Genomic DNA, 144,179 nt, shown 5'->3' on the forward strand with positions numbered 1-144,179 from the left:
AGTTGAACAAAGCCACAAAGAAGGATCATTTTCCCCTACCCTTCATTGACCAAGTGCTAGATGGCCTGGCAGGGAAGAAGTTTTTTTCTTTCCTAGATGGATTCAGTGGGTACAACCAAATCCAAATCTGCCCAGAAGACCAGGATAAGACCACATTCACCTGTCCTTGGGGTACTTTTTCCTATAGGGTCCTTCATTTTGGCCTATGCAATGCTCCTGCCACTTTCCAGAGAGTAGTCTTGAGTATTTTTGCTGAATTAGTACATGATGCGGTGGAAATTTATATGGATGATTTTACACCTTATGGCTGTGATTTCCAAGAAGCCCTGACTAACCTAGGCAAAGTATTGCACAAATGCATTGAAATGAACCTGTCTCTAAGTCCGGAAAAATGTGAATTCTTAATGACTGAAGGGACCGTGCTAGGTCATTCAATATCTTAGCAAGGACTGTAGGTGGACCCGAACAAAATAGCAATCATCCAAAGGGTCCCACCTCCGCAAAAGCAGAGGGATGTCAGGAGTTTCTTGGGGTTAGCTGGATACTACCGAAGGTTCATAAAGGACTTCAACAAGTTGGCCTCTCCTTTATTTGGGTTGTTGACCAAAGATTTAAAGTTTATATGGTCAAAAAGTTGTCAAGAGGCCTTAGACATTTTAAAGGGTAAGTTAACCACTGCACCAATTCTTCGAGGCCCAAACTGGGCCCTCCCTTTTCATATTCATGTTGATGCCTCACACAAAGCCATAGGAGCAGCCTTAGGTTAGGTAGAGGAGAAATTGCCCTATGCCATCTATTTTATCAGTAAGAACCTGTCAAAGGCTGAGCTAAATTATACTGTGACCGAAAAGGAACTCTTGGCTGTTGTGCATTCATTAAACAAATTTAGGCATTACATTACAGGCTACCAAAAATTTGTGCATACTGACCACGTTGCAATCAAATATTTAATGAACAAACCAAATGTGAATGCTAGAATTATAAGATGGTTGCTTTTATTACAATAGTTTGATCTAACTATTGTTGATAAGCTTGGTAAGGAAAATGTTGCATACTTTCTATCTAGGATGAATCTATCTATAGGTGAAGAAGGAATGGTGGATGACCAGTTACCAGACAAGCATTTGTTTTCTATTTCAGTTCTCTCCCCATGGTTTGCTGATATAGCAAACTATTTGGTATCAACACAGTTCCCACCAAACTTGCCCTCCAAAGAAAAGAGAAAGATATTCAGGAAAAGCACTCCCTTCACCTGGATTGGGGGCAATCTTTTCAAACTTGGCCTAGATCAAATCTTGAGAAGGTGTGTAAGAGAAGAGGAAGTTTTTGACATCCTTCTGACCTGTCATGATGGGCCTTGAGGTCACTTTGCAGCAAAGAGGACAACATTCAAAGTGTTACAAGCGGGCTATTATTGGCCCGCTCTTCATCAGGATGTGAAAAAGTACATTAGTCAGTGTGATCGATGCTAGAGGATGGGAAAGCCTACTCGAAGAGATGAAATGCCCCTACAACCTCAAGTGACTTTTGAGCCATTTGACAAGTGGGGAATGGACTTCATTGGGCCTATCAACCCTCCTTTAAAGCAAAAATAGTACATTATTGTGTGCACTAATTGTTTGACTAAGTGGGCTGAAACCAAGGCAATTAAGGCAGCAATAAAAAAGAAGGTGGCCAAGTTCCTAAGGGAGAATGTATTCTACAAATTTGGGTACCTAGAGAGCTAGTCACAGACCAAGGTAGCTAGTTTACCTCCAACATGATTGAAGAACTTCTCAGCCATCACAAAATCAAGCATAGGACCTCCACTCCTTATCATCCACAAGCTAATGGATAAGTGGAGGTGACCAATAGGGCACTGGAGAGCATCTTCACCAAGGTAGTAAGGAGCAACAGGAAGGATTGGGTAGCAACAACAAGAAGGATTGGGCAGAGAGACTACTTGAGGCCACCTGGGCCTATAATACAACATGGAATACCACCACTGGATTTACACCCTATGAGTTGGTCTATGGGAAAAAGGATTTGCTATCCATTGAGTTTGAATATAACACATTGAGGATGGCAGCCCAACTAGATTTGGATCTCAGTCATGCATAGGAAGAAATATTGTTCCAATTGAATGGCTTGGATGAATTCAGAATGCAGGCCCTCCTACATACAGAGATAGTTCAGCTTCAGAGGAAGATCTGGCATGATAAACATATTAAGGAGAAGCAATTTCAAGAGGGTGATTGGGCATTGTTATATGATTCTAGGTATAAAGACTTCAAGGGCAAGCTAAGGACAAGATGGCTCGGACCTTATGTGGTGGAAAGATTCCATGATAATGGTTCAGTGCAAATCATAACTATAGATGAAGAAGCCATTCGATTGCTTATTAATGGACAACGACTGAAAATGTACAAGAAGCCTTTATCAAAACAAGAGTTCATTGACAATATCAATAAGACAGTGATGATGGTTGAGCAAGTTCTAGCTCCTCCCTCATTAGGTCATTGAAAAAGAGAAAAAAGAATAAGAATTCAGGTGAAAACCTCCATGAGGCGCCTGAGTCCCATCTTTGCGTTGAAAACCTTGTGAGGCGACCCAATGATGAAAAAAATAAATGAAAAAAAGAATAGGAAGATCCCTGGGTGAAAACCTTCCTTGAGTCACCCACGGAAAACATCTAGGTTGAAAACCTCTCTGAGGCAGCCTAGGTGTTTATCAAAAAAAAGGAAAAAAAGAAGAGAAAAAAGACATAATTGCATTTGCAGGTGGGAAAGAAAGACAATCAAGGAGAAAAGAGAAGATCCAAAGGGAACCCTGCCTCACATATATTCATCTCCTCCACTCCTTACCATAATCCCTCCATCAATTCCATTGTTTTTTACTTCATTTCTTCAATTTAGGTGAAGATTGTGTTTTCTACAGGATCCCCTGTATTCCTGTAGGATCCCCTTGTTAGCGCTTGAAATTTCACCTCAGGCTGAAAAAGGTAAACTCCAAGGCAACATCAAACCACTTAGCCTCGTAGCTAGCCCTATGGGGCAGGAGAGGGCTCTCTCCGGTCTATCTCGGCAAAGATCTTCAACGGGCAGAGATAACCAATAAAGAACACTGATTTTAGGCTAGTAAACTGATAAAAAGGTTTGATTTGGGATTTTTAGGGTTTTGGTGGAAAATCGGGGAAAGGCAATTTTGGGTGTGGGGATTGGACACAGTTTTTGCAGGGGGTTCTTTGGGGCAAGGTAGGAGACTGTATTGATGCCTTTGAAAGAGTAATATGGGAAAGAATGACTGGTGAGGAGCTAAGGAGAGCAAGTAAACACCTTGAGTTCTCCTTAAACAGATGAAAACATTGATATTAAGCAAACTTACAAGCAGAGCATGGCAATCATGAATTCTACTTTAACACTTCATTTGCCTAATTTGCAGAAGGAAAAGTAAGAAGATGTTTCACATAAAAAAATTACAAGTACAAATAGAAACACACCATCAACACATGTAACCACAGGAATCCCAAAAAGGACTGCAAAACCCTGGTCTTTCTTCCTTTGCCAAAATTGCAGAGATACAATGAGTAATACAATAGAAGCTTTCTCCCTCAAGAGTCCAACCATGAAAATGACCAAGAAAATACATAATATAGGCAATCTAACATCTTTCCTTGCCTCCAGGGGTAGAGCTCACTATCCTAGGAGCTGTTTCAACCAATTCCAAACTGAGCACTAAAATCTAGGCAGTCAAAACAACTTGCCTCTATAAGCTAGGAAACCAATTCATTCATTAAATTTTTGCCTATTTCATGAATGAATCTTCTAGAAGAGATAAATAAGTGTCAAAGTATCATAAAATTACATCATTTACATCAAGGACGATAAAAATCCACTCCAAAAAGTCAAACCTAGTCAAAACTGCGTTTTGCTGAGCTGTAGGTGCATTTCTGTGAAAATGGCCTGATGCGTAGCGCCCTGAATCTCAACGCGTAGCGCGCCTTTGGGCCTGATTTTGGGGCACTTCCCGGTGTCCAAATGAGGCAAAAGTGGGCTTGTTGGAAAGGTATGGATGTCTACTTTCCAACCCAAGTGGAATTTCTGAATTTGGTGACCATTTTCCCCTCCAAAATTGCAATCTCCCAAGACTGCTTCCTGTGTGTCAAAAAGGTGGCAAAAAGTCATTTTTTGCTTGTTTTTTTGACCTTCTGGAGGCTCAAAACTTGGTGAAATTTCTTGGAAATTGCCGAGCAAGTGTATTTTTGCATGAAAAATCCAAAAATGCTGAGTTTTCATGAAAAGGAGTTGCCCATCTTCAGGGTAGCGCGCGGCGCGCTACGCGTTGGGGAAGAAAACCTGTTTTTTGCCCAAAAATTCACAAATGACCAAAAATGCTCAATTTTTTTTGAAATTTGTGCTGGAGGTAAGTCATTTAGCACCATGCTCCTTCAAGGAAGCCTCAGCCAAGATATGGAGGGGATCGGGCCTTTTTCTTCGTTTTAGTGCCTTGGCCAACCGTCCTTTGAGCATCTTCATTTTTACCTTACATACGTGCATTCGAGCCCAATAATGGTTTTTCATGTTCCGGAGCATGTCCTTATCTTTGTTAGCCTTGGCAAACAACCTCTCCAAATGAGCATTGACCTGGAGAAGCATAGCCTCTCGCTCAATGGGAACCAAATCACCGGGTCTCTTACAAGCCAAGTTGCGGTCTTCATGGATCCTCTTCAACTCATCAAGAGAGTGTTCATCCTCTAATTGCTTGTTGCGCTGCTCTAAGTAGGTGATTGTCCAATTTTCCATTTCCAACCTTTGCTGCAACGAGTCATTTTCAGCCCTCAATTGCTGGATGATCTCCTTTGACTCTAGGCTAGGAGAAATAATATCAAGTTCAACAACATCTATGCCTGGAACACCTGATGGCCCCTCATCAATCTTGGGCTGCTTGCCTCTCTCTGGTACCTGTGCTGCTGTCGAAAGCGAGGCCCCTTCCACCTGATGTGGAGATAACACTCGCTGTGTTGATGAAGAAGGCGAGACCCCTTCCACCTGATGTGGAGAAAATACTCGCCGAGCTGATGCAAATAAGGCCCTGTGGCCTCTCTGATATGTGACCAATGGAGGGGAGCTGACATGTCTGGGCTCAGGGATGTCATACTGCTGTAAAGGTCCTCCCTCCTCATGAACAACCTTAGGGGGGTGGTGGCGCTGTGAATAAATCTCGAGAGATGAAATCCTCCCATGGAATACCCTGCTGGGCCAACTAATGCATGACCAAAATCTTGATCAAAGCATAATGGTAGATGCTCCTATGTTGCTGTGCTGGGCTCTTTCTCTGCACCAAGGGCACCATCCTCTCAATATTCCGGCACATGAAAAAAGGAATGTTCATCATCCGTACCCGTGTGAAATGCATCAACAAGCGGATATGGTACGAATACAAATGTGAAAATCTGCCTTCACAGGTGAAATAGCGAATGATGAGCCTCATCAAGGGTGCATACTCATCCCTCAAGAATCTGAAAGGAAATACACCAGTCAGGTGCCTCATATATACAGGTTTAATGTAGGGCTCAAACTGGAATCTGTCCAACAGTTGACGCTTGTTCCACTCTTCTCCAACATTTGGTATCACTGTTGCTTGAGCAATATCCTCAGGTGACAATGTAAAATCCACCCCTGCAAGATTCACATGCCCGTTGTGCAAATGCAAAACAAACAAGCGGACCAATTCCCTGTGGTGCTGAATTTGGGAAATTCTCTCACAATATTCATAGCATGATTGATGACGGAAACATGTGACTGCAAGTGGACAAGCTTGCAAATAGGCCAAAGAGGTGGGCTCTTCTCTCACATGCTGACCACCTTTACCACCCATGTGAGGCCTCCTTGGCACCTCAACCTCCGGTGTTGACTCACGGTCATCACTTTGCTCATAGTCTGTTTCGGTTTCTGACATGGTTTCAAGAACAAAATCGCTGAAATGTACTACTGCTTTTGCTCAAATGACCTACTGTTTTGACTGTTTGAATGCTGTTTGAATGTTGCTCCAAGGGGACAAAAACGCAAGGGAGATGTTAGGGAGGGGGACTTTTGATGGGATTTAGGGAAAATATATATAAAAGGGAATTTAGGGAAGGAATCATGACACATACATCATCACACAATCAAAATTTGTAGGGGTTTGATAGGAGGTAGGATTTAGGGAGATTTTGTTGAATTTTAGGGATAGGTTGGGTTATAGGGTTTTTGATATTTTTGTTAGGGAAATTGTGTGAAAGTGACAAGGGAAGTGATAATGGGAATGTGGGGAAATGAGGGATTGAGAAAGAATGACCTTGGGCAGCAAACTCAAAACCCTAGCTTCACTTGCAATTTGAAATTTTTAAACATAATATATATAAATTTCATGCTTCACACTTGATGGCATTTGACACATTCTCCATGCTCATTTTTCTTTAGCAAGCAAAACACATTGATGATTGGAGGCCTACCTGTAAAACTTAGGAGATTTGAGGTCGTTTTGAAGCTTCACTGGCGGTCTGTGTAGGTGAAAACCCAACGCGTAGCGCGTGGGTCCTGACGCGTAGCGCAAGTCCAATGCGTAGCGCCCGACCTATTCTTCCACTGCGGAGTGTGCCCTGACGCGTAGCGCGTGCCCAACGCGTAGCGCACAGGTGCTGATGCGTAGCGCGCAGGTGCTGTCGCTCAATTCGTCCAGTTTCACACTAAATCGCCTCTCACACTTGCTCTTGGAGTCTTGGAGGAAAATGAATTGCAAAATGAGGAGAGAGGGGCTTTTATAAGCTTGATTTAAATTAATTTCCACTCAAACCCACTTTATAATGTTTATGCAATGACACTTTTTTAAAACTAATTACTGCTGACTTGTGGTTTGCTTTTTGTCATGAAATTGGTTGAAATGATGCTTTTTCTTGAAATTTTTTTGCAGGGATAGCTTCTGAGGAGTCTTGGCAAAGGAGACCAAGGCCGCATGCCAACTTCTAGAGAATTTGAATTTTTTACAAATTTTTACAAAAACGAGAAAATGACCTTGCCTTCAAAAACAGGGTTTTTGAACTCAAGGTAAAAATTAGCTATACAATATGAAATCATCTGAAGTGATGCTTTGATGGACATCCCTCTGGCCTGCTGGGCACTTATTGACCTTAAAATACATGACCTTAAAAGACAAAATTGGACTAAACCCTAGACCTAGTACTTTGACTTCAAGACAAGACCAATGACCCTGTAAAGAATTTATTGACATGAAACAAACTTAATCCAGCAGTGCCAAGAGGGGAATAAAAGACACAAGCCCCTCCATCAGGGTTATGGCATGCCTAATGGAATGCAATAAGATGACACTGATGAGACACCTACTTATGCAAATGCAAAGAGCTTTGATCGCTGATGGAGGGCTACTAGACCGACTCTAACACCCCTGAAAACCTACAGGATGATCCTGTAGGAATTACAGTGGCCCGAAAAACCTACAGGAAGCAATTTGAGGATGAATGGTAGGTTGGTTAGGTCCCCAAAATTCATTCTAAACATGATTTAACCTCTCACCTCGTCCATTACCATCATCCCTGCACTCACCATTCAAAACAAAAAGAGATCAGTTTCTGCCAGTTATGAAAAAAGAGAAAAAGGGAAAACAAAGGAGAGTAAAAGCATTCCCTGAATGTCCCTTGCTCCGCACACACTCCTACTCCCTTTTTCCATTCATTTAAACATCCTCACTACCCCAACCAAAAACATGATTAAGAAATTCTAAGGGAGAAGCAGTTACAGGACATCCTGTGGCAGCCTATCCCACAGAATATCAATCATCAGCTACAGGTCTTCACTAGGATGATCCAAGAGCTCCACAACAGCAGCAACATCAGATCTTCAGTCACAAACACCTGCAAAAGCTGAGAAACCATCAGCAGATAGTAGAGGAGGAAGAAGAATGACCATGCAACAAATAAACAATGCAACACCTCTGATCTTCGACAACTGCAGCATGGCATTGAGACCACAAGTAAGTATCTTGCTCACTCACTCATATGCATCATTTGATCAAAAGTTGTAAGGGTTATGAGGTAGTTGGTTTATAAGTGAAAAGGTGGCTAGTTAACTTGGCCACCTTCGTTCAGTCATCACATAAATGTAGTCAACTCAAAGACAGAGGAGGAGTAGGACAAGAAGTGGTTAACTACAAATCTACGAGGTGGGAGCTGATTACGAGGAGTGGGAATGATGAGGTGGTAGTGGGGACCAATGGTCCAAAAATGGAAATGTACCTCTGCTGCCAGCACACCACCTCACCTCAAAAAGCTATAAAGGGAAAAAAAACATCATTTGCATGAATTCATGCATTCCACCTCCTCAAAACTCCCTCACTCAAGTCACTCTCATAACTCTGGCCACCCACCAGAAGCAAGGATCCATCATTCTGCAAGAGAATTTCTACAGGAGCATGCACAGGAATTCCTACAGGAACAGTCTATAGGAGCAGTCTACAGGATACATAGAGGCAGTCTACAGGATAGGCAGAGAGGGGTTCAAGAGGGAATATCATGAGAATTGTCCACTACCACCATTGTAAAGAGGTAGGATCTAAAAATCCATCCCCATTTACAAACAAATGAACTAGAAATGTTCTAAAAGCTAGTGGATATAACAACTGTGGGAGGTGAATTACATACACAGGAAACTCTGTTTTCTCCTGAATTTAAAATTCTTGTGTCAAACCTCTCATTTCCTCCTCAAGCCTCACAAGCAAGATGACAGGAGGGTTTAATAGGAGAGAACCCACAAACACTGCAAGGATACAACAACACCCCAAGTGCTTGAAATCTTTATAAGACACCAATGGATGGGGTTTTTCGAAAAATTCACAGGGTATGAAGATGAGGTGGCTCAAGAATTTGATCATTCCCTCACTCCACACAACAGAATCCATGCCACTATTATAGTTAGAAGGCTCAATATAGATCTCACCCCAGATCTCATCAGTAGGGTCACCACACTTCCCCTAGGAATTCCATGGAGAAAAGAAGACAAAGAAGATAGTTAGGTGGCAAAAAGGAAATTCTTTTTAGAAGGTGAAGAACCCACAAAGGATAAAAATGGAGTAAGGAGGAATAGTCTGCCATAACCATGGAGTGAGGTAGGTTACCAACTCATCAAATATATCTCATGTGAGGGTAGATACAGTGTTGTTTATGGCTACCATTTTAGGATGCTTGAAGAATTAATATTTGGGGTAGAAACACTAGTTCACCAAAGACTCAGCATACCGTATTTCTTGATGCAATCACTCATAGACTCCAACAACAAAGTAAAGGAATGGAGTTCCCAACAATTGGCTCCCCATGGGTTGATCAGGATCCTCTTTGAGGATGCCCTCCAAAACTTCAGGATCCCTATAACATGGTCAGTCTTCAGAGACTTACCAGTAGAGCATGACATCAAAACCCTCACCTATGATGTTAGTCCTTCTGTCAGTGAGGAGGAGGAAAAACAAGAAGAAGAAGATACAGAGCTAGATGGGGATGAGATGGATGAAGAAGAAACTAATACAGAGGAACATGATGAAGCAGAACAAGAAGGGGGAGAAGAGAAGGAGGATGATGCTAAAACAGAGGAGGAAATGAAGGAAGAAATTAATGGAGATGAGAAAGAACAACAAGAGGAAGAAGACAAGAAAAACAGAGAGGAAGAAGGCATTGAAACAGAAGGGGAAGAACACAAGGAGGAGTCACCTAAGGTGTCTCCAGAGGCCCCTAAGAGGGAGGCAGCAACTACCCTCACTTCTATCAACACCTTAGTCAAGCAAAAATGGGAAAAGAAGGAGGCAAACCCCTCTATATTTCAGAACAAGAAAGAGCACAAGAATCAAACAAGGGAAGCCACAAATATCAACAAAAATCCCTATTGAGATTGAATATTCCCCTACACCAAGGGATAGAGAAGCAATAATGAGAGATCAACTTGAGAGGGAAAATGCATGGATGAGAGGACAACTGCAGGAAAGGGAAAACCAACTAGCATGTATGGTCAGCCTCTCCTTGGAGGCCATCCAGTGTAGGATGCCAACTAAATCCTATGCTCTTTACCTCAGAGAACAATGGCTGCAATTTCAGATTAAAACACTAGCACAAAGGGGCACCATGCCATTTCAGGACTACAGGCAGTTTATTGATCTTTGTGATCAAAGTACACTAGAGGATAGGGCCAAAATGGCTAAGTTTTACTTGCACAACATGGCCCTCACAGACATGAATGTTTGGGATCCTAATGCCGAGCTAGGAGATCTACAATTAATGGCTTTGGCATCATGGATGAACCATGAAGAGTCAAGGGCTGCAAAGATGAAAAGAATACTGGGCAAAGAGAAAAATGAACCTCTTTTCATCAGATCTGAACAATCAAATCCCATGGCCCTAATCAGCAACCATAATCTAATTGCAAATGATCCTCAACTGGCACCTAGTTATCTTGCCGCCCAAGAGCAAGCAATTTCACATTTTGAGGATATGTTTAGGCTGCTAGGAGATGATAGTATACATGCCTACTTCAGGAGATGGAACACACTACCACACAACTTGAAGATCAGTGAATATCACTCCCCTCAAAGGTTAAGAGAGGCACTCAACATGACACCAATTTTAAGCAATCAATGCAAAGGGTGAAGGTCAATTGGATAGGCCTAAAACTCAGCCCACCACTACTCCTAGGGATGCTAGAAGGGAGAAAAGAAGAAGAGGAAAAGAGGCAGCGGGAAGAAGTAGAAAGGAAAGTAGGCTTCTATGCACAAGAAGAAGAGACCACAACAGAGGCATGGAATGTCAGAGAGGCTACCAGGGCCATGAAGGACATGGACATTGACGAAGTTGCTCAGAGGATGAGAAACATTTTCAGTAGGGGGGTGATGATGAACCTCATCATTGGGTAATTATATGGGCCTTAATTCACCTCCTAGCTTAGTCAAACCAACTATTCTCACAACTTATTGCATACTTTTGATTATATTTTGTTTATGAGATGAGTTAGAGTTGGATATTTTGCTTTGTGGTCTAATGTGCATTTAATGCAGGATTTAAGGATAAAAGCAAGGAATTTTTTCAAAGACCTTGGTCAAAAATCGAATGGGACAAGGGAGAGGAATTATAGGAGGTAAATCCTCCTCATTTACTAACCCTCCATTCGAATATTCCTCCATTAGCTCGGAGTGCAAACAGCCAAATCATGAGGACTAGAAGGTAGCCGAGCAAGTGAAAGTCAAAGCACCAGTTTATCTCGAGTTTGGGAGCCAAGCCTCCCTAATTTTAAGGAAGTCATTGGAGACTTCATATGTATAAGTAGAGAGGCCTAGGACCTCATTAGGATTCATATTTTTGATTGTAAAACTTTACTCTATTTTCGAGCTGCAAGACTTGTTACAGTTTTTGAAGTAATCCATTGTTTTGATAATAAGAATGAGGTTTGTTTTGAGCCAGCACTGAGTTAACTTAGAGGGCTGAAGCTTTTGGGTTAGGGCCCAACCCTAGCAGCCAAGGCTCCTCTTTATTGTACATGTATGCTAGCATAGATTCGTGTTTTAATCGTTCATTTGCTTAAGTAGTTGCATTTCCATTACAGTAGTGTAGCGTAGATTGGTTGTGTTTTAATTTGCTTCCATTTGTGCCTTCTTTCAATTAGCAGGTTAGAAAGGAGAAAAAGATCACCATAAGGTTGTCAGCAGGTGTCTTGGCCTCACCTCCTCCCTCTAGGACCATGACTTGAGGAAGAGACCCTTCAGCAACCCCAAAAACACAGATTTCTAGTTCTTGCATGAGCTTTGGAGTTTGTCGTCTTGATTTAGTACTTGGTTCATTTCATCGTCGTCTTTTCCCATCACTCTCTTTATGTAATAAGATCTCACTCATATTCTCATTTCCTTCAACACTTCCTTCATGCATAATATATGCGGAAGCTAATAAATCACGTCTTAATCAGATTATACCCATAGATTTCCTTACCATCCGATCCGCAACAAACCTGACCAATCGCTGTTGACCACGTGCTGCATATTCATTTCAAAATTTGACTTTAGGCTCTCTAAATATCCACCGTTGATCTGTTTTTCTTGATCCAACGGCTATTGCGTCACCCGTTCTCCAACTAGCTTGGCCGATCTCCACCGTTGATCTGTCTCGCTTGATCCAACGGCTATCGCGTCACCCGCTCGCCAACTAGCTTGGCCAATCTCCACCGTTGATCAATCCCACATGATCCAATGACTATCGTGCAATCTCGCATGGATTCTTGCATGACCAATATCAGATTGAGAGCACGTGAGAAAAGTGGTTTTCCTGTGCTACGTGTCACCCACTTAGGCTAATTGCGTAAAATTTAGGAATTCCACTTACAGATTTGAGGGCGCGCGAGAAACTGCTTACCACCTACGAAGACCACTCCATCATTCTGCACATTTTCCACCCTTCTGCTGACACGTGACTTGATGTGATCCATCCATCTATTCACTTAATCTCCATGATAATATCTCCATTGCTCATCTTTTGTTAATCCTGTTCGTTGATCGATCCATCCATCTATTCACTTAATCTCCACGATAAGATCTCCACTGCTCATCTTCTGTTAATCCTATTTGTTGATCGATCCATCCATCTATCCACTTAATCTCCTGTGATAAGATCTCCGCCACTCATCTTCTGTTAGTCCTGTTCATTGATCCGCCTGATCCAATGGTTCCTATGCACTGCTGCTTCATTACGTCTCCCTTTCACTGATTTCGATCTTCGATTGCTCTTCTGCTTCACTCCTTCCTGAACTTTGTTCTGCATATTATTTAAATGCTGCCACTCCTAAGCTTTGATTTGGTTATTCAATCAGACTCCAACACTGTCTGATCATCGCAAACACCAAAAAAACCAAAAAAAGTGAAAATAGATTTAGTTTAGTTTCCTTGCTTACACATTAGTATGGTTTGATGCTCTTTACTTCTGTAACTTAGATAACAGCATTAGGTTAGCGTTGATTTAGCAATTCTGCTTAGCATAATTGTTTAAATGGTTAATTAGGATATGGTGTGATTTAGCATTACATGTTGTTTTCTTTATTACTGCAGTAGAGTAGCTCTCTTAGAATAGATTTGCTCTTCTTCCATCAAAGAATTAAGCTTCTTCTGACTCTATAGAAGTCTAGCTTGGAACCCTTGGGGTCTCTCGCCAGATGAACAGTGACAACAGGCAGGACCTTCACTTTTACTTGTGCATATAGCACTGTCACCTCCAAGTTTATATGAACCCCGAGTTGATAAGTAAAGCTGGTAGCCCAGGAGTTGCAACATCCTTCTTGCAATACTGGCGCTCATCAGTCATCATTCCACTTCGTAGCACGATATTCACATTGGGATCCTCTTCGCGGGGTTCGGCCCTCATCATCAGTAGATTTTGGGTAGGCTGCTAAGGCTGCGCCCTCTTATCCTGCATATTAGATATCAATACAGGGCAGTCTTCTATCATGTGGTCAAACTGAGTACAGTATCGGCACGACATGCACTTCGGGCTTGTGCATTCCCACGCATAGTGTCCTCGCACTCCACAGTTGTAGCAAATAACTTTTCCCTGACCCCTCGTAGGTCCTTCTCCTCCTCGACCTCATCCATGCCCTTGATATCCATACGCGCTCCCCCAACACCTTGATCTAGAGGCCGAGTATTTGTCTGTATTCGATAAGTGGGTGTTCTTTCCATCATCAACTCATAGCTATGACAGTTATGCTCATCGTGGCCCACTGATTTGCAGAAGTTGCAGAAGAGTTGTTGCAGTGTCTTCACAAATTTCTGTGGCAAGTAAAAGTTGTCTACTACATGTTTTCCAGCTACTTGACAGATAGCACACCACAGTGCGGGCCCTGTACTTGGCCCTTCTTGAGCTTCCGACATTAGAGGCATTGGCCCACCTCTTGCAACATAATTCACGAAGACAGGGCAGCGATATTTATCATGTCCCTGACTCTTACATTTCAGACACCAAACTTCTTCGTGCACCTATGGCCGAGCTGCTCTATCCTTCTTTAGGCTTTGAAACTCTAGGCAAAGATTTTGAAATTCCACGTGAATCTGTTGAACTCCTAAAGCAATGTCTTGAATCGGTGTCTCATACAACCTCATCGCAATTTCCAGGGTTTCTGCCTGGGTCCCAATTTTTTGCTGCGATAAAGCAACCCTTAGATGGGGTAAGAGCGAAGCTACATACCATTTGTTGTGCTGCCCATTTGTGAGATTCATGTTAGCTTCGCAGATCTGGCACTTTAGTCTCTGATCTAGCTCCCAAGGTGTTTCGCTAGGCCTCATCATGATTTCCTTGAATCCAACAACTGGCTGTGATTCAGATTTGGGCCCATTGAATTCCTTATTCAACGCAGTCTGAGTGTCCGCTAATGAAGCCATTGGGTTATCAATGCAGTACTTAATGTACCATGTTAGCACGTGATCATGTAGACTAGTAACCAAATGCGCTTTCTTCATATGATCATCTGTAATATTTTGGGCTGTCCACACGGCCTTCACAATGAACCAAAACTAGTCCGGGTCCTCATTTCCCAAGCCATTGAAAACGGAAAAACTTCATTGTATTTGACATATTGAACAATGGAAGAGGTAGTGGCGATGTGGGCGAAGGTGTATGCTGTGGAGGTAAAGATGGAGGTGGTGTGGATGGATGAGGTATGCGCGGAAACCCTTGCCTTATTAACTGGACAACGCTTTGCGGTGAACCCTGTCATGCTTCTTCTTCGTTACTTAGAGGAGGTTCAATCAGTGGGCTATATTCAGGGCCTATCCTCCCTCTATCCTTGAATAACTTTCCACTTCGCGTAGCTCCGAACATCAAGGTAATGGAATAACCCGCTTTTCACATAAGAGCATCTTAATCCAAGTATTCAAAGATCTTAAATACTTACCTCATGGTCCCTTGAAGAAGTGTCGCTCCGCTTCGCTGTAACTAACCGAGGTATCGACCAAAATTCTATCACAAACCCTCCTATGACGCGATCAAGCCAGTGATTGACATTGCACATGATCTTATCTTTAGAGGCTTCTAATCTTCGCACTAGCTCCGGGTTCCACACTATTGGACCGTTAAGCCTCCACCTTCCTTGGCTGTCTGCCAATTTAGCGATCCACTCTTATAGCTCGATTGGGAAGGAACAAAAGAAAATTTCGTGTATCTCTATGTACAGATACCTCTCCAACCATTATTGTTTTGTCAGGCGCGAATTTCTGTTTTCTTACGCCACAAATTCATGGATCTTTCTATCTAACCACTCCTCAATTTCCTTCTTAGTTGGATTCCAGTGATGTGACATCACACATCTCTTTATACAGATCCCGGTCCTAGCAACATAACCATTTGTTGGCTTAGTGGGTCTTGACCCAGGATCAGAGTTAGTTTTTGCAAACAAATCCCTACACTACTGGCCCTTTCAGCATCAATCCGTGGAGCGCGGACTGAAGTCTCACCCGAAGCAGTATGGGGGGATGCTAGAACCAAGTTTCTGCACCCAGAGATTAGTGTAATGTTGTTTTATTCCCTAAACCTACCTTCGCGCAGATCGATAAGCCTTAAGGCTTATCGATATAACTACCCTTAGTCAGCTCCTATACCTCCATGAATGTTCATGACTGTTGTTATCGGGAAATCTAGTGTCTATGCAGAGCTGCTAGTCCCACTAAGACTGGTAGCTATCTTAGAAACAAACAAACTAAAACTACTTTCATTTTCCTTTATGAGAAGTAGATAAGAGGGGAATAAAGGAGACCAACCTCTGTCTTGCGCTTGGTTCCTTGCTTGATTCCTCTCCCTTCTAATAGATCTTTGCCGCTTGCTTCCTCGTCTACCCAGCTTCAAAGAGCACCTGTGGAATCAAAGCAGCATAACACTATCCAAGAACATAGATCTACTATCATAAACAATATAGGACCAGATATATATTGACCACACAAATGCATATATCATCAATCATACAAGAATGTGGAGGAAAACTTGAATAGCTTTATTAATATCAAGAAAAGCAAAGAGGATTACAACCAATTGTTCTGACCCAGCGCCATCCTCTCAGCAAGAAAGCCCTTCTTCACCTCATGAAAAGCTTAGATCACCCAACACTATGATGTTACACCAAGAAACTAGCAGCACTTCCTTACAAGATACAAAATTCTAGCCCCTGGATCTCTGGGATGAGGGATCCATATATAGATGTTTGAAAGGGGGGTGAGTCAACTTCTAGGTTTTGATTAGTGTCATCTCTCTGATAGTTCTTGATTCCACTTGGAGATTGATGATCTCTTACTCATCCCTGGGCGAATGCAGAGAGGCAAGTGTCACAGGAGAAGTTTCTGGAAGATTCCATGATCCTCCACCTCGCAAATTGACTCTGTCATTTGTCCATTCTCGCCCATCGCACCCCATAGAAGGGCTATTCAGTATGCATCGAACCTCCCATGTGAATTTAGGTGGGATGCAGCGCAATTTGACCATGGAGCAGGTGAGATGGTCCAGTTTTGACCAGTTCTGAGTAGTTTTTCACGGAGAACTTCTGGGAGATGATGTAATCAGCTGACCTTATTCTTTTAGGGGTTGGAACAACAGTTTTAAGGACTTAGGAGCCCTTGGTTTATGGACATTTATGATTGGGGTTGCAGTTCCCAAAAATGTCTATAACAGTTGCCCCCTAAAGCATGAGGTCATTAATCTTTTGATGTCGGGTGAAATGCTTTATCATGAGGATCCGAAGTTTTTTCAAGCTGGAAGGCGACTTGTAATAAGATACAATACAATACATTATCTTCATAATATTTTCATGATCTAGCTGAGGCGGGCATTTCCCATGCTCAGCTTTATAAATTCATTTTCATGTACATAAGACAGACAATCGTCTGTGTGTAGACTGATGATTCTGGTAGAGCCATCATCCCTTATATTGGATGATTATATGTGCAACAATGATGTACATTTGATGTCTTTATTTTCCTAAATATATATCGCAGCCCGGATGGATGAAACTTGTTAAATTGGCAACTAGGGCCAAACTCCATGTGGGTTGGCTTATTTCTGGTAGCTGATATTTTTATTGGATCCCTCTCGTCGAGAGGTGTAGGATTGATCCAAAGATCATCCAATTCCGATAAGTATTTATGGAGATATGAATTTATTTTGTTTATGTAATTATTATCAAGCCGACCAGCACTTATGTAGGCTCTAGAAGCCCAACCGACGTGTCTATTCAATCCCTACACGTTAGTATAAATAGAAGAGGATTTGAAGTCACTTGGAAATCATCCTCTTCATGTGTGATCTCCTCTCCACGTTTTGGGTTTTTGGAGAGGGAAAAACACATAGAGGATATGCTGGCCTATGTGCAAATAATGCCCTAGATCTTAAACGCAGAAGTAACACGCAGCTAGAAGAAGGGTCTATCCACAGCCGCAGTTAAAGGATATTTTACCATACTCTAAATGCTGATTCTAATATGCTGTCCACACAGTTCACGAAGGGTAACCGCAGATATGAAGGTAGCCGCAGGTAGCCGCTGTAATATAAATGCAGTGATGAACTACAACCCTAACTGCTGTAGCCGCAGTGAGGAAAGCTCAAACCTAGCCACTATAGCCTAATACGTTGGTCACTGATCCACATCAATGAAGACTCCTCACACGCATGCTCTAATCTGCTCCGTTGTCACACGGAAGAAGCCGCAGTCATCAAGGAAATGCTGACCAGAAGCCCTAATGAACGCAGTCAAGAGAGCACCCATAATATGAAACGCATAGTTATGGAAACCCACGCAGTTCATACGCTGTCCAGAAGAAACGCAGGTCAATAACAGTGATACGCTGTGTATATACATGCTGGAGTGATACGCTGTGTATGAGTTATACGCTATGCTGGTTAATGGACAGTAATACGCTGTGTATGAAGGCTCATATACACTGGTAAATCCGCAGCAAATATATGCTGGCAAATGAGACATATATATAAACTGGAAAATGAAACATGTATACATTGAAAATGAAACACGTATACGTTGGTAAATGGAGGCTCATATTCGCAGGCAAATCTGCAATACAATATATATACATACAGGCAATGCAAGGTATATATACGCAGGCTATGGCAAATTAGGTGAAGTCATAAGGACGCAGCTGTGAGTGATGTATATGGGTAGCATGATCATGGACATGAAGGACAGCATGATCATGGACATGAGCAGCAGGAAGTTGTATGAGATCATGGACATCAAGGGTAGCATGATCATGGACATGAGCAACAGGAAGTTGTATGAGATCATGGAAATGGACATGAGCAGTAGGAAGTTGTATGAGATCATGGACATGAAGGGCAGCATGATCATGGACATGAGCAGCAGGAAGTTGTATGAGATCATGGAAATGGACATGAGCAGCAGGAAGTTGTATGAGATCATGGAAATGGACATGAGCAGCAGGAAGTTGTATGAGATCATGGAAATGGACATGAGTAGCATGAAGTTGAATGAGATCATGGACATGGAGGGCAGCATGATGATGGATAAGATCATGGACATGGGCAGCATGATGATAATCATGATTAGTGCAGCATGGTGCAGTATGTAGTGGTACAGCAAGAGAATCAGATGCAACACGATGATAGGTGAAGGAGTCGCCTTGGAGAATCAGTTGAAGAAAATGTCTTCAACTGATCTCATCATTATACGAAATAATCTATGCTTAGATCTAGACAAGTCAAAGTGTTGACTTCTGTCGTAATTGTACTATCTCTCTCTCTCTCTTTCTCTGCTGAACTTTGAAGATAAAAGAAGATTTGATCAAAGGGTTTCCCCACACACTGTGGGGTTTTTCCCTGGCTTGCGCCACATCCTGTGTCCTCTTGTCTTGGCTTGTCTTCTGCGTTTTATATTTATGTTCTATCTGCAGTTTATCATAATGTTGATGTGATTGCTAACTGTGAAAATTTAAATAAATTGCTCTAGCATATAACATACCTAATCTTAACATGGTATCAGAGCTGAGGTGAAGACAATGCCCAAGCAAGAGTGAAAGAGCAATCACCGAAGACAGTTGGGACAAGATAGAAGGATCAATGGGTTCCTCATAATTCACCTAGGGTGAAGTCAAAGCAGAGAATGTTATTAGAATGGCGCAGCGGAAGATTTTGATGGTCCATCTTAAGATCACTTCATTGGGAAGTTCGGATCTAAGGGTGGAAGGAAAGGCGGATGCCTTGTTGAAAAACGTTCGGCCGTTATGCGAAGGAGTGTCTGAATGGCAGAGACACATCTCTTGATGAAGATAACAATAATTCCTGGGACATCTTCAATGATCAAAAGAATGACTGGTAATGTAGGTCATCAAGGAAATGGTCGACTCTTCCATGAAATTAAGGAACCCCAAAATCTCTTTTATGTACCTGATCGAACCTGATGTCCATCTTGGAAATGGAAGTCAAAGGTTACAGGGTGGCACTTATCGATGGAAAGGTACGTGTTTGAAAATAGATATTTTAAAGATTTTTTTGAATTCAGGGTTGTATCAAGTTGCAGGAAGTCCACTGGGGACCATGTCCATTGACTTAGCTTCGGAGGTCTGTGAGTCAGACGGTGACTAGGATGCCTGAATTCAAAAGGAAGCACGAAGGTACATGTCTGAAATGTACCAAAGGAAAATATTATAAGGGTACCATTCCCCTCATGCAACAGGTTCACAGATTTGGAACAACCCGAGGAGTTTGAGAATCATGATCAAGGAATCTCATGTATACTGGTGGAAGAAAGCCCTCTATGGCTTGAAGAAAAACACCTCAGGCATAATATGAGAGGATTGATAGCTATCTAATGCAGCTGAGATTCACTAGGAGTGAAACCGATCCAAACCATTACTCGAAGGTTGTGGATGATAAACCTCTCGTACCGGCACCTATGTCTGACAAGTGCAGACCCTCTCATTTATAGGAGACAGAGGGAGTTGGATTCTGAATGTGGGAAGATAAGATGCAAGCTTGTGACTGCCTCGAGGACCTTAACTTTCAGAAGTTATATGGTAATGATGTCGGACCAGATTTGGGAAATGCCTTTGAGTTTCATAAACTCATTCGCATTGATGTTCTTGGAGAACCTCCGTCTGGACATCTGTGTTGCAGTTAGCATGGTGAGCTCATATTTGGTTGAGCCTCCATAGATTGGTGCCAAGAATCTTTTAAGATATCTTCAGGGCACAATCTCTCATGAATTGAGATACACTGCCAGAAATATGAAACCACATTTATTCGAATGATGAGTGGGCAGGAAGTATGGAGGATCACTAGAGCACTTCTCAGTGCTGTTTGGAATCTGCTTTGATATCCTGGATGAGCAGGAAGTAGAAGTCGGTGACTTTGAGCACCACCAAGGCAGAATAAATTGCTGATAGTATGGCCTTCTGTGAGGCAGTCTGGTTGCTGAAGCTCTTCAGTGAGCTGTTTGTACACATGATGAATACCTCTATGAATCTCTGTGACAACCAGAGATGGGATTCGATTATTGAGGATTCCTGTATTTGACAGTTGCTCCAGCAGATAGACATCAAATACTGCCTTTATCTGGGATATGGTAAGTCGATGATCAAGGAGGCTCCATCACACTGAGATGATGTACAGGACAGAGCCCTGAGGAAAGATCAAATTTGTGATTTTCCCAAATGACTTGGAGTCGTCGAGAGACCTTTGTAAAAGGGTCCTGCATGCTGCATACATTGAGCTCTAGGAGCTTTGGGGGGCTTGCAGTTCTATTGGAACAACATACGACCACAGGGTGACTCACCCTCCCCTGGTGGTGCGCACTGAAACAAGATGATTCGCTCTCTTGTGGGACAAGATGATTCGCTCTCTTGTGGGACAAGATGATTCGCTCTCTTGTGTAGCAGGATGATTAGTTCTCCTGTGAGGCCTGGATTGGTGTGTTCTCCATGGCGATTGTAGCAGGATTGATGTGTTCTCCTGTGAAGCCTAGATTGATGTGTTCTCCATGGCAGCCTGGATTGATGTGTTCTCCATGGCGATTGTAGCAGGATTGATGTGTTCTCCTGTGAGGACAGGATTGATTAAGTTCTCCTGTCGAGGCATCCTACCCATGCAGTCTGGGACTCATGGGAAGTACCTCTCATCTGATCAATGAGCAGGGAAATTAAGTTAGGGACCATAGTAGTACCGATGGACGCATCGTTGTATCTACCGTACTCCCTACGCTAGGATGTCCTCCATTGATCTGGGATCAATGATACTGGTCTGGGACCAATGGTAGGAGTTGTACATGCTATGACGCTGACTTCGGGTCGGCTGAGACTGGTCTGGGACCAGTGGTACATACTCCGAGACTGACTTCGTGTTAGTGCAGTACTGGTCTAGGACCAGTGAGAGTGGTACATACTATGACGCTGACTTCGGGTCGGTTGAGATTGGTCTAGGACCGGTGGTACACTCTCTGAGACTGCGATACTGGTCTGGGACCAGTGGTAGGAGTGGTACTTACTATGAAGCTGACTTCGGGTCAGTTGAGACTGGTCTGGGACTGGTGGTATGCACTCTGAGACTGACTTCAGGTCAGTGGAGAATGATATGACTCATTCTCGATCAATTCTTCTTCTTCATAGTTTAGTAGAGCTGAGCAGAGCAGAGCCAGTAGAGCCAGCAGCGCTGAGCAGAGCAGAGCTAGCAGAGTCAGCAGCACTGAGCAGAGCAGAGCTAAGCAAAGCAGAGCAAAGCCACAGAGCTGAGTAGAGCCAATAGAGCTAGGCAGAGTAGTGCAAGGCACTAATGGCAGAGATAGTACAGTCGGACATATGGATCAGCAGATGGAGTTCCCCCTAGTTGAGAGGGAGTGTTAAATTGGCAACTAGGGCCAAACTCCATGTGGGTTGGCTTATTTCTGGCAGCTGATATTTTTATTGGATCCCTCTCGTTGAGAGGTGTAGGATTGATCCAAAGATCATCCGATTCCGATAAGTATTTATGGAGATATGAATTTATTTTGTTTATGTAATTATTATCAAGCCGACCAACACTTATGTAGGCTCTAGAAGCCCAACCGACGTGTCTATTCAACCCCTACACATTAGTATAAATAGAAGAGGATTTGAAGTCACTTGGAAATCATCCTCTTCATGTGTGATCTCCTCTCCACGTCTTGGGTTTTTGGAGAGGGAAAAACACATAGAGGATATGCTGGCCTATGTGCAAATAATGCCCTAGATCTTAAACGCAGAAGTAACACGCAGCTAGAAGAAGGGTCTATCCACAGCCGCAGTTAAAGGATATTTTACCATACTCTAAACGCTGATTCTAATATGCTGTCCACACAGTTCACGAAGGGTAATTGCAGATATGAAGGTAGCCGCATGTAGCCGCTGTAATATAAATGCAGTGATGAACTACAACCCTAACTGTAGTGGCCACAGTGAAGCCCTAACTGCTGTAGCCGCAGTGAGGAAACCTCAAACCTAGCCGCTGTAGCCTAATACGCTGGTCACTGATCCACATCAATGAAGACTCCTCACACACATGCTCTAATCTGCTCCATTGTCACACGGAAGAAGCCGCAGTCATCAAGGAAATGCTGTCCAGAAGCCCTAATGAACGCAGTCAAGAGAGCACCCATAATATGAAACACATAGTTATGGAAACCCACGCAGTTCATACGCTGTCCAGAAGGAACGCAGGTCAATAACAGTGATACGCTGTGTATGAGTTCATATACACGCTGGAGTGATACGCTGTGTATGAGTTATATGCTATGCTGGTTAATGGACAGTAATACGCTGTGTATGAAGGCTCATATACACTGGTAAATCCGCAGCAAATATATGCTGGCAAATGAGACATATATATACACTGGAAAATGAAACATGTATACATTGAAAATGAAACACGTATACGTTGGTAAATGGAGGCTCATATTCGCAGGCAAATCTGCAATACAATATATATACATACAGGCAATGGCAAGGTATATATACGCAGGCTATGACAAATTAGGTGAAGTCATAAGGACGCAGCTGTGAGTGATGTATATGGGTAGCATGATCATGGACATGAAGGGTAGCATGATCATGGACATGAGCAGCAGGAAGTTGTATGAGATCATGGACATGAAGAGCAGCATGATCATGGACATGAGCAGCAGGAAGTTGTATGAGATCATGGAAATGGACATGAGCAGCAGGAAGTTGTATGAGATCATGGAAATGGACATGAGCAACAGGAAGTTGTATGAGATCATGGAAATGGACATGAGTAGCATGAAGTTGAATGAGATCATGGACATGGAGGGCAGCAGGATGATGGATAAGATCATGGACATGGGTAGCATGATGATAATCATGATTAGTGCAGCATGGTGCAGTATGCAGTGGTACAACAAGAGAACCAGATGCAACACGATGATAGGTGAAGGAGTCGCCTTGGAGAATCAGTTGAAGAAAATGTCTTCAACTGATCTCATCATTATACGAAATAATCTATGCTTAGATCTCGACAAGTCAAAGTGTTGACTTCTGTCGTAATTGTACTATCTCTCTCTCTCTCTTTATCCGCTGAACTTTGAAGATAAAAGAAGATTTGATCAAATGGTTTCCCCACACACTATGGGGTTTTTCCCTGGCTTGTGCCACATCCTGTGTCCTCTTGTCTTGGCTTGTCTTCTGCGTTTTATATTTATGTTCTATCTGTAGTTTATCATAATGCTGATGTGATTGCTAACTGTGAAAATTTAAATAAATTGCTCTAGCATAGAACATACCTAATCTTAACAAAACTAGATCCGGGGTCTTCAATCTCGTTCGATCTTCACTCAAAGTACAAGTTGATCCATGTGAGAGATGTTCTGGAGTCGAACATGGAAAGACATTGCCTGATTACCAGCCAATGATGTAAGCTGTTAACAGGCACGAGAGGAATCGCTGATAATGATGATGACCCTCAAGGTACTACAGTACAATTCACGTGGTGTGAATAAGGGACTTGGTGTTGAACACCACGCAAAATCTTTCAGTCGAAGGCCATTGATGTAAACCTGTCGCCGGAAGTGAGAAACTTGCCATTGAGGCATGCAAGCTTCAAAGTACTGAAAGGGTTGTTCCTAGATCGACTTCCTGGATAATGAGCTGATGTCGACAAGAAGTGATCCGTCATAGGAGGGCCTTAGTGAATCCAACATCTATGACACAGAATGGAGCAAATGATTTTGGAGGTGAAAACGATCTGATGATACAAGGTTCAGGGTGGCGGTCATGAAAGAATGGAGCGTAAATGTATTGCAGTGGATGAGACACAGGTGAATTCTCTGAGCGACTTCTCTTGAACATATCGGCGACACTGACATGATGGATTGGTAGCGTTAACCCCAAATGTGGATGGTGTGATGGACCAATGGTGATATGTCTAGTGAACAGAACAACCCAACCCAACTTGGATGCAGAGTGAAAGTGTCATGTTCAAGAGCGACTTGCTACCAATAAAGTTTTCTCAAGTTTTCTTCCCAATTTTTCCCCAGTCATTGTTGACCATTACCTCTTTATTTTTGTCAAGCTTGAGGAGGATAACATATGCTTGTTCTATAATTTGCCCTTCGGGCAAACCCATCGCTATGTTTTAACGAGCCTAGCGATAGTGAAACTCGTTCTTGTCTTTATGGACAAGTTTGTCGCTATTCGGTTTTAACAAGTTTAATGACAAAGATAACTCGGTCCTTTTCAATTTTAGAGAGTTTGAAAGGGACATAAAGAAAACTCCAACAATCCTTTTTCGTCATATAATCCCTTAAGACCAAAAAAGTATAAAATAATACAAAAAGGATGAATTTTCGGTAATTTTAACGAGCCGAACAAAACAAGCTCTCGATCTTTTTGTGTAATAATCCCTCAGGTCCAAAAAGATTAAAATCTAAAGGAGGGATAGCACTTCCGGTCACTTTAACGAGCTGGAGAGGCCAATTACTCGACAATCTTTTCATATTTTACGAGTCAGATGAAAAGAGCTTAAAGGAGACTCGTTTTTCGAGGAACGAGTGATAAATTCGGGTAGCAGCTAATTCCAGATAAGGTTTGGAACTTTCCAATCACGGCAGTGTCACAAGGATGGCTAACAGGATCACTCTTCGCAACTATTCCTCAAAAGGGTAAACAATCAAATGGAGGTGAATGATCGGCCAAAATAGAGTGGAGGTGATGATGAGAACACGACCAAGGCTTCAAAGGCTGATGATAATTCATTCACGATGGTTATTTACCGGAAATTGGTTCATTTTTTAATGAATGAGCTTAAACTATGGGGGAAACATTTTCTCACTGCTTATGTTTAATTTTTAACGAGCTTGAACTCCACATAAAAACTGCTCGATCCAGTTGTATAATAAGGATGCCTCATCTAAGATGCCATTTTTTATGGAGCTTGCACCTTACAAAGCTTTGCCCCGCATCCTTTCTTTATGCAAGTTAGGAAACGACCAATCCTACGAGTTTAAAGGGTTAGAGGACCTACAAATTTAAAAAATAAATGGTCGCTCTTCGCTTGCATGCCAAAAGGTTTGCATGCCACCAGGTATAGTGAAAAATTTCCAGGTTACCATATGAAAGCTCTCTATCCGCATCGCAGACAAAATGCTTCCTTGGTGATGTCTACCGAAATAGACAAAGGCGAGTGGCGCAGTCGCCTCCACTCACATAACTTTGACAAGGGAATCCTATTCCAATCTAATCCCATTTTCCTAAATGGACGGGTGTGTCAGACTAGTCATATATCCTCCGTGGAAACCTACTCTATACCCAAGGTTTTCCTGCTAAAACAGACCAGGGTGCATGCCCCTGGGTTTCAGTCATGTCCTCCTGAATCACTCGCGCTCATTAGGTGGATGGACTGGGGATTGATGAGACATTCCTTGTGTGAAAAGACCATTCAGGGATGGTATTTGACTATTTGCTATGTGTGAACCGGGGAATCAAAGCTGGTATATGAGCTTGACCACTCTTCCTTCATGCGGAAAACACATTACTCTAAAGAGTGAGGAGACAATGGCTCCCATGCAATAAATATAGTTGCGTCCAAGGAGTAGATTATAATCCAGGGGTCCTTGGACTACCATTATGTTCATGTGAATGGTTTTCCTTCTCAATGTTATCGGCACATTGGGAAGGATCCCTAACGGTCGACTGGTTCCTTTGTTAAAGCCTGTTAGATTTCTCATCTCAGGCAAAAGCGATGGCGAACCAAGTGCTTTCCAAGTAGTTGAGGAAAGGATACTCACAAAAGCCCCTTCATCTATGATGGTACCGGCCATGACCATTTTGTATATTTGGGCAATGATTCGAAATGGTACACTAGCCGGTAAACGGGGTCTGCCTAGTAGATTCCAATCGAAGGAAACAACTAGGTTGCTTGGAGGTGGGACCGAATAGACGGCTGGATATGACTCTGACAAACTTCCTTCTTGCAGTAAAGGAACGGGTAGATTGCCCCCATGTTCATCAGAGTCTGTGTTTACGAAGAGAATTTGAACGGTGTCATCCTTGTTCTCTCCAATGACTGTATCATCTGAAGATGGACCTTCTGAAGGCAAGACCAGGTCAACTGCTGCCTCGACCTTTTGACTTTTGTCTGGTGTGGATACAGATGGTTTATCTTCAATGATAGATGCTTCAACCGACCATAATGGCGTGTCAGTCAGATTTTCAACTAGTGATGGACTTGGCAAGAGTTTATTATATCCAGGAGGAAGCCGTAACGGTGAAACCAGATGGTCATCCAAAACTCTTTTAGCATCATCTAGGAAGGGACAATAGTGGACGACGTGATTGCCTTCACACAATTTACAAGGGAATTTACTTTTCCTTTTCTGTCCCGACGTTTCGCTTTCACTAGTTGACGGTGTACTTTCAACATGATCATCAGAGGTTGTTGACACCGGATTGTGCAAACGAGGAGACCAATCCCTTAAGATCCGAGGGATGCAGGGACAATCTCGATGATAGTGATCTCCTTTGCAAATGACACATGGAGATTTAGGCTTTGACAGTGCAGTGTGTGGATTTTCACTAGATGATGCCTGGTTGCCCCCTGTCATCTTTGGCTCCTTCTTCTTCTTCTTCTTCTTCTTCTCTTCTTCTTCTTAGCTACTTGACTTTGGGCTTTACCAGCCCCATCAAGCGAAGAGGAAGGAGGAGAGGGAGAATCAGATGAAGTAGAAGGTTGGGGGGTAGCTTTGGTATCATCTAGTTGCTTGCTTGATTGTTCAGGAATCACGGTGTTCTGAATGACAGAGGTCGAGAAGAGCCATACGGGCAGGCCGATTGTCAATCCTGGAAGCGACAATGTGGCCATATGGGGTGCACCAACATCTCCCCAAGAGGAGAAAGGACTAGGATTTCCTCCAAGGGGAAATCCTTGGTTGGTGGACTCCATTTTTCTCAACCTAAGACCAACGTAGGAAAGGTGATGTTTATTCCGATTAAAATAAATTTTAGACGCTTTGACACAACTTGTTTTTTCAATTTTTAAGAGTCGAGAAAAAACAAAAGATGACTCTAGTCACCTTCGATTTTTAATGAGCTTGAAGTGACAAGTGCTCAGATGGACCTTTTCCTTTAAGGAGTTTGAAAAGGAACGAAAGAGACTACTCTGGAAATCTAGACAGAGGGATTACCAAACCAATCACAAAACTGCAGAATACTTTTTACGGTACGACAGTCAATCTTCCCGAATGCTGTGTTCAATGCATTGCGATCGATAGGGCGGCAGACACGGCTTCCTATGGATAAAGGATATAGCCTATTGTGGTCTCCCAATATATACTCGACGGTACATGGGAGCACAAGTCCGTACTGGCACTTATCATCTCAAAGTGGAGGAATCACCCAACCAACAATGAAAACAACAGTTACCAGGCTTTACGACGCCGTAATACGTCTCTAGCCTAGACTTCTAAATGTTGTGCGTTAGGTTCCAAAGCGTTTTTAGATTCATTAAATTTATTTTACAGTTGATCTTGTTTAAGAAATTTTACTTTCAGGTTCACCGCGTGATGTAGATATACAATTCCTAAAATGCAATCTAAGATGATAAACAATCATTTAATCTTCTTTTTGCAATGAAAATCCTAGCTACTAAAGAAAGAGAGATGATATTCTTTCAACATAGAGCAGAGAGCACACACTATATGCACTGTCCTAAATCAAACCAACAAACAGTCTAAATGCAAATGCACATGCATGTATTTGTTTTTAGCCTTCTTAACGTGTGAATGATAAAAAGAAAGCTAAGCGCAAATCTGAATTATTTTTCAAAGCGACATTACTAACAAGCTTCTTTTCAAGACAAAATGAAGACAATGATGACACTTTGCGATTTGGAATTGAAAACTTGCTTTCGACACTTGAAAAACTACTAATTCAAATCAAATACAAGAGTAACAGTGTAATCGACTATCAAGAACAGTCGGATTCTCTTCTATGATTGAAAACGACACTTGCGACACTTCCAAATCAAGAAACGATAGTTCAATTATGCTACTTCTTTGTAAAAGAGAATTGAAAATGGCTCACAATACATAAAAACATTTATAGTTCTTTGCACAATGGAGGCAGAATAATGGAAAGGAAGGGGGTTTCCAACAGAGGTATACTGACTACAGATAGAAAAACTCCTGAATAGAGCTAAAAAGAGTGAAGAAAAACCAAAGTCTGGAGGCAAAATTAGCCTTTTCTAATCAACGCATTTGTTACACAGGGATTTCAGTATGCATCCCACCTACAGCACATGGGAAGTGAAATGCATATTGATATCCTTGAAGAGAGGGTGTGATGGTACAGTGCGAGACTTTTGATCCAGTGCTTGATCATAGTTTGCAGCACAGTTCAGGGATTTAGGCCGAGCAAGTGATAATCAGTAAATAAATCACAGGGGTAGATCTAAGGAGGTTACTAGAGCCACCACAAGGGCAATTAGAGAGCTTGTAAATCAATTGTTCAATTCATAAACAAAACCCGGAGATATACTGAAGCAACATTGATCTACTTTACACTTGCATAGCAAATGCAGTTCAAAGGCTAGCTGGCTTGACTTTAGGCTCCATCTGTAAGTTTATAAAGCAAACAAATATAGACAAACAAACAATCTATTCGCTCCCCAGCGGAGTCGCCATTTTGTTATCGGGAAATCTAGTGTCTATGCAGAGCTGCTAGTCCCACTAAGACTGGTAGCTATCTTAGAAGCAAACAAACTAAAACTACTTTTGTTTTCCTTTATGAGAAGTAGATAAGAGGGGAATAAAGGAGACCAACCTCTATCTTGCGCTTGGTTCCTTGCTTGATTCCTCTCCCTTCTGATAGATCTTTGCTGCTTGCTTCCTCATCTACCCAGCTTCAAAGAGCACCTGTGGAATCAAAGTAGCATAACACTATCCAAGAATAGAGATCTGCTATCATAAACAATATAGGACCAGATATATATTGACCACACAAATGCATATATCATCAATCATACAAGAATGTGGAGGAAAACTTGAATAGCTTTATTAATATCAAGAAAAGCAAAGAGGATTACAACCAATTGTTCTGACCCAGCGCCATCCTCTTAGCAAGAAAGCCCTTCTTCACCTCATGAAAAGCTTAGATCACCCAACACTATGATGTTACACCAAGAAACCAACAGCACTTCCTTACAAGATACAAAATTCCAGCCCCTGGATCTCTGGGATGAGGGATCCATATATAGATGTTTGAAAGGGGGGTGAGTCAGCTTCTGGGTTTTGATTAGTGTCCTCTCTCTGATAGTTCTTGATTCCACTTGGAGATTGATGATCTCTTACTCATCCCTGGGTGAATGCAGAGAGGCAAGTGTCACAGGAGAAGTTTCTGGAAGATTCCATGATCCTCCACCTCGCAAATTGACTCTGCCATTTGTCCACTCTCGCCCATCATACCCCATAGAAGGGCTTTTCAATATGCATCGCACCTCCCATGTGCATTTAGGTGGGATGCAGCGCACTTTGACCATGGAGCAGGTGAGATGGTCCAGTTTTGACCAGTTCTGAGTAGTTTTTCATGGAGAACTTCTGGGAGATGATGTAATCAGCCGACCTTGTTCTTTTAGGGGTTGGAACAACACTTTTAGGGACTCAGGAGCCCTTGGTTTATGGACATTTATGATTGGGGTTGTAGTGCCCAAAAATGTCTATAACAACTATCTTTCGTGGACCCTAAATAGGTGAATCAACCACTTATGTGCCTCTGTGATTACTCCTAATCCCGGGTTTACCCAGATCATCCTAAGTGTTGAGAACTTTAACATGAAATAAAATATGATTCGCATAAACAGTTAATATTAAGTGCGTTCATATAACAACATCAATTATGTAAAGTCGCGCATCAATATAGTATTACTTCATAACCCAACATTCATTACAGCATAAAAGCACATTTATTCATAATAGAATTAAATGGAAAAAACACAGGAATTTATGGAATAATCTCTTTATTAATACTTCAGACCTACTTACAGACTCAAGACTTCCCTGCGCACTCAACTACATGGGTTCACGCACTCAGCTACGAACTCTACTCTTGGCCTATGCGCACACAACTATAGAGCCTCTCTTCTTCTCTAAGACTTCTTCTCTCTCTTCTATATTGACCCATTACATTCATCTTCATCATTGATACTTCTTCTTAGACATCCTAAGACACACCTTTTTATACAATCCCATGGTTCGTGGACCATGGGTAGATCTTCAAAAGCCGACTCATCTTACATAAAAGAAGGGTAAAACCCTTTATGATACTTTACTATCTACACACTCTACGACCACAACTTGTGGAGACTTTACATTCTATACAACAAAACTTGGGATTTTTGCCCCAAAACTGACCCTCGGGGACCCTATCCCAACACAAGGTGTGAGGGACAATGATGCCATCAATGTGCACATCTACCACAGGACTTCCAGGGTCTAGATATTTTTGGAAAATAACTCTCCCTAGCATCAAATCAGATAATTGACAAATAATATTGATGGTGGGGTTGTTCTTTTTTGTCTTCCCAGGATGTTTGAAACATTTCTCTTTGATAAGCTTATTGTAGATGGGAACATCCTTGATAACTTGGAGGAGGGGAATTTTAACACACAGATTCTTCAATTCTCCTAGAAGTTCAACCTCTTATGGGGTTTGCTGGTTAGAATGGATCAATCTCTCAGGACAAGGAGGTGGATTTATTTGAGGGTTACTCTCTTCCTTTTCCTCTTCAAGCTCCTCAGATGGAGATGGAGGTTGGTTATCTGGGACAACTCTTCCAGACCTGAGGTTGATTTCTTGAATCTCCACAACATAGGTAGGGTAAGATGTTTCTCCACTATAGACCTATTGTGCTTGCTTGTTATTCGGGTTCATATTGGGTTAAGTAGGTATCTGAGGTTTCTTCGGTGGAGCAGGATGAGTGAGCTGTGGTTGAGATGGAGGTGGAGGTAGTAAAGAAGGAGGTTGGTTGAGGTGAGGCCTCCACCCTTGTTGTGGGTTATTCCATTGAGGATGTGGAGAAGCATATCGATGAAATGCTTGATTGATAGGTTGGGGAGGATATTGAGGTGCATAAGGCCAAGAAGGAGGTGTGTAACATGATGGATGAGTGGAATAGTACTAAGGTAGCAAGGGTGCATTCTTGTTGGGATGGTAATAAGAGTAGGATGCACCTTGCATGCCCTGCTGGTATGGCCAAGGTCCTTGAGGCCTCTTTTGATTAATGAAACATAGTTGCTTCACCCCACTTTCTACCCCTTGGTATACAACATTCAATCCAGGAAAAGAAGGACCCTTATTTGTGGCATGTTTTTCCTCACAGACTAAGCATACCTCTATAACATTTAATGGACATTCATTTTCTGGGTGCCTTCTAGTGCATTTAGGATAAAAATAAATAAGGCCCTTTATTCTTCCTTTTGTCTCCTCTTGATCTGCATGGTATCCATTTGCAAAGAAAAAGTATGAAACATTTCACTTTTAAAGTCCTCCAACATGTTTCTAATTTCATTCTTGATGGATGATGTTGAGGGAGAGGAACTGGCCAAAGCTTGTCTAGCCCTACCCTTCTTCCTAGCAGTGATAGAATGTTTTTTTAACACTTTTTTGATGTATTCATAGGGTAACTGATAGATGTCTCCCCCAGACAACATGTTGAGGGTTTCCAGCATGTCCTCTCTGATTCCTCAGAGAAGGACTAACTTGAGTGATTCAGGATTAAGGGTGCATCTGACCCTCCTATAATTGAGCTGGAATCTTTCCTCATAGTCATCTGGGGAGTCATCAGGTCCAAGAGTCATTATAAATATTTCCTCTTTGGTTTCTTTGGACCTTCAATAGTCTCTCTACTTTTTGTTAAAGGCTTGCTACATCTGAGCCCAAGTAGTGATGCTATCCCCAGGTAGACCCATAAACCAGCGCAAGGTTACATCCTTAAGGGTAGATGGGAATAACTTCAGCTTATTGTCATCAGAAGTATATTCACAAGTTCTATAGACAACAACAAAATCAAGCATAAAAGTATCAGGGTCCTCATAGGTTAAGCCATGGAAGTGAGGACGGGTAGTAGGGCTTATATTCTTCATTCTGTCATCTCCATTAGTTTCTATGATAGGAAAAAAATCCTCATTCCTGTTTTTAACCATGGTGTGGGTATGTTGAATGGGTTGTTCTTCTTCCTGAATAGGTTCTTCAAAGATATCAGGTTGTTCACCTAAGGGGTATTCTAACTCCCCTGTAGTCAGAGAGGGAAGTTGACAGTCACCAAAGAAGAGTGAAGGTTGAATGTTTGATGGTGTGGGGGTGTTTGGCAAGAATTTTCCTGGAGTGTCTCTACTCCTATGAGGCATGAAAGTTTTTTTATTTTTCTTTTATATGTTTTATTTTTCTTAAAATGAATGCAAAACAGAAAGAAAAGCATAAATAAAATCTACCGAGACACCTCCTCGGCAACGACGCCAAAAAGTGGTGAGCCCTAGTATTGCACCAAGAGTGCTGCAACTCTCAGAGGCTCCTTAACTCTATTTATCAACCTAGGGTTTGTACAAACTTCGAGGTGAAAATGCTATATACACAGTAGATGGAATTCTACTCATGCCACCCTCAACTAGGTCATTTGATCATTAGGGCTGCAAGACCATTATTCTACTGAACTAGGGGAGATTAACTACTGAAAGAATAATTCAAAAGCTAGTCCTAGTGCATAAAAAGTAAATGATTTTCAACTCTAACTTGTAAATGCTATCAACTTGTAAATGCTACTCAATCAATCCATGAAAGAACATAAGAATTATGCTACCTACAAAAAGGAAACTACACTAATTGCAATCAACCATATAAATATCAAATTCACTTGAAAATAGAAGATTATTCTTCCAACTCACAACTCAAGAATTCATGCATCGTTTATCTATTTCACACTTGCAGATTAAGTAATGCCCTAATTGCAAATATGTGATGAAGAAACTAATGCTATTTTCTCTTGCAATGAAGGAGAAGGAATGGAGGGAATGGCCTATGTGGTACCTCTGATCATGGAGTCCAAGCTGAGGGGTTAATCTATTCCTAAAATAAGCTACAATGGCATTACAGGTCAAAACAAGGGCAAAACATGTTGCGACAAGCGTGCTACAGGAATTTGCTACAAGATTCTTGTATTGCTAGAGGAAGTCCTAACATGCTACAGGAAGGGTGACGAGAGGGTTTAGAAGGTAAGAATAACGGAGTCAAGGGATGTAAATATGGATGAAGGTTGTGGTGGATGGGTGGAAGGTGACTAACACCCCTAGACAAGATCAACACCTTAAGAAGGCCAGTTTTGGACTAGGAGGGTGCTCACGGTGACCTAAAAACAGAGATCAAGAACATCAATTGGCATTCATCAAAAGAGAGTGGAGAAGTTCTGAATGGAGATGGTGAAAATATCCCTTTCTTGCAGGTCCAATAGTCCTTCAACATCACATGCACCTGTTCTTTTTCATTTACATAATATTACAACTAATGGTGGAAAATATGAGTTGAATTTGGAAACTATCTAACTGATGCTAAGAACTCTGATCTATGTAATGAATTAACTTCTAAGCTACAACAATTATATGTAAAGCAAGATAAAAAATGTATACTTTTCCAAGAAATCCTAAACAAGAAATCACATAATGTTTTTGTACTGTGATGGTGGAGTCCTCTAATCATGCTCCCATGAGAGAGATGATATAGAGGTCACAGTCACAAAATTTTCGAGGAACTATATTTTACTAAGATGTAGCAATTAATCAAACATTCTAAGCTAAAAGAAATATCAATACGTAAGAGGGACCTAAGCTAGTGGGGTTGGGCCCAAACCTAAGAGATTCAGCCCTATGGACTAACTTAGTGATGGATCAACAATAAAATTCCCAATATCATTGCAGAAATGTCAAATACATCACATAATAATAAAAAATAGTAGTCACACGTGCTTGAGTTCAATATCCTCTTAGCTACAACCAAAATTCGAATTCTAATGAGTTCCTTGGCATGTTTATTTATACAAAAGGGTAGATACCAACATCTCCCTAAAAAATAGAGGTGTTTGTCTCCCAAAATTGAGAAAGGTGGTTCTAGATCTTCCTTGAACTGCACTAGCTTAGCTGCCAATGACTTCGTCCTGCTTGGCTGCCAATGACTAGGATTTGATCTTTGACTGATCGAAGGAGTTAAGGAGGTGGAAAATCTCATAGAATCTTTCCTTTTTGTCTACTCTGAGCTTCTGCATTCAAATTATCTCAAAATTTCTCCAATTCCTGTATTTAAAACATATTAGGCCACATGCCATAGAAACTCATCTTTTACCCCTCACACTAAGCATAATATAAAAAAATATGTAAATAAAAGTGAGAAATAGATAATTTTAAAGCTAGAGGATGGCATTGTGACCCTTATGATATACCTATTGATGACCCTCATCATTACCTACAAACGAATTCTTAAAAAACATAAAATAAACAATGGCAAGAGCATAAAACATAAAACATATATACACATAGATTTTACCCTGGATCCCAAAATTGTGACTACCAGATTGATTTTTCATTATATTCCTTTCAATGTTACAATACATATATATACATGCTGAAGCATCCACAAACCCCAATCCATTAATCATGGATTAGAACATAACCATAGTTCCCTTGATCAAATTACAAGATACCATGGGTAGAAAACCATCATGTCCAAAACCATGTGCAAAACCCATTTACAAAACCATAGGTAGGTCCACCCAACTAATATAGGGTCCAAAATATTTTTTCCCAGGACGCTGCCCCAGACCTCGTATAGGGGGCTACTGCCCCCCCCATGACCCCCCCTGACGCACCCAAGGGAAAGAATATAACACACCCAACATTCTCCCACTTGTTGTTTTCTTTCCACACAGGGGGTCACATGAGAGCTTAGTCATTGGTCCAACCGTGCAACACCTATTATTTATCTACACCAAGAAAACTTCTTAGTGCTCACAGAATTTGTCAATGCATCTGCAGTATTCTTCGAAGTGTCTACCTTTACCAGCAACACCTTTTTGTCTTATACCATATCCCTCACAAAGTGATACTGAACATCAATGTGCTTTGTCTTTGAATGATAAGCAGAGTTCTTTGACAAGAAAATTGCACTTTGGCTGTCACAGTCTATCCTTATATCTCACTGTACCAACCCCATACTTGAACAAAATCTCTGCAACCAAACTACTTCCTTGATTCCATGAGTGTCTGCCATGTATTCTGCCTCTGTAGTTGAAATTTCCACTATAGACTGTCTCTTGCTCAACCAATCGACTACACCTCCAAATAGGTTAAACAAATACCCACTTGTAGATCTTCTCTGATCTAGATCTCCAACCTTGTCTGCATCAACAAATCCACATTTTTCCAAAACTCTATCCAGTCATGGTCTTCCTTGGTAGCATAAACCATAATCACTAGTGCCACACAAATCCTTAAAAACCTGATTCACTGCTATCTAATGCTCCTTCCCTATTTTTGACATAAACATGCTTAACACTCCCACTACATGTGCAATGTATGGTGAAGTAGATACCATTGCATACATCAGGTTACCGACTGCACTTGCATATGGAACATGAGACATGTCTTCTTCCTCTTCTTGTGTCTTGGGACATTATTCACCAGATAAATTTACACTTACAGGAATAGGAACCTTCACTAGTTTACTATCTTGCAAATTAAACCTCTGCAGTATTGTCTCGACATACTTCCTCTGGTTTAACCAGAGCTTCCTCTTTGCCCGATCCCATTTAATTTCCATGCCCAAAATATATTTTGCAACGCCGAGATCCTTCATGTCGAATTTGGAGGACAATTGGGTCTTCAAATCCTAGATAATTTCTTTGTCATTTCCAATCATCAACATATCATCCACATACAAGACCAAATAAATAACACGGTCACTAATTAATTTAAAATACACACAATGATCTGCTTTGCTTCTGGGAATCCAAGTCCCCGTATAAATGTATCAAATTTATGATACCACATCCTTGGTGACTGTTTTAACCCATACAAAGAATTTTTTAACTTGCATACTTGTTCTTTCTTACCGTTCACCGCAAAGCCTTCAGGTTGCTTCATGTAGATCTGTTCTTCCAAATCCCTGTGAAGAAATGTTGTCTTCACTTCCATTTGTTCTACCTCAAAATCAAAATAAGTAGCAGTGGATAAAAGTAATCTAATAGAAGCTACCTTAGTAACAAGAGAAAATATATCACCAAAATCAATTCCTGGCATCTGGGAATAACCTTTTGCTACCAACCGAGATTTGTATTTCTCCACCTTGCCTTCTACATTCATCTTCTTCTTAAACACCCATTTTCTTCCAATGGGTTTTCTTTCAGCTGACAACTCCACCGAATCCAAAGCCTTATTTTTGTGAAAATATTCCATTTCTTCAATCATGGCCTCTTTCCAAATTTTTCCATCCTCTGAATCTATGGCCTCCTTGACATTTCTGGGATCATCATTAGTAATAGATAAAGCAAAATTTGAATAGAAAGTAGCTCGAATATACCTTTCTGGCTGCCTTCTTTCTTGAACTGATCTTCTCACAACTAGAGTTTGTGGCTCTTCATCTTCTGATTCATCTTCTGTTGTAGAGTCCGATTCTTCCTCCTTTAGCTCAAACTCTATCTTCTCAGGTTCCTTTGGTAGGAATTCATGATTAATAACATATTTCAACTCTCTAAACACCATATCTCAGCTGTACACAACCTTCCTTGTTTCTGGGTTCCAAAGCTTATAACCTTTTAAACCATCCTTATACCCAATAAAGATGCACCTTTCATATTTACTATCCAACTTAGTTCTTTTATCCTTTGGAACATGTACATATGCATCACAAACAAATACGCTCAGATGTGAAAGAGAGGTTTTGTTACCATTCCATACCTCTTGTGGAGAATTAACCTCCAACGCTAATGAAGGTGATCTATTAACCAAGTAACATGCACTCTCCACCACCTTTGCCCATAATTTCTGTCCTAACCCGACACCACTGAGCATGCTTCTTGCCTTTTCCGTCAATGTCCTATTCATTCTTTCTGCAACTTTGTTTTTCTTAGCTGTATATGGATTATTCTTTTGTCATGCTATACCACACTTCTTACAGAACTCTTCAAATTCCTTCTTGTAGAACTCTCTACCATTATTTGTACTCATCACCTTTATCCTCTTCTCTGTCTAGTTTTCCACCAGAGCCTTAGATTCTTTAAACCTGTCAAAGACTTCAGATTTCTTCCTAAGGAAATATATCCATGTATTTCTTGAGAAGTTAACTATAAATGATACATAGTACATAGAATTACCCAGTTATGGAACCGACATAGGTCCAAACACATCACTGTGTACAAGCTCTAATATCCCTTTTGCTCTCTTAGCACCATAGGGGAAACTCGATTTTGCTTCCCATAGACACAATGTTTACAGAAATCGAAATCTAGATAGAAATTAGATGTAACTTCTACCATAACATTTCCATGAAGTATTTGTAGGCCCCTCTCTCTAATATGTCCAAGCCTTCAATTCCATTACATGGTATTTTCTCCAGAGACCACAAGGTTTTCTGCTCCACTTTAAGGAACCACAGAACTGTTGCACCCACCAATAAAAGTGCTACCCAGAAATTTGTATAGAGTTCCAATCCGAACTCCCCAAATCAATACCGGTGCTCCTCGAACCATCTTGGAGGTATCTTTCTCGAACACTATTTTTACACCTGCATCATCCATCTCGCTTACAGAAATTAGGTTTTTAGCCAATGCAGGAATATGAAGAACACCCGGAAGTGTTCTAAGCCTTCTACCTTGCAACTTCAACTTGAATTTTCTGCTTTCGACGATTCTATACTTCTTGTCATCCCCTAAGAAGACATCACCCCATTCATATCTATCATACTCGCAGAACCACTCCATGTGGGGAGTGAAGTGAAAGGATGCACCTGAGTTAATCAATCATGCCTCATGATATACATGTGTACTTGAAGAAGAAGCCAAGTACACATCCCAAAATTCATCTAAGGTGGTTTTCACCTCTACAGAAGGAGCATCATCGGATCCCTTTCCTTTCTCGGGAGCTATAGATCTACAATTCTTTTTGAAGTGCCCTTCCTTTCCGCATTTCCAACAAACCTTTACATGTTTTTCTAGATATTTAGATCTCCCACTCAAGGACTCATGTTGTAGGTTTGGCCCTGAGAACTAATGTGGAGTAGAGGTGGTGTTTTAGATCTTCAAATGCTTTTTGTTGTGACTTAGAACATGAATTATTTGATTTAGCTCCACCCTATGTCACTTGAAATAAAGGCTAAGTAGTACGAGAGAAGCATATTAAAAACCTTTGGTAGAAGTTAACAAGGCCCAAAAAGGTATGGTGCTTTGTTAGAGATATCAAGGTTGGCCAACCTTGAATGGCTTCGATCATGGTTAGGTGCACATGCAACTGATGTTAATCCACAATATATACCAAATATCAAATTCTTTGCATGGAAAATGAGCCTTTTTCTAAGTTGGCATACAATTTATGTTGTCACAGGCTGCCTAAGACTTACTGAATGTGCTACAAATATTCTACCTTAGTTTTGCTAAAGGTGAGGATTTCATCCAAATATACAGCCAAACAAGAGTTCCACTTATTTTCCATTATCCTTGTTGTACCTTAAGAAACCAATTTCCTGGCTGTGGAGAAATTGTGCTTAAGACATTAATGATTATTGTTTGTTGTCACTTATTTGTCACTTTATTGTTTGTTGTATTCTTAAATGAAGGACCTGGAAAACTTGGTCTTTAACCCTTAATACATATGTGACCGGAAAATATCAGAATGCCATTTGTTGCTAGATATAAATGATGAATGAAGAAAGATTGAAGGAGAAGTTAAAGATAATATGCTGCTTAACACAGAACCTACTATCCATCACTTAGAAGAATTATGAAAATGAGAACTGAATCATAGACAATATGCTGCTTGACACAGAAACTACTATCTGTGACCCTTGGAGAAGTTAAAGATAATATGCTGCCTTACACAGAAACTATTATCTATAACTTAGAAAGGAAGATGAAAACTTCAAGTATAGGAGTGCTCTTTTAAGGAATTTTAACTTTATCTACATAAGAAAATAAAGACCTGCAGCTTCATTACTATACTTGAAAGAAGAAAACATAAGATGACACATGACAAAGAAGTTACAAAATTATACCCAACAATTCATGGAAACTTCTGATTCTTTCATAAATCAACAGTTATATCAGGAATACAGTGGCCTAGTCTCCAGGTTCTCCAAAATTCCAACCACCCTTACAATTCCCTTTTCAGGCTTTTATCTCTTCTATCAAATCAGTTTTGGAAACTGATTTCTTGAAATAGCTAATAAACTGCTTTATAACAGTTATAAAACTACTTCCTATTTGAGATTATTCAACTTTATTACATATAAAATATTGAAACTTTAAAACTGCGCCAAAAGCTTTGAAAGGGGACCGCATATATGTCGGGATTATTCTGATTGGTGAAAACACAAATAAACAAGACCAATCACCTTTTCTTTATATTCATTTCAAACATTGATTATTCCCTTTACACAGTGAAATCGACGCAAAGCGGAACTCAAAAGAATTAAATCTGTTTCATAACTCATCGGATCCGCCCATCCAATGTTCCATTGACTTCTCATTGCAAATCGCAATCGGCTCCTTCAAATGTTATATCGATATAAAACTTAACAATATGCGATATCACGGATGCACCAGAAGTATTAAACATAATGTATAAAATTCGGGTCCAGAATCTTCATCGCAAATCGCAATCGGCAGGGCCCATATACATGTGCATGAAGCACTTTGCGATATTGCAGACCCGCCGAGACTTTTAAACATAATGCATATATTTTCGGGTCTGGCTTTACCATTGCTCATCACAATCGACAAGTGCTATGCGACATCGAGGACCTGCCGGGGCTTATAAAATGCAACATATAGTATTTCGGGTCCGGTCCGCCATCGCTCATCGCAATCGGTGGAACCCATATGCATGTATATGAAAGACTTTACTATACAACGGACCCGCTGAAACTTTACAACATAATATATATATATATATATATATATATATATATATATATATATATATGTTTCAGGTCTGGCTATCGTGAATCACAATCGGCCAAAGCTGAGGTGCTATGTTATATAGTTGCCCACTGTGATTTGCAATTGTGATTTAACCACATCGCTAACACACACACACACACACACACACATATATATATCAGGTCTGACCCTGTATAACTTCTTGTATTGTGATTTGTTTTGATCCTTGGCTATACCGGAGCCGATTCTTTTATACTTGTTCTTTTAGCGTTTCCGATATATAATAAACAAAATGCTTCATTTCTTTTAGACTTTGCGGGGGGGTGTAAAGAATATAAAGGAGTTTCATTGAGGTTGAACCCTCGATAGTGATATAACTGATAAATAAAGCTAAAAACACAATATAAGCTACAACAATCCCCATGAACATTGTTGGAGCATTAGTCAAGAAAAAGGGCATGAACCACCACTTAAACAGGTCTTTAGATTTGAAGCATGTCTTCCATACATTGGTCTGTTAAATTGGAACCTGATGGTAGCTTGAATCTAGATTAATCTTACTAAATAACTTGGCACCTGTTGTTGATTCTACAACACCATCCAAAATTTTGGCCTACACCCAAATTTCGGAGCCTAACTTGATCTTGCTTATTGTCGTCACAAACATTGAGACTCATTTGCAAGAAAATAAAGGTGTCGTCCTTTTGTATGTCAAGTATTGCACGATGTATAAAAGCTTTTTTTGGTGGTTTAAAGGTGTTATCTTTGTGTAAATGGGTTTTTCTTACTATGTAAACATCCATCACACTCATTTCCAAAGTTTTAAGCATTGTCGCACAAGTGTCGTCACGATCATCGCAAAGTGCATCTTTGGTGTTGCACTTGTCGTCGCAAATTTATCGCACTAAGAGAAGTTTGTTGTTCATGTGTTTTAGATGATCTATGTTGTATCATCCAGTGTTCTAAGTGTGTGAATACAATCAAGTATTATCACTGTTCATATCAGCTTCATCGATCCCACAGCCAAATTTGGAAAGACTCTTGACCAAGAAACTTAGCCTCATCCAGCCCTTCTAGACCACGCATTGCATAGTCTCATCCCTCAAGTTGCAATAGTTCCTCTTGCAACTACACAATGCGTAGTTCCTGCCTCCCAAGACTATGCACTGTGCAATCACAATGCTTAAGATAAGCCTCTGACCACAAAAACTGTGCAATTTCTCTCTTCTACCCAGTAAGTACTACGCATTGTGAAATCACAAGGCACAAGCCTCAGCCCTGAGCCCTTGAAATGTGCAACTGCGAAATCATCTAGCTTCCTTTGCCTTCCAGAACTACGCAATGGGAAAAATTAGTGCTCAAGGCCTCAGCTTGGCTCCCTGAGCTCCCCAACTACACAATCTTCTTGCTCAGTCCAACTTGAACTGCACATTGTGCAATCTCAAGGTTAAAGCCTGACCCCTGACTACCTAAGCTACGTAATTGCATAGTCACATGCAACATGTTAGACTAGGGGTTTATCAGACTGATGTCATCTTGTCATGAGTGAATTGTAGATGCATGTACTCTACCATACCATGGTAGGATGATGAATAAGGATATGGAGAAGGGGAACATGCAAGAAGACACCTTTGTAGCTGAATATGCAAGTGAATCAATCAGAAGAAAGCAAAGGAACCCAAATTTGTGACCATTTCTCAAGATCAGATATCACTAGAGACTCCTCATCTCTAAGCCATATGGAGGCGGAGAAAAGAGCATTCTCAAGAAGACACATAACAAGAAGCAGCACAAATGACTTGACATTTCCATGTCATTAGTGTCATGTCATGTCATTTCATGGGTCCCCATGTGCCACATCACTTTTATGGATTATGTAAATTCCTATTCAAAATGTATTGTAAAGTGGAAGTCCAAAGAACATGTACAAAATATGAAGAGTCATGTAAAGTTGAAAAGTCATAGGAATTCAAACAGTCATGATGGTAGTCAAAGAGTCACAAGGGAGGTGAAGCATCGCCCCATTAGTTATATATACACCCTCATTGTATGAGAAAAGGAATTTTCACCTTGGCTCCTCCTACAAGGCATCAAAGAGGCAAGCTAAATCTTTTGGGGAGCAAGTAGTGGCTCCAACACTCCACTACTGGAGCTAGTGGTGTTCGTTGTATACATGTGTCTTAGGAATTTTACTTAATATATGAAGCCTGATGGGAAACATGTTCTTCATGCATGGATTATGAATGTTTGTAAGACTGTTCTATGAATGTTTATGATTCATGTTTGTTTTCACTTGTACTAAAGTAGTTGAACTATTTCGGTTATTTTAGTGCTTATCATATTGAGAATGTGTTGTAGTGGTTGCAATGCCCATCACATATTTGTGGACTATTCCGTTGGATGTTAGACGAATATCTCTCATTGCATGTGTTTCTACCAGAGTGGTACTATTACCTCTCTCATAGAGGCTCACTCCCTTTCCCTCCGTAGTAGAAGAACCTTGACACACATACAACCAAACACTCACCAGACACACTTACTTGATTTTCTAGGCACACTCATGTTCCTCTCTCTTGTTGGCAGTTAGAGCGAAGGAAAATCTTTAAGAAAATAGTAACTAGGTCGTATTCTAGATGGGAATCCTATCCCAAATGGTGTGAGGTCTAATTGGGACCACATATAGGGGAGACCCCTTTAACGTTGGCAGGTCCAACAATGTCAACATTTCTGGCACTAGAAGGAGGGAAGACGGATTTGTTTGGATGATAACCTCACCCACCATCACCATTCTTCTTCCGATCAAGGTAGAAATATTCCTAGCACCTCCCCTGCTCATATTCCTGAAGTTGGTGGGTCTTCTCAGCCTGATCTTGAATAAACTTGTGAAATATCTTACGAGCACATCCGGGCCATTCGACCTATACCTCGTAATTTTTCAAAGGCTATTGGACTGATTCCTAGAGTTCACAATCTGCTTTATTTTCCAAAGAAGAATGCAACCACCCCTATTGGGATAATGGTTTTGACAGTCGAAGGTCTGGTTCTATCCAACCTTGAAGAGTTAACAGAGACTACAGAAAGCACATAGAAACTAGAGAAAGCTACATCTTTTAATGAAGGTGACATAGACAATGTTGTACTCTTAGATGATACTTTCCGCGGGTTAGGTGGTGAAGAAGAAGAGGAAGAGGATCCATCAGATTCTGGAGAAGAAGAGGAAGATCCATCAGATTATGACAAAGAGGAGTAACACAAAGACAAATATATGGTAGAACAAGATCTAGATTGGATGAATCAGGGCCCACTTGCACTGCTGGGTATTTTGCACAAGATGTTGAGGCACCCAAAAAAATTGTTAGTGAAGTATGACCGTGACAAAGCAGTGAAGGTGGAGGACCACTTGGACAACTTCTACTTGCATATACAAATGCATGAGGTACTTTATGATGATGATGCATGTATAATTTTACCTTATACCTTAGATGGTAGAGCAGCTATATGGTATCAGAGTTTCCCTCCAAACTTGATCCAAAATTTGAAGGGGTTTAAGAAGCTATTTCTTGAAATTTTTTTCAATGTCAAAACCCCTACCATGTTATTGATTGAGCTAGGAAATTTGAAGATGAAGTAGAAAGAAAAGGTTAAGGATTTTAATCATAGGTTCAATCGTATATCGAACATATTTCCTATAGATATGAAACCTCAAGAATCCATCACTATTGATTATTATACTTCTACCTTATTGAAAAGCTTCATGCAGTTCATAAAGAGAATTGAAAAATAAACTCTTGCAGAGAATTATGAAGAAACAATCGCAGTTGAAAAGGACTTGCATGCGATTAGAGTCACCGTTGATGATGAATCATTAAAGGACTCCAAAGACATAGGCAAAAGGTCTCAGGCCTCCTCAGGTAAGGCTAAAGAAAAAGAAGCTATCGATCTTGAGAGCATGGAACGCACCATCAAGTCTTTGTCCAATGAGTTGGTAGAGTTAAAAAAGAGGTCAAGCGAGGCCACCGTAAGCAAGCCTCCTAAATTCAACTTTCTGAGAAGGGTTGCCAACTCCGGCAGTAGCAACAATCAACCATCCAAGTCTGCAAAAATATCAAACATCATGCTAAATGTTGAGAGCTTGGGCATGGATAAATATTGTTTGTTTCATCAAGAATATCACTCAGAAAATACATGCCCGCAATGGAATCACACCATGAACGCTCTAGCTGTGCATTTCATTGATACAATACTTTCTAATGAGAAGATTGAGCCTTCATAAGAAAAGGAATAAATTGTTGCAATCGAAGAAATTGTGAGTGTTGGGCATGCAATAAACACACTCAGTTGTGTATACATAACTGAAAAGAAAATTTCCGAAAAGGAACCATTGAGTGAGGACTCGTCTCAAAATAAAAGTGGTTGATATCAATTGAGAGGCCAAAGTTTGGTTTCCGAACCAGAGTTGACAAGACAGAAACTGAAAGAACCTTTGTTAAGAAATATCACACCGCCTCTCAACTCAGCGCAATACACTCAAAGAAAGTTTGGAGACACTGCTACAACAAAGAGTACTTCCACCAATGGAAAAAGCAAGCCCGTCACTCTGGAAATATCTGACCAAGTTAATACTCTAGACACTTTGGCGATGCCCACTATGCTTGTTTATAATATAATCAAAGACATGAAGAAAATTTGTTCCAACATTTCACTCTTTGAACTTACAAGGATCGCGAGGCATCGGGAACTGCTTTTTTTCTCTCTTGAACAACCCACCTCAGGTAACAATGATTCTTCGTAGAATGGATCTAATAAGTCTTTAGGTTCCCCAAAATTAGTGCTTAATGTATTAACATTAGAAGCTAACACACTCTGCCCTCCATTTTTGTTAATGTTCGAAATTTTTGATTACAATGTACATAATTTCTTAGTTTATTCCACTACATCTGTAAACGTAATGCCACTATTTGTAGCTAAGAAGATCAATGAAAAATGGGACAAAACAAATGCACAAATCATCCATCTAGACATAACCCTTTTCCATGTTATCAATGAACTTAGAAATCTTCTTAAATGCATATCATCCGATCAACGAGTTCACCGGTGTATAAATATAGTAATTGTGGACATTTTGGAAGCATACAGTGTATTGTTGAGTATATAATGGTCCAACAAATTACAGGGGTATTTTTTTACCGACTGGTCACATTTATGGCTTCTGTACAAGGGCAGAAATAACCAAATATGGGTGAACTCAGAGCCTTACCTGAAGCATACTGTCATACCCTTTGAGGGGAAAAATGAACCAATTTCTTTCAAAGATCTAATATTTGGTAATTTATTCTTTGATATTGAACTAGGGTGCTACCTTGCTCAACCTTCCCTAGTCCCACCGGACACAGTTGGAACTCCTTCCTAGTCCAATTGGCAGAAATGACCTTTGTACACTAGATAGTAGTAGTAGTATTACTAGTGCAGGACATAGTTCTTGTACATATGATGTTGGGAATTTGCATTTTGACAGTTCAAAGACACAGGAGGGATTTGGAGTTGGTTGTGTTTTAGTAGACCCGCGACAAAGAAAACAACTGATCTCAAGCCGCTTGGAATTTGAGTGCATGAATAACATAGTGGAATATTAAGCACTCATCTCGGGCTTACAAAAGGCCATTGACCTCAATGTTGGGGTTCTCAAAGTAGTAGGTGACTCTAAAATCATTGTACGACAAATATGCAATACTATACACTATATGTCACGTCATTTGAAAGGTTATCAACAAAAGGTATGGCGTTTTATTTCTCATTTCCAAGATTTTAATATCATATATGTTCCTAGAATGCATAACACAACTACGGATCCATTAGAAAATGCTGCTAATAGGTTATCATTGCTTAGGGATGGTCCCTCATAATATTACTAATTTACGCATTTTTAATGATGACCAACAGATACTGCATTTCATGGTGAACATTGATGTATTCAAATATGTAGTTATCAATGAAGACGAGAACAAAAGAGCATTGCGAGATGCAATTTGCAAAAATAAAGAAAATCCCATGCTGAAGGGCGTGGTATCATTAGAACAACTGTATGATTTGCAGAATCACTTTAGAGGGCTAGTCGATGCAAAAACCCACAGTTCAACACTATTGCATGAACATATAAATCTTGGAATAGAGAAAGATCCAAAGTTCGTCAATCTCATTACTTGTTGCACACCATAAGAGTGGCAAGCCTTCATCCACTTATTCAATAAGTACCAATATGTGTTCCAATGGACATATTATGATCTCAAAACTTATGACACGATAATAATCCAACATGTTATCCCAATTAAGAAAGGGGCCAAGCCTTTTCAACAAAATTTGCGAAAGGTACATCCAACGCTTGAGCCCCTAATTCAAAAAGAGTTGAGGAATTTTTTGGATGCTCAGATCATATATAAGGTGTGAAATTCAACCTGGTTATCTAATATAGTCCTAGTAAGAAAGAAATATAGGGAAATCTGCTTGTGTGTCAATTTCCAAAATCTTAACCATGCCTCGGACAAAGACAACTTTCCTGTGCCGTCTATGGAACAGATACTACAGAAAATATCAAAGTAAGAGATATTTTATTTTCTTGATGGATATTCAAGCTACAACCAATTTACGGGCATATCATTGGGGACCATATGGACCATGGATCCCATTATTTATTTGCCTCAATGTGTCATTTGGTTGAATTTTACACTATGCGATATATTAGACAACCTTGGTATCCTCCATCCAATTGGCATCTTGCCAATTTTTCTAGTTCTCTTTTACACCCTTTCTCATGGTTGTTTTATTGTGCCTCAGTAGCATTCTATGTGTCAGTGCTTTCTTTAGAATAGGACACCTGTGAAAACATGAAGCAGATGTCATCCCCGAACTCGAAGACTCTGATTGAGATTACAGTTGAGTCTAAAAATACTGCTCTTGCATCTTCTTGGCGTGTCTCGCTTTAGAACATTTCACCCTTCCCTTGCAATATTGAGCCTCTAACGATTATGAAATCTTTCTTCTAGCCTACAAAGGGACTGGGAGCTATGAAGGAATGTGACCTTGAGGAAAAAGAGGAATGCAAAATATAAAAATATTTCCTTATGAAATCATCATGGTTTGCCTATTATGTCTTTTTTATAGCATGATTATATGTCACAACTACATGTTGATCTCAAATATAATTGTGGAAAAATTTTGATCTCTGATTTTTCCAGCTCTTGGGTCTTATAGGGGATATGCTCGATTTTTAGGTGCCCCCATGAATATTTTATCCTATAACATTAGGGGTTTGGGAGCAATCTCTAAATCTAGATACCTTAGAGGTATTATCAAGATGTACAAACCCTATGTGATCCTCTTATTGGAGAACATGATCCCTGGAGAAAAACAATGGGAGACATTAATTAAGATATGTCCTGAATAGTTTGTTTGTGTAATGGGCCACTCTGGTGGCTTGGTAGCAATGGGGGATTTGAGGATCATTACATTGAATTCTTTTCTCTCATGTGTATGTATCACATTGACTAACCATATTATGGGTTCTAATTTACAAATATGTATCATCAATCATATGCTCCATATTTTGGTCAAAGGAACTATTCAGACCACATTACCAATCATGGGATTCTAGACCTTAGTTCCCTTATTTTAGTGGGGGATCTCAATACGTCCATGGGGATGAATGAGATTTGGGGGAATAAGGTGAAGGAGGATCATTTTTCTGCTTATATCAAGGATATGTTCAACTCACTTGCTCTCAGAGATGTCGCCTGAGATCCTATAGTTCCTACATGGCGGAGTGGTCATACAGGGTCGGATGGTATTTCAAAAAGAATGAATAGATTCTTTATCAATGATTCACTTTTTAATGGCCTAAGAGATACTGAATTGATGGTCATCCCCTCATTCATTTATGACCACCATCTGATTCTATTATTATGGGCGGGGGATAACATGTGTTGGGCATATCCTTTCAAATTCAATCCTGCATGGTTGAAAATGAAAGATTTTGAATCATTGGTTGTAGAGGTATGGAACATGGCTTTGTTTCCTCCACCAAAGAACCATATGGACTCCATCTGCTGCAAGTTAAGATCCCTTATAAAGGAATTGAACATTTGGTATAGGGATAAGAAGCCAATTGATTCTAAGATTCTATTCGACATAGAAGGTGTTCTACGATATTTTAATGACCCTCGAGACCTTCTATATTTCTTTGATCAATATAGAACAAAATTATTGGATCTTGAAGCGACAAAGATATAGATTCTTATGACACAGGAGGCAAAATGGCACATGAAAAGCAGGGCTATCTGGGTGGAAGCAGGCAATAAAAATATAAAAAAAATTCACATGCATGCAAGTAAAAGAAGGAAAATGCCACAAGGGGTATAAGGGATAATAATGTTCTTTTTTTTCCCACTCAATAGGACATTGAATGGGTTGTTGTCAGACATTTTAGCAAGAAGTTTAAAGAAAATGCACAGGAATTTTTTCCATCAACGAAGTTTATAAATCACATGCCTAATATGTTTTCTGATGATGATAATGAACAATTGGCTCAATCGATTTCAAAGGAGGAATTTTCAATGGTATTGAGAGCCTCTGCCAAAGAAAAAATCTTGGGTCCAAATGGATGGAAGTGGAATTATTTATTCACTTCATGGAGTTGATAATACTAGGCCTGGTGGTGGTTGCAGAAGAGTCACAGTCACTAAGGCACATATCTAGGGCCATTAATGCAACTCTTATTGCACTAATCTTAAAGATGACGAATCCTTCTACATTTGTAGCCTATGGGCCCATTTCATTGTGCAACTATGTATATAAGGTGATTTCAAAATTGATTGCTATTAGGCTTAAAAAGACTTTTTCTCTGCACATTTCTCCTTAAATATTCAGATTTTTAGAAGGAAGACAGATTTAGGATGCCATTTCTATAGCTCAGAAATGTATCCACTCCATTAAGGTCTGGAAGATGAAGGATTTTATGCTTAAGATCAATTTGGTCAAATCCTATGATTGTGTGGATTGGGTATTTCTGCGACTGGTTCTACACAAGACAAACATGGGTTCTCAAAATATCGAACAGATTATTGCATATATTAATTCCACTAATTTCGTAGTTATCATTAATGGCTTTCTGTCCAATTTTCCAGTGCTTTCAGGGGCTGCGACAAGGTTGTGCATTGTCCCCTCTCCTCTTTTTACTTTTCTGACTGATTGTCTGAGTCGTAAGATGGGGGACGAGAGGTCCAGGGACATGATGTCAAGATTGTGAGTGACGAGGCACATTTCCATCACACACTTGATGTTTGTTGATGATTTTCTATTTGGAGGCGAGACAAAATTGGAAGAATGAATGCACATACACAAGATTCTCAAGTCATTTGTGAGGCTACATGTTTATATATGAGAAAATCAAAGTCTACAGTGATCTTGGGTGAAAAAGAGACTTTGGGGATCAAGGAAATATGTAATTTGTTTGAGATATATTCCATTCATTTCGATGAAGGATTTGTATACTTAAGTTTCATATTAAAACTAAATAAGTACAACACATAGGATGGGGACTGGTTGATCAATAGATTTGACAAGAAATTGGCAGGATGGTCACACAGATGGTTATCTATGGGTGGGCGATTGACTCTGATCAAGTCCAAGCTCCAAAATATATCTATTTTTTGGATGCATCTGTTTCATATCCCAATTGAGATTTTGCACACGATAGATTTCATTTTGGCTAGGTTCCTTTGGACTAGACATAATCTGATGGGGAAAATACACTTTGCTAGGTGGAATGCTATAGCTCATTTGGTTGTAGATGGAGGATGGGGCATTTTGGACACTTCTACTTTTAACAGGTCACTGATTGTCAAGAATCTTTGGAGGGATTTGTCTGGAAATAGCATATGGTCTCAAATTATCAATGAAAAGTACATGAACTGTCAGGACTACACAATATGGATCAAGGATGGCATTGTGATGAAGCCAGGGTCATCTTCTATCGAGCATGGTATGATGAAAAACATCCATTGGCTGCTTGGGAGTCTTTGTTGGGATGTTGGTAATGGGCCACAGATTGAGATAGGAGTGGACGCATTTAAAGGATTTTTGGGCAGCCACACATCATCGGTACCTCTTCTCTCTTTCCTCCATGGTAAGGGTATTTTCTATCTTAACCAAATTCATATTGCACACAATTATTTTTCCATCTTTCATTCATGGCTTAGGGAAATGAGATGGGGATCTTCGATAATCTGGCTATAGAATGGGATTATTATCTCACACAGTTGTGTGCCCCCTGTATCTGTATTACTATTGCCGATCAAGATGATAAGTTGGTGTACGACGGGCATTATAAGAAAAGTCAAATTATGGTGCGGGTGATCTACCATAGACTTCCTATGACCGAGAGCGATATTGTTTGCAAACTCTGGTTCCAAAAATCATGGGTGTGGGAGATTCCATATAAGCCAAAATACTTTTGTTGGATGGCACTACATGATCGTGTTCTCACTTGGGAAAACCTTCACCCTAGCGGTTTCATTGGCCCTGGCATTTGTCCCATGTGTATGAATGGTTATGATGACGTGAAACACTTATTTTTGAGTTGTATGTTCACTTTAGTGGTTTGGAATGGGGTATTAGATGCTTTAAACATTGACAAGTATTGGGAAAAGAGTTCATTGAAGGGTTGTCTAAAAAACTGTTCAATACTCAAAAGGCACATAGTGCCCTTCCATTCTACATAATTTGGACCATTTGGCATTGTGGGAATTCCATATTATTTGAACAGAAAATGCTTGATGTCAGGAATGCAGTGTTAAAACATAAAAGTTGTGGCATATTATGCTGAAATAGGGTTGAGGAAGAAGAAGGTGCATAAGAGATTGATCAGGAATAATGACATATGGAAGAATCTCCATGGAGGGTTTTTCGACAAAGCTTGTTCACATAGGAAGCGTGGTTGTGGTGCTTTCATCGTTATTGAGCTAGGCATATAGTATCACTTATGGTAAGAGGGTGGATATGGCATGAACAACAAAGAAAAATTATTGTGTTATGGGGAGTTCTCATCTGCACCAAATGGTTGGGATTGGATGTATTCCATGTACATGGAGACTCTAAGGGCATCATAGATTGGGTTAAGGATCATTCACAATTTAGTCCTCCTATCCTTTGTAATTGGATGTGTCACATCCGTTTCCAGGTGAGGCCTTTGCAGAATATTGCATTTGGGATTTCCATAATATTACATTTGGGCACATCTACAGGGAGCAAAATCAAGTTGTGGATCTTTTGTGAAAGAGAGGTATTTCAAAGGATTCGAGGAAGGTTTTTTTCGCATCATTTGTCCAAGATTCCTTGATAAATGTTGCATGCATTAGTTTCTCTTAGGGCACCTAATTTGTCACATATTGTATACTCCCTTTTGGTATATGTTTTTATTTTTTGGACATGAACTAGTGATTCAAAATCTGGTGGTTGCCATCAAATATTCTAATTAACATTTTTGATAGAATGTTTATGTATGTGATAAAGTCATATATATTACTTATATAAATATTAAAGTACATGAAGGTTGATAAACATGAGAAGTATATGTAATACAATTAAAGAATACACAATATAAATCATTTTGGTCAATAAGGCACATGATGATCACACTGAGATAAAATTATGATAACATTCTCTTTTTAAGAAAACATTTTTTCCTTCCCAAAAAAATGCTTATTTAATTTTTTTATATGAAATTGTTTTCACTTTCAAACTCCCTTGATGAAATTTAATATATGCTTAAAAACGCAAACAACATGAATTTATTTTTTAGTTTTTAGTTAACAATAGTATAGTGTGTATAAAGTGTCCCCTTGAATCACAAACTCAAAAGCAGCTATCCATGGAGGCTGAGCACCAAAGACTGAACTATTCAATCTCTTCAATATCGTTTAAGAAACAATGGCATGAAAGAGGGTAGAACCGTTGGCTGCATTCCAAGAATTGTGGCTCCTAGATCACTATAATTGAGGGAAAAGAGAGAATATGCCCCATTTAAGAAAAAATAAAAGCAAAAGAATGTTGAGTGGTAAGTGGTCCACTTACCTATTAGCAGGGTAGCAGTTGGTGCTTAAAGGATGTTTTGAAACGGTGATGACGTGGCAGTCGCATATCTGGTCAACAGTACAGGAAGTTGTAGCGGAAACCGTTGGAGTAGGCACTCAAATGGGGCTACAAACGGGTTAAAAGCTGGAGTTCTATAACCACGTTGGCGCGAATTCAAAAATTGAATGTCACATCACGTTGGCGGGATGAACGTTGGAAAAGCGTTGGCGGGAATTCAAAAATTGAATGTCACATCACGTTGGCGAGATGAACGTTGGAAAAATGAATAAATAATTGTGCGTCTATTTGTTTGGAATAAAAAGTAAAAAAAACAGTTTGCATTTTCTTCCCTGCAAGCAAATTTATCCAGAGAAAATCACATTAAATTTTTTAGGTTGTCCTTTTCTAAAATTTAATTAAAATTAAAAGAATATATAATTTTAAATTATTAAATTTTTATAATTTAAATATAATAAAAAAATAAAAAATTTAATTTCTATTTTATATTTAAAAATATAATTTAAATAACTTACATCTAAATAACGAAACAAAACCTACGGTTTAAAAAACAAAACATGCAATCCAAAAAAGAACGCTGGTGACAGCGATAGAACGCTCATGAAACAAAACACTCTCCCACCCAACCTAGAACATTGATAAACAAAATTTAATAAAATTCACTAAAATATTAATTTCTCCAACGAACTTACATTTTTTTTAAAGGATACCATTGTGATCTGATCACCTTAGATAAGCTAATATTTTATATTTTTCGCAACAATTTCAGGGACCAATCATGTTGAGATTTCTACAGGATTTCTGCCGAAAAAAAGGCGCTGTAATCTCATCTCCTAGCATACCTTATCATTTTCACCAATGACATCATTAACGCCGTCGTGATCCAAAGAAACAGGGTGCCTTGTTTCCCTTTGACGCATATATTTCGTTACCGTGACCAGTTTTATAAAGTTTAGACACTAAAATATGTTCAATTTTTTTATATTTATTAAGGTTATTTTTTCATACCAATCAAAATAACAAAAATGATATATTAGGATTTTTTAAAATATTTACCTAAAATAACAAGATTAATAAAAAAAAGTTTATAGATTATCATAATTCAGTTGTCAAATCAGCAGTGAGTACAGTTATCAGTTATTTCTAGCTGTTATTAGGGAATGCATGCCACAAGCCACCTAGTGGGTAGGCTCTCACTCGTGGTAGATGTCTCCTGCCAGATGTCTCTGGATCTTGGGTCGTTAACCTGTTTGCTACATTCAAATAAGACGAACTCTTAGCCAAGCAAAATCAGTTTTAGGACATACTCCAGGCCCAATAACAAAATTGATATAAAGTTAATTATTCTACACTTTCCTATCATTTGTATTATTATTTAAATACTTAAATATATTTTATTATATATTTTTAGCTTTTATTATAAATATAAAATTATAATTAATAACCTAAAGGGTAGATATTCTTAATTATAAAGATTTTCAGGCTCACTTTGTATATGTGTTTGTTAATTCTTGATATGAATTTTAATTATTAATAATAGATCTCTTTAATATTGATTTAAATCGTAATAATCAATGTTTAATTGTATTTTAAATGATTTTATTAAGAGGGATTTAAATTTATAGTAAATAAGTCACGATACCATACCAAGTGCATTCATATTGTGGGATATATATTGATATTGAAAATAATGCTCTTGCATCTTCTTGGCATGTCTCTCTTTAGAACGTTTCACCCTTCCCCTGCAATATTGAGCCTTTAACGATTATGAAATCTTTCTTCTAGCCTACAAAGGGACTAGAAAATTTTGAGCTACGAAGGAATGTGACCTCGAGGAAAAAGAAGAATGCAAAATATAAAAAGGTTTCTTTATGAAATCATCATGGTTTCCCTATTATGTATTTTTAGAGCATGATTATGTGTCACAACTACATGTTGATCTCGAATACAATTTTGGACAAATTTCGATCTTTGATTTTTCTAGCTATCGAGTCTTATAGGGGATATGCTCGATTTTCAGGTGCCCCCATGAATATTTTATCCTATAACATTAGGTTTTTGGGAGCGGTCTCTAAATATGGCTCCCTTAGGGGTATTATCAAGATGTACAAACCCTCTGTGATCCTCTTATAGGAGAACATGATGCCTAGAGGAAAACAATGGGAGACATTGCTTAAGATATGTCCTGAATGGTTTGTCTGTGCAATGGTCCACTCTGGTGGCTTGGCAGCAATGTGGGATCCCAGGATCATTACATTAAATTCTTTTCTCTCATGTGTATGTATCATATTGATCGACTAGATGATTTGTTCTAATTTACAGATTTGTATCATCAATTCAAATGCTCCATATTCTGGTCAAAGGAACTAATGGGACCACATTACCAATCGTGGGCTTCTAGACCTTAATTCCCTTATTTTAGTGGGGGACCTCAATATGTCCATGGAGATGAATGATATTTGAGGGGATAAGGCGAAGGAGGACCATTTGTCTGCTTATTTCAAGGATATGTTCAACTCACTCACTCTTAGAGATGTCGCCCGAGATCCTATAGTTCCTACATGGCGGAGTGGTCATACAGGGTCAGATGGTATTTCAAAAGGAATGAATAGATTCTTTATCAATGATTCACTTTTTAATAGCCTAAGAGATATTGAATTGATGGTCATCCCCTCATTCATTTCTGACCACCATCTGATTCTGATGTTATGGGCGGGGGATAACATGTGTCGGGCATATCCTTTCAAATTCAATCCTCCATGGTTGAAAATGAAGGACTTTGAATCATTGGTTATAGAGGTATGGAATAGGGCTCTGTTTCCTCCGCCAAAGGACCATATGGACTCCATCTGCTACAAACTAAGATCCCTTAAATAGGAAGTGAGCATTTGCTATATGGAGAAGAAGTCAGTTGATGCTAAGATTTTATTTGACATAGAAGGTGTTCTGCGATATTCTAATGACCCTCGAGACCTTCTATATTTCCTTGATCAATATAGGACAAAAGTATTGGATCTTGAAGCGAGAAAGAAAGAAATTCTCATGACACGGGAGGAAAGATGGCACATGAAAAGAAGGACTATTTGGGTGGAAGTAGGCGATAAAAATAGAAAAAAATCACATGCATGCAAACAAAAGAAGAAAGTAAAATGCCATAAGGGGTATAAGGGATGATAATGTTCCCTTTTTCCCACTCAATAGGACATTGAATGGGTTGTTGTCAGCCAATTTACCAAGAAGTTTAAAGAAAATCACAGGAATATTCTGCATCGATGGAGTTTATAAATCACGTGCCTAATATGTTTTTTGATGGTGATAACGAACAAATGGGTCAGTCGAATTTGAAGGAAGAATTGTCAGTGGCATTGAGAGCCCGTGCTAAAGAAAAAATCATGGGTCCAGATGGATGGGAGTGGAATTAATTATTCACTTCATGGAGTTGATAACACCAAACCTTGTAGTGGTTGCAAAAGAGTCACAGTCACTAGGGCACATATCTGGGGCCATTAATGCAACTCTTATTGCACTAATCTCAAAGACGATGAATACTTCTACATTTGTAGACTATGGGCCCATTTCATTGTGCAACTATGTATATAATATGATTTCAAAATTGATTTCTATCAAGCTTAAAAAGACTTTGTCTTTGCACATTTCCCCTTAATAATTCAGGTTTCTAGAAGGAAGACAGATTCAAGATGCCATTGCTCTAGCTCAGGAATGTATCCACTCCATTAAGGGCTCGAAGATGAAGGATTTTATGCTTAAGGTCAATTTGGTCAAAGCCTATGATTGTTTGGATTGGGAGTTTCTGCGACTTGTTCTTCAAAAGACAAACATGGGTTCTCAAAATATCAAATGGATTATTTCATGTATCAATTCCACAAATTTCATAGTTATCATTAATGGCTTTTGTCACAATTTTCCAACTCTTTCAAGGGGTTGTGACAAGATTTTGAACTGTCCCCTCTACCTTTTTACTTGTCATTGATTGTATGAGCCGTAAGATGGGGGAGGAGAGGTCCAGGGACATGATATTGAGACTGTGAGTGACGAGGCACATTGCCATCAAACACTTCATGTTTGTTGATGATTTTCTATTTGGAGGCGAGGCAAAATTGGAAGAATGTATGCACATACAAAGGATCTCAAGTCATTTATGAGGCTACATGTTTATATATGAGAAAATCAAAGTCTACACTGATCTTGGGTGACAAAGAGGCTTTGGTGATCAAGGAAATATGTAATTTATTTCAGATATCTTTCATTCATTTTGATGAAGGGTTTGTCTACTTAGGTTTCAGATTAAAACTAAATAAGTATGGGACAAAGGATTGGGACTAGTTGATCAATATATTTGACAAGAAATTAGTAGGATGGTCACACAGATGGTTATCTATGGGTGGGTGATTGACTCTGATCAAGTTGAAGCTCCAAAATATATCTATTTTCTAAATGCCTCTATTTCAGCTCCTGATTGACATTTTGCTCAAGATAGATTCCATTTGGCTAGGTTCCTTTGGACTAGACATAATCTAATGGGGAAAATACACTTGGTTAGATGGAATGCTATAGCTCATCCGATTGTAGATGGAGGATGGGGAATTTCAGACAATACTACTTTTAACAGGTCACTAACTGTCAAGAATTTTTGAAGGGATTTGTTTGGAAATGCCATATGGTCCCAAATTATCAATGAAAAGTAGATGAACTGTCAGGAGTACATAATATGGATTAGGGATGGTGTTGTGATGAGGCCAAGGGCATCTTATATCTAGGATAGTATGATGAAAAATATCCATCGGTTGCTTGGGAGTCTTCATTAGGATGTTGGTAATAGGTCATGGGTTGAGATAAGATTGGACGCTTTTAAAGGATTTTTGGGCAACCACACATCATTGGTACCTCTTCTCTCTTTCCTCCATGGTAAGGGTATTTTATATCTTAACCAAATTCATATTGCATGCAATTATTTTTTCATATTTCATTCATGGTTTAAGAAAGATGAGATGGGGATTGTTAATAATGTAGATATAGAATGGGATTATTATCTCATAGAGTTGTGTGCCACCTGTAACTATATTACTATTTTCGATCAAGATGATAAGCTAGTGTAATACAAACAGTATAAGAAAAGTCAAATTGTGGTGTCGGTGATCTACCATAGACTTCCTCTGGCCGAGATCGATATTGATTGCAAACTCTGGTTCCAAAAATCATGGATGTGGGAGATTCCATAGAAGACAAAATACTTTTGTTGGATGGCACTACATGATCGTGTTCTCACTTGGGAAAACCTTCACCATAGGGGTTTCATTGGCCCTAGCATTTGTCCCATGTGTATGAATGGTTATGCGGACATGAAACACTTATTTTTGAGTTGTATGTTCACTTTAGTGGTTTGGAATGGGTTATTAGATGCTTAAAACATTGACAAGTATTGGGAAAAGGGTTCATTGAAGGGTTGTCTAAAAAATGTTCAATACTCAAAAGGCACATAGTGTCCTTCCATTCTACAAAATTTGGACCATTTGGCATTGTGAGAGTTCCATATTGTTTGAACAAAAAATAGTTAATGTTAGGAATGCAATGTTAAAACTTAAAAGTTGTGGCATATTATGCTGAAATGGGGTCGAGGAAGAAGAAGGTGCATAAGAGATCGATTAGGATTAATGACATATGGAGGAATCTCCATGCAGGGTTTTTCGACAGAGCTTGTTCACATAGGAAATGTGGTTGTGGCGCTTTCATTGTTATTGAGCTAGGAATATGCTATCACCTATGGTAAGAGGGTGGATATGGAATGAACAACAAAGCAGAAATTATTGTGTTATGGGGAGTTCTCTTCTGCACCAAATGGTTGGGATTGAATGCATTGCATGTACATGGAGACTCTAAGGGCATCATAGATTGGGTTAAGGATCATTCACAATTTAGTCCTCCTATCCTTTCTAATTGGATGTGTCACATCCGTTTCTGGGTGAGGCCTTTCCAGAATATTACATTTGGGATTTCCAAAATATTACGTTTGGGCACATCTACAGGGAGAAAAATCAAGTTGTGCATCTTTTGTGAAAGAGATGTATTTCAAAGGATTCAGGGATTAGTTCTTTTTTGCAGCTTTTGTCCAAGATTCCTTTATAAATGTTGGATGCATTAATTTCTCTTAGGCCACCTAATTTGTCACGTTTTGTATACTCCCTTTTGGTATATATTTTTTGTTTTTGGAGATGAACTAGTGATTCAAAATCTGGTGGTTGCCATCAAATATTCTAATTAACATTTTTGATAGAATTTTTATGTATGTGATAAAGTCATATATATTGCTTATATAGATATTAAAGTGCATGAAGTTTGACAGACATGAGGACTATATGTAATACAATTAAAGAATACACAATATAAATCATTCTGGTCCATAGGGCACATGATGATCACATTAGATAAAACTCTGATAACTTACTCTCTTTTTAAGAAAGAATTTTTTTCTTCGGAAAAAAAATGTTTATTTAATTTTTTTATATGAAATTCTTTTTCACCTTTAATTTTGGGTTAAAAATAGTATAGTGTGTATAAAGTGTTCCCTTGAATCATAAACTCAAAAGCTGCTATCCATGGAGGCTGAGCGCCAAAGACTGAACTATTCAATCTCTTCAATATCGTTTAAGAAACAATGGCATGAAAGATGGTAGAACCGTTGGCTACATTCTAAGAATTATGGCTCCTAGATCACTATAATTGAGGGAAAAGAGAGAACATGCCTCATTTAAGAAAAAATAAAAGCAAAGGAACATTGAGTGGTCAGTGGTCGACTTACCTATTAGTAGGGCAGTAGTTGGTGCTTGGAGGATGTTTTGAAATGGTGATGAAGTGGCAGTCGCATGCCTGGTCAAAAGTATAGGAAGTTGTAGTGGAAATTGTTGGTGTAGGCGCTCAAATGGTGCTAGAAACAGGTTAAAAGCTGGAGTTTTATAACCACGTTGGCAGGAATTCAAAAAGTGAATGTCACATCATGTTGTCGAGATGAACGTTGGAAAAATGAATATGGTGTATCCATAGAAAATTACAGAAATATTTCAATGCAACGACGAGAATAAATTTTTCATAAGCCCTGATGATGGATCCCAGTTGGGATTTGAAACATTGGCATAAAAATGTTCATACTGTGGATTCTCTGGTAACTGAATCAAAAGATACAAACCACAGATCTCTTAAATCCAAACGTATCTAACAAATAATGAAACTGAATAGTGGAGCAAATATTGTTCTTCTCAATACTCTGAAAGACTAAATAAGTTACATTGTAAACATTAATAATAAATGACTGAAGTAAAACTCAACACCTATGGAGTAAAACTCAACACTTATGGAGTAGAACTCAAGTAAGACTAAACTGCTTATGACACCTAGCAGACAAGAAATCAATTAAGATGACACCTAACAACAACTAACTAACTGGGAGATTAATATCTCAACATCACCTTCTAATCTCAACTGTTACATGTAGTGACACTTTCAATGCCAAGTTGTTTTCTTTGAAATTCAAATACATTCTTGCCCAATGGCTTTATGAAAATGTTTGCTAGTTGATCTTTCAAACCATAGGAAGAAAGTACTATGTCCCCATCATTGACAAGCTCCTGGATGAAATGAAAACGAGTGTCAATGTGCTTGCTCTTTTTGTGGAATACGATTTTTTGATAAGGAACAAGCTGAATTGTTATCACAGTAGATTGGTGTTGGCTCCTTTTGAATATTTGAAATATCTTTCATTAATCTTCTCAACCACAAAGCTTGACAAGATGCTGAATTTGCTACTGCATATTCTGTCTCTGCAGAAGATATTGAAACAATTGATTGTTTCTTGGATTCCCATGAAATCAGATTGGTTCCAAGATGAAACGCATACCTTGAGGTGTTTTTGTGATCATCTAAATGCCCTGCATAATCGTTGTCTATATAACTGAAAGTGAACGATTTTCAGAATGTGTATAAAACAAATCATAATCTATTGTCTCAGCAATATACTTTAAGATCCTTTTGCAACCTTCCAATGAGAAATCTTAGGTGACTGCATAAACCTGGAGACAAAACTTGCTGCAAACATAATATCAGGTCTAGTTGAAGTGAGATATAATAAGCTACCAACTAGACTTTTATACAATGTGGAATCAACTGGTGGTGCTAAATATTATTTTCTCAGTTTTGTGCCTTGAGCAATTGGTGTATCTACAGGTTTGCAATTGGTCATTCTAAACTTTTTGATGATATCACTGGCATATTTTTGCTAACTGACAAAAATTCCCTTAGCAGATTAGTGAATTTCAATGCCTGAGAAGTATTTTATGAATCCTAGATCTGTCATATCAAACTATTTTTTCGTTGCTGCTTTGAAATCTTCTAACATCATATTTCCTATGTAAAGCAAATCATCTATATAAAGGCATACAATCAGAATTTTACCTTCATGCATTTTGGTACACAAAGTTGGCTCATGATTGCTTCTGAAAAACCACTTTTGATGAGATAGGTGTCAATGTGACTGTACCAAGCTCTTGGAGCTTGTTTCAAACCATACAAGGCTTTCTTCAATCTGTATACCTTATGCTCCTGTCCTGGAACTTCAAAACTAGGAGGTTGCTCTACATAAACTTCTTCCTGCAATATACCATTTAGGAAAGAAGATTTTACATCAAGTTGATAGACTTTCCATTTGTGTTGAGCTGCTGTGGAAAAAATGGTTCTGACAGTGTCTAACCTTGCTACTGGAGCAAAGGTTTCACCATAGTTGACACCAAACTATTGTGAGAATCCTTTGGCAACCAACCTTGCCTTATGTTTCTCAATCTCTCATTTTTCATTCAGCTTGGTCTTATATACCCATTTTACACCAATTCTTGGTTTTGTCTCTTGGGAGATCAGCTAATTCCCAAGTCTGATTCTTCTCTATGGCAACAATTTCTTGGTTCATTGCTTCTACCCAATGCTTTTCTTTAACTACTTCTTCAAAATGATTTGGCTGAGATGAAAGAAATGCAAACATATTATGCTGGTCAAACTCATGCTCCTGCTCATATATTTCTCTGATGCTTCTTGTTTTCTGATTGTCTTCTAAAGATGTTGAATCACTGGTGGATTCACTGCTTGAAGATGTACCATTTTCAAAATGGTATGGCTCTTCTTCAACCTGCAATCTTGGTGGCTGTGGTGGATAAAAAGACTGACTTGAAGCTTCATCAACTTCATCAGACCAAGATTTATTTTCAAAAAAATTTACATCTCTTCTTAAAACAAACTTCTTTGTAACTGGATTATAAAGTCTGTAGGCCTTTTATTGCTCATTATAGCCTACAAAAATACATCTTTCACTCCTATCATCAAGCTTCTTTCTTAGCTTCTTAGGAACACGTGTAAAAACTACTGATCCAAAAATTATAAAGTGAGATACATTTACCTTTCTACCATCCCATGCTTCTTGAGGTACTGTATCTTGGAGAGTGGTTGTTGGAGATCTGTTGAGAACATGCACTACTGTCGAAACTGTTGTGGAGTATATCTTGTTGTTTTTTGCATTATGATTCCTTGCTATTGACAAAATGCTTTAAAGTGATTGGAATTGTACTCTCCTCCTTTGTCAGATCTGAGTACTTTCAAAGGCTTTCCACTATGCTTTTCTGCTTCTGATTTGTTTTTATAGAAAAATACACCCATGTCTTCCTGCTATAATCATCAATGAATGTTAGAAAATAAAGAATACTTCCAATAGGTTGTGTCTACATTGGACCACATATATCTGTATGCACAAGATGTAAAGGCTCTTTTTCTCTAGAGGAAGATGTGGGAAAGTTGTGTCTTTTATGCTTGGACAGAACACAATTTTCACAATTACAATCTTTCTTATTCATGGTAGGGAGACCAATGGCTATTGACTGTTGCTGAAGCTGACTTAGACTTTTGAATGGTATGTGGCCATATCTAGAATGCCATAGCTGAGACTCATCTATTCTTGACACATTGTGTACAAAAAACTGTGAAATATTTCGACTTCTAAGAGTCAAAGGAAACATCCTATTCTTAGTTTTTTCAACCTTAGCTATCAATCTTCTATTGGGGTTTGTTATAGATATAACATGTGTTCCCTTGAAATATTACATCATAACCATGTTCCATCAGTTGTCATACACTAATGAGGTTATGCTTCATATTTGGAACATAATAAACATCACGAATGTATTTTTGTTGATTTTGTTTAGTAAGAATATGAACAATACCTTTTCCTTCAGCTTTAATGCAAGAACGATCTCTAAGAGTAATTTCTGATGTTATGGAAGCATCAAGATAAGAAAGCAGATTTTTGTTACCTGTCATATGATTGCTGCAACCACTGTCCAACAACCAAAGATCCTTGTTGTGAGTGTCTTCAGAAATATTGCATGAAAGAAACATTGTTTCAGAGGATTCTCCTTCATTGTTGGAGAGATGGACATTGCCTCTTTGTTGATCTGACTATTTCTTTTTGCATTCATTTTCATAATGCCTAAATTTCTTGCAATAATAACACTGGACATTATATTTGCTCCAGGGTCTACTTCTTTGAGTTTGATTTTGTGGAGGTCTCCATTGTTCTGTTGCATGATGATGTTCTGATCTACGTCTTCTTCAACCTCTGCCTCGCTTGTTTCCACCTCTATATCCTCTACCTCTGCCTCTTCCAAAAGAGAGTTGTGCTTTGAAAGCTTGTTCCATGGAATCTTCTGTCAAGTTGAGTCTTATTTCGTGTGCTAGAAGCGATCTAGTCAATTGTTCTACTGAAAAAGTTGTAAGATCTTTGGATTCCAGAATTTCTGTTACAATCATGTCATATTTCTTGGGCAAACTTTGAAGGAATTTCTGAACAATTTTCTCATCTAAAATAGTTTCACCAATGAGCTTGATCTGATTTACTATTCCCACAACTCTAGTCATGAACTGATCCACATTTTCTGTGTGAGTCATCTTTAGGGTTTCAAACTGTGATCTCAATGTCTGTAATTTCATTGTCTTCACTGTATCATTACCTTGATATGCAGCGTTCAAGATTTCCCAAGCTTCATGTGTTGTGGATGCGCTTATTATCTTGTCGATAATAGAGTCATCTACTGAGTTTTGAATCCAACATTGGCACTATGTTCTTTCTTTTTAAGTTCATTCACTGCATTCCTCTGATTATTAGTTATAGCCGTCCATTCTTCTTGAGTCGGCTCTACATATGCAGTCTGAAGTGTATCCCAACACTCTTGGGCTTGTAGGAATGTCGTCATTCTCAAAAACCAAAACTCATAATTTTTGCCAAACAAAATCGGGGTCTATGGCAAAGCAATGGAAGAAGCCATTTCTTTGAATGCAAAATATCGCCCTATTCTTTTAAATCACTTTTAAAAAAATCCTTTTCTTTTCCAATTTTTTATAAAAAAACTTTTAAAAAATTCTTGCACTTACTTTCAAAGTTTAAAAAAGGAAAAAAAAAACAAAAAACCACAACAACAAAAAACCTTTTTAAACAAATATCGATTTTTTTTTAATAAGAACTTTTAAAAAAATTACAAACCGACTACACCTCTTTCTTTCGAAATTTTTATTTAAAGAAAAAACTTAAAATAAATAACAAACCCTTTGGATATAAATTCTATTCAAAATAATATTTTTCAACTCACACGCATACCTCATGATCTCATAATCTCATAAGGTATATCATAAGGTTTTAATTTATTTTTTAGAATCCAAGGAGTAAACGAAAATACCTCGTTAAACAGATCTGGTTTGACTTTTGATAACGCGGTGAAAGAATGGGTAGCCGGCATGCTAAAGCTGGTGAAGGGCAGCGTGCTAAAGTCTTTGTCACAACTCAAGGTGAGCGTTACAGCACTAACACACTGTTCGTCAACAGGAAGGACCGCTAATTTCAAGGAAAAGGGACTAACGCATTTGATCTTCTCACTGTCCAGCGTTAGTGTTTCTGAACACCGTGCACAAAAAAATCTGGTTTTTTCTTCAACCCAACTTCGCAGCAACTTTCGTCTCACAGATGCTTCACTTTGCTACAATCTCTGTAGCTAATTTTTGTTGTTTTATTTTGTGAATACACATGTATGAAATGGTGCTCTCAACAAGTCTTATGCATCTTACTCTGATCTCTGCTGCTCTGTCAAAGAGTCTTATCCTGTGTAACCTCTGATACCATGACAAAGAATGAAACTGTATAGTGGAGAAGAGACTGCTCTTCTCAATATTCTGAAACACTAAATAGGTTACATTGTACATATTAATAATAAATAACTGAAATAAAAATCAACACCTATAGAGTAGAACTCAATTAAGACTAAACTGCTTATAACACCTAACAGACAAGAAATCAATTAAGATGACACATAATCAACAACTAACTAACAGCGAGATTAATATCTCAACATCACCTGCTCTCAACAAGTCTTATGCATCTTACTTTGATCTCTGCTACTCTGTCAAAAAGTCTTAGCCAGTGTAAGCTCTGATACATAACAAAAAATGAAACTGTATAGTGGAACAGAGACGACTCTTCTCAATATTCTGAAACACTAAATAGATTACATTGTGACAGCGATAGAACACTCATAAAATAAAACATTCTCCAACATAACCTGAGAACATTGATAAACAAAATTTAATAAAATTCAGTACAATATTACCTTTTCCAACTTACCTTTCAATTCTTTTTAAAGGATACCATTGTGATCTGATCACCTTAGACAAGCTAATATTTTATATTTTTCCCAACAATTTCAGTGACCAATCATGTTGAGATTTCTACAGGATTTCTACCGAAAAGAAAGGCGCTGTAATCTGATCTCCTAGCATACCTTCATCATTTTCACCAATGACATCATTAATGACGTCGTGATCCAAAGAAACAGGGTGCATCGTTTCCCTTTGGGCGTATATATTTCGTTACTGTGAGCTGTTTTATAGAGTTAGACACTAAGTTCAAATTTTTTATATTTATTAAGGTTATTTTTTCCAAATCAATCAAAGTAACAAAAATGATATACTAAGCTTTTTAAAAAACATATATGTAAAAATACAAAAATGATTTAAGGGTAATTATTCTTCACTTTCCCATCATTGATATTATTATTTAAATATATTTTATTATATACTTTAGATTTTATTATAAATATAATATTTAATTCTGAATTATCATGATTTTCCATTTTGTATATGTGTTTGTTAATTTGTGTTATGAATTTTAATTATTAATAATATATATATATATTTTAATAATAATATGTCATTTAAATGGCAATGATCAATGTTTAATTGTATTTTAAATGGTTTTATTCATAGGTTACGGTTTTGAATTTATAGTAAATAAGTATACTATTAAAACACCTTTTGCAATGAGCCCTAATTTAAATTTATATATTAATTAATAAAACAATTAAATATTATTAAATTGTATTAATTAACAATATTAAACAATATTTTAAATGAAATTATAGTAATTAAATCACATTGCACTAAAATTATTAAAATAAAGATCATGTTAAATCTATCATAATAAGATAACTCCTCACAAAATTAGTTAATTATTCAAAAATAAAATTAAATAACTTGTCATTCCAAAAGAAAAAAGAAAAGTATCTTTTAATTTCTTATTCTTCAAGGCTTGCCAAGATTGAGTGGTCACTATATATATATATATATTAGTGGTTCCATTTTAACAATGGATACCACAATATATTGTCTATAAAGCGTAAAACAATGCTTTTTAAAAATGTCTTATTCTTCATAGGTAAAAACCTTAACATTTTATCTATAAAATAATGTATAGTCACATTCGTTGATATTTTATCTTATCATATTCTTCATAATAATAAAATATATAAATAAAGTCATCTAATATTCTATTTACAAAGTAATATTATATATGTGAGAAAATAATATGTAATTTACAATCATGTTGAAATAAATTTGAATACCACTCAATTAACTTATAATCTTCATTCCCTATTTCATATATTTTATAAAAGATTCTAGATCATATCCATGTCCCATTTTTAATGATAGGAGCCTTAAATAATATATGTCATTTACGTTTTCAATCTTAAATTTTTAAAGTTAATTTTTAATTAATTTATAAATAATTAATGGTTTTAAAAATTAAATAAACACTCCCATGGAGGTTAGTAGAATTTTGAAAAGTTGTAGATAGTTATGTAATTTTTTGACTTCAAAAATAATATAAAAAATAAAATAAATTAAATAAACATCTAAAATACCATATAAATATCCTTTAAATTTGACAAATTTTATTGAATTAAGGTTTTTTTGGTCATTATCAAGTGTTTGAGACATGTTTTCGGCGATAATCATATTGAAATTCATTCGTCAACGCATTTTGAACCAGCACGTGTGGTTCATCATCAGGATAAGATCGACGTGATTATCAATGAATTTCAATGTGATTATTGTAGAAACCATGTTTCAAATTCTATTGAATCGAAAACGGATACATTTCATCATCCAATTATTTATTCATCCAATAAAGATAATCATCATCAAATTTGACGACGTTGTATTGAATTGAAAATTAATACATTCCATTATCCAATTGATTATTCATCAAATTCTAGTAGAAGCATAGTGATGCCTTCACTTAGGGATACATTGGCATGAAGGGAATCCACCCCAACCTATGCACTAATCATATCTATGTCAAGGAAGGATCAAGGCCCATTTATTAAGCCCGGTGATAGATGAATATGTCATTGAGGAATATAGTTAAAGAGGAGTTGCAAAAGCTATTATCAACCAGTTTTATCTACCCCATTTCTGACAACCAGTGGGTATCCCCTATTATCATTGTACCAAAGAAGAATAAAAAATGGAGGATATTTATTGATTGTAGGGATCAAAATAAAGTGACACACAAAAACCATTTCCCATTATCATTTATTGACCACGTTCTCGATACATTGGTATGGAAAAAATATTTTTCTTTCCTTGTCAAATTCAGTGGATATAACAAAATCCTTATCACTCCAAAAGACTAATACAAGACTACATTCACCTATCATTTGGGAATCTTTCCTTACTAAGTTCTACCATTTGGGATTTGTAATGCTCCAGCCACTTTCGAGTGAACCATGATTGAATATTCTTCGATCCAATTCATGACTATGTGGAAATATATATGGATGATTTCACAACATATGGTGATATATTCGATCTAGCCCTTTGAAAAAGTAGCTCAACCAATGTATTCTCTGCTTAATATATATGTTTAATTTGTGTGGGAAGAAAGCTATTGGTGTGCCTTCGAAGAGATGAAATATAGAGTATCCAAGGCTCATATTTTGAAAGGGCCCAATTGGTCCCTCTCATTTCACATATCCACAGATGAATCAAGCACTACCATTAGACCTATCCTAAGGCAAACCAAGTAAGGATAATGTAGTAAATGATTTCCTTTCAAGACTACCATCAAATAAGAATGAGCCTCCTTTAGAAGATTCTTTTCTTAAATAGCATCTTTTGCAATATCTACTAACCATTCTTGGTTTATAGATACTTCTAATTACTTGGTTGTAAGAAAACTTCCTCATCACTTGTCTCCAAAAGAGTGGGAAAATATCACCAAACAGAGTTAGAGATTCTCATAAATTGATCAATTTCTCTTCCACACATGACTGGAGCTTATTATCTAGAGATGTGTACAAGAAGATGATATCTATGAGATATTCAAGACTTGCCATGATGGTCCTTGTGATGGCTAGTTTGTAGACAAGAAGATCAAGTAGAAAGTACTTCACCAAGGAGTACTATTGGCCCTCTATTTTCAATTATTCCAAGAAATATGTGAAGATATGTGAACACTTGGGAGGACTAGTGCAATTACATGAGATGTTATTATAGCCACAGATGGTACTAGAGCCATTAAATAGATGGACCCTTAATTTTGTTGGACCAATTAATCCCCCTTCTCGTTGCAACTCCTAAATCCTACTATGCACAAATTATGCCACAAAATGGATGGAAGCCAAGTCACTCCTAGTCGCAACTAAGCAAGTAGTGGTAGAATTTCTTCATAGAGATATTCACTAAGTTCTAGATACCCCGAGAAATATCTATTGACAAAGAAACCCAATTCACTTCAAGGCTTGTTGAAGATCTAATGGAGGCATACAAGATCAAGCATAGGATCATGACAAAATCAAGAGAAAAGTGATAAGTTTGAATCATAATGTTTGTTAGATTGTAAAGATGTAGATATCAGGTAAGCCATTACTATCCAACCTAATCAAATTACATGAAATTGTACCTTGCAAATAAGAAAATATGTGTGTGTGAAGTGACACTTACTTTCCTCATAATTAAACTACATGGTTTAATCTCTATCATAAGAGAGGAAAAAATGGGTGACAAAGTTTTTATTATTCCCCTAGATCAAACTAAGAATAAGTGAAAGAGCACACTCAACAATTAGGCTACATTGCAGGTCACAAACTAAAATTGAAAGTAGGAAGTTGAATCCATCCACGTGAAAACAGAAAACATAAATTATTTTACTCAGATGGTTAATTATGTTGAAAAATATCCTAAAGTACTATCCTCCAAATCACTAATGAGAGAAAAATTACAATAGGAGGAAAACTACAAATCCTCATGGAAATATGCCTAATAGACACGTGATTCCAACAGGTTTGCAAACATGTTTGCATAATCCACATATTTGTTTTTTCCAACAGTCACGTAGACCATCCCCAGAATAAAACAAGTATAAATTTTGCAAACCACAAGCCAAAATGTGGCACTAAATTATTAACAGAGATGAAACACAAATGGAAAAATGAGATTGAAATGAAAAGAATACATGAAAATAGCAAATATCAAAGAAAAAAGAAAAGTGGAGTCGTTAATGTGTTTGATGGTTTTCGGAGAATGAGTGTCCCAATATCCAATTCTATATAGGTTGTTGTTCCCTACACATATGATTAGTATTTGTTAGAATGTAAGAAAAGAAAAACAAACAATGTAACAATATTCAAGCTTAAAATAAACAAGTTACAACATTGAACTAGAACCCAAAAATAAGAAATTGGGAAGCAAATAATTCCTTATTAATGTTGGACAAAAAGAAATGTAGTTTCCCGAGATACATTAAAGGAGACTTTTGTGTAATGGATCCTTGTAACTCTCCTAAATGAGGGTCCTTCTTCTCCCTTTTTGAAGATATGCTCTCTCCCAAGGAAGATCTTGAAAAATCACTAATGGTGGAGCTATAGGTATGAAAATAAATACTAAAAATAGGAAGAAAATTTTTCTAGCATAACTTAGCATTGATATTCTCTTATTGAACTAGTCCCTATGCCATGAATTTATAGGCCAAGTAAGTGGTTATCCTCATCGAATTCCCTTAATGGGCTTTGGGCTTGTTGTGGGATTCCCAGACTTAAGGGGGGAGATGATGTGTTCTTTGGGGGCTCTTGTACTCACCTCAAGTGTGTAAAAGCTCGGGGGTGAGCCGATTGAATCTTGCACATACTCAACAAGATTAAATATGCATGTTTCCTTAAATATGCATGTTTCCTTATGTCACTAATAATTGGAGTGTTGTCTTCAATGGATTTGTGCTATTATTGAAGAATAAATGACACAAATTTGTAAAAATTTAAATTAATGACTTTCCTTGAATTAATTAAAGCAATATTTGTGGTAATTAATAAACTGTATTTAGGTAGTTTATTATTATCCTCAAAAAAACAATATTTTTATTGGTTTTTTAATATTTTTTAATTTTAACTTGTCCATTTATATAATTAATTTGTTGATAATAACATTCATAACCTCACTCTTGCTTTTAATTTGAAAAAATGTCCATTTAAAATTTATTCTTAAAACCATTTACATTTTATACTTATTTATATCATTAAATATTTTTTTAACTTTTATGATAAATATACTAATCAAAGATTAATACATTTTAATTAATTAATAATAAATATTCTCAATCATCATAGTGGGCCACGCTTTGTATCTACTTATGTCATCACTTAAATATTTAAATAAATATGTTATATGTTTTTCTTATAATTTTAATTAATAATAATGAATATCCTGAATAACTATGATTTGCATATCGATTAAATCACCATACTTATTATTTTAAAGTATTTTAAATATTATTATGATTAGATAACAATCTAGTAAAGTAACCTGAAATCTATCGTTCTATATAATAACATGATTACTCAAAGCAAAATTGAACTGGCTTGTCATTACAAAAAATTGAGTGGGAAATACATAATGAAGAATAGGACATTAACCGCTTCCACTAATGAATGCATTTTCTTACCATCCCAAAACATTATATATATAAAGTATATATAAAAAGTGTCCGTGATATATATATTTTTATATATACCATATATAAATAGAAATCTTTTTATTATTTTATTCATGATGTTAATAATGAGATGTTAAAAGTCATATTTTCTTTTTCTTATGAAAGATAGATAGATAGAAAAATTATTTAATATTTATTACTCCATAATGGAAAGTAATGGGCACAGTCACTAGATTATGAAAACACTGCCTTTCGTTGTCGCATATGTCGACAAATTGGTCATAATAAAAAAGATAGGAAAAGAAGACAGCCACCAAAACCGAAAGGATGGCAATTTGCAGCCACATGGGCAGAGGATATAGAAGAGGAAAAGAATGCAGAAACCACCAGTATACCTCAAGAAGCTGAAGATGGAAGAAATAACCCAGAAATCAGCAAAGAAAGCTTTCCACACCACTTACAAAATAATGAAAATCTGATTGAATATGCAACAGATCCAAATGCAAGCAACCCACAGCAACGATATGAGAACCCAGGGCAAGAAATTGGAGGAGCGGGCATACTCTACAACAAGCTCAGATTCTGAAAAAGAAATCGTGGCTGCCACAAACGAAGTACAAATGACTATTGTAACAGCCACGCCCAACAATGAAGGTTGGCGGAAAGTGGAAAAAAAGAAAGGTAGGAAAGATAGACAACTACATATTTTTTAGATCCTGATCTTAGCAAGACAAGTTTTGTTACAGCATATGCTATTACAGCATCTACAACATGTAATTTTACTCAATATTGAATAAAATTACTATTTTTCCAGTGGAAAAAAACATACAGTGTACTTTTTAATGTTTTATTTTTTATTGTTTTAAAATATTATATATTAAAAAAATCTAAAAGTAAAATAAAAATAAATCATTAGTTGAATTGTATGACTTCTAAAATAAAAGTGAAATATTAGTTCTTACTCTTAATATTTTACTTTTAATAATAAATTACATTATTTTGATTTCCATGTAAAACAAAATAATTTTATATTAATTTTAGAGAGATAAAATAACTAAAATTATATATATATATATATATATATATATATATATATATATATATATATATATATATATATACTTTTGAGTGTGAATATAAAAATATATCTTAATACAATATTTGAATATACTAATCAAAATTTTAGATTTACCAAGGGTTGAGTTGGTAAATGGTTTTAGGTTAGTTTCATTATTAATTATATTATAGTTTTTTATTATTATTATTTAATTTGGCAAAGTCAAATTGTTTTATTAAGAGTTATAATTATCAATTATTTTATTTTATTTGTTTTTATTTTTTTTTTTATATAATTTGATCTAGTCAAAATGTTGAATAAAACATTGAAACATCTCTACCATATTAGCCACAACTAATTTATTTCAATATGAATTTCATATATATGTACATAGGGAGAGGAAAAATAAATTAATATTAACCACCATAAAATATTTAATGTACAGAAGTAAATGAATGTGAAAAACTTCAATTATTCCCTAATAAAACTATAAAATCACTTAGTTCTTAATATAAAAGTAATGATGATGATCGTGGTGGTGGTGGTGGTGGCGGTGGTTAATGTCCACTAATACCAATGAGGTCTATTGAACCTTAAGAAAAGAGATTAATTGAGACTTTTTTAATATTTTATTTCTATGATCAAAAAGAAGGGAAAGAAGCATTCTTAGATCACTGTAGTTTTTTTGACTGAACAAGTCAAGAAGGTTGGAAGTGTCATAGATGTTTTGGAAATAATATTGAATATGAGTAAGAGCTTGACAATGCAAGAGAAAGTGTTTTTCATCTTTAATCCTCTTAGTATCACACAATTGATAGATTCTTTCGTCCCAAGATTTTTTGGGAATAGACCAACGATAGGTTTCACTTCGAAACTCATGGGACTTAGCTCTTATATTTGTAATGTTTATTCTTTTCTTATCACTGATCAAGACAGACAAAGATAATTTTGGTTAGCAAGAGTGGGGTTGATCACCTCCTTATAATACCTTAGCTTCCTTTTCCCCTCTAGCTTGTTATTATCCCATAATTTGTCCTTAAATTTGGAAGTAATAGTATTTTTAATATTATCTTTATTCTCAAAGACGATATCCTCCTAGAACCCCCAATAGTCGAGCAAAGACCAGGCATCATTGTGCCAACTGAACTTGAACCAATGGTGGGGGTTTGAGCTAGAGTTAGAAGTAATTTTGTGGAACCTCTCAGTTTCCATGTTTTGAAATGTCTTCTTATACCTTAAATAGTGAAACATAGCCGTTCTTTCAATGGGGGAAAGGCTAGCTTCAGTCAAGAGGATATGATAGGAATTATTACATTCAATCTTTAGATTGTAGGTTATAAATTGATTTTGGATGAGTTCGATTTTCCTCCACAATTCTCTAGATATTTTGAAACCCCAAACCTCACATCCATATAAACTAACAGGGGTGACAAGGATCTCAAAGCAGAACATTTTTTACTCCAAGCACAAATATCAGTCATCTTGCAATTATTTCGAAGCTCATAATAATCTTTCCTGCTGCGAATAATCCTTTTCTCAATGTTATAATTCTAGTAGAGATGATGATGAATGTTAATACCTTAATATTTGTACGAAGAAACCTTCTCCAAGTAATTTTCATCATAGATGATGTTTTCATGGTTGATTTTTTTGGATTTAGTTATCATGACTTTTGTAACCACCCCTCCCACATTTACCCACTTTCATTGGCCTATTGCAGTAAACATGAGTTGAGGGCCTACTATGACATGACCCGGCCTCCTATATCACATTAAGGAAGTGGGGTCATTTAATGAAGACAAACTAACACCTCAACACCTCCTATAGGATCCATAGGTCACTAAGGGGATGGACAATCAACATAGGTGGCCAAATGCTTGGCTAGACCTCTATTTCTCAGCCCTGGGCCCTCAACTGCTCTCATAACAAGGCCTCCATGCAATTGGAAGCCTCAAATCACATGCACAAGCCTGCATCCATGTCGTTGCAACACAACGTTTCCAGTTCAGAGGGTGTGGTCCCCGATTCTAAGCCTAAATTCTAGGTCATCCTCCAGACCACTACTAAGAACTTAGTGAAACTTTCTAGAATCAATAATGACATAAACACAATGCCATTCATACAAAATTTGATCAAGGACTTGACCTAACCATGACATTCATTTCGTCAAACATATTGAGAACATGTAATCTACAAGTCATGAATGCATATTTGAACATAAGGGTTTGATACTTAGTTGAGAATCATCAAGAAGGTCTAACAAAAACATTTGTTAGCTCATGCATTCATTAACAATTCATCAACTAATCAAAACATGTCAAGAGCCATAACTAGAACCTGTTATGGAACCATGCTTATAACCATCATATAACCAAAATAATAGCCATGATTGAACTACCACCAAAGACACATAATAAAAAGAACAGTTACTCATGAAACACAATAGGATAAGATTTCGTATTATCATATGTAAAAACCAACCAAGTCAGGAACTTCCATGTACTACACGACCATAGACTGATTTGAACCAAATCTTTCTTTCATCCAATCACCCCTGTGCCATATTCAAAGCATGAATGTGGGACCCAAGAAAAACACAACCAGGGCTTCCCGAAGATTAAACCATATCCACCCTCAGGCTTTATCACAATCCTGCCAAAATTGGTCAAGGTATCTCTAGGCCCAAAACAAGAACACAAATAATCAGGGCTTCCAGGAGATTCAACCACCTCCACCATTAGGCTTTACCACAATCATTCCAAAACCAATCAAGGGATTACTAGGCCGAAAACAAGCTTGGATGCCTCATAATTTATTCATCAATTCCTTAAGGAACTTTCTTGTCTCCACCCTTAAGCTTTATTGCAATCCTGCCAAAATCGTTCAATGGATTCCTACTCCTTAATAGAGGTCGCCCTTGACTAGTGGGTTGGAGGTCTGGCCTTACAAATGCATCTACACATGTTGACTCAATTGAAAATCCAATCAACCCCAACTATAGTCAGCTCTAACCTAACCAAAATTTATCTCGCTTGGGTTGGTCACACAATGGGTCGAAGGTCGGTGATGTATTTTATTTATAAAAATTACCACCCACGGAGTTGACTCTCGACTACTATAGAATAATATTGGCCTCGACTTGAGTCTTCTTGGCAGGGATAATTTTGTAAGCCCTCAACCCACATTCTTATCAACAATGGTTGTCTCTGAATGAGACGACTCCACTATTCTTCTATAACGTGCAATCAAACTAGATATGGTGACCTACCAAACTTACTGGGACTCGCCTTTTTATCGTATGCTCGTTCTGTAGCTTGAAGAGGGTCATGTGCTCTTTGTAGATTTCATGCACAACACTACACTATTCAGGGCTTTAATTCCCTCTACAGAGATAACTCTAAGCCCATAAGATGGTAATTGTAGGCTTCATGTGTTGATATTTCCTTCTTAATTAAATGGTAATTATACCCAGAAATAAAATAAGGATCCACTTCTATTTGGACCCTTCACCTTGCTCCCTTCCACCAATGTAAATTTTCGAGAATGCATTAAGTGATTCTCATATCCGACAAAGCCATATCTATAGTAGAGATCATATGTATATTTACTGAGACAAAATCAAGAATTCTCATGTCTGACTCAATTGAACATAATTATATCTCTAAAGAGTTTGAGTAGAAGAATCATGCACAAATGCATAAAGGAGATTAACAAAAACATTTATTCATTATAAATCAAGGAATATGTACAAAGACCCTTATGGAACTTCTGTATGAAATCTTGCTTTTATAATGTATTGGGATCTCGATTCTCCCTATATTACACACATACCTCTATACAATAGGATTGGTATAGGAAAATATCTCAAAAAAACAAACAAGAATGAGACATATGTCCAACATTCTAAAACTATATAACACATCAGTATATTCTAATTACAATTGTAAAGGCCCTATTAGCCCCAGATAATAGCTCATCGAATTGACTAACATCTTGTCAGTCCCAGATTATTCCAGAACTTGGACACTTAGCTCTAACTGAATTTTGCTAATTCTAATTTATAAAAATTTACAATTGGAGGAAATTTGTTTCTCTTTTTGGAAATTTACATGACCCCTTTAATTTTGGTCGAAATGTGTTGCCTGGAGATGGATGCTCCTGCATCAACTTCAATTGGTGCCTCCTCAACACAAAACCTTTGCTAGAGTTGAACTAACAGTAGGAAGAAGGATTACAGATTGGTTCACACCATCCCGCGATGTTACTCAACATAAAACATGTTGATCATTTAATTATTCTCCACTACAAAGTCCACTCATTTGAAGATAGGCAAGCAAGCAAATTGTCTTTAGTGGAACCATAGACATGTCTAGTGCCAACAACACATCATTAATCTTTGTGTTGGCTCACTCTTCAACTACATGCCACAACACGATACAGTGTTCTGTCAACGATTTTGGAACAACCTTCACAAACTTCCAAATGTAGCAGCATAGGCTCAATGCTTCCCCAACTAGGCTCTGATACTAAATTAAAATTAATGGAAAATAATTATTTTGGAAATGGTGAGATGCAACTCTAATGGGTGAGACACTACTCACTCTACGAGGTTTCCCACACTCCTTTCTCACCGCATCAAACTAAGATTTGGTCACATATATACAAAAAAAACATTATTTTTCAACAACTTGAACACTCGCCTATGAAATAGGATTTGAAATCTAATTAAAACAAATCTTAACAAACGCATAACAAAGTTTGATTAATGATCTTAAAGAATTTCTCCATTGTTATTCTAACCCATGTCATCCCAAAAAAATTCAATAGTATATATATATATATATATATATATATATATATATATATATATATATATATATATATAATGAAAAAGAAAAAATCAAACTATACCACTAATATATATACCTAGTGCAAGGTATCACTAGTGTGATATATATAATCATATCTAGTTAATGCCATATTTTATTATAAAAACAGATGCTACTCACTCTGAGAGGTTGCCCACACTCCTTTGTCACCACGTCAAATTAAGATTTGGTCACATATATAAAAAAAGCATTATTTTTTAGCAACTTGAACAATTTCCTAAGAAATAGGTTATGAAATCTAATTAAAAGCAATCTTAATAAACTCATAACAAAATCTAAATATTGATCTTATATAATTTCTCCATTATTATTCTAACGCATGTCATCCCAAAAAAACTCAATATATATATATATATATAATGAAGAAGAGAAGATCAAAATAAACCATTAATATATATACTTATTTGCAATTCCAAAAACATGAGGAAGTGTATATGTATATAAGATATACATAATGTAATATATATAATGATATCTCTTAAATGTCATATTCTATTATTTATAAAAACTCTATAGTATTGTAATCTATCATATAATATACATAATTACATTTTAAATTTCATATTTCATTATTTAATATTTTACTTATGATATAATATACATAATCACCCTTTCTATGTTATATGTTTATTTTTCAAAATATATATTATATATATATATATATATATATATATATATATATATATTTTTTTTTTTTTTCAGCTGGTTCACGGACCCTGGTCAGTTGATCCGCTACTCCAGGTTCTTTGCAATCTGGGTGGACCCCACCCGAAGGGGGTCCACCCCTCGGTCACCACAGACCTAACCCCAAGAGCTTTCGGGTTTCGACCCTGTGACCTCCCATTGGCGAGGCCCCGACTTGACCGATTGAGCTAACCCTTGGGGCTAAAAATATATATTATATATATATATATATATATTAATATTAAAATTTATCATTCGACTGAGTTATTTAGTAATTCTAAACACTATTTATTCCTCCCATATAATAGGTAAAATAACTGATGAGCTGATTTCATTATTCAGAGATCAAAGGGTGAACTATGACAACAATGACCACGACGATATTTAACAAAATTTTAATCTATATAGTTAATTTTTAATTTTTTTTTTTTTTGGTATGTATATTGTCATAACTTTAATAATAATATAATAATGTCATTTATCTTTTGTTAATCTATATAATAAAAAATTTAATTAATTTATAAATAATTTAAATTTAATATTAAAAAATTTATTTTAATTTTTGTTGGACACCTAATCCTAAGTGGGTTAGTGTGGAAGTCGAATGGACAAAAGGAGTCCAAGAGACCTTGGGATCTGAAACCCAAGAGTCACATATTTGTACTATAAATGTATATCTATTGTTAATAAAAAATGTACTCACTGATTTATCTTTCCTATTTTTTGCTGTCCATGTGTGTTTAACATGGTATCAGAGCAGGCGATTGCTGGTCCTGCTCCAATTTGAGCCATTTCTTTTGTGGCCTCTATGTGCATATCAGTTATGACATTTCTGTTCACTGTCCATAACACTCCATTAATTCACTGACAGTCAGAAATTTGATGCTTTGACTCTGTCCATTCCTTGGATTATCTCTCTGTTGCGCCTAATCGAAATTCATGCACATATATGCGTTTGTCTGTCAAGATTGTGCCTTCTGTCTAGACTGCGCCACTCTGATGCACTGCCCTGACATCGTATAATCTGCTGCCATGGGTGCCAAATGGTGTATCAATCTCGGGTGGAATTGAGAAGAACGTTCAGGTAACGGTAAAACCTAGAAGAAAAGAAGCCTGACAGCTCTGACGCGAACGCATTATTCACATACATACAAAATGCTGCTTTTTGCATAGAATCCACTGCGTCTCTGCCAAGCCTGTGCTGCCTCTGTCAAGTTAGCGTTACTGAAATAATAGCCATTACACCGTTTCACAGAATTTAGAGTCTCAGGGTGAGAAACGGTGCATCTCCCGGCGAATAATAGTGCATTTTATGTGTTCTTTTGTGCCAGGTCATGCTCGGTGGTTTTCTATTGAGAATCCTTTGTCCTGGAGCGAGAATGTTCAGAGGATCGTATCTCGCCTTTCTCTGCAGAAATATTCCCCATTTGCTCCCAAAATGATTCTTCCACTGCCATTCCTGGGAATGGTGGGCTAAGTATTGCTTCGCGCCCATGCCTGATTCGCTCTTATCGTTGCCAATCTCGTTTGCGTTTGTCGATACATCGATTATTTGCTGGTTCTATGATAAAAAATCGTTTAAGCAGGAGGACCCGGCCAAGCACAGTGGGTCAGCGGATCGAAGAACGCCTACTGCGTAAAAGATCTCGTCTTTGTCCTCAGGTATTACTGCAGAAGCGGTCAGTCCATGAGGGAGCTGCGCCTTTGTGCATAGTAACGCCGCTCCATATATCCGAGCTGGGGCGATATATATATACGAGCCTGTCTATGATGAGTCAGTGCTACCTGATAGTGGTGTGGTGCGGTGGCCCTCCTCCATGTTGCGTGAATGGTGTACTGTATGTGGTATGTCATTTTTTATGATTGTGGCGTTCAAACTGTGGCGTCAATTGAGTTATTGATGGTGGTATTACATTGAGTTATACATTATATATATGTTGAACATTGTGGATGAGCCCCGACTCTGTTAACTGGTATAACGCCTCCACAATACCAATCGACTCCCGCACTGTTGAATACTCCACCATACCAGTGCATTCATAAAAGTACATAACATTGCAGAGTCTCAGAAGAAATAAGCTCGCAATTGCTCAAGTTTTGGTCAAATCAAAGCCAATTGTAGAGGAAGTCTATGATATTGCAGAGCCTGCGAAAGAAAAAAAAAAAACTTGTAACTGCTCAAGCGCCTCGCCGGTCAGAAGTCTCAACCGTGGCCATGGATTCCACAAACTTCGATGGCGTCCGCTTCCATCAGAGTTGAAGGCAGAGTTGGGAATCGATTTTTCCAGTCATATCAAGAGCCAAGGCATTGCTGATAAAATAGGAACGATTCTCCCTCACTCTGCTGGTTGAAATCTCTGAAGCAGAAGTTGGGTTGAAGAAGCAAATGCAGTAATGAAAACCAGCCACCATTAGCACGAGTTCCATGAAGAATAGAAGGGACGAGTTTCTTATTCTGTGACTGGATGAGTTCTCCTTTACAGTGGGGTCGAGCTACTATAGTAGGAAGTCAAAACACCTGTTAATAAATTGCTGGCAGCTTATAATGGTCAAGGTATTCTTCCGAGTGTGAAGAGGCAAGCATTTACACCATTCAATAATCATGGTTACTGTCTTTTATAGCTGAATGAGTCACTAATAAAACCTGGGCTGAGTTGCTGTAGTTAACTGTGTGTTGAGGCTGCCTGTCATCATAAAGAGATTCAATTTGGGGTCTATTGTTGATTGCGTGATGGTCTAGAGTCTTTTGCTAGTATACAAGAATTTGGGGTCGATTAAAGACAACACCAACCGAATTTCCCTTTCATAGGCAAAGAGCTTTTGGACGGTCCAGTTTCAAGAGTAATATAGAAAGCGGTGTTTTTGAGCCACTGCCAGACGAAGCCACGAACAGGGATGCATTGACCAGGTTTGCCAGGGCACTCTCAGATAAAAGAAAATTGCGTCGCTAATCCTCGAAATAGCATCCTCTGTATGTTTTAGGTTGTGAATACAGCTGCAGCGCGGTCCCCTTTGATGTAACCGATCTGTTGGTTTGCACGGTTTATATAAATGTAATGTGGTGTGATCAAATATATTATATGGGATCACTGGACTCACCATAGTTTCTGTCTATTATTTGTAAGTAGATGCAGTGGGGTATTTTCTGAAGCAGCATTGTGTTCAAATGCTCCATAATTGGACACTGATGTATCAATAACCATGTCTCCAGGATGAATAGTTCGATTCTAACCAAAGTGCTTTTCCATTGCATAAAATATTTCCTTTGTGAAATCTGCTGGTAATTTCTTATCTATGCGCATTGTGTTCAAATTTGCTGGTACTTTCCAAACTGATCAAATTTGCGCCCCTGAAAGAGCAAGGCATTGAAGTGTTTGTAAGGGTGGCAAATGTGTTCCTGAATATCTCGTGTGGAAAATGTCCATGCTAAGAACGCTTTTCTAGCTACAGGAGGAACATGACCTGAGATATGTGCTCCACAATCTGAGTTTGAATTGGAATTATTTTCCATGATGTGAACCGAGAAGAACAAGAGGCATCCTGTACTGCTGTAGTAGATGAAAGTTCTTCTGGTTTGTTGATCATAAAGATCCTCTTTTTGACTTAGTTGTAAGCTTTTTTTGACATCAAGCTCACCAGTTTTATTTCCAACTTGCACTTGCAATAGCTGGAGGTGGAAGACCTACTTAAGCATTAGAAGGAACTGCTTGAGAGACATTGCTGCAGTTTTTTTTGATACTCTATAAAACTTATATTCAAGAGACAGTGTTGATGAGCTATTACTGAGATTATATGTCTATATCAAGTGGTGAGATATAAAAGTTTTCAATAAGAACAAATCTGCATTATCTAGTTTGTTGACTCCTTGCAAATTTTTGAGAAAGAAAGAATTATAGTTGCTTTCTGGTATTCCGGTTTCAGCATCTTCGAATTCTACCTGTTGCTTCTTGTTGCACACTGATCATTTGCTGCACACTTATAAGGATATTGCTGTGTACTGTGAGTGGGTATTACTTTTCTGCATTAAGTAGTAGTTTTGATCAGTTCTTAACGCATAAATGGCCAGAATCAGTGAAGTATTAGAGTTCATGAAAACTCTTATACAATCTACTGTTGATGACACATTACAAATCAGCAAAGGATCTCTCTCAGAAATTCAGACATGCTTATATAATGCCCAGGAAAAGATTGATTTTTTGCAGCTTGAATCACAGCTACAGCAAGAAGAGCTACATCAAAATAGACACCATTCTGAACTTGTTTCTGTTCAGAACATTGAGACAACCACCCATCAGCAGCATGTTAATAATGGTACAGTTCATTCAAATAAAGCAGCAGTTGTATATGTAGATGCATAAACTCAGTCTGCACTTCCCAAGCCCATCATTAGACCTTGGGAACAGCTTGTCCACAACAAGCACAAAACTGGTCTTGGATATGACAAGGACTTGTCCTTTCATATTCCAGACTATGCCAAGCCCATTCAGTTTCAGAGTGCTGGATTCATTAATGACAGTTCACCTGCTTCTCATGACAGTTCAGCTTCAGCTGTTCCAGAATCTGCCCCTCTTCCGCAACAACAACAACAACAACAACAATAGATCGTGAAATGCCAACACTGTGACCGAGTTGGCCATTTGAAAGATCACTGTTTTGATCTTCATCCATGTAAGCACTGTCATAAAACCAGTCATTCTTCACAGAGATGCTTCAGAAACAAACGTCCTGCAAGAACAAAGATTCATCTTGGATGGATCGCTTCTTGGCAATGGGCATCAACAACCAAGAAGATATTCCAAACACATGTCAGAACTTGTTCCAGAATATTGAACAGTCTTGCAGTTGAGTTTTCTCCATCTTCTCACCTTGTATCTGACAGGGGGGGAAATGATGGTCATCTACAAGCTTCAAAGTCACATCAAGCGAGCCTGAGCCACAACCCGCCACACCAGTTTCAGAGTTGTAGCCAGCGACAAAGATGCCCGTGAACATGCCTTCAGTTGGCAATCTGGGACACTTCCTCTAGCAGAAGACTTCAGCTTCTTGCCAGTTTTGGAAGAATTCCAGGAATTTTAGAGTTGTTGGTCATCCTTAAACCATCACAGATTAAGAACACTTCCTCTAGCAGAAGACTCCAGCTTCTCGCCAGTTTTGGAAGAGTTCGAGGAATTGCATTAAGCATTCCAGTGTTGTTGGTTATCCTTAAACCATCACAGGTTGAGACTTCCCTTTTCAGGTTGAAGTTTTACCTTTTATGCGGGGTGAGACCTCCCTTTTATGGTTGAAGGTTTCCCTCTTTAAAACAATAGGATCACTTCCTCTAGCAGAAAACTTCAGTTTCTTGCCAGTTTTGGAAGAGTTCCGGGAACTGCACTAAGCGTTCCAGTGTTGGTGGTCATCCTTAAACCACTGCCCTTTATACCAACATTTCATAGAGCACATTCAGCCTAGTGCTGCCATGCATTTTTTGCACATTTTGTATTACAAATCTCTTCTTGGACTCATACATAACCCTTCGGATTAAGGGGGGAAATGTTGGACACCTAATCCTAAGTGGGTTAGTGTGGAAGTCGAATGGACAAAAGGAGTCCAAGAGACCTTGGGATCTGAAACCCAAGAGTCACATATTTGTACTATAAATGTATATCTATTGTTAATAAAAAATGTACTCACTGATTTATCTTTCCTATTTTTTGCTGTCCATGTGTGTTTAACAATTTTAATAATAATTAATAAATTTTCACTCTTATTTTTATTTCTATTTTAATAATTTATAAATTTTAAAAATTAAATAAAAACCCACACTCATCTATAAATATCCATCAAATTTAACATGTCTTTGTAAAATTTAACAATGACGCATTTCGAGACAATAAAAAAGAAACCTGACATGCCACAGAAGTCATTTCACATGATACAACCCTTCTGAAACGTGAGAGACTAAGGAAGCCATTATCGCATGAAAACACCCTTCTGAAGCTTAAGAGGCCACTCAAGTCATTAGTGCCCCGTTTACTGCAAATTATGTTTGTGAATACTGAATTTCATATCTATACTTATATTTAAATGTTAATTTGATAATTATATATATATATACATTTTTTAACATAAGAAAATCTATTCGTTGTTCTTCAAAGAAAATCATCATGCAGGTTCTATTTTGTTAGATACATTTAGGTCTTAAGTTGATAACATGTTTCCTTACCTCCAAAGAGAACTAGCTCTTAAATCAAGCAAAAGCACTTTTAAAAAATATTCCAGTGCCATTCAATTATATTCATATACTTAAATATTAATTTGATTAATATAATATATAAAATTGTGGAGTATATTGCTTAAATAAATTAATATATTATTAAATAATTTTATAACTCTTAATTAATATAATGTATTACGATATTAATAGTATAATATGATATATGAAGTGACCTATCAATTGGTTGAGTCTCATTTCTTAAAACACTTTTGATATTGAGAGGTCACGGGTTCAATTCTCTCAACCATCTTGGGGTCATAAATCACTTTTGTTATTGAGAAGTCAGGGGTTCAATTCTTTCAACTCTCTTGGTACAAATATTCCATGGATTACATATATATATATATATATATATATATATATATATATATATATATATATATATATATATATATATATATATATATATATATATATATATATATATATATATATATATATATATATATATCTGAAGTATATTCCATGATATTATATATCATATTAAGTAATTCAATATAAGATATTATTATATTAATTGAATAATATGGCATATGGAATAAGTGGATTGAGTATTTATGTTAGTTATATTACATGAAATATGTAGATTGGGTTTTCTTTTTTTCCCCAAGGAAAAATCATAATTTTATTCATAAGAACAACACAAACAAGAAAAAATACAATTGGGTGCTTAATATGAAGACACTTAGCTACCATTTTATGCCTTTCTTTTTCTCCACTTTTCACTAACCACCATAGTTGGAAGTGGAAGTTACAATAATCATTTGACTCTCTTCCACATTTACGTGGATTTCCTTGTTAGAGTCCAAACTCTTTGATGCATGGGTTCTTTTTGTGCCACGCGCCTCTCTTTCAGGAGGAGACTTTGCCTTCTACTATTGGAATGTTGTAGGTGTTGATACTTTGGTCAAACTTGGAACCATAGTGTTTGTCTGCATAAATCCTCTTTCCGCTAAAACTTCTTAGGAAACTTGTTCGTCCTTGTTTATAGTATTCTATATATTATCTTCTTCCTCTGCCTCATAGATTGGGTTTTCACACTATTATATATTATTTTTAAATTATATAAAAAAAATAAAATTAAAAAATGTTTTATTTAATTAAAATTATTTTGTATATTATTCCTTGAAGTGGGTGGGCATAGAGAATGAAAGTGGGTCTCAGCGGGTGAGCATGCCACCCTGCCAATGTGATATGCATTAAAGGGAAGGGGGCATGGCTTGCCCCCAACATGTATTTGCATGTGGTGTTACATATGGCTATTAAATGGAAGCAAAGGGTGGTGGGGAGAAACTTAAACCTGGTGGTTTACAAGCGAGGTTGGGTTTGGAGCAAGGCCGAGGAGTCGACATCCCTGTTGCTGGAATCCAAGCTTAGCTCCTATGTTGAAAACATTGTGTTTTCTTTGGGGGTTGACAAGAGGTGGCGAGTGTCAAAAGTATGTCGAGGTGATGGGTATTTGCAGAAAGAGTTGGCATATGGTAATAGAAGTTGGCAACACACATCCCTATCAAGTCTAGTTTGGTTGCCCAAGTCTTGTTCTTCCTAACTTTTCTCTTTTTGTCTATTATTTCATCTAGTAATTTCCGTCCTACTCTAGTAAACCTAATAGTTAAATATGGTATACTGGGGTTTGAGGTTGTTTTGGTGGAAATTGGTCCCTAGTCTAGATTTTCTTGGTTGGAAGTGATAGAGTTATTACCTGTCCAGTGAGTGTTGAAAGTTATTCTAGGTTTGTTCATGTTGGTTCTCGTAACTTTGATTACCTAGTTGAAAAAAGGGGGCTTTAATTGTTGTAAGACTTTTCTTTGGGCATGTTTGTGGCTTTTCTTGTATGCTTGGGGCTTTGTGAGTTTTAAGGGAGTAGGCGACTTTATCCCTCATGTGTCTAGTTGGAGTGGTTCATACCTTAGCCAAGTTTAGTGTCATTTTTTTAGAGTCGATATTATTTTTACTACCATTTTGTTTACTACAAGTGTTTATGTTACAGGTTGACACTCTTGTTAGATTATTGATCATGGGTGTTCATGTGTAAATTTGAGTATTAAGCCCCTCTCGCTCAACATGACTCCCAGGAAACACATACGTAATAGGAAGGGTGGCAGTAGTAGAAACTCTCATGGCCAATGCAAGGTTCGGCTATTTTCCCATGATTCAATAACAACTTATTTTAATGTTGTACCTCCTAACACTCGACGAGAAATTAGAAACTTGGAAACCATGGTGAGAGTAGATAAGTAATCTTATTTTGACTCTGAGATACTGGAGGAGGTTTCTTGTTGGGTTCCCAACCCTAATCACGCCAAGGGACGAAGAAAGAAATACCTTAGTGCAATTGCACTATATTGGCAAATGAAGACCTTACTTGGCTTGGTGTTGAAGAATAAACAAGTGGAGAGATACAATGTGTTTGTTTCGTTTGAGGACATTAAAAGGATGTTGAGGAATCACTATTTTTTCATGGATAGGCTTGATGCAAGGCTAACCCACTTAGAGGGGCATCATTAATGTGACTATGATATTGTTGCTCACTCGGTTCGAGTGCAAAGGCCTCATATCCTATTTCTTCTTCTAACATTGAATGAATAACATGTTTGCCAGTATATCTAGCTTATTCCTATGTTTTGTATTGTCTAACTAGAATGTCTAGATTTTTTTTTGAATTTCTTTGTGCAGGATAGGCAGAAGAGTCTCCTTATTCCCATGGAGGAAGTGAGAATCCCCATACATGATCAAAATAAATAGCATTGTACTCTAGTTTTTTGAAAACATTCTAATGCAATGAAATTTTTTAATTAACAAATATGTGTGTGTGCATGTGCATGCATTAATATTATTTATTTTTTCGATAGTGGAAAAAAATGATAACTAGATCATATAATCATTAGCGTTACCAGCATTGATTCATCTTAACCTTGGATCTCCCAATTAGTGAAATGAACCAAATGATTTAATATAAGAATTTTTTTGTTTTATATAATATATACATAGTTGATAATGTATAGGAGGAAGAATAAATGGGGAAAGGTAGCAACTCAGAGAATGGAAAGTTTGCAATATAATTGCATTGCATGCTGAATGAGTAGCTCCATCATTAAATGTGCCACAATTAAGATAGAGTATGAATTTGTTAATTTGACTTGTTATAAATGGAGAGTAGTTGTTGAGGAGTTACATCGATTTTCCATTTAAATTTGATAGAGAGAGAGAATGGCATCCCTTGGTGAAGTTAGTGAAGAGTGCTTGGGAGAGGTCCAGGATGCAGTGAGGAAAATTTGGCTAGTGTGGAGCATATCGGGGTTCAATTGATGGAGGAGGTGAGATACCGTTTCTCGTTGCTACTGTGTGAAATTGAGTCAATGAAGAATGATGTGGATAGACTGAGGCTCACGGTGGAAAACATGGTTATGAAAGTTGATAACCTTTCAGCCAAGGTGGAAGGAATCGAAGTTATAGAGGAAGCGATGGCGGTGGGGTTTCTCAATGAGGTCTTTGGCTTGCAGGACCCTCCACCCATTGTCAAGGATAATGCATGTGATCTCAGGGTGACGAAGGAAACAAAGGACTCGGTGTAGGAAGCAAAAGTGGATGACAATACCATGGAAAATGGAGAACCACTAGGAATGAAGTTTATTTAAACCCATTTTTTTTTGTATATATGTTTTGTAAAACAATGCAATACAATGGCCTGTTCTAGAGACTTTATAAGATAAACTCAGTTAGAGGCATAATAGGATATAGCCAAAGTATATGCATAACTCATTTGGATCAACTTTGGTTTCCAACCATTAATGAAAAATATATGAATTTGAAGGGTTCTGGCCTTTATTCTAGTTTGATAATATAAATCTAATCGTTCTTTTGAAATATATATATATATATATATATATATATACATAGTTGATATTGAAATATTTTATTTATGCTTCACATTTTTCACAGTAAAATGTTAATACATGTCCCCTCATAACATATATCCATAGGATATTCTCTTTGTGTGTATGTGTGTTTCAATATTTATTATTAAAACTTTTTAAAATATTACATGTCAACTCCATATTAAACATTGAAGGAATTACAAATCTCCATGATACCTTGAATTACAAAAAATATATTAATAGAATAAGAACTTCCTCACTCTTTCTCTCTCTATATATTTGGTGTTAAAATTGTTATTCAACATGCTTATTGAAATATTTGATTTATAAACCACATTAAACTTTTTTTTTATTATTAATAATTTTTAAGCATTATATATAAACTCCATATTAAGGATGAAATAAATTACACATCTCCTTCATAATAGAAATTGAAAATATAAGATAATTTTTAATTTTAATTAGTATATTTTTCTCAATATAAAATTGGTATAAAATTATGTTATTTAATGTGAACATTAAAATATTATATTTATGGTTGAGACTAAAATATTTTGCAGTTATTAATATATTTTTCTTTTAAATATTACAGGTCAAATCAATATAGAATGGATTACACATAAGGTATTATCAATAATATTATTTTCACATGCCATCTTTCAACTCCATATTAAGCCACGAAGGAATTACATATCTCCTTCATACTATAATTTTTTTTTTACTTTCAATTACTTTATCTCGCTATATAAAGTTGATCTAAAATCAAGGTGAAATTGAAGAATTTTATTTACTATTTACATTCTTTTTTTTTCAAATGAAATGTTAAGGATTTTATTTTAAAAATATAAGTTGGATTCTAGCCAAAACCCTTACATATTTCATTGAAATCCATGATGATTTTTCCTTCAAAAGTCCAAAACATATGGAGCCTATTCTTATGGTTTTTTTTGCCTATACTAATAAAAAGATGTCTATTATATGTTGATTTGTGTATCTTGGGAGGTACTCCAAGCCGTAGGGTTCAGGGTTTGGAGGGAAAAACACCACAAGGGTCATTTGTGGGCTTGGAACCAAAGCATGTGATTTTGCACCCATCAAGATTTGGGTCAAAATCATGATGAATTTGAGCTTGAGAAAATTTGAGGTGATAGAACTTGGCGTGTCGATTCCAACGATCCAAAGATAACTCAATCAAAGCTCTAGAAATGAAGATATGAATTTTTGAAGATGACAATCAATTATGGACAATCAAAGTCATGTAAGCTTGAGGAATTCATCCAAGAGACTTGTCTCTTCAAATGAATTCATGCAACCCTCTTTATGTGTATATATAGAGGTGAATTGGAGGACTTATTCCTTATCCATTTGTGCAACACAAAACAAGAAGATAGCTCATTGGAGAGGAGAGATAATCTTTGTTTTGGGCCATAGAAAGGAGGAAGGAACAACGAAGGGCAGGGATCGTTTCTAGTGTTGTTTCAGATGATCGAAGTGTTGTAGGAGTTTGAGGAGAAGAGCTAGAAGGTCAAGACGGTTGTGGATGTTTGTGGGTTTTTTTGAGGGTCAAACAAAGGTAAGAGGAGGCAGTTTTGGAGGGTTGTTAGGGGGCCACAACAAACTAAGGTAGGCCGTAAGCCTAGCCCCTCCAAAACATGCCAACGTTGGGGTGTTAAGGGATGCCACTTGCCTAGAACAACAACCCACAAGAAGGCCATCTCACCTTTCCTAGGCTGCAACAAAGAAGGGGTTGTTAGGTTGGTGTATGAAGGGTTGTTGCAGCATGCATTTCCCTAACCAGGGACAATAGTACAATAGTACTGCATCAACATTGAATGTGTGTTGGATCAATCATTTTGGGTTATATTATTGCAATATGTGGAAGCCATGTATTGGAGTTGACTTGGGTGTCAGAAAGACTTCAATTAGGGGTAGATTTCACACTGAAGGATTGGGCATCATTGGTCTTGTGGAGGGAAGCGTGTTGATAACCCAAAGTAGCCCTAGAAAAGCTATCTTGAAGTGACAAAGAGGAGTTGAAGGTTGGGTGAAGTTTGGTGCGAAGTGCAGTACCTTGATGGACAAAGGTGACTACTAGCCTAGATGTTTGGAGCTCAAGAATTTGCCAACCCAGAGAGCAGATTGGATCAACCCATGTACATGCTACAAAGGTGGTTTGTAGCAGTGTTAGGTGGCATCCCTCCTCGATTCTTGATGTGTTTCCCTTTGAAGGACTAAGGGGCATCTAGTGAGCAACATGGGAGCAAAGGACCAACATGACAAGATACGACATCGAGTATGTGCATCATGTTTATCATTGTATCTTGTATACTATAGACTGTTGTATTATTCAGACTAGTTTAATATAAATAAGATTGGGTTGTACATTATTGTACAATATCTGTTAAAAATTGTGTATACTTGTGCATATGTGATTTATTGCTTTATATTTCTGTTGTGCAAAGTAGTTTATCGTTGATATTCTTGGTTTGGTAGCATCAGTGATTTCAAGACTCTAACCTAGACCCAAGGTCATGGAAATTCAACATGGTATCAGAGGGTGTCTGAGATACTTTGGAAGTCAGTGAATCAGATTTGTGTGCAATGAAGTACAACATGAGAGGGAATTGGTCACATTGTAAGTGAAGGGCTCGCTATAATGTCGAAGTTGCAGGCAGGTCTCTGGTATGAGGACAAGTTGGAGGGGTTATCCAACTATACTCCTTGGAAGGAAAGGTTCAAGCTGTTCTTGCAGGTCAACAAGATCTGGGAATTCACTGAGAAAGAGATCAAGAAGCCAACTGACCTTAATGAGCTGGAAATATATGAATATTTGGATGCAAGTGCAAGATTGATCATCCTAGATGGTGTGAAGGATTCCCTAATCCCTCATTTGTCTTGGAAGAACAATTCACATGAGATGTGGATGGCTCTTTAGAATTTTTTCTAAAATAAGATCAAGAATCGAGTACTCATATTAGAGGATAAGTTGAAGTCCACTAAAATGATAAAGGGTGAAAGCATGACCTCGTATCTGACGAGATTGTCTCAGGTCAAAGATGAGCTTGCTGCCATTGGTGTGACTATCTCAAATGGAGATATGGTATGGATTTCCTTGAAAGGGTTCACCGAGGAAGAGAATCCCTTCATCAAAGGAATCATTGCCATAGAAAAGCTGCAAGACTGGGATATGTTGTGGGACTACTTCATTCATGAAGAGTTGCGAGATGAGGATCTTCATCCAAAGAAGAATTCCTTTAATGATGATGTGGCACTTGTAGCACGAATGAAGGGTAAGAAAAAGAAGGACTTGATTAAAGTCAAGGGTTTCAACTGTGGTGAGATGGGTCATTATTCGTCGAGATGTCTGATGAAGAAGAAGGGAGATGATGAGAAGAGGAAACGGAAGTAGGCTTTCAGTGTTGCCACTTCAGCTAAGATAGATGATCTCACCAGGAGATTGGAATAGGAGGACTTTGCTATGATTTCTCATTTCTTGTACGATACTATCAATGAGGGTGGATGGTACATGGAAAGTGGTGCGACAAAGCATATGACAACGTCACAAGAGGTTTTTGAGACTTTAGCTGAATAGGACTCGAAATTGTTCACACCTAATCCTCAACGGTTGGGTAAATTGGAACGTGAACCTTCATCAAGAAGATGAACTGATCCGTCTCATTTATGTATATAAACAATAGTTATCTAATGAAATAATCAATCAGTCTTTTCTGCCAAGTCTGGAGTTACTCTGGCCTGACATGGTATCAGAGCGCAGGTCCCAGATTCCTTGTAACTCCCTTATCTCTGTCCTGAGCGCTCCTCTGTCCTGAGCGCTGCTCTGTCCTGAGCGCTGCATCTGTCCTGAGTGTTATTAATTCTCTGCGCATCGGTTAAAAGTCATTGATTGTCCTGCGTTCCTTTGATTCGCTGCCTCTCCACACCTGATGCACCGGCTCTGCAACATTTCATCGAGGACGTTGTGAAATTCCGTTGAGGAGATTTCATCGAGGACGTTGTGGAATTCCGCTCCGCCTCCGACTGTCTCTGCCGTTGGCTCTAAGCAGGCTTCCAAGTCTACTTGCAAAAGCCATTGTGCCCCTTTAACATGCAAAACCCAGAAATGCTAATCGGCCCTCAGCACGATTACTTCACTTAGAAATCACCGAACTGAGACCAGGACGAAACCCTGCTTAAACGCTCGTTGTCAGAATCTATTTCTCCCGTCTTGTATCGGGCATACACTTCCTCCACGAGCCCCTTGCCGGATTCGAGGCCGTCCTGCTAGTTCTCTACACCAGTGAAGTCAAGAGCAGAGGTAGTAAGCCTCTGCTTGTCCACGCTCCCGACCTATCCGAGCCCTCTCTCTACGGTTGAACCTCAGTGACACCCTCACCAACATGCAACAACAGCTTTGCATGTGATGACCTGACCCTGTGTCGACATCGCCGAGGGTTATATACACAGAAACAGAGATCAAATGAATGGATACAGCTAACGCACGTATATTGAAGATGTCCAAGTCGCCACACCTCAGGCTGGGGAGGTCCGCATAAAGATATTGTATGTGGCTCTATACTTGAAGCGGAAAGGATCCAGACGGTCTTTTTCCACGCATTCTTGGACACGAAGCTGCTGGGATAGTTAAAAGCGTTGAGTATTATGCAGTTGATTTTTAACTTCAGTGTATATTTATGATGGCGGTTTTGGTATAGCATTGAGCAGTTGAGTCAAAGTATAAACGTTTGTTGAATTCATGATATTACGCAGTTTAAATGATTCAAAGCGTTTGTATATCATTCAAAATATTGCGGTGTTTCCAGAATGTTTTATATACCAAAGCATTTGTAGTATTGCATGATATATTGATATATTGAAGTGATATATTAATACAATGAAGTGATATATTGAAGTGATCCCTTGCGCATTTTTTCAAAACATAGTAGTATTGCAGTGATATGTACAATGAAATGCTGATGCTTTTAGCAAATATTAGAGGGATTTGAAGGCTGTAACGTAAGGATTTTTTTTAGCAGAAGTAATTTTTTTTTACAGAATGCATTCAATCATCTCTATGGTTGAAATAGTTCTCACTGGCAAGGAGAACTATTCTGAATGGTCTTGGATGGTAAAACACACCCTCATCTATAATGAGTTGTGGAAAGGAGTGTGTGTCGGAGAAGAAGACAAAGACCCTGTGCAGCCTACATCAGATAAAGAACTTGTCATTTGGGAAAACAAGAACAGCAAAGCCTATGCATTGATTGCAGCATTTGTAAATGAAGAAGTAAGTCATCATATTTCATCTTATTCCACTGCCTTTGAAGCTTTACAAAAACTGAAAGAACTCTATGATTCACATTCTGCACTTGAAGTTGTTCAGCTCATGATTAAACTCTTCACTCTTGAACTGAAAAATAATGATCCTCTTGCTCTTGCATCTGAAGTAAAGTCTATAATGCATGATATTAAATCCACTAAGGTTGAGCTGGATATCCCTCTTATTGCCTTTCTCAAAGCACTCTATCCTACCTACTCCAATTATCTTGAGTCATTACAAGCAAATGGAAATCTTAAAGATATAACCTTTGACTCTCTTGTGAAAAAGTTTGCTGAAAGAGAGAAAGCCTTTGGAAAGAAGACAGTCCCTGAATCTTCTGAAGAGACTGTTTGCCTTGCTCATAAAGAAAAGCATCCTACTCAAGATTCTACAAGAGGAAGAGGTGGACGAAGAGGAAGAGGAAGATACTTCAGAGGCAGGGGGGGTAGACATTCTCAAGGATAAAAGGCAGATCTGCATTGCATTCGCTGCAAACGAAATGGATCACATGATGCTTCTACATGCAAGCTACCATGGGTCAAAATTGAGCAGAGAAGAAACCAGCAGAAAGGTAAAACTGATGACACAGACAAAGGTAAAGCACCTGAATCCGCTCACTATATTGAGGCACAATGTAACATTGGAGTAAATGAAGATTTGTTTAATGCTTCACTTGCTTCTTCGAAAAATGATTGGTTGCTTGATTCAGGAGCAACCTGTCATATGACTCATAGGAAATATTTTTTTGAAGATTTCACTGACAATGTTGATGGAGCAGTATACTTTGCAGATCAGTCAAAAATCAAGCCATCAGGGCTTGGCACAATCAGGCTTAAACTGCCTGGTCTTCCAGACTTTCTTCTAGATCATGTTCTATATCTCCCATAGCTCAAGAGAAACTTGCTGTCCTTGGTCCACATCCGCCAGCAAGGTCACTCCATTCATATGTTTGATGGAAAGCTTGAGGTAAGAAAGGCATCTGACCACTCACTTGTCATGAGGGGAATAGAAGAAGAAAGACTTAAACTACAAGGAACCTTTGCTCATGCACAACATTTCTCATATATTTCTCATCATGAAGAAGGTACACTTCCATCAAGTTTATTATGGCATGCTAGATTTGGACATTTAAACTATGACAGTCTTCGCTTATTAAAGAAAAATGGTGTTGCTGGTTTGCCTACAATTCCTAGAAAACATAAGCAATGTGATGCTTGCATTCTAGGAAAGCATAGCAAACAGTCTTTTCATGATTCACATTCAAGAGCACATAGGAAGCTTGAACTCATTCATTCAGATTTATGTGGTCCAATGCCTGTTCCTTCTGCAAATGGAAATAAATATATCATGACATTTATTGATGATTACACCAGAATGTGTTGGATTTATTTATTGAAGAACAAATCTGATGCTTTTCAAACATTCAAGAATTTTCATAAGTGGATTGAAAATGATGCACAATCTCATATTGGGTCTATTCGCACTGATAATGGAAAAGAATATACATCAAATGAATTTGAAAACTATCTCCGCCAACATGGGATCAAACATCAAACAACTGTGCCTTATAATCCCCAACAGAATGGTGTAGCTGAAAGAATGAATAGAACAATTTTGAATATGGTACGATCCATGCTTTTCTTCAAAAATGTAAAGATAATGTTTTGGGCTGATGCTGTTCTATGTGATGCATATATAAAGAATAGATATCCATCTAGTGCTATAAGAAACAAGACTCCTTATGAATTGTGGTATGGACATGTTCCTTCGGTAAAACATCTCAGGATTTTTGGTTCCACCTATTATGCTTTAATACCAAAGGTACATAGAAACAAACTTGGTGCTAGAAGTCGTAAGTGTATCTTCCTGGGGTATTCAAACACCTCTAAAGCATACCGTCTCTATGATGAAGTAAATAAAAAGTTTTTTGTATCTAGAGATGTCATTTTTCTTGAATCATCCAAATCTGACAGTGTTGTTGAGCGACAACTTGATCGCTTGGATAGATTCACAAAAACGAAATCATTTCAAGAGTTTTATAATCATATTCCACATCTTGAAGGGGGGATTCCTATACTAGATCAACATGTGGAATCTTCTTCTGAAGAACAATCTCCCTTGCATGAAACTCCAACACCGGATGATCCTTTAAGTGATGTAATTGATAGAATTGGGAGACTCAATCTTGATTTAGTCCCAACTCAATCAACAGAGCAGCCTGGACCATCTTAGAAAGGTCCCCCAAAGTGGCTGACAAAGACACTTGAAAGTGTTCATCCTGATGAAATTGGAAAAACAGGAACCAGAAATACAAACCGACAAGATGGAGGTGATGTAGATAACTCTAATTCACCTGTTGATATGGATGTTACTTATGATTGTGAATTGAACTTGTCTACAGATTTTGAACCAACTTCCTTCAAAGAAGCTGCTTCTCTTGATGAATGGAAAGAAGCGATGCAGAAGGAGTATGTTGGGTCCCTATAATACTAGTGATTACCCCATTACTATTGTAGTTATACCCCTTATTTATATTGATGTACCCATGTAGTGCCCATATTGTTACTATTGTGCCACATAGAAGCCCACTATTGTTATTGTTGTGCCCTACAATATTATTGTTATGTAGGCTTTGATTGTATTGGGACCACTTAGACTCCTATATATAGAAAGGAGGTATTTTCATTTGTATCATCCAAGAATTGTTCATTTATCTAATGTAAAGGAGGTTTCCCCCTCGAACAGGCTGAATTCTAAGGCGTGGATCTCTCTTTTCTATCTTTTTGTGAGCTGGTTTCATAACATTTGGTATCAGAGCTTTGGATTCTAGGGTTTCGCTGCTCCAAACAGGTCATCGTGGAATTTTCGATATAACTTTTTTTCTGTGACATTTCAGAAGTCGCAAAAAAAACCCATTTGAGAAGGCATCGCGCTGAACCTTGAGTCCGAATTGCAGAGCTTTTCGCACGATATTTTCGGAGATAGGATCTCAGGAAGTTGGTCTTTTTGATGACTCCTGAATTACACTCAAAACAGGTGACCTGGGGAAAATCGTCATAACTTTCTTTCTGAGCATCGGATTGAAGTTTCGTAAGAAGGTACAGAAAGAGGATGGACTGTAGTTGCTTGTGGGTGTTTTTCAGATCCAAAGGTTGAAACAGTGACTCGTGGCACGTCGTACAACTTCGCTCTACTGAACCAGTCTAAAAGCAAGTCACCGTGGGAGATTTCACATAACTCTTCCTTGGAGAATCCAATTTGGCTCAGACTTGTGGCATTGGAAAGAGGACGCGGAAGGCTACTACAGGTAGCAATTTCAGAATTGGATGATCCGAAATTACAGAGATACATCAGATTCAATATCAGGCTTCTATAAAGTGAAAAAAGGTGTGTAGTTTTTTTTAATTTTTGTGTAAGCTTGGTTTAACGAAATTCAAAGGGCATAGTAAAGAATTATTATCGGTAACTGATGCCCCGAGGAAAGAAAATGCAAACACCTAGTAAGGAACCTGAAAGCTCTAGCATGACTCATGAAGAAGAGGAAGAAATGCTACATGATATATCAAAATTACAAGAACAAGTGCAACAAATGTCACGCTCACAAAAGCTAACAGAAGCGAAGATAAGTGGCGTGGAATCTAAGGTAAATGGCGTGGAATCTAAGATAAAGGGCATGGAAGCTAAGATGGATGATTCGATGACAAATTTGAAGATAGATTTGAATACAAACATGGAAGAATTGAAGAAGTTGTTACAAGAAAGGGTCACTAATGGTGAAAAGGTAGTAAAGGAAACTCATGATGAGAACAAAAGAAATGTTAATCATGATTCCATAGACTCTAATGTTGGATCAAAGACTCACCATGTTCCAAAAATCGATATGAGGAAGTTTGATGGCAAGGATCCCGCCACATGGATATTACAGATGGAGCAATTCTTCGATCTCAATAATGTGCAAAACACACAAAAGGTACGTATGGCAACTTTATATTTGGAACCAAATCAGTTTGTATGGTATCAATGGCTTTGTTCTCGTAAACAATTTATCACTTGGGCATTTTTACGGAAGAATTAATAGCACAATATGAGGATACAAAAAGCAACACTTTTTTTAGCCAATTGATAAGTCTCAAACAAAAGGGTTCAATAATGGAGCACATTGAGGAGTTCCAAAAATTGAACATAAGGGTAAAAGATATTCCAGAGGAGCATAGGATTGATGTGTTCATAGGGTCTTTAAAGGATAATATCCAACATGATGTGCGCCTTTGGGAACCTGATTCATTAGAGAAGGCATTCAGGTTAGCAAGAAAAATGGAAAGCAAAATTATGGCAACTAGGAAGCATACCATTCACAACTATAAAGAAGGAAGTGTTGTTGCCCATAGTCTTCCACAACCTACAAGGTTGACACCACAACAATTGGAAGAAAAAAGAGCAAAAGGGCTTTGTTACAATTGTGATAGCAAATACACAAAAGGTCATAAGTGTGCTGAGAAGAAATTATTCTACATAGATTGTGAAGAGGAAGAAGAAAAGGAGCAAGAAAGGTCAAAAGAAGAGGATATATTCCAGGAACAAAGCCTAGATGAAGAACAAATAAATCCGACCATATCTTGTAATGCATTGGCGGGAATTACCACTCCTCAAACCATCAAGATAGAAGGACAAATCAAGAAGAAAAAGGTAATAGTGTTGATTGATTCAGGAAGCACCCACAATTTTATTCATTGTAGGGTAGCAAAAGAATTGAATTGCTTCCTATATCCAGCACCAGAGTGTCAAGTGATGATTGCAAATGGAGGAACAATAAATTGTTCTGGAAAGTGCCATAATATCAAGCTATCCATGGGAGAATATGTATTGACTAGCCCAATGCTTTCCATTCCAATGGGAGGTGCTGATGTTGTACTAGGAGTCCAATGGCTACAATCCTTGGGTACAATAGCTTTTAATTTTCAAGAACTTTTCATGAAATTTTCTGTGGAAGGAAAGGAAGTTGAATTAAGGGGTATTGCAGGGAAACCAGGAAAGATAATCAGCTCTAATGGAATGACAAAGCTTCTAAAAAAGGAGCAAAGAGGTGTAATTGCACAATTATGTTCGCTAGATGTTTCCACATTGGAATCATCTATTTCTCCAGATCTCCAAAAAGTCCTGGACAATCATTCCAAGGTATTTGAGACTCCCAAAGGTCTCCCACCTATGCGTGATCATGATCATGCTATTCATCTGATTCCAGGAAGTGTTCCTCCAAACATCAGGCCGTACAGATATCCCTATGTCCAAAAAAGTGAAATTGAACGTATGGTTGCAGAAATGCTAGAGGCTGGTATAATTCAACCGAGTCAAAGTTCTTTCTCAGCTCCAGTAGTATTGGTGCACAAGAAGGATGGATCATGGCGCATGTGTCCAGATTATAGGGAGCTCAACAAGCTCACTATTAAAGATAAGTTCCCCATTCCTGTTATTGATGAATTACTGGATGAATTGCATGGATCAATTTACTTCACCAAGTTGGATCTTCGTTCGGGATATCATCAAATTAGAATGAAGATTGAAGACATTCCGAAAACAGCATTTAGAACTCATGAGGGTCATTATGAATTTTTGGTCATGCCTTTTGGCCTTACCAATGCACCTTCAACATTTCAAGGTTTGATGAATTCAATTTTCAAACCATTCCTTAGAAAATTTGTGTTAGTATTTTTTGATGATATACTAATCTACAAGAAGTCTTGGAAGGATCATGTTGAACATGTTGACAGGGTGCTACAACTATTGGAGGAGAAACAATTATATGCAAAAAGATCCAAATGTTTCTTTGGAGTCCAGGAGGTGGAATATTTGGGTCATATTGTATCTCATGAAGGAGTTAAGGTAGACCCTAGCAAAATTAAAGCCATTAAGGAATGGAAAATCCCCACATCCATAAAGCATCTGCGAGGATTTCTTGGGTTGACAGGGTATTATCGCAAGTTTGTTAAGAATTATGGGAGAATAGCAGCACCTCTAACAACATTATTGAAGAAAGATTCATTTTCATGGACTTCGGAAGCAACAAAGGCCTTTGAACATCTTAAAGAGGCAATGTGCCAAGCACCGGTCTTAGCTACGCCGGACTTCACAAAAACCTTTATTGTGGAATGTGATGCTTCAGAAAATGGAATTGGTGCTGTTCTAATGCAAGATGAAAGACCCATTGCTTTTGAAAGTCGTCCAATCAAGGGAAAGTTTTTAAGAAAAGCTATTTATGAGAAGGAAATGTTGGCAATACTCCATGCACTTAAGAAATGGCGACCCTACCTAATGGGAAGACACTTCAAGGTAAAAACGGATCATGATAGCCTTAAATACTTTTTAGAACAAAGATTATCCTCTGAAGAGCAACAAAAGTGGGTCACAAAGATGTTGGGTTATGACTTTGAAATCATCTACAAAAAAGGGAAGCAAAATGTGGTGGCAGATGCACTCTCAAGAAAGGATGAGGATGTGGAAGCATTGTTGTGTGCCATTTCTATTATCCAACCAGATTGGATAAACGAAGCAAGGGAGGAATGGAAGAACGACGAAGAAGTGTGGGCACTTATTCAAAAGCTACAACAAGATTCCAGTACTTCTGATACATTTAGCTGGAAAAATGATTCGCTATGGTACAAAGATCGCTTATACCTCTGTAAGAATTCCCAGCTAAAACAAAAGATTCTTATGGAATTGCACACTTCTCCCTTAGGAGGGCACTCAGGATTTTTAAAAACTTACCACAGGGTTAAGAAGGAATTTTTTTGGGATGGCCTTAAATCAGATATTCAAAAGTTTGTGGCGGAATGTTTGGTTTGCCAGCAAAATAAAGTTGAAACAATTAAGACACCGGGTCTATTACAACCTTTATCCATTCCAAGCCAACGTTGGGAGGAGGTTTCAATGGATTTTATCATAGGTTTACCCAAGTCTGAGAGAAAGAGTGTCATCATGGTGGTAGTTGACAGACTTACCAAGTATGCACACTTTTGTGCATTATCACATCCATTTAAAGCCAGTACAGTTTCTACTGCATTTATGGAAACAGTTCAAAAGCTACATGGAAACCCAAAGATTATTGTAAGTGACAGAGATCCCATTTTCACTGGAAATTTTTGGACATAATTATTTTCTTGTCTTGGTACTCAGTTAGCTCATAGCTCATCTTATCATCCTCAATCTGATGGGCAAACTGAGATAGTAAACAAATGTTTGGAAGAATACCTTCGTTGCTTTGTATCTGATAAACAGACACAATGGGTCAAATGGTTGCCTCTGGCTGAATGGTGGTATAACACTTCCTTTCATACAGCAACAAAAATGACCCCATTTATGGCACTTTATGGGTATCAACCACCATCCATCACATCATATTTAAGAGAAAATTCTAAGGTTCAGGCAGTGGAACATCACATCGAACATCAACAACAAGTCCTCCAACTCTTAAAGGATAACCTTGTGTTGGCACAGAATAGAATGAAACAACAGGCAGATCAACATCGCAGTGAAAGAAGTTTTGATGTAGGTGATTGGGTATTCCTACGGCTACAACCATATAAGCAAATGTCCCTCAAGCAAGCTAAGAAGGATAATAAATTATCACCACAGTATTATGGTCCGTACAAGGTGTTGCAAAAGATTGGTACTATGGCATACAAATTGGAGCTTCCTGCAGCTTCTCGATTGCACCCAGTTTTCCATGTTTCATGCTTAAAGAAGGTTATAGGCGACAAGCTCCCAGTTCAAACAATATTGCCAGAACTTGACGAAGAAGGAAAAATTATATTGGAACCGGAAGCAGTTATAGAAACAAGAACTCGACAGCTACGAAATCGATCAATTTCCGAGTACCTTATCAAGTGGAAGAACTTATCTGCTGAAGATTCCACATGGGAGGACGAGAATTTTATGCAGAAGTATCCTGAACTACTCAAGCGTTGAGGACAACACTTTTTTGAAGGAGAGGGGCATGTTGGGTCCCTATAATACTAGTGATTACCCCATTACTATTGTAGTTATACCCCTTATTTATATTGATGTACCCATGTAGTGCCCATATTGTTACTATTGTGCCACATAGAAGCCCACTATTGTTATTGTTGTGCCCTACAATATTATTGTTATGTAGGCTTTGATTGTATTGGGACCACTTAGACTCCTATATATAGAAAGGAGGTATTTTCATTTGTATCATCCAAGAATTGTTCATTTATCTAATGTAAAGGAGGTTGCCCCCTCGAAGAGGCTGAATTCTAAGGTGTGGATCTCTCTTTTCTATCTTTTTGTGAGCTGGTTTCATAACAGAGTATGATGCCCTCATAAAGAATGGCACTTAGAAGCTGGTTGATCCTCCATTTGGAACCAAACCAATTGGCTGCAAGTGGGTCTACAAGAACAAATACAAAGCTGATGGCTCACTTGACAAGCACAAAGCTAGGCTTGTGGCAAAAGGTTTTGCACAGAAGGAAGGGGTCGATTATGAGGAAATTTTTTCCCTCACAGCAAAATGGGCCACCATCCGGACACTCTTTGCACTAGCTGCTCAGAACGGTTGGAAAGTCCATCAAATGGATGTAAAAACTGCATTCTTGAATGGAGATCTAAAAGAGAATGTTTTTATGTCCCAGCCTGAAGGATTTGTTGTGAAAGGACATGAACATAAAGTATGCAAACTTGTGAAGTCCTTGTATGGCCTCAAACAAGCACCACGAGCCTGGTATGAAAAACTAACTGAGCATCTTCTGAAACTCAACTTCAATCATTTTGATCTTGATGATGCAACTTTATTTGTCAAGAAAGTTGGAAAAACAATTGTATATCTTGTGGTATATGTAGACGATCTTTTAATGACAAGGAACAATGAAAGCTATATTGCATCCATAAAGAAAGAATTAGGAAAAAGTTTTGAAATGACTGATTTGGGCTATGTTCATTACTATCTTGGCATTGAAGTAACCCAACATCCAAAATCCATATTTCTTTCTCAAAAGAAATACATTGGAGATTTGTTAAACAGATTTGGCATGACAGAGTGCAATTCTCTTTCTACTCCAATGGAACAAAACTTGAAGCTCACATCTATTGAAGGAAAGGAATTTGAGGATGCAACAAAGTATAGACAGCTTGTAGGAAGTCTCATCTACCTCACTACTACCAGACCAGACATTTCATTTGCTGTTGGAATCCTCTCCAGGTTTATGCAAAAGCCTTGTGAGGGACATTGGTCTGCTGCAAAAAGAGTTCTAAGGTACTTGAAGGGAACTCAAGACCTTGGAATCAAGTATACACAGGTGGACAACTTCAGCTTGATTGGATACTCTGATTCAGACTTTGATGGAGACAAAGAAACTGGGGTATCTACTTCAGGATATGCTATGAGTCTTGGATCAGGAGCTGTCTCCTAGAGATCACGCAAACAATCAGTTCCGGCAGATTCCACAACAGAAGCAGAATACGTGGCAGCAGCTGAAGCAACGAAAGAAATTGTGTGGCTCATGAAAATTCTTGAAGATTTGCAGGTAAAACAAGTACAATCAACTCCACTCATGATTGATAACACCTCTGCAATAAAGTTGGCCAAGAACCCAAAGTTCCATGATCGTACTAAGCACATCAATACTAAATATCATCTGATCCGACATCATGTTGAGGCCAAAACAATCCATCTCCGTCATTGTTCCACAAATGAGCAAATTGCAGACATCTTCACCAAAGCGCTTGGAAGAGAAAAGTTTGAAAGATTCAGAACGATGCTTGGACTCACCAACATCCCTTCAGATTAAGGGGGGGAATGTTCACACCTAATCCTCAGCGGTTGGGTAAACTGGAATGTGAACAGTCATCAAGAAGATGAACTGATCCGTCTCATTTATGTATATAAACAATAGTTATCTAATGAAATAATCAATCAGTCTTTTCTGCCAAGTCTGGAGTTACTCTGGCCTGACAGAAATTGCACATGGTGTTAGGCGACAAGAGTCAATTGGAGATCTGAGGATCAGGTGTTGTGCAATTCAAGATGGAGACAAACATGTGATGTGGGTCCAGGATGTACTGTTTGTACTAGGACTTAGATATAGCATGCTTTATGTCTTGATGATTGAGAGGAAAGGGTTTAGGTCTTGTTCCAGGATGGGAAGGCAAGACTCAGGCCCAAAGGCTCCACGTCAAATGGGATTTTACTCAGCGTTAGGGAACATGGTCTCTACAGGTTGACGGGCAAGCCTGTGGATCATGGAAATAAGCAAGTGGAGCAGGTGCAAGTTCCAGAGAAGCAGGACTAGGTGCAGGCTTCATAGGAGTGGGTACAGGTTCCCAATAAGTAGGTACACTTTCTAGAGACTCAGAGGGAGTCAAGTTCGAGAGGGAGCTTGTAAGCTCAGAGTGAGACTTTGTAGCCCAAGAAGAGTGCGTGGTCAGTGGGGAAGAAGGATGCTCCTAAAACTACCAAGAAGGAATCATATAGAGAGTGGAAGACATTATAGGAAAAGAAGAAGAAGCGGGGTGCTTCCAATAGTGACAATGACACTTTCGAAAGAGGCGTAGTTCACATAACAAGGATTGTTGTGATTGTGACTGCTAAGAGTTGGGAAAGTGTTGCGAGCAATGATGATGATGAAGAGTTACTTCCTAGTCTTGGAAGTACCTCCCTCGCTAAGAGGGAGTGTTGATTTGTGTAGCTTGGGAGATACTCCAAGCCCTAGGGTTTACAGTTTGGAGGAAAAAGCACCACAAGGGTCACTTGTGGGCTTGGAACCCAACCGTGGGGTTCTGCATCCATTGGGATTTGGGTCAAAATCATGATGAATTTGAGCTTGAGAAAAATTGAGGTGATAGAGCTTGGCGTTTCAATTCCAACACTCCAAATATCACTCAAATCACAGCTCTAGAAACGAAGATATGCATTTTTGAAGATGGAAATTAATTATGGATAGTCAAAGTCATGTAGGATTGAGGAATTCATCCAAGAGACATGTCTCTTCAAATGAATTCGTGCAACCATCTTTATGTGTATATATATAGGTGAAGTGGAGGACTTATTCCTCATCCATTTGTGCACCACACAACAAGAAGACAGCTCATTGGAGAGGGGAGAGATAATCTACGTTTTGGGCCGCCGCAAAGAGGAAGGAACAACAAATGGCGGGGGCTTTTTCTAGGGTTGTTTCAAATGACTGAAGTGTTGTAGGAGGCTGAGAAGAAGATATGGAGGACTTAGACTGTTGTGGATATTTTCGGGTTTATTTGAGGGTCAAACAAAGGTAAGTGGTGGTTGTTTTAGAGGGTTGTTAGGAATCCCACAACAAACTAAGGTAGGCCATGAGCCTAGCCTATCCAAAATAGGCCAGCGTTGGGGTGTTAAGGGTTGCCACTTTCCAAAAACAACTACCCACAAGAAGGCCATCTCACCTTACCTAGGCAACAAAAAAGAAGAGGTTGTTAGGTTGTTTTATGAAGGGTTCTTGCAACATGCACTTGCCCTATCTAGGGACAGCAGTGTTGGTTGGATAAATCGATCTTGAGGACAAGGCCAATCTCCCTAGTATCAAAAGATATCTAGCAACAAGAAAACACGCAAATCTATCTTTCTCTAAACATATTGAAATTCATTAATAAACACTATAGAGGTGTTTAGACCCTACCTTAAGTCCAACACTAGTTTGTAGCAGCCATCCTTCAACTGTTCGAGAGAGTTTCCTTTTGAGAACCTACAAACACAAACAAGAAAACATCAAATAACACCTGCATAGCTAATATCATAAATCATGTTCATTATGGTGATCAAGGAATCCATAAAATAAACCATAAAACATAGCTTATTGAGAAAAACAAACTTATTTGTATTAACTTTGAAATAGAAGAAACTTTAAACCTTTTCAGCCTTGATGTTGAACAAGCTCTTCCTAGGGTCCGAAATAGGAATCTCCTTTACTTTGACAAGCCTTATACTCTTCCAAATGAGATCAAAGAGGTATGCAATCTCTCCTCATAAAATTTCAATTAGGAAGACTAACTTCCAACAGCATTTCACCTCAAAAATATTCAGCTTTCAACCTCTCCAGTAACTAGCCCAATGCTTCATTTTATAGTGCAGAGGAAGGAGGTTACAGGTCCACCAATGAAGGGATAGAGTCCTCCTTCAAAGGGATAAGCTCCTCACGTCAAGGGGTTAGCTCCTTAAGGTATGGGATGCATGAACCTTAAGGGAGTGAACTTGCCACCTCAAGATTCCTTCCAGAAGCTTCTAGAAATGACTCAAAGTGAGTTTTTAAGAATATACTTGTGCCTTTTTGACTTTTACAGGGGTCCGCACCCATAACATAGAGACAGAGCAGTCAGGTGTGCAGGGGATATGACCTTTAGGTGCGGGACCGCAGGTAATGCTAAGAGAAAGTGTGGAACCAGAGTTTTAGAGACTTTTGAGGACTTTCTCTTATTTTCAAGGTTTGATATGAAGAACTGGGGCTTAAGACTTGCAAAGGAGGAAAGTATGAGTGGTAATGGACTCACACAAATTGCAGAATGTCAAGGTGACAATTTTTAGTGCAACAGATTGCCCCCTAAAGTGTGAAGTCTTTAATAGATGAAGATGAAGTCTTTCATGTATGAAGAGTGAAGTACTTTATCATTTCAAGGATCATCTTGTGGACACCCCAATCGAAACCTGTAAAAACATTCAATGTAAAATATATATATGTGAACATATCATCGCTGAGGTAGGCATTCCCATACTCATATCAAAACTGACTAGAAAACTAACTAAAATGTTCTGATACATGAACGATTTTGTAATACATCACAAGTATAGACATATGTAGAAACAATATGGGCACAACCATCTATTTATAAATAGTCCACATTATAATGAATAACAAAATTCCTTGCAGCCTGGATGGTAGAAGCTAGATCCAGGGTCTTGATTTTTGCTTCCCGAACCAGTATGATTCTATCCATGTGAATGAATGTGTCGAAGTCGAACATGTTAGAAACCACTTGATTACTAGTCAATGATGTGAACTTTTAACAAGTGTGAGAGAAACCATCAGTAATGTCAATGGCTCTCAAAGTACTCAGTACAATCCATGAAATGTGAATAAATGAGCTAATGTCGAACATGTCATAGAGTCCTTTGATCGAAGGTCAATGATGCAACCTATCGTCGAAGGCGAGAAACCTACCATTAGGGCATGCAGATTCCAAGGTACTGACGATTTCTAGATCATCTTTCTAGATAATGAGCTGAAGTCGATAGAAAGCGATCTGTCGTAGGCAAGCCCACAACACGAAATCATAGATCAAGTTTTGAAGAAATATATTTGGCAAGGACTAACTCAGGGATGGTCAAAATGGATGACAGATATTTTGTAGATGAATGGTTTATTTGAACTGACCTCTTGAACACATAATGACACTGTAGATGGTTTGGTGACAATTGACCCAAAGCTAATACCCAGAAACCGGCTAAAGACTTTCATTATGGTTTGATTAACTGTTAGGCAAAGGATTTCCCAACCCAGGTGAACAAAAGTGTCGTGTTCAAGAGTGGTTAACTACTTTTCTAAAACACAAAGTGTAACAAACAAGTTCATTTTTCTCTCTTTTCCCCCACCATTTTTGGAAAGTACCTCTTTATTTTTGACAAGCTTGAGGAGGATAAAATTTGCTTGTTTATAAGCTCATCCTTCAGATGAGTCCAACTTAATTTAAAATTCGAACCCTAAGAAGGAGTGGTTCGCTCTTGTTTAAAATTGAACAGGTCCTTTACTGTTAAATTTTAATGAGTCCAATATAGGAAAAACTTGGTGTTTTTCAATTTTAGGGAGTCAGAAGGAAAACTTGAGAAAACTCCATGGGTGTCCTTTTTCATAAATTTGTGTCCCCCAAGCCTGAAAAAGTATAAAATAATACTTGAGAGAATCGCTTGACCATTATGATCAAGGAGTACTTTTCATAATTAGTGGCCCCGATCTAAAAAAGTTAAAAAGCGATTGAAGACACGTCGTTTTATAACCAATATCGAACTTGAAACGACAAAATTCCGGTGATATTTTCATGTTTATACAGTCAGAAAAGAGCTGTAAGTGGATTGCCTTTCTAATTCTGTTTAACGAGTTAAAAAGGTAAAAACTCAGCAATCTTTTCATATTTTACGAGTCAGAAAAGAGCTTAAAGAAGAATTTTCCTAGAGGAACGAGTGGTATAAAGGGTAGCAACTGGTTCCAGCAGTGGTGGAACTACTCAAAACATGTAATGTTTAAGAGGCTGGCTAACAAAACCACTCATAGCTACGGTCCCTCAGGAAAGGAAAAACAAACAAGTGAAAGCATATGGTCAACCAAAGAGATTGTGGCGATGGAATGAAAACAACCAAGGCTCATCTAACAGAATTTAGCGGATAAAGACAGCAGTCACTAGATGTAAAACAGGTATGGGTTCATTTTTATACAAGCTTGAACCATAAAGAACTCGGCTTGGATTTGATTTCATGTTTACACAAGCTTGAAACGAAAAAATATGTTTGTTATAAGTTCGCATGCCCCCAACATAATGACTCAAAACGAGGTACATGCCCCCAAGCTTCATTGCATTCAACGAGGTGGATGGAATGAAGGTTCACTTTTGATATCTTGGAAAGACTCAACTTGGATTTTACAAGATCTTAATCAAAGACTTGATTTGGAAAGGGAGTTGTTTCATTTTTTTAATGAGGTTGACACAGTAACAGAACTATCCTCATGACCCTTGTTTCATTTTTTAAACGAGCTTGACACGGGAAAAGGAACTATGCTCGAGACATCCAGTTTCATTTTTTAACGAGCTTGACACAAGACAAGGAACTATGCTCCAGAATCCTTGTTTCATTTTTTAACGAGCTTGAAACAAGACAAGGAACTATGCTCCATGACTCCTTGTTTCATTTTTTAATGATCTTGACACAAGACAAGAACTATCTTCATAACCCTTGTTTCGTTTTTTATCGAACTTGACACAAGACAAGGAACTATGCTCTAGAACCCTTGATTCATTTTTTAATGAGCTTGACACAAGACAAGGAACTATGCTCCAGACTCCTTGTTTCATTTTTTAACGAGCTTGACACAAGACAAGAACTATCCTCATAACCCTTGTTTCATTTTTTTTAACGAGCTTGACACAAGACAAGGAACTATGCTCTAGAACCCTTGATTCATTTTTTAACGAGGTTGATACATGAAGAAACTATCCTCGTGACATCTAGTTTCATTTTTTAACGAGGTTGAGACAGGAAAAAACTATCCTCGCAATAGGTCAGGAATCAGAAAACCACTGTACAGCCTGATATGTAATTTCAAAGGGACTCAAAGGCATCGTACCATCAAATGAATCCACCTCATAATCGGAAGGTATGATTCAAGGATCATCAAAAGCAATAGGGTTCGATGAAATCATATGAATATTTGCAATAGAAGGCGATACGTTAGGAGGAGGGAAGGAAAAAGTTCCTAGTAAACCAGAATCTTTAATCAAACCTACCCCAACATCCTTGTAAGGGATAGTTGTTTTACCGACATGCTGAATACTATCTGAAGAGGCTGGGTCAGATGAGAAATAAGTCAGCTGGTCTATCGTAACGATCTTTCCATTATGAGGAAACTTAATAAGCTGAAAGACCGATGAAACAATAGCAGTAATAGCATAAGACCAATTGCGACCAAGGGCAAGGTTGTAATCTAGAGGGGTATCAACTACTTCCACATCTAGATTTATAGTTTTTCCTTCAACCCCTATAGGTAAATCTTCCAAAATACCAAAAGGATGGAACCCTTGGCCATTAAAAGCCTTTAGAATTGTTGGAGACTGATTGAGTGTGGGAGAACCAAGCGATTTCCAACACTAGATCAACATAATAGACGTAGAAGCCCCTTCATCAATCACAGTTCGAAAGCAAGGTCTGTTTTTGACTAACACTGGAATCTAGGAAGCCATTTGATGAGGTAGGCAGGGTGTATTATTCTCTAAATCGAAGATTATTAGGTTCAAATCCTGAATATCGACAGCTCCTATAGCAGACAATAGTAATTTACGCTGTGCTGGGCATGATTGCAGCACTTCCAAAGCCGACATTGTTGAAGGGGCAATGGCTAAGTCTTCAACAATGTTATAATTCTGAGTAGCTCTCGCATGTGGATTGAAAGCTGATTTATGAAATATACCTTTAGCAGGCGGTTTGGTTACTAATTCTGGGTTGGATTTCTCAATCAGTAGCAGGCCGAAACCAGGAGGAGGTGAAGTTGATGTGTTTGAACTAGAAGATTCTGCTTCTTTAGCATCAACAGGATTTTTACTACCATAATCTTGCGATCGTGCCGCAATCCTGACATGAGACATCATCATAATGGGTTCTTCTGAGGTATTCGAGGAAGAAGCAACCATCGTACTATCTTGAGTAGGAGAAGGATCCTTCAAGACAGTAGGCGTTTGAGAACCTATAACAAATTTCGAAAACTCTGCTCGATATGGGCATTCTTTGGTAAAATGATCCTCGTCGCAAACGAAACAAGGATAGTGAGGTTTTCATTTTTCATCATAGATTCATTTTTATTTGTTTTATCTTTTGAATTTTGATTGTTTTTGTTTTTCCCCTTCTCTTTACTACCGGATTTGGCCGTATATGAATCTACGACATGGACGTCGGCAGAAACTTCAACAGAAGAATATCCTTTTGGGGAATCAGGTAAATTTGTTGTAGGAGAAGAATTCTTCTTGCTTTTAATACTAACTAAACCAATCATACCATCAACGGCATGAGAGCCTAAAGGAGTTGTAGTTTTTGGAAGATTATGGATTTTTTCGTGTAAAGTACCTGACTGCGTATAAACGAGGTCAAGGTATTGAGCCTGAGCAATGACTTGCTCTTCAGTGACAACTCTTGCCTTAGCTACATCTTCAGTGATTTTAGGTAACAATGATTTAACAAACCATTCCACTAAAATTTGATCTGGAATGAAAACTTTCACTAAATGCTTTCTACGTCACCATTCATGAATATGATCAGAAATATATGTGGATGTGGATTGTTTTAGTGAAGTTAACAATTCCGTGCCATTATCGTATCTGACAGGCAACTGAAAATGAGTTAAGAAAGAAGTGGCTAATTGAATAAAATTATAAAAAGAGCCTCGTGGTAACTCAATGTACCATTTGGCGACAAGACAAATAAGAGTTCTTTGAAAAAGACACAATCGAATTGAATCATCAACGATGGAATTAGATGCACACCAGAGGTGATAAGTCATAACATGATTTGGTGGATCCTCACCTGAATTATCCTCAAATTTTGGGATATCACTAGGAAACTTATTAGGCATTGGCGACCAATACGGAAGATAGTAAATCAGATCATTCGTAAGGTGCGTACGAATCAGGTAAATCTAAAGTTGCAATAAATGGTAACTGACGGTTAGGTTCATGAAAACCTTGTGTAATGAGACTAGCTCTAGGAGGAGGATATCCAGGATAACCTGGAATTGGATTTGCATTAGGAATGTTATAACCTCTTGGGAAACTAGGATTAACTGGACCAAACTGGGGTTGTTGAGGCTATTGATAAGTATAGCCAGGGTATGGTTGATATTGATAAACTGGGTTTTGTATAGTAGGACCAGATTGATACTGTCCCTGGTACGGTTGACTCGTGGCAATTGTACTTGGACCAGCTTGTCCTATAGGCATCTAGACCAAAGTCTGAACTACAGGTCCTGACTAGGGTACATATACTTGAGGAGTTTGCACTGATGCAGGGATAGTAGAAACCGGAGCTATAGATACTCTAGAAACAGGTGTGGTAGGTTGAACAGAAAATGTAGTAGTTGCAACAGCAGTTCGAGGTGGAGTCTGAGGTGAGCTAGGCCCAGGCTGCTAAACTAAAACAGGTGTAGAGGTTTGAAAAATAGGTTGGACAGGTTGCTGGGTTGCACCAGAAACCAAAGGCTGTCTAGTTTGATTAGATAACTGCACATTAGGTTGCAAAGTCTGTTGAATTTGAGCCAGAACCCACACCATATTCATTCTGGGACCCATAAAAGGTTGTACGTATGGAGGACCATAACCTGGTTGAACGTAGGGCTGATAATTAGGAGGTACATTTCCAGCTCCTTGTAAAAATGATTGACCAGAAGGTGGTTGGAAACCTTGAGTTGGGTACTGACCTTGAGGTTGATAACCCTAAGGCACGTACTGAATCTGGGATTGAAAAGCATCCTGAGGAATATGGGGTTGACCTTGGGGTATGTACTATCCTGAAGGTTGGAAACCTTGAGGTAGCCCTCCAGATGGAAACTGAATACCTTGGGGTTGGCCCCCAGGCGATAACTGACTACCTTGAGGTTGCCCCCTAGGCGATAACTAACTCCCTTTCCCCCCAGGCAGTAACTGACTACCTTGAGGTTGAGGATTTGGAATACTACCAGACATCATAAAAATTTGCTCTACATTCAACGTTTTAGTTCCATCATTACCAGGTGATAACTGATGTTCAGTTGGTCGAGGAGTTGCTCCTGAAAAAGTACCAGAAAGTGACCCCAAAGGAATAGTAGGACTGCCATATAAAAATGTTTCCGGTGATTGGGAAAACATGGATGACTGTCTTGACATGATTGATCAAGGATAATAATCTCTGGGTGTAGGATGAAAATAATCACATGCAAACAAAGAAAATTTCAATAAAAGCATCTAAAGTCTTAAAAAAAAAAACAACTGAATCACATGCCTAAAAAATCTCAGAGTTCAAACCACACACAAACAATAACTTCACATACTAAAAACACTAGTTCGTGATGAAATCCAACGTCGTAGAATTTTAATACAGAAAGGGCGGTTGGAACAGTTACCCCGACAACCTGCTTAATGAAACAGATTGGCACAAGTTTCTTCACAAAACCATATTGAGTGAAGAGAACCCCCAAGAGAGTCCAAGTGAGTCTAGTCGACATCTGCTCCAGGTACAGTGAGAACCGTCCTTCACCGTCACCTTAGGAAATAATATTAAGTTTATGGACACTAAGGTTACCAACAACAACAAATACAACTGGGGGAACAGTCTACGATCCGATCTACGTGCAAGGGAAGAGTAACAAAGCTCAATCCCCTTGAAGGCTCCTCGACATGATCAATCCGAGGTTTACCAACAAGTGACCCTAGGCTCCTTGACAATGGTTAATCCGAGGTTTACCATTTTTGATACGCGCAAATCTTCTATCTTTCCCAATGAAACAAACTTGATTGTCTCAAAGGTTCAGACATGATCTCATGATTGAGTCCTTTAAGAGAAGCTTCCCAGATTATATCAATTACAATTGGATTTATTTCCTACTGCAGGATGTATCTACTTGTTTGTTTTAACTATCTTGGAGAGTTAATTACTCCCTACTCCAAGATACTAGCCTAAGCTATATTGGTGATAAGAGCCCAAGAAATAAAAAAGATTGCTAGATGAATTTTAATTAAGCGTTACTTTTATAGGTTGTTATTTAAGTCAATAGGTATGGAGATGAAACTTTGATGTTGTGAAGACTCGACTCCAAAAACACTAAAAAAATTGCACCTAAAATGATAAACAATTCATTTTTCTTTCAATGAAATTCTAGCTAAAAGAAAGAGTTCGAAAATGCAATTCTTTAAGAAACTAATCCTTCTTTTAACATAGAAATGGAAAGAAAATATTTTTTCTTTTTCAAAAAGAACTCAAACGAGACTACTAATTATGCTCACAATAAATCCCTTTCCTTTTCCAAAACTCGAAACTACAAAAAATAATTTCTTTCAAAAGAGATTCTACAATTTCTAGAAAACACTCAAAACTATAAAAACTAATATTGAGATCTAAAAACTTTTAAAAATCTAATTGAATAAAAGCTTCAATTCTTTTTGAGGATGTTTTACTTAGTTATTCAGTAAACTAAGGATTCATTCATTCAGAATAACAAATCAATCAAAAAACATCCAAATATGTTTTCTTTTGTAAAAATTAAATTCAAAACTTATAACCAAGTTCGTTCAAATATTTGCAAAGAGAAAACTAAATCTATTTCTCACAAAGGAAAACTTTCACAATCAGTTCAAACTCATCAAGAAGACAAAAAGACCCCAGGGTAATCTAAGGTTTCTCAAGCTTCTGATCTTTTAGTCACTACAGAGACCAAGTGAAAACCACTCCAGGCATGCAAAACTTCTAGAAAATCATCTAAAACAAAAATACCAATGGAACTTACTCACAAGAGATTTTTTCCAAAAAGAATGCAGGTCTGGGTAGACACTAAAAGCCATAAATAAAATCTAAACTTAACTGGAAGAAAACATTTTAGGTTTTTCAAAAAAATCTACAGGGTCTGTAGGCTTCCAGAAGAAACAGGCACGGTACCGCTCTGTGTAGTAAAGGAAAAGTGTGGAGATGCCTGCACTGTCTATGAAAAGAAAGTGTGGTCCCCTGAAAACTCTGGAAAAAACAAAAAATAATCCAGATCCTAAAAACTACCCAATCCAACATACATCATGAAAAAACCAGAAACGAGAACAAGTTTCTCAAGTCAAAGACAAAGGAAAACCAAAAACCAAATTCAGTTCCCCACCGGAGTCGCCAATTTGTTGGCCAGATAAATCGATCTTGCAGACAAGGCCTATCTCCCTAGTATCAAAAGATATCTAGCAACAAGCAGACAAGTGAATCTATCTTTCTCTATACATATTGCGATTCATTAATAAAAACTATAGAGGTGTTTAGACCCTACCTTAAGTCCAACGCTAGTTTGTAGCAGCCATCCTTCAACTGTTCGAGAGAGTTTCCTTTTGAGAACCTACAAACACAAACAAGCAAACATCAAATAACACCTGCACAGAGCGGTCAGGTGTGCAGGGGATATGACCTTTAGGTGCGGGACTGCAAGTAATGCTAAGAGAAAGTGCGGAACCAGAGTTTCAGAGACTTTTGAGGACTTTCTCTTATTTTCAAGGCTTGATATGAAGAACTAAGGCTTAAGACTTGCAAAGGAGGAAAGTATGAGTGGTAATGGACTCACACAGATTACAGAATGTCAAGGTGACAATTTTTAGTGCAAAAAACAGTACAACAATATTGCAGTAGCAATGAATCTGTGCCGGATTAGTGATATTGGGTCAGATTTGGATTAGTATTGCAGCCTGTGGAAGTTCTGTATTAGAGTTGACTTGGGTGTCAGAAATACTTCAATTAGGGGCAAATTTTGCAGTGAAGGATTATGCATCATTGGTCTGGTGGAGGCTAGTGTGTTGATAGCCCAAAGTATCCCTAGACGAGCTATCTTGAAGTGACTAAGAGGAGCTGAAAGTTGGTTGAATTTTAGCGCCAAAGTTTAGTACCTTGATGGAAAAAGGTGACTACTAGCTTGGCAGTTTGGAGCTTGGGAATTGGCCAACCCAAAGAGAAAATTGGATCAGCCTGTGTACATGCTACAAAGTGACGTGCAATAGTCTTAGGTGGCAGCCCTTCTAGAGTCTCGATGTGTTTTCCTTGAAAGGACTAAGGGGTGTCTAGTGAGCAGTATGGGAGAAAAGGACCGGTAGGACAAGATACACCGTCGAGTCTACGGAGCATGTTTTTCGTTGTATCTTGTATACCATATACTATTGTATTATTCAGATTGGTTTAATAATCGAAGATTGGGTTTTACATTATTGTACAATATTTGTTGAAAATTGTGTATCCTTGTTCATATGTGATTTACTACTTTATATTTCCACTGTGCAAAGTAGTTTATGGTTGAGATTCTTGGTTTGGTAGCATCAGTGATTTTAAGACTCTAACCTAGACCGAAGGTCGTGGAAATTCAAAGTTATATTCTCTGTAAAAGACTCCCTGGAACAAACAAAACTTGCATAACATCAGCTAAATTAAAGCAAAAAGGTTCAACTACGAGATGACTATCCTATTGTTCAGATTCTTCTCTAGACATTTTCATTATTCAAACATGTCACTCAGATCTGGGAACTTCTTTCCTATTGTTTTGCATTAAGATTTCACTGGCTTCAACCTTTGCAATCACCAAGTGCACTCCAGTGATGTAATTCTCTTCCATCTCGACCAATTTTCAACTCATGACAGCCAACTCAGTTCGAATTTCACTTTGAAACTATTCCATTTTACTTTGCATCAATTCTAGTTTGGTGTTAACAAGTGCCTGAAATAATTTTGTGCCTTCTCTCTGCCTTGTTTTTCTAGTTGAAAGCACCTAGAAGGTCTTCCATGGCTTCATATATCTTTTTGAGGAGAATATTCATGTCCACTTTCCCATTATCACAAGAATAAGAACCTATATTCTCCATAAGGAGAGTGGACCTTGATGAAACTTGAATCCAAAATGGAGGCATGCTTCTCAACACACAAAAAATGGCTCTAATCATCAAGTATGTTCTGGCATGACACCCTCCCTTGCTGGTTATCCTTGGTATAGGTGAATATTGTTTGCTTACCATTATATAGGCCTTAGGGAGCTTGTATCCAAGCCTATCACTTTCTCCTCAATCAATGTACATTCTCCTTGTAGCTACTAATTTCGTGATTGGATTGCCCGATCCCAAATTACTTTGAAATGCTTGTAGAGAGGGAAAATAGATACAAAGAAAGCGAAGAATTAACAATGACCTAAGGAGAAATGAATGAGGTCACAAAGTTGATGATTTTGGACCATTAAAAATCCAAATACCAATGTTGTTTTGGAGGATATCTGGACACTTGTGCACTTTTTGAGTTGGGATCATGTGTCAATCATGAAGGAAAAGTGAGTAGGAGTATTGAAGAGGTTCCATGCAAAACGAGATAGTAAATGCATGTCGTCGAACCATGAAAACCTTTGTTGAATGGCATGTTGAATTCATATACATCCTCAAGTGCTCTCGAACTCATATATCCTCATATACCAATACACTTAAATCACCTTTGTGGCCTTTGATTATTTCTTCTTTTCCATATAAAGGAGTCATGGAAATGGGGTATTTGAGAAATTTTAATTATTCAACTCTAAACACCCTTGATTCATATGTGTCCCTTTATTGGCCAATGCATCGATTGAAGAATTCAAGTGCCTTAAGAGATGAAAGAATTCAATCATTTCAAATTTTTGAAGCCAAATAACAATCCTATGTAATATGGGGGGGACTATTGTTATGAGATCATTTTGCTTCCCATACTTGTTGGATTATATTTAGTGAATCACCAAAAACCATGAGTTTTAAAATTTTCTTTTCAATTGCTAATTCTAATTCTTTCTAGAGAACTAAAATTCAACTTGATTGTTGGTATCAATGCATAGTCCCTAGGCATATTGAATCTCTATTTTTGCTTTAGGGTTAAGGATCACCCCTCCCGCTTCCACCCATACATTGTTTTTTTAATTATTATTGTTGACATTGTTTTTTAGGCAGTTGTCTATAATGCGACTTTTTGGAAGCCTTTCCGGTGGGTTTTTCCGGTCAAAATCTGGCAGCAATTTATTGGAATCGCAAGTTTGATAGCTAGTTTCTGCACAATCAAAGCGTCCCAGGGGTTTTCCAGGGTGCTAAATCCAAATATGCAGTTAAAAAACCATTTTAACTGCAACAAATCAAGATTTAACCTCAATTTCTTCCGCCAGATTCCGTCACCGGAATCTCCAAAAAGTTGCATTATAGACAACATTTTTTAGTTTATTATTATTTTTAATTGTTAATGTAAGTACTAGTTTATTTTTTTTTAAATGTAATGTTATGTGACAACACCTCCCTCACTCGATGCAATAAAGAATCACATATCACTATTATCAAGAAGAATTGAAAAAATAGTGTGAAGAAATAAATATAATATTCTTTTGAGTTTTATTTTTACATATTCAAAAATATACTTAATAGAATATGTGTGTGTGTGTGTGCGCACGTGATTTATAATTGTTTTTTTACTTGGATATTATCAAGAATAATTATGGGTTATTATCCACCATTAAAATATGATAAATGGATATTTTTTAACTTTATCAATATTAAGTTAATCTAAAATGTAATTTATTCTTATAAAGTTGATTTTTTTTTTTTTTTAAGTTCCTTTTAAATTCAAAATATTATTGGATCGCGCACAACTAGGGTTTGTAGGTCTCTAACATTTCTCTCTTGTCAAGGTGACAGGCTATGGGTTCTTCATACGGGGCAGTATCATGGGGATTACACATCATTTATTATTTTCCTTCTACCTAGTTTTGGTCCATGATACTTCTCAATTGATCTTTCTCTAGTTTCATGGGGGGCCTAGATATTATCTTTGCCCATCCCTTTTGTTGGTTTTGTATTTTTCTTAACTTTTTTTCTATATTTTTGTGTCATTTGCTTCTCTACTAGGTTCGGTCTGTCGCGGTTTTGTTTTGTCGGCCTGTCGGGTTCATCTAGGTGGTTCTGGATTTTTTTGGAGAACTAAAGATGGCATGCGTCTATGAGGTGGATTATGATGGGGTTAATTTGCACAAGGGTTCCATATCATCATCGAACAAAGAAGTCACCTTGAACGGGGGTTTTAACAACCCTTTTTGGGGTTTTCCGTTGTGGGTTCAAACCTAGGGAATGCGTTACCTTGGAACTCAACAAATATGATTTCCAGTGGTTTTTTTCTTGTTTCCACATGTTGGAATACTGCTCTGGAGGTTACTGGTCCTGGGTTTTTCTCCTCGACGGGTGGTTTTATATATCCAATGATTTCTAGTGTTTTCTCATTTCCTATCTTCCAAAATGAAGGTATTTTTCCCTTACCAAACCTTTTTTTGGTGGTTTATTGGGAAGTGGGTTAAAATCATGCGTTGATGCTACCTCTTCTACTTTTAACTATCTTCCTTCTCTATCGATTGTGGGAGGTGGTGTGGGTCCTCTTCCAGGGTTGGCACATCTTACTAAGGTTATTTCAGAGGGGATTTTTTTTCACCTTCCTCTATTTTTGTTCCCTTGGGGTTGGTAGGGGTTTTTGTTTCACAGTGCTCCGAGATCTTAGTGCATGAAGGATCTAGTGAGGGGTCATAGAAGGTGGGTCTTTCTAGCTGTCCTTATGTGGAAAAAAAGAAGTACAGAGCACTAAAAGGGGTGCTTGCACCTGCACCATACAAAGTATGTGTGGGGGAGGCAGTGGCCATGGTGGATGTTGTAGACTTGGTCGAGAAATACCTGGTTGGAAGGGCTCGTGGGTGAAAATTTGGGATTTCCACTATTCTAAAGTGGCATGATAGGGTACTAACCCTAGTTGTTTATGATGCATCAGATGTTTTTCTCCTGGCCATGGGTTGGATTCAACTATATTTTAAATTGAAGGAAGATGCGAGGTAGGTTTCCATGGGGGGTTGGGCCATTGGCTATTCTCTAGTCCTTTTTAAATTCTAGATGCCTCTTTTCAATCTCATGAAGGAACAGATGGATGAAATTTCGATTTTGGTGCGCTTTCTAGGTTTTCCATCAAATACATGGAATTATGAAAGCTTCAAAAACTTGGAAAAAAATCTTGGGTGGTTTTTGGATGAAGATTACACTTTTTTATAAACCAAGGAAAAGTTGGTGGCATGCGTTTTGGTGTGCATAGACCTTAAGAAAAAACTGCGTGCTACTATAAACATTGGGCGGGATATTATTCAGCTTCAGGACCTTGGCTATGAGGGGATTTATTTTTAGTGTTGGTGTTGTCATAAGGTTGGACACATGGTCAATCATTGTCCCTTATCTTTCCATGGCATTTCATATGGTTGTAATATTTCAAAAAAGTAGTGTCCAAATAGGAGTGCAAATGTATCGATATGGGGTTTCCCTTCATGGTTGAGGGTTGGGAACATGACTCAGTCTCAAATATGTCTGTTATTCCTACCTCAATGATGGTTACTAACTCAAGATTGATTTTTCCTCCTTTTTCTTCCGTGATGTCGGTTGCGGGGAATGCTATGTCTCAAGAATTGTCATCGAATCCTAGTAAATTAGTATCCCTCCCTCCAGATAAATTACATATAGATTCTTATTATGATTCATCTTGTTCGATTCATTTATGTTTTTCAGGAGTGTATCGGGATGGTTCTATTCAGCCCCTTTGCTTTCGTACTAAATTTGCCTCTTGCTCGATGCCATATGGATTGGAATATCTTTCCTCCCCATGGGCTACTATTTTCTCTCTAGTTTTTGAGGATCTATGTGGGGGTGGCATTCTTCATCATCTCTGATATTGTTTGGTGGTGGTGGGTTCGAGTGGAAAGCGGAGTGGGTTGGGTTGTATCAACTTGCGAGAATCCTCGGGAAAAGGGTCAGGTTCAGAAATCACATCTCTCTTTGGCAAAAGTACATGCTTGTGTGGAATTGGTTTCATGCTGACAGTCTTCTATGGATGAGGCACTTAGAGTAATGAAGGCCCAAAGTGGGGTTTCCTTATGAAAATCCTATCTTCCAGCTACAGGGGAGTGGCTAGTGCTCCTAAAAAACTAGCCTTTAGATGCCTTTTCTCCATAGAATGTGTTGATGTTATATTTCTATAAGAAACTCTTGGGGAAGGAGACAATGTGGTCAAACTATTGGAGTCATTTATGCCTTCATGGAATTTTATTGCTTGTGATGTCTAAGGACACTCGAGCGGTTTGGAAATGGGTTGGGACACTTGGAAGATTATGGCTCATAATTTTTGGGGCGTGCTTCGTAGTATGGGGATGTCTGATATTCCTCAGAACTTGACAAAGTCTTCACTTTTATTGACATATATGGCCCTCATGATGATCGCGTGAAATTTTGGATTTCACTCTTTGGGATGAATCTCTTACAATTGTCACCTCTTATTTTGGGTGGGGATTCAAAATTTTCTATGGAGGAAGAAGAATCTTAGGGTTCTCGGGCAAGACCATATTCACTGTTTGTTTTTTACTCCCAAAAAATTTCTTCAGGATCAATGGGAGATGTACACCCTATTTTCTTGGGGTCGTCTTAACACAATCAAAGGGTGGGGGAGTATCATATTGCAAAATGAATTGATCATTTCTTGGTGGATGAAGCATCTCTTGGTTCTTTTACACTTATTCGACAATGTATTGGCTTAGGTGGTATATCATACCATAGTCCCATCTTTTTGGAATTAAAGGGGTTGTGTCCAAAACCAAAAAACCCTTTCAAAATAAATTCAAAATGGTTGAAGGAGGAAGTTATTTTACATTTAATCAAACAACATTGGATTTCATATGATGGTGAGATAAATGTTAATGTTGCAGGTCGAAATCTAACACCTTAAGGCTATTATCAAAGATTGGGCTCTTTCCTATAGAAAACATTAGCAGGAACTTCTCTTGAAGGTTGAACATGAGTTGGGGTTCTTTGAAAACTTGGGATTGGGTGGTTTTCAAAATTAATTGTCTAGAGATTTGTACCATGTTTTGGTTGCAAAGCGAAATTAAATTTTGGAAAAGCAGGAAGAGACTTGGGGAGAAAAAGCAGGGTCGTTTGGTTGGATAATGAGGATGAAAACACAATACTATTCCATGCATACACAAAGGGTCCTAGGCTTCATAAAACCATATAAGATTTGGAGGATGAGATAGGGAATAATGTATCTACATTTGCTAGGTTGGCAGAGTTGGGGGTTAAACATTTTGAATCCATTTGCAACGCCTCTAAGGTGATTAATGTGGTAGACATTATTAGGGCTGCAAAATTTTTCCCGAGGCTTGTAAATGATGAGGAAAAATTATATTTTTCGGGGAGGTTTCTGAGTTGGAGCTAAAATATTCCCTTGCAAGCTTCCAAAAGGATAAGAGTTGGGGGCCAGATGGATGGGCTATTTAATTTTTCTCAGATTTTTGTAAGGTCTTGGGCCCAGATCTATTACAGGTGGTTAATGAATCCCAAAGGCATGGGAGGATCCTTCCATCCTTTAATTCTAATTTCATTGCACTAATTCCTAAGGTAGAAAATCCTAAATCTTTTGAGGATTTCTAGTCGATATCCTTGTGCAACTATGTTTATAAGGTAATCTCAAAAGTTATTGCCATATGGATTAAGCCTATCCTTTCTTGGGTCATCCCTACAAAATAGTTTGGATTTTTTGGTTGGAAGACAAATCCATGAAGTGATTGGGGTGGGCTAGGAAGGCATTCATAGTAATAAATATCAGAGGTTAAAAGGTTATGTTTTTAATATCGACCTCTCAAAGGCCTACAATTGGGTGGATTGTTCCTTCATTTGATTTCTTCTCATCCATGTGGGAATTAATGGAACTTTTATAAACTGGAGTAGGGGTTTCCTTACCACTGTTTATTTTGCTGTTCTCATTAATGGATCTGCATCACCCTTTTTCTTAGCACAACGTGGTTTGCAACAAGGGTACCCCATATCTCCACTCTTATTCATCTTGGTGACTAAAGGTATCAGTTTGATGCTTAAGGATGTTGTGTTATCCAAACATTTCTGGGGAATTATGGTGTCTCAGGAGTTGGCTATCACTCATTGACCTTTTTTGGACAACATACTAGCTTTTTGTAATGGCGCTATTGAGGACCTATAAATGCAGACCTTTTGGCTCTTTTTGGCTCTGCTACTAGTATGCAAATCAATGTTCAAAAGTCCTCAATTGTTGTTCACAATTTGGAGGACTGTGAAATTGAATTGACTGGATCCATTTCCCCTATTTTGTTGTTGATCTAGAGGATGGATTTAAATATCTCAGGTATCATTTAAAACCAAATTGCTATAAAAAACTAAGACTAGGACTAGCTTTTGGCAAAATTGGATAGACACCTTTATGTTTGGTCCTTCCATTTACTGTCTCATGTGGGAATATTGGTGCTAATTAAAGAAGTGTTCGAGGAAATTCCAGTCTACTAGATGTCCTTAGCATGGATTCCCAAGGGTACATTGGATTGCATTTAGAGAAAATATTTTAAATTCCTTTGGGTGAGCTCCGAGGAAAAATATATGCTACCATGGGTGTGTTGGTACAAATTGGCCATCCCAAATCTCCTTGGGGGATGGGGCCTAACAAAAGAGTTCTACTTCTCTCGGGCACTAGCTGCTAAGAGTGTGTGGAGGCTTATCGTTACGAAGAGCCTATGGACATGGGTTATTGTGCATAAGTATATTGAACCACTCTCTATAGAGGACTGGAATTGTATGCCAAACAAATATTTTCAAAATATTTTTGTTATATGGCGGGCCACTTTGCTCTATTTTGATCTGGTGGTAGCTAAGCTAGCTTGGGAGATTGTTAATGCCCAACAACTTTGCATTGGATTGGATTGGATCCTTAGCCTAGGTGTTTAAACGAACATAGTATTTCTTTGTCTTTGATTTCCTTCCTTCATGACAGGGGTATCTATCGGTTGTCTGAGATTGTGAATCTGAGAAGTACCACCATGTGGCACCAAGGATCTTCCTCTCCTCATTCCCTTGATTTTCCATTCTATTTATAGGCGACATAGACACATTTTATTGATGCATTGATGGAATCAAACATTTTCTTATGTGATCGTGATGATGAACTAGTTTAGGGTTTTGAGCCACATGGTATTTATCCCCCTAATTTGGATTATATTGTTCTTTGATCAGAATATTTGGGTCTTGACATCGATTGGTGGTGGGAAGCTTTAAGGAACTCCCACTGTCCCCCTAAATCGAAATTGTTGGTATGAACCATCATGATTGGTAAAATTCCAACTTCAGATATTATGCAGCAAAGGTTATGATTGGTCATGGGTGGTGCACTCAATGCAAAAGTTCTTGGGAGTCCATCTCATGCCATTTTCTCTTTTTCCCTTTCTCAATTTGGGTTTGGGAACAGGTTCACTTGGTGTTGGGGCCATATTTTCACTCAAAGGGCCTTTCTTTCAAAAATTCTTGGCAAGCTTGGGTGGTTGATTGGGCTACTTATTATTTCCGATCTTTGCCTTTGATCCTATATTGGGGGATCTAGATTACACAAAATAAGGCTATTTTCAAAGACTTCTCCTCATGCCCCATTAAATTTTTTGTTTAATTATTAGAGACTTTAAAACATTTTACACCACCTCTTTCTCTTTCTTTGGACCTATAGATTGTTCCTAAATTGGTTGATTTTTTAGTTCCTTAGGGTTTTTCTTATGGGGCCTCACAAGGCAATGATCAGTTGTGTGGCAAGGATTTTTCCATTCATTTAAATGCACATCACTATTTCCATGATCATATGGGTTTTGGTCGAGGTTCAAACAATTCGGCTGAGGTTCTTGCATGTTGGACAATTTTTTCATTTGTTGTGGAAAAGGGGATTTCTAATTTTTAGTGTTTTGGGGATTCACTTGTTGTTGTTAATTGGGTGAACATGATTCAATATTGTAGAAACTTATTACTTGTTTCTATTGTGGGGGTCATTCATCGTATTTAATATTTCTTCACATCCTTCTCATGTTGCCATGTTTTCAGGGAGACGAACAAGACCACTAACGGGCCTTCTAAAGTTTTCCTTCTCATGGATCAAAGACTATGGATGGTGACTGAGTTTAGGGGGACTGATCAATTCCAACGTTACCGTCGGCCTTACTTAGATGGGCCTTTTTATTTACTATGCATTTTTTTATATATCTATGTATGTTGCATATGCAACCATTTTGTATGTGATGTCCTATGGATAGACTTATTTATCATGATATCAGTTTTCACTGAGGGTACAAGAGGGCATTTTTTCCTCTCTCTTTAGATAGTGGATATTTTGTTGGACAATAGTTACTTTTAGAGTTTTTTTTCGGACCATATGTATTATATAGCTTAGCTTCAGATCTATCTGAATGCACATGAAAATGTGTATCTACAAAATGTATCTTCTATATATAAATGAAGATACATGTTTCTTTTTTCAGGAAAAACTTCAAAAATTTATCAATAATATTTTATACATATATATAAAATCATAAATGAAATGAAAGTTATGTAATTGATTCTTATAAAGTTTATTTTTATTTTTTTTCTTGGCTTTCTCGCATGTATCTCCGCAAACCTTATAGTATTGGTTTCTCTTACAAGCTTGCAGAGTTGGGTTGGGTCAAGAAGTGGCTTGATTCTGATCCAATACTGGTTGGGGAGATTTGGATGGTGGTTTTTATTGGGGTGTTGGAGTATCAGTTTCTTATGGTGCAACTGTTGTTAGCACAATGGGTTTTTTTAATGTGAAGCGATAGCATTATTTATTTAACTTCCTTTCTCACATGGGCATACAAATTTGGGATGAGTCAAATATTGGTAAAATATTTGGCTATTCCTTTGGGTATTAATCCAACTATTGTTGGTTTATTCTCTCTCCACTACTTTGGGTATTTATCACCTGTTGGTTTTTCTATGGTTCTACCAAATTTTTTATGTTTCAAGAGGATTTATCAGATTCATGAAGCACTTATTTTTTGTTGCAAATGTTCCTCGTTGAAACTTGGAATTTTTACAGCTGTCTACCCCAATGCCTATCACTTCCGATTTTCATTAGTTAGAGCCATACAATTACACATACTTTGAGATCTTTTATTTGATAATATAGGGTTATTGGGTTTAAGGAACAAATATGATCTCAATCTTTTCCATCTACCTGTTGTGGTTGGTGCATTCAGTTTGGTAGGAGAACATAGGTGGGACTACTACAAATCAATTCCAAACACCAAAACTCCAGAGGTTGGAGTTGGTGATGGGACTTTCTTTCATATTGCTTGTATCCTCCTACACTACGGGTGTATGGTGATGCCTCTAGAGATTTAAACATGGGAGAGAGTATTGTAAATCGATTCCAAAAAAAAAACTCTAGAGGCCAAAGTTGGTGATGGGACTTGCTTTCATATTGCTTGTATCCTCCTACAGTACAGGCGTATGAGTACATTTTTCCTTCATGGGGGATGGAACAATATTTTGTGGAAGTGTCTTTGTTTCATCATTGTGTGCAATGATCTGAATTGTCTCTTGCTAGATATTTTGTGACTTGGGGTTTGCATTTTGAATTATTTTGCATAGATGATCATTGTCACATAAATATGGGGATGACAAAATATTTCTCGGGTGTCCATATCAAGGGCTAGAGGTGACATAAAAAACATTGGGTGGGTGATATATTAATTCTTGGATCCTTGTCCTCAAAAAAATAGATTCTTTGAAGATCATTTATTTATTACCCTTTAACACTCTCCTCAGAGTTTGGTATCTCAAAGTCATTGATTTATGAAGGGGGTGGCGATAGGTATTCAAATTTACATTTAATTTTTGGGACAATTTATAGGTTCAATGGCTTATCATTGGGACCATATGGACTGTGGATCCCATTGTTTATTCATCTCATTGTGTTCTTTGGCTCACTTTTAGTCCACGCAAGATATCAGGCTACTACGATGTATCCTATGTCCAATTGGCATCGTGCCAGTTTTTCCAGTTCTTTTTTACACCCCTTCTAGCGATTGTTTCATGTGCCTTGGTGCCATTTGATGTGTCACTAATTTCTTTAGAATAGGACACCTGTGAAAACATGTAAGAGATGTAATCACCTAACTCAAACACATTAATTGAGATTATAGTTGAGGCCAAAAATAATGATCTTACATCTTCTCGGCATGACTCCCTTTAGGACATTTCACCCTTCCCCCACAATACACAGGAGGTTAATGTTGGGGCTCGACATTTTTGAGGGAAGAAAATTTTCATTTGACTGCTCATATAGGGACAGGTGAAAAAAAAAAAAAAAAAAAAAAAAAACCTTTCAATGCAATGGAAGGGGCAAGTCACTGACACTTGGTGCTGTTCCTTCCTGGGAGAGTATAGAGAGACTGAAGAAGAAAGCATTGGTGGGCTTTTGGAATTTTATGAATATGTTTTGGGAACAAATAAAATCATTTGTTGAATCTTGTTGGTTTTCTATGAAAATATCGGTCGAATGTTAGTATTCTTTTCAATGGGTGGATGTGTTTCCATTTTCTTAGTTTTGAAGACTCCAAACAGATTTTGGCATCCCTTTGGGTTAAGCGACGAGGATTTTTAACATTGCAAAGGTGGAATGCAGGCTTTGAACCATTTAAAGAGATTCCAGGGAGGGAGTTTGTTTGGGCTGAGTTACTCAGCCTTCCTATGGAACTGTAGAACAAATTGGTGATTGAGGAGAATAGGAAAATTTTATTACTGGTATGAGGGACGCTTTGGGCAATTGGACAAAATAATGGCTTAGGTCTTGGTGGAGATAGATTACGGTGGAGGTTAACTAGCTGAATTGAATCTCATATGGGTCACTTTCACATTTATGTTATTCATCAAATATTGAGGGATTCCATTTATAAGCTTGCAGCACCATGAGAAGGCTCATTTTCTTTTTTCATGTCAAAAAATGTTCTCTATTGTTTATGGTCTGCATTTCAAATAAGTTAGTAGGCCTTTTCTATCGACACAAAATGATGATGTTAGTAGTTAGAAGGTGCTACCTCAATCCATGGCTCGAGGTAATCCATCTTCCTGATATTTGTCATTTCATGAGGTTGGTATACCAGTATCTCCATCACATAAGATGGATTGTTCTGAGGGTAAGTTGTTTCTGCCTATGGAAAATATAGACTCGAACCTAGGCTCCCTTTCAGTTGCACTTGGTCATTCTGGCTCACATCCCTTGTCACTTTTCAGTCATAGCTCTCTTGACATTGGGGGGAAGTTGGATCCTTAGAGTTCCTCTAGAAATCCACATCCTATAGGGAAAGACGATTTTGGTCTTTTGCATGCATTAGACCCTCTAATTCAACATCCTATGTTTATGTCTACATTGGGGGGTGATTCCACGTTGATGTATCTAGACAGGGATTTGGGGACCTATCGCAAAATGCATCTACTGATATGGAGCCTCTGACAATAATGAAATCTTTCTTCTAGCTTGCAAAGGGATTGGAATATTCTAAGCTATAGAGGAATGTGACCTCTAGGAAAAAGAAGAATGTAAAATATAAAAATGTTTCCTTATGAAATCATTATGGCTTACCTATTAGGCCTTTTTTAGAGGATGATTATGTATCACAATTGCATGTTGTTCCCGAATACTTTTCTAGACAAATTTTGATCTTTGATTTTTCTGGCTCTTGGGTCCTTAGACAGGATATGCTCGATTTTTAGGCACCCCCATGGATTCTTATCCTATAACATTAGGGGTTTGGCAGTGGTCTCTAAATCTTGCTCCCTTAGAGTCTTATCAAGGTGTACAAACCCTCCATGATCTTCTTATATGAGAACATGATCCCCAAAGAAAAAACATGGGAGACATTGCTTAAGACATGTCCCGAATGGTTTGTCTATGCTACGAACACAATTGGCCACTCTGGTGGCTTGGAAACGATGTGGGATGTTAGGGTCATTAAATTGAAGGATTTTCTCTCATTAGCAGGTATCATATTGACTGGCCATGTGATGGGTTCTAATTTATGAATCTATATCATCAATTCATATTCTACATATTCTAGTTGGAGGAACTATTGGGACCACATCACTAATCGTGGGATTTTTTACCTTAATTACCTTATTTTAGTGGGGGCCTCAATATTTCCATGGGGATGAATGAGATTTTGGGGGGTAAGGCGAAGGAGGATCATTTGTATGATTATGTCAAGGATATATTCAACTCACAAAATAGAAGAAAAAATATCTCAATGACTTCAAAATCAACCTCTTTGAGGGGGCAGCCTCCTTTACATTACACAAATGAACAATTCTTGGATGATACAAATGACAAGACCTCCTTTCTATATATAGGAGTGTAAGGGGTCATAATATAATCAAAGTTGACATAAAAATAATAATGTAAGGGCACAACAATAACAATAGTAGGTCTCAATGGGGCACAATAATAACAATATGGGCACTACATGGGCACAACAATATAATAAGGGGGTTGCACTAATAACAATAAGGGGTTACACTAGTAGTATAGGGACCTAACATGCCCCTTTCCTTATAAAAGTGTTTTCCTCAATGTTTGAGTAGTTCTGGATGCTTCTGTATAAAATTCTTGTCCTCCCATGTGGAATCTTCAGTGGGTACGTTCTTCCACTTGATGAGATACTCTGAAATTGATCAATTTCATAGCTGTTGGGTTCTTGTTTCCAGGACTTCTTCAGGTTACAATATGATTTTTCCTTTCTCATCAAGTTCCAACAATATTGTTTGAACTGGGAGCTTGTCACCTATAACCTTATTTAAGCATGAAACATGGAAAACTGGGGGCTCTCGGGAAGATGCAGGAAGCTCCAATTTGTATGCCATAGTACCAATATTTTGCAGAAACTAGTAAGGACCATAGTAATTTGATGATAATTTATTATCCTTCTTAGCTTGCTTGAGGCACATTTGTTTGTATGGTTGTATTTGTAAAAATACCTAGTCACCTATATCAAAACCTCTTTCGTTGCGATGTTGATCTACCTGTTGTTTCATTCAATTCTACGTGAAAGTGAGGTTATCCTTTTTCTTCTTGATGTGTCCTGATTCAAGAGCATTCACCCAAGAGAAAATCATTGTAATTAAGTAGAAATGGGGGTCATGTAGCTTTAGAGAAGTAGTTTCCTAAGTCTCAAGTTAATGCAATATTTAGGCCTTTCAATGAATTAATTAGATAATGGGAGGAAATTGTAAGTGCTCTCAAATAAATGAGAACATGAGTGGCAATAATGACAAAAGAGCATAAAATCAATTAGGAATCTTAGAACAACTAAGGAGAGGCTTTAGAAATTAATTAATTAGAAGTGGACATAATGGACAGAGGATTTAGGAGTCGATTCAGTAGATATAGGAGTCGAACCAGGATAGTTCAACAAAACTCCTGGAATATATGTAAGCCTACAGGCAGAGTCAAAGGAAGAGGGCCACTAACATTGAAAAATAGGCATGTATGAGATAGAGGAGTCTTGAATTTAATAATTGTTTACATATATATATATATATATATATATATATATATATATATATATACAAAGTTTTATTCCTAACTGTGTCAGAGTATTGAAGAGTATTTCATAAATGATTTATTGTGAATTTGTAGGATTTGTAATAGGTTGCAGGTAGAATTCTGAAGGACGTAGAGGAACAGAGTGATTCAGAGGAATCACAATGGGTCATTGAATCCAATTAATGGACAGAGTGGAGCTCTGAAGAAATAACAAAGTGAGATTGCGCAGAGGTGCAAATTGATTCGTAGAAATCGTAATGGCTTGTTGAATTTATTCAAAAGGTCGAGTAATGTTGTGGAAGGATGCTGATTAATGGAGTTGTGGAGTTAAGTGCAAGCGGGAATGAATTGAGCAGTAGAAGAATAGAAGGCTGAAGCCTGAGAAAAACCCCAAATCATAGAATAATTGAAGAAAACATGAAAAACTTCTAAGTAAAAGGAACAAGCGAAGGAGTGAAGATTGATGCGCAGGAATTGTTAGATCTAGGAAGATCAATGACTAAGATCGAATCAGCCCCAAAATATCACATCAAATTAGTTCAAGTGGAAGAGGAAATGGCCTATGGAACTACCGAACTCCAATAGGGCGATATAATCGAACACGAAGTTCCATAACGGCGGATTTAAATCCCTATCGGGTCCAAAGATATAATTGCATCGGAGTGAAGAGAAGTGTGAACTCCGATAAGTGGAGTTAGAGGTGTCGGCGATCGGAGGTAAAAGGGATCGACGATCACGTCAAACGGAGTTCGAAGGAGGAACTTTGCCATGGCGGACCTGACGATATATAGATTCGAGTCTTTATATTTTAAAGTCTAGAATCTATGTGCAGAGGAGGCTTTTCCTTTGTAATCTTGTATTTCTTATATTTCCCGATAATATGAATGGGTCAGGTTTTTAATGTAAAGGAGCTTATATATGGGTTCCGACAGTCGCATATCGAAAGAAGAAGGGGTGATGGGGTTTATACGTATGACCCGTGGAAGGAGCAATGACTGATTGCGATGAGGTTTAACCTCAGGGACTATGCAGACTCTGTATAAAAGTGAAGAAAGGTATGTTTGCATGATATTTCCTTTGTAAAAGATTCTAAAGGAAAATAATGCCGATAAGGATTTTGTGTGTTAATATATATGCAATCAAAGCTATGAGAGGGTGGTTATATATATATATGTGTGTGTGTGTGTGTGTGTGTGGTTAAGGGGTGATGTAAAGGTTTTGAAGGTTTTTTAAAGTCCAATAAATGAGAATTAATGGGAGGCTTTAACAAAGGTTTAAACAAAGGTTTTGAAGAGGTGAAAACTCTCGATAATAGTTTTAGGCGGGGTGATTGAGTTCTGGTACAAAGGAACTGTTGAAAAAGGGCCTTAACCATATATAGTTTGAATATTTGACGTCTTTGTGATTCAATTGGTTGGGACAGTTGTGTTTATGCATTTTTATGCATACTGTGGGTATGTGTGGGGGTAACCCTGCACCATTAGTGCTATCAGAGTAGAATTGAAATCAGAGTGAGGAAAGATTTCTATGAAAAGGAGGTTTCACACTAAAGAAGGTAATGTGCATAGATTACAACAAAAGACTGTAAGGAGAATTTTGAAGTTCTGGAAGATTGTAGCAGTTCCAGCAAAGGCTTGGAGTAAATAGGAACATAGGATTCCTTGAAGGAAAGAGAAAGCAAGATTGCTTAATGCCGGTTCTGAAGGAAAGAGGACTTGGAAACAAAACATAGGGCAATTCATTCAAAGTACAAGAAGAATGGGAGAACAAGATCATGCTGAGATCTTGAAGGTGAGGTAATATGTTCTATTTTAAATTGAGAATGTGTGTTTTTATACTAATGCACAGGTGATAGCAAGAGAAGCTATGAGAGGAGAACCAGATGTGTTCTTGAAGACACATTAAGGGAAACATTCTGAAGAAAAGTGGCAGTGAACCCGAACGATCCAACAAGAGATTAGACATAGAGGACAACTGAAGTGTTCTCAAGAGAGAATGAGAGATTACATAAGCCTAGAAGGAGCAAAGGTGTTGCTCAAGAGGAGGTTCCAGACAGAAGACCTATGCTTACCAAAACACTTAGTGAGGAGAGCTTAGTGAGGTAAGATTGTAGCCAGGAGGACTAGTTGTAGTAGAGGCTTGTTGCAGATGAGTGAGAAGCTCATGAAGAAAGAAGAGAAGAAGATGACTACTGATAGTCATAGAAGAGGTTCAACAAGAAGCCACAGTAGAATAAAGATGAAGAAAGAGGATTCAAAAGCAAATGGAAATAGGATGAGTCAAGAGGAAATTAACAAAGAGGTTACAGAGTTAAAGGAACAACTCAATGCATTAAGGAGAATGCTTGAGGAAAGCCAGAGACCAGGTTGGGTCTTGAGGAAAAAGCCAGTAAAGTGGCATGAAATATAAAAAAGGCTACAACAAATGCAAGTGAAGTTGCTAATGGGAAAACTCAAGGAAGTTGAGTTAGAAATGGAAGAGTCCATTTGTGAACCAGAACATGGAGAAATTCTGGGAGAAAGTGAAGGCTACACTGAAGCTAAAGAATGGAGATCAAGTGAAGATCTCATGGAATATTGGGATAGTTCAAAATAGCATGAGGAGGTTCTGACTGAAGATGAGGACTTGAAGATTGAACTTCAAGGAGGCCAAAGGGTCAGATGGTTTAAAAATTAACAATTTGTGTGTTTGCAGGTGAAACATGTAAAGAAGGACAATTTGCTGATATTGTCATAAAGGAGAAAAAAGACAAGCAGAATCCAAATTCTGTTTTGGAAGAGGATGAGATAGATAGGTCTCATATGCAGTGGGAGAAAGATATCAAACAACGAGGTGAAGGGCTTGAAGAGATTGAAGAAGAGACCATCGAAGAAATTCTGAATCATATGAAGGATTTAGAACAGCAAGGAGATATGATGGTTGAACCATCAAGTGGGACCATAGGGTCTTATATTTTTAAAAATGATAGTTTGTGTACAATGGAAGATATTGCAGGAGAAAAGCAGCTTTTTGAAGATATCTTCAAAGAAGATGAAGATCTAGAAGCAAAAGGTGACAAAGAAAACTTTTTAGAAGAGGAGAAGTTTGACTGCATACAGAAGGGAAAGTTTATGGATGAGTCTAAAGAAGTTGTCATAGAGATGAAGAATCAGGATTTTATTCTGATGAGGAATGAGGAAATACTATCTCAGAAAGGTAATCAAATGAGTTTGATTGATGTTATTGACAAAAATCAAATGTAGGAGAATGATAATGTGGATGGTGAGACAAGGATAGCTCTTGAGGAAGGTAAACAACAAGAGATTAAAGGCCAGCCTGAAGAAGAGACTATGTTAGCTAAAAACATAGTAAAGGATCATCAATTCACTATGGTGATAGGCATAGTAGAAGTAGCCATGGAAGCTGTTGAGGAAGAAGGACATCTACTGAAAGATGTTAAAGAAGAAGAAGTCTATGCAAAAGACTTAGCTAAGTGAGAAAGGACATCTAATGATCTATCCATAACAAGGGAAGGTATGGAAAATCGTGTAAAATTTCCAAAATATACTCCAATTGAAATTATTGAGTTATATAAAAAATTAGATTTTCAAAGAAGGGAGTTGGAAAGATAGAGGATAGATGTTCAAGAGAGATTGCTGAAGAAGGAAGACAAAAGAATTGTCATGAATGACAGTCACAAGAGAAAGGAGGTCATAATGAGAGTTCAGCAGACTTACAGTACAGAAGAAGGAGATCACTACAATAGACAAGAGTAGAGAAACATCATTAGGACATATGATGTGGAAGAGATACTAATAGACAATCTCATGAATTCTTTTGAGAGTTCAAATCAGCATATTGATGTGCTGACAAAGGAGAAAGAAACAATGTAGTAAGCTGAATTGTTGCCAAAGGAAGATGAGGCACATAAACCTTGTGTTTTTTATTTTAACAAGTGTTTCATGAATGCAGGTTTTTTTGCAAATGCTAGAGGAGATTTGGCACAACTGAACAGCCAAATAAAGGTGAAAGAAGAGAATTCTATGGAAGAAATCAATCAATGGAATAGAGAAGTTAATTTGCTGGAGAAAGTGCTGAACAATCATGATTCCATCATGAAAGAGGGTAAGGATGATAGGGAGGCAGTCAAAAAAGCAACCAAGGCAAAGGTTGGAGCTGCAAAGAAAAAGTTGGAGCAAGCAAGGTAGAAATCAGCAAAGAAAGTGTCAGCATAAAAGACATCAACAACAACCTGAAACAAAAATAAGGAGGTAGAAATATGAAGTAGAACATGAACCAGTTCAAAGATATGCTGGAAACAGAGATTGAAGAAATGTGGCAACTGATGATGAAGTAGACCAAATGGAGAAAAATGGTAGCAGAAGGAAACAAGATCAATTAGAGTTTGAACTTGATTGACAAGAAGAAGAAGATGGAGCAAAAGACAACAGAAGTACAACAGAAACAAGGGAACAAAGCATGTGGACAGTTACAGAACAAAGTATGGGATCCAGAAAGACCAAGAGACACATGATCAAGAGATCATGAATATTTTCTACTTTGGGAATCTGATGTAGGAGCATTCACCCAAGAGAAAATCATTGTAATTAAGTAGACATAGGGGGTCATGTAGCATTAGAGAAGTAGTTTCCTAAGTCTCAAGTTAATGCAATATTTAGGCCTTTAAGTGAATTAATTAGATAATGGGAGGAAATTGTAAGTTCTCCCGAATAAATGAGAACATGAGTGGCAATAATGACAAAAGATCCTAAAAGCAATTAGGACTCTTAGAATAGTTCATGATTCGAGGAACTAAGGAGAGACTTTAGGAATTAATTAATTATATGTGGACATAATGGATAGAGGATTTAGGAGTGAGTTCAGTAGATATAGGAGTCGAACCAGGATAGTTCAACAGAACTCCTGGCATATATGTAAGCCTATGGGCAGAGTCAAAGGAAGAGGGCCACTAACATTGAAAAATAGGCCTGTATGAGACAGAGGAGTCTCGAATGTAATCATTGTTTATATATATGTATCTATATATATATATATATATATATATATATATATATATATATATATATATATATATATATATCATATATATATATATATATATATATATATATATATATATATATATATAGTATATATATATATATATATATATATATATATATATAGATTCCAGACTGTGTCAGAGTATTGAAGAGTATTTCATAAATGATTTACTGTGAATTCGTAGGCTCTGTAATAGGTTGCAGGCAGAATTCTGAAGGATGCAGAGGAACAGAGTGATTCAGAGGAATCACAATGGGTCATTGAATCCAATTGATGGACAGAGTGAAGCTCTGAAGAAATAGTGAAGTGAGACTGCGCAGAGGTGTAGAACGATTCGTAGAAATCGTAATGGATTGTTGAATCCATTCAAAGGGTCGAGTAATGCTCTGGAAGGATGTTGATTAATGGAGTTGTGGATTTAAGTGAAAGCGGGAACAAATTGAGCAGCAGAAGATGGAAGGTTGAAGCCTGAGAAAAACCCCAAATCACAGAAGAATTGAAGAAAACACAGAAAATTTCTAAGTAAAAGGAATGAGCGGAGGAGCAAAGATTGATGCTCAAGAACCATTAGATCTGGGAAGATCAATAGCTGAGATCGAATTAGCCCCAAAATATCGCATCGCATCCGTTCAAGTGGAAGAGGAAACGGCCTATGGAATTGCCGAACTTTGATAGGGTGATATAACCGGACCCGAAGTTCCATAACGGTGGATTTAAATCCCTATCAGGTCCAAAGATATAATCACATCGGAGTGAAGAGAAGTGCGAACTCTGATAAGTGGAGTCAGAGGTGTCGGTGATCGGAGGTAAAAGGGATCGACGATCGCGTCAATCAGAGTTTAGAGGAGGAACTTTACAATGGCGTACCTGAAGATATATAGATTCGGGTCTATATATTTTAAAGTCTAGAATACATGTGCGGAGTGAGCTTTTCCTTTGTAATCTCGTATTTCTTATATTTCCCGATAATATGAATGGGCCGAGTTTTTAATGTAAAGGAGCTTATATATGGGTTTCGATAGTCGCATATTGGAAGAAGAAGGGGTGATGGGGTTTATACGTATGACCCATAGAAGGAGCGATGGTCGATTGCGATGAGGTTTAACCTCGGGGACTGTGCAGAGTCTATATAAAAGCGGAGAAAGGTATGTTTGCGTGATATTTCCTTTGTAAAAGATTCTAAAGGAAAATAGTGCCGATAAGGATTTTGCGTGTTAATATATATGTAACCAAAGCTATGAGAGGGTGGTTATATATATATGTGGTTAAGGGGTGATGTAAAGGTTCCGAATGGTTTTTAAAGTCCAATGAATGAGAATTAATGGGAGGCTTTAACAAAGGTTTAAACAAAGGTTTTGAAGAGGTAAAAACTCCTGATAAGAGGTTTAGGCGGGGTGATTGAGTTCCGATACAAAGGAACTGTTGAAAAAGGGCCTTAACCATATATAGTTTAAATATTTGACTCCTTTGTGAGTCAATTTCCTGGGACAGTTGTGTTTATGCATTTTTATGCACACTATGGGTATGTGCGGGGGTAACCCTGCACCATGTCCTTCTACCTTGAGCGTTTGAGGAGTGGTAATTACTGTCAATGCATTACAAGATATGTTTGGATTAATTTTTTCTTTCTCTAGAGTTTGTTCCTGGTGTATATCCTCTTCTTTTGACGTTTCTTGATTCTTTTCTTCCTCCTCTTCACAATCAATGTAAAATAATTTCTTCTTAGCACACTTATGACCTTTAGTGTATTCGTTATCACAACTGTAGCAAAGGCCATTTTCTCATTTTTCATCCAATTGTTGTGGTGTCAACCTTGTAGGTTGTGGAAGGCTAGGAGCAACAACACTTTCATCTTTATAGTTGTGAGTGGTAGGATTTCTTATTGCCATAATTTTTCTTTCAATTTTTCTTTCTAGCCTTCTCCAATGAACTAGGTTCCCAAAGATGAACCTCATGTTGAATGTTATCCTTTAAAGTCCCTATGAAGACATCAATCCTATATTTCTCTGGAATATCATTTGTTGTTATATTCAATTTTTGGAAGTCCTCAATGTGCTCTGCCATTGAACCCTTTTGTTTGAGATTTATCATTTGGCTAAAGAAGGTGTTTCTCTTTGTATCCTCATAATGCACTATCATTTCCTCTATGAAAATTGACTAAGCGACAAGTGGTTTACGAGAACCAAGCCCTTTATACCATAAAAATTGATTCGTTTCTAAATATAAAGATGTAATACATACATTTTGTAATAGTTGCGCATCATGTAGATCAAAATATTTCTCCATTTGTAGTACCCATGTTATGGGATCCTTGCCATCAAACTTCCTCATATTGATCTTTATAATATGGCGAGTCTTCAATCCAATGTTAGATTCTATGAAATTATTATTAACATTTATTTTTTTCTCATCATGAGTTTCCTCTACTACCTTTTTGTCACTAGGAGGCCTTTCTTGTAACATCTTTGTCCCACCTTCCTTTAAACCTTCCAGGGCGTTCTTTGAATATTCCATGCCTTTCTTCAAATATGCTTCCATACCATTGATATTAGCTTCCATGGCACATATAAAACTATTTATCTTAGCTTCTATCGCATTCTTCAAATCATCCATCCAATTTTTCTTACTAGGTGTTTCTATTTTTTTGATTTGAGTCATTATTTTTCTTGCTTTTAGGAGCTCAATATTTAAATGACTGTAACTCTGTAATTTCAGATCTTCAAGTTCTGAAATTTTGACTTGTGGTAGCCCTCTAATTCCTATTTCTAACCCCACCACTCTGATCAATATTGGATTCTTAAATAAAGAGTTCCTAAAATCTACACACAAAAAACTACAATTTGTCCTATTTTTGTAACTTCTTACAAAATTTCAATCTAATGCTCAGAGAGAAAGTTATGGCAATTTTACCAAGGTCACCTATTTGGGATGTAATTGGGGAGCCTGCAAAAACCCTAACTTCCTTGGATCATATCTCTGAAACTATAGTGAAACAAGATCTGAAATTTGGGCCCATTCTTCATAAAGATTTTGGATCAAATGAGTTTTAATTCCAGAGTCTAAACCTTTGTAGAAAAATAATTATAACAAAAATTCCACGATGACTTGTTTGCGATGGAATTTTGGAGCTTGCAAAAACCCTAACTTCCTCATATCATATATATGAAAGTATAGCGAGACAAGATCTGAAATTCGGACTTGAGGTTCTGAACGATTTTAGATAAAATTTGTTTTTTGTTTAGCTTCTGAAACTTAGAAGATAAAACATTATAGCAAAAATTCCACAATGACCTATTTGGAACAACAAAACCCTAGAATCTAAAGCTCTGATACCAAATGTTATCTAACTAGCTCACAAAATAGAAGAAAAGATAGGTCAACGATTTCAAAATCAGCCTCTTCGAGGGGGGAACCTACTTTACATTACACAAATGAACAATTCTTGGATGATACAAATGACAAGACCTACTCTCTATATATAGGAGTCTAAGGGGTCATAATATAATCAGAGCTGACATAACTATAATAATGTAAGGGCACAACAATAATAATAGTGGGATTCTATGGGGCACAATAATAACAATATGGGGACTACATGGGCACAACAATATAATAAGGGGGTTTCACTAATAACAATAACGGGTTACGCTAGTAGTATAGGGACCTCACAAATTTCACCCCAGATCCTATAGTTCCTACATGGTGGAACACTGATATAGGGTAAAATGGTATTTAAAAAAGACTCGATGGATTATTTATCAATGATTCACTGATTAAAGGCCTAAAATATATTAAATCTATGGTCATCCCCTCATTCATTTCTAACCACCATCTAATTTCGTTGGCATGGGAGGGGGATAATATGTGTTAGCCATATCCTTTCAAGTTCAATCCTGCATGGTTGAAAATGTAGGACTTTGAATCATTAGTTATAGAGGTATGGAACATGGATTGTTTTCCTCTACCAAAGGACCATATGGACTCCATCTGTTGCAAACTGAGATCCCTTAAAAAGGAAGTGAACATTTTGTATATGGATAAGAAGTCAGTTGATTCTAAGATTATATTTGGCATAGAAGGTGTTCTAAGATATTTTAATGACCCTTGAGAACCTTTATATTTCTCTGATCAATACATAACAAAGTATTATATCTTGAAGTGAGAAAGAAATAAACTCTCATACACAAGAGGTAGAATGGCGCATGAAAATTAGGGCTATCTCGAAGGCAGCAAGTGATAAAAATATAAAACAAATCACATGCATGAGAAAAAAGGAAGGAAGGCTAACGCCATAAGGGTATAAGGGATGATAATGGTATTTTTTTTCAACTCAACAGAACATTGAATGGGTTGTTGTTAAACATTTTATCAGGCGGTTTGAAGAAAATGCACAAGTTTTTTCTTCACAAATGGAGTTTATAAATCACATGCCTAATATGTTTTATGATGATGATAATGAACAATTGGGTTCTCCGATTTCAAAGGAAGAATTTTCAATGGTATTGAGGTCATGTGACAAAGAAAAAAGCCTGGGTCTAGATGGATGGGGGTACAATTATTTATTCACTTCAGATACCTGGCCTTGTGGTGGTTGCGGAAGAGTCACAATCACTAGGGCACATATCTGGTTCCATTAATGATACTTTTATTGCATTAATCTCAAAGACAATGAATCCTTCTACATTTGTAGACTATAGGCCCATTTTGTTGTGCAATTCTGTATATAAAATGATTTCAAAATTGATTGTTATCATTGTTAAAAATACTTTTTATATGCACATTTCTCCTGAACAATTCAAGATTCTAGAAGGAAGACAGATTCAGGATGCCATTGTTATAGCTCAGGAATGTATCCACTCCATGAAGGTCTAGAAGATGAAGGCTTTTATGCTTAAGGTTGATTTGGTCAAATCCTATGATTGTGTGGATTGGGAGTTCCTGTGACTAGTTCTTCACAAGACAGACATGGGTTCTCAGAATATCAAATGCATTATGGCATGTAACAATTCCACAAATTTCGTAGTTATCATTAATGGATTTCAGTCACAAATTTCCAGACCTTTCAAGGGGCTTCAACAAGGTTGTGCATTGTCCCCTCTCCTCCTTTTAGTTTCCATTGATTGTTTGAGTCATAAGATGGGTGATACGAGGTCTAGGGGTATGATATTAGGATTGTGAGTGATGAGGCACTTTGCTACACACACTTGATGTTTGTTTATGATTTTCTATTTGGAAGCAAGAAAAAAATTGGAAGAATTGATGCACATACATAGGATTAGAGGTCTAGGGGTATGATATCAGGATTGCGGGTGACGAGGCACATTTCTAACATACACTTGATGTTTGTTGATGATTTTCTATTTAGAGGCGAGAAAAAAATGGAAGAATGGAGCACATACATAGGATTCTCAAGTCATTTGGTGAGCCTACAAGTTTATATATGAGAAAATCAAAGTCTACACTGATCTCGGGTAACAAAGAGGCTTTAGTGATCAAGGAAATATGTAATTTATTTGAGATACCTTCCATTCATTTGGATGAAGTATTTGTCCACATAGGTTTTAGATCAAAACCAAATAGGTACGCCATAAAGGATTGGGTTTGGTTAATCAAGAGATTTTCCAAGAAATTGGTAGGATGGTCACATAGATGGTTATCTATGGGTGGGTGATTGACTATGATCAAGTTTGTGCTCCAAAATATATCAATTTTTTGGATGCATTTGTTTTAGCTACTGATGAAGATTTTGCACAAGATAGATTCCATTTGGGCTAGGATCCTATGGACTCACCATAATCTGATTGGGAAAATACACTTGGTTAGATGGAACATTATAGCTCTTCCAGTTGTAGATGGAGGATGGGGCATTTTGGACACTTTTACTTTTAACAGGTCACTGATTATCATGAATCTTTGGAGGGCTTTGTCTGGAAATAGCATATGGTCTCAAATTATCAGTGAAAATTACATGAACTGTCAATACTACGCAATATGGATTAGGGATGGTGTTGTGATGAAGTCAAGGTCACCTTATATCTCGTGCAATATGATGAAAAACATCCATTGGCTGATCAGGAATCTTTGTTGGGATGTTGGTGATGGTTCACATATTAAGATAGGATTAGACACCTTAAAGGATTTTTTGGAAACCACACATTATCGGTACCTCTTCTCTGTTTCCTCCATGGTAAGGGTATTTTCTATGTTAACCAGATTCATATTGCATGCAATTATTTTTCCATCTTTCATTCATGGCTTAGGGAAGACGAGATGGGGATCTCCAGTAATGTGGTTGTAGAATGGGATTATTATCTCACACAATTGTGTGCCCCCTGTATTACTACTTCTGATCAAGATGATAAGTTGGTATATGGTGGACAGTATAAGAAAAGTCAAATTTTGACACGAATGATCTACCATAGACTTGTTGTGGCCGATATCGATATTGATTGCAAACTTTGGTTCAAAAAATCAAGGGTGTGGGAGATTCCACATAGACTTAAATGATTATGTTGGTTGGCACTACATGATCATGTTCTCACTTGGGAAAACCTTCACAAGAGGGGTTTTATTGGCCCTGACATTTGTCCCATGTATATGAATGGTTCTGAGGAAGTGAAACACTTATTTCTAATTCATACCTTCACTTTAGCAGTTTGGAATGGGGTATTAGATGCTTTAAACATAAACAAGTATTGGGAAAATATTTCATTGGAGGTTTGTCTAAAAAACTGGTTCAATACTCGAAAGGCACAGTGTCCTTCCATTCTACATAATTTGGACCATTTGGCATTGCAAGAATTCCATATTGTTTGAATAGAAAATGGTTGAGGTTAGGAATGTAGTGTTAAACGTTGTGGCATACTATGTTGAAATAGGGTCAACGAAGAAGAAGATGCATAAGAGATCGATCATGATTAAGGACATATGGAAGAATCTTCTTGCAGGGTTTTTCAACAAAGATTATTCACATAGGAAATGTGGTTGTAGCACTTCCATCGTTATTGAGCTAGGCATATACTATCACTTCTAGTGGGAGGGTGGATATGGCATGAACAACAAAGTATAAGTTATTGTGCTATGGGGAGTTCTCATCTGTGCCAAATGGTTGGGATTGGATGTATTACATGTACATGGAGACTCTAAGGGCATCACAGATTAGGTCAAGAATCATTCACAGTTTAGTCCTCTTTTCCTTTCTAATTGGATGTGTCACATCAGTAACCTGGTGAGGCCTTTCCAAAAGATTACATTTGGGCACATCTATAGGGAGAAAAATCAGGTCGCGGATCTTGTTTCAAAGAGATGTATTTCAAAGGATTCAGGGAAGTTATTTTTTGTATCTTTTGTTGAGAATTCCTTGATAAATGTTGGATGCATTAATTTCTCTTAGGGAACCTTAATTGTCACATTTTGTATACTCTCTTTTGGCATATGTATTTAGTTTTTGGATATGAACTAGTGATTCATAATCTGGTGGTTTCCATCAAATATTCTAATTAACATTTTTGATAGAATGTTCCTATATTTGATAAAGTTAGATAGATATCTTATATATATATTTATATATATTAAAGTACATGAAGGTTGATAGAGAGGAGGAGTATATGTAATAAAATTAAAGAATATACAATGTAAATCATTTTGATCGATAGAGGACATGATGATCTCATTAAGATAGAAATCTAATAATGTACTCTCTTTTTATATAATGGAAAGAAATCATTTTTTTTTATTCTGAGAAGAAAAAAAAAAGAGAAAGAAAAGAAAAGAAAGAAAGAAAGAAAAATGGACAAAACAACTTCAAACAAAACCTAAGAATCATCTACTAACATTATAAGAATGATCATGGAAAATGTACCAACTAAATGCAAATTTACTTTCATTACTACATATTCACGAAAATAAATATGTAAAACCTTTAAGCATCAAACCATGCATCATGCAAATTGTATCATGCTTTCTAATGCAATATTATAGTATGTTTGTGCATGAACAACTTTATATTAAAAGTTAACTATCAACTGACATCCATAGTAGCCTTTCTATACATGAATGCAAAATGTACATACCATATTTTATAATGCAATTCTTATGATTCTTTTATACAACTACACCTAATTATAAGATTCATTCGAATGTCAAATGTACCATGTCTTGTAATTTTCAATTTTAATAGATGTATTTTAAATAACAAGACAAAAAAACTTTAAACAAAACCTAAGAATCATCTACTAACATTATAACAATGATTATGAAAAATGTACCAACTAAATGCAAATTTACTTTCATTGCTACATATTCATGAACTTAAATCTGTAAAACCAAGTTTTAAATATCAAACCATGCATCATGCAATTGTACCATGAAAAATGTACATAAACTCCAAAATTAGCATGTACTAAATCATAATAAAGAGTTCTAGTTTTATATATGTCCAAAATTTATACCATTATAAAAGTAAATATATAATAAAAAGTTGTCAAATAAAAATATGCATAAATTCATAATAAATATTTTTACTTTACATATGTCAAGAATTTATATCATGATAAAAGTAAATATAACATAAAAACACTGTCAAATAAAAAAGTTGCATCAATTTAGAGAATCTCACTGAAATATATGATCTATCATCCTCCTCGTGCTCTCATCTGAATCATGGGTTCCCTACACAACATGTGTAATTGCATATATATACATAATTTTATGTTCTTTAAAATTAAATTTTAATGTTTAAAATTAAATGAGAATGTAATCATCAAAACAAAATGATAAAAAGCTTCAAATTCCATGCAATACCTCATGTTGTTCCCCCTCCATTGTTCCCTTGTGGTGTTCACCATGCATTGTGCCCTCATGGATAAATTGTACAATACATGTGCATGCATATATATATTAAAATTTTAAATTGCACATGAAAATACATAAACTAGATCAATATTAAAAAAATAAAGTATCAACTTTTTCAAATTGTCTAGACAATTCAATCCCTGTAACCGATTAAAGTTTCAAATTCCATGCAATACCTCGTGGTGTCCCCCCTGCATTTCTCCCACCTGGATGCCCTGTACAATACATGTAAATGTATATATTAAAAATTTAAAATTGCACATGAAAATGCATAAACTCACAATATTAAAAAAATTGTTACACGACTTTTTCAAAATTGTTTAGATGATCCTATCCCCATTGTTGACTCCATTGCTAAAGTCCCTCGAGAATGGAAATCATCTCCACAAACCTAAAATTCAAAAATTTTAAAATTTTAAGATAACTCTATCTCATTTTTTAATGAAACTTTGACCTCAATTTATAACAAAACATAAGTGAAATATTCAATACATGTGACAATCGAATATTTGACACATCTCCTAGTAGGGTGGCACTATGTTGAAAGCATCAAATGGAATAATAATATGTTAACATTTAATTATATATACATAATTATTTATTTTAAAAATATGTCCTCACAATACCGATATAATAAAAGTAGAATAATAATTGTATCAACATGAACTCTTAAAAAAAACTAACATCTCTCAAAATATCTTGATTGGAACTTGAACCTGGGACCGTGATATTATCAAAATTTTCGTTCAACAAATGAGTTAACTGCAAATGGTGAACATATGATACATTTGTGTTAGATTATATCTGAAAAAATTAACAAAATGTATGTGAATTGACATTAACACATACATTACAAATTACATTAAAATATCCACCCTAACCATTAACACATACTGATCCCACACCCTCTTCCTCATGAACAATTAGGTCTTGCCAACCATTACGAAAACCCTTTGCATATGCTTTAAGCTCCTCAATATTCATATTATCTATCTCCTCATCTGTTTTATATACAAAATTAGCACATGCATTAGCT

The sequence above is a fragment of the Pinus tabuliformis genome, chromosome Q, assembly GCF_031772625.1.
Source record: "Pinus tabuliformis cultivar Carrire ecotype Pingquan chromosome Q, CPIR1, whole genome shotgun sequence".
NCBI lineage: Eukaryota > Viridiplantae > Streptophyta > Pinopsida > Pinales > Pinaceae > Pinus > Pinus tabuliformis.